Source organism: Schistosoma haematobium, chromosome 4 (genome assembly GCF_000699445.3).
Source record: "Schistosoma haematobium chromosome 4, whole genome shotgun sequence".
NCBI classification, from domain to species: domain Eukaryota; kingdom Metazoa; phylum Platyhelminthes; class Trematoda; order Strigeidida; family Schistosomatidae; genus Schistosoma; species Schistosoma haematobium.
The window spans coordinates 36,364,195-36,486,090 of record NC_067199.1 but is presented as its reverse complement, the minus strand read 5'-3'; the positions used below and the strand labels follow the sequence as shown (position 1 = coordinate 36,486,090).

The window sequence follows — 121,896 nt, the reverse complement described above, 5'->3', positions numbered from 1 at the left end:
ATACAGTTTGGTTGTCCTCATCTGTGCTCTCCTTTCACTACACTGTAATATTCACAAAATCCATCTGAAATAATCATCTCTCTACTAATAAATGTTTTCTTAACAATTTGTTGTACCGAAAAGACAAAAGAGCACTGATCACTTATACTTGTAACAAGGGACCTCGGCAATTCCCACGATGCGAAAGTAAGAACACAAGACTGGTATAAGTGAAGATTTATTAGCCCCAAACACGACGACGATGATGATCAAAATAGTCTAAAATACACTGGTTTATATATTGGTTTTACACCCATTTTTGATTAATAATTAGGATTAAATCACATATATGAAGAATAGTTCGAGTTATAACAAATCACAGACTGATCATAGTTCGTGTCAATGGAATACAAGGATATCGTATATTATACAGAGTAACCATTACATTGAATCGAAACGGGAGTAACCTTGAACTAAACTCATAATGAGTAAATCAATCGAAAATTGATTTTTCTTTTCATTATATCACAATTTCTCATCAGTTTTAAGGTCATTAAATCGATTGCTTTCTATTGTCATCATTTTCAAACAATTTATTAACATAAGTATGGGAATTTTGTGAAGATTACTGGATTTTTTATAGATTAAGTCACTAACTGATCTTAATTAGATCAATACTTCTTGAATTTCAATGATGATCTAAAACTACTCCATGACTTGATTTATTGAAAATCTATTAATAGTTTTTGTTTTAATATTTTTCTCAAGTTAACAATTATCTTCTATTTGTAATCCATTTTCACTTTGATCAATTACATAATACATTGATCTTTTCGATTAGCTTTTATATAATAGAATATTTCACTGATTGAAATCATCAATCAATTGAAGCTAGACCATCATGGAAAACCTGAAAGCATTGTGCTTCCAGGGTTCGAATCGCGCAGGGTGTTGGATCGTGGATGCGCACCACTGAGGTGTCCCATACTAGGACGAAACGGCCGTCCAGTACTTCCAAGTTTTCCATAGTGGTCTAACATCAATCGGTTCATGATCTCAATCAAAAACCTAATAATCTGCACAACCCCTATACCAGAAATATGATTGCACAGTTTTAGTAAATGATATCGTTTATGCTTTATCGTGTTACTCAATAACTAAATTCTATTCGATAATAATACCTAATTATGATCTCATGATCAGTAAAGTAATTTGGAGATTGGATCAAATTCTGAAAAACTACATCAACTTGAATTACATTCATGAAAATGGATGTTTAGGTTGATTGAATTTTGTGAACTCAATAGAACCAAAAATATTTAAAAAACAAAAAAATTGTACAAATAATTATGACAATCAATAGAAATGTTACTAATTCATGAAAAGATTATTCAAAAGCTTGGAACAGCAACAAAAAATCTACAAAATTACAAAAGTATCGTTGAATATTAACAATCTAAAAATATAAACTTTATTAGTATTCCAAATTGACAACTTATAATGCTACTTCGTCCGGATAAGGGTTCCAGTGTAGTCATTCTTAACAGAGATGAATATATCAATAAGGTAATGTCCATTTTAAATAACTCCACCAGATTTATCATCGACAATACCCAGAAAGACTTAACAGATGCGACAGAGAGACGTGTCTTAAGAAAGTTGAGAGAACTTGTTAAGAAAAATCTAATAGATAATCATACGTATAACGAACTTAAACCAAAAGGGTCACAATTGCCATACTTATATGGGCTACCCAAAACACATAAACCCGACATCCCTATAAGACCAATATTATCGATGGCCAAATCACCCTTCCATAAACTTGCCCGCTGGCTTACTAGATGCTTGGAACAAATCCGCAAAAAAACTAGCACCCTACAGTTTGAAAGACAGCTTTGAATTTGTACAAAAACTTGATAACCTTAATGTCTTTGACAAATTCATGGTTTCATTTGATGTCTCTTCGCTTTTCACAAATATCCCCTTGGAAGAAACGGCAGAGATCATATGTGAATATCCAGAACTCCTGCCTTTACCACCCCAGGAATTTAAACAGCTCCTGTTTTTGTGTACAAAAAATCATAAAGGGAACCAATTGCATGATATATTTTAATGGTTAAACAATAAAGTGATATAAAAAAGAAAATATCGATTTGTCATGATGAAACTGATCTTATTTATGCTTTAAAGTCCAAATAGTCATTGGTTTATGGTTAGAGTATTTCAATCGATTATGTTAATTCTTTATTTTGATTAGAATAGGGTTTGTGGAGACTGTAGTAATTTTAATAGTTGGATTCATGAGTCGATATAAGCTAAACCATTATTGGAAACCTGGAAGCACTGAAAGGCCATTCTGTCTAAGCACGGGGCTCCGTAGCAGTGCACATCTACGGACCCGCACATGGGATTCGAACCCAGGACCTCTTGTCTCGCTGACGAACGCCAACTTGTAGACCACTGAGCTAGCATCCAACGGTATTGATGTCTAACTTTCATCGACCCATGAATGATCGCACAACCATTCATCCATTGTCTGAGGTAGATACATGTCTCTACCCGACATGGGTTGGACTCCATTGGTCACGGCTTTTCAATAGAACTTTAAGAAATCATCTTGAAGCCAGTTATTAGTAAGCACATGATAATTATGGTCAGAATGAAGTTTGTGAAGATTATAGTAATTTTAATAGTTGAATTCATGTGTCGATGTCATTCTTAATTTATCTATTTGATTATTATTAATGAATTTATTCAATATTATTATTCTTATACTTCATCGATTGGTTTGGAATTATAATTCAGTGAATGTTAAGAGAATGTAAAATCTTCAAAACTCTCTTGTATCATATATTTACTTATTTAAATATACAATGTTCAACTTGAACAATATATAACAACTACTTATACAAAATACTACAGCATTATAAGGATACAAATCAACAGATTTAGAAGTAACATCAATCAGAGGTACAACCATATAAGATATTTTCAATAATCATTCTATCTTATTTGGCTTAATTGTGAATTTAAAGACCAAGATAAAATGAAACAAGAATAACTTCTATTCTGGATTATATTTGATAACATATAAAACTATTTGGTTGTATGATTACAAGAATTTTACATGGAGAGAGTTTAGATACAAAAATAGAAGGTTGGAAATCATATATATATATATATATATATATATATATATATATATATATTACCGAAGTATCGTATTGGGAAATATTTAACTGTATCTATGTTGCTATAATGAACTCTGACATGTTTAATAACTAATAAGACAGTACATAAAAACTTATTCAGTTAAGTGAAAATAGTATTTTGGGATCATAATGAAACTAAACATATCAAAGGCGATTTGACCGATAAAACAAATTGACCAGTACGTAATAACATGCAAGACACATAGAATAAAGATATACTTAGAACATATTCTAACCACCTAACTCGATGAAAGACTATAGACTCATCAACAGATTTACCATTACTATATTTTACCTTATGGCACATTTCAACAATACCGACCACTTGTTTCTTCGTAAAAAAGGAATGCTATGAAAACATATTGGAACTGTTATTTATAAGCAAAGATGGATGGTGGCTAGCAATTGAATCCAGGACACGCGTTTCGTCTCATTTGACACTCGTCAGCTGGATGTACCCGCACCCCAGAGTTAATGTTCAATCCAGGACTCGGACCCAGTACCGTTCGCTTCAAACGCCACCTCGTTATTCACTTAGCTACTTAGAGAAGTTATTTTATACAGATGCATAGTAGCATAAAGCGGACTATTGCTTAGTACACAGGGGAGAACCATACCTCGTCAGAAAATGGTAGATTAGTGCAAAAGAGAGTCTTTTGGAAGCTCGTTGAAGGTTTCTTCAGTCACTAGTCTACTCTGATTAATTGGGTAGGTAAGGTGATTAACATGCTCAGTTACTCAATTCTCTCTTATCATGGTAGGAATCACTGCAGATCAAACCTAAAGTAACATTTTGGGTCGAGAAAAAAATGCGTCTCAAACATTCTTGGGTTATGACAATTCAAGGTGTTCAGGAAACTTGGCATCTCTTTAGTCTTCTAAAACAAAACTACAAACATTAAGCACTCTAAGGTGATGGAAACATCCCAAGGTAAGAGGTGAATACTCTAAAAACATACTCTGAAACATTTATCCTTAGGAATTGATAAGTCTTGCAAATTGAACGCTATATTCGTTTCCTAAGCTATTCTGTAACCCCCAAGCTAGAACTAGACAGCGACCTAAACACGAAAGAGAAGGCGCAAAGTACTTTACTCCATAGGTTCATTTTAATGCAGAAAACATAGGGTTTTTATAATATTTTAAATGTCTTTGAGTTGCTCAAAGATTCTGTAATGCTGCTAAAAATAGTAGCAGTATAGTAATCAGCCAATCAGAACCCCTACATGTGACGCTTCACTTCCTTGATGTTCCTGGCTAAAACTTTAAGTGGACGCTGATTGGATGAAATGCTTCTTAGTTTTTCCTGATCCTTGCTTGTCTTTTGCAAGAAATTTTCTGGATCACCCCAACAGGAATATATTCATAACGCAGAATAAGAATTAGTATGGCAAACAACCATGATGGATACTGCTTATCACACCTAATTCAAATATTATGTTGTAAGCTCAAATTCAACAATTAGTTTCCGAATAAACAATTACCAGTAAATTGTGTATTTTTTCGATACATGTTATGGTGATATACACTGGGACATTGTACCTTGTGATCACCGACTTCGAACGGCATATTCATCTGGTAGAAAGCAGCTAATTGAATTAAATTTGGTTTATGTTCCAGGACTTTACGATGAAAACATTTATGGCCTAAGATAAGTCACGAAACCATCTTGAATTATTGAAGTTTAATACTTTTGGGACTAAAGACGTTAAGATTTTTGAAATAACGGCATTCAAAGTGGGTTTTTTTCAAGATGATTTTCTTTCTTTCTTGTAGATTGGAATAATAACAACTAGTCATACGAGATGATATGTAACTTAAACTTTGACTCAAGAATCAATCAACCCAACATATAATGTCAGATTACCATTCTTGAATAATTCTGAAATTCATCTATTAGGGCTAGTTACAGTCCCCCTTTGCTGTATATGCGTTACAATCTTTTTAGTTTAGGAAAAAATTTATAAGTTAGATGTTAATTTCCTACTTAGATTGTTACTATGCCGTTGAAAATCGAAGATGAAGTTTTAGTAGTAGTAGTGACAGTGTACATATATTTTAATAATCTATTTTTAGTTATTTAATGATAATGTAGTTGTTATGACTTTATGTCCAGCTTTTTATCACATGATTTATCCACCAATCAAAATACGACTTATACAATCTTAACACTGTGCCAAACCAATGACGTTCAAGAGGTATGAGCAGCCTAGCGTCCTTATTGATCCTATGTCCGCCTAACCCGTCCACTTGAGCCCAGAACAACAATATCATCTTCCAATATGCGAATCATATATTTCAAACATACTATGTTTATATATCAAGCAAACAGATCGCAACACACCATAAAATAGGAAATAACATGTGTACACAATAAAGCCAAAAAGTGGCTGTGAACGTGGGAGACAGTAGTTGATAAACTGAGCATAATTTAGGGACAGTAAATCGTATAATAATAAATTATAGGTCAAAATGAAGCTTATAATAAGGGGAATATAAATATACATAATCTAACTACTGAATAATTATACAGTAAGAATATTAGTCCATTAATAGTCCTCGGAAGTTACCTGTAATTTGTTCTTCACTAGGATATAACAGTAGTGAAAATTTTAAAATTAATTATTTTCAAAATGAGTTTTGTGGAGATTTTTAGGAAATTTCACAGGTTGAAATCATGATTCAATTGAAGCTAGACCACCATTGAAAACCTGGAAGCACTGGACGGCCGTTTCGTCCTAGTATGGGACTCCCGTGGGGGCGGGTTCGTGGATGCGCACTGCTGAGGAGTCCCATACTAGGACGAAACGGCCTCCCAGTGCCTCCAGGTTTTCAATGGTGGTCTAGCTTCAACTGACTCATGATTTGAACCTGTGAAATTAATTATTTACTTATGTATTACTCGTTTTATTATTTAAAAGAAGTTACACTAGAATAACTGCCAAGATGATGAATATATAAAATACAATTACTGTGACTTAACTAAGTACTATGATATATACTCTATTAAATTTATATGTAGATAATGAAGTGAATATAATATCAATTGAGAGATTAGCTGTAAAAAGTGTAAAGAGAAACAGGGAGAGAGATATATAATTGATGAATTTTCTATTTCGAAGTAAGGAATTTCATCGATTTAGATACGACGAAAACTTGTGTACTTTAGTGATCTAGGATCTGACTCTAGTTAGATCGGACAGATAATCGTTATTGAATGATTACTGCCGAAATATACATCCTAACTAGTCTCGTGTATAACTATCAACTTAAATAACGGAATTAAATAAGTCGAATACGAGGATAGATTGTTAAATACATATATTTTGTCCACTCACTGATGTGAACAGGAAATGAGTGGGATGAAACGAAAGGACACGCAGTGGAGAAGGCGTATTTGTCAACTCCCTTTTTACCAAGCGGTAATCGATATTTTTATAGTCCAACGAAAATAAGTTACAGACATGTGATGAATATAGGATAAGATGTGTGTACACACATATGTGCTCATATAAAAAACAGGCAGGGTTGTGATAAGTAAATAATTAGCAAAGTTAAAATGTGACTCAAAGAAGAATAGATAAATTAGTTTGTCCAAAAGCTAGAATAAGTTATTTGGGCTTAACAATAATAGTACCCAACACTCTACAGTACAATCAATAAAATAATTGCTGTCACGGTTAACCAACATAATAAATGAACAAGACTACAGTGAAGTGTTCATATATATATATATATATATATATATATGTATATATATATATATATATATATATATATATATATATCAGTGAAAATCTTCACTTTAAATATGTGAATTATTATTATCATTATTACTATGATATTAACCAAGAAAAGGTAAACACATATTAGGTGGTGTTCATTGATTTCATATCAGGAATATGAAAATAAACATAAACACAAGATAATAAACAACATAATGAGAATATACCGAATAAAACTGATACACTTGTCCATAATATAAATGGTTCAAATATAAATGTAACAAAAAAGCAAACTGTCCAACCAACTGTTAAAGATGATTTAATAACATAATTTCGATTAATAATTGGAAATGATTCTAATGCTATTAATAATGGTAATGGACCCCAACTACATGCAAAAGTTATAACAAATACAATTAAATAAACTTGATGCATTGAAGACATTGAAGTTTCAGTTTGCTATAAATGAATTTAAAAAAAAAAGAAAGAAACGAAAATGGAATGATTGAATAAAATTTAAGTTTATTTCATTGGAAAGGTATATGGTACACATGAAGAAAGGTGAATGATCATGAAAATTTAAGAATTGAACGATTCTCCGGTTATCATATGATGTTGTTATTTAAAGTTTGAGCTGTTTATGTTTAGAAGAAATACAGTAATTTCAGAAATCATCAACTTATACTGATTGCTATGATTTTTTAGATGAATGTTTGGCTCATAGAAGTTAATATCAGAGTCTCTCCTGAAAGTTCTTTATTTATTTATTTAAACACATAAACATTGGTACAAGGAGGCACCAAGTAGATATGCACTATATAAATCATTAGATTTGTGTGAGGGCTGTGATACTGCCCGGGTGACCAAACCGAAGTAGGTGGTTTTCTTAGGGGTCCACACTCCAAGACTTCGACCTAAAGGTCTGATCCACACGGCAGTGGAGCATCGTGAGAAGATGCAGTCCCATCGTAGCCGGTGACCAACGATTAGTTCATACGTCATTTGTTCCCGCAGGATACTAGAGCCCATGTGCACCACTAGTTTGGAATCCGGTTAAAGCACCAGACATTCACTTTTCGTCCTCTTATTTTCGTAAACAACACCCGTAGTGAGAGAAGGCAGTGATTAGGACTTCCCTGACAGAGGCTGTATACGCGTGGCCGTGTGAGAGCATTTCGAGAGGGAGGGCGGACCCATCTCACTCTCAGCCATACCAGGGCATTTGGGGGCCTTCTGAAAGTTGGATATATAATTTACTTAGATGTTTTGAGGAGATTCGGATAGTTTAAAGAAAGTTGTCATGAAAAATCGACGCCAACTAGAGATCCGAATAAAGCCAAGGATAATTAGATAGGTGTTTCGATGCAGTTCATACCTAAAACTCTACACGATTTAAAACCTAGAAACTCCAGACCTCGCGATGAGGACTATACATCTTTAGATAGCTAGGCCATAGTGTGATGGCCAAAATTTTCCGATTCAAAAAGATTAGTGTTATAAATAGATCCTTATTCCCAGCTTAGTTGATTAAACAGACTATATTACTTAAAATCAGTCATTCAGATACAAGCAACGTAAAACCTGATATGTTTGTGCACCAATTCAACTTCCCACTCTTGTGACACAATGTCTAGCAGCTGATACTGATACATAAAAACTTGATCACTTGAGAGAGAAAAGATGAAGAGTGAAGGAGGAAGTTTATTTCGTTAATTAAATGAAGAAACATATGTACACTAACTTATATATATGACTATTAAGAAATATTTTCAAATTGTCCATTTTAAGTTTATAGTTAAATATTTCTCACTGAATGAAATAGAAAGACATTGGCTATGTGACAGCAATTGTAATTAATAAGAATTTTACAATCATATTGTATCAAAAAATACGGGAACATTAGACTAGATCATTATTTTCTGAATGAAAGTTATCTATTACGAACGATATTCGTTGTACATTTTTATATCCATAAAATTTGATTACTGTGGTAAAGAGAAGGAGTCTTCAGTAAATAAGTCAGAATAGTAAAATATAGAAAACAATGTAAATTATGCTTCCTCAAAACTATTCGATTACTTAATTTCAGTAAAGGGTTGTGAAGATTACTGAGTTTTGATTGAGATCATGAATCGGTCAATGTTGGACCACAATCGAAAACCTGAAAGTACCGGAAGACCGTTTCGTCCTGGCATGGGACTCCTCAGTAGTGCGCATACACGACTACGAGCATGGTACTCAAACCCAGGGCCTTCAGTCTCGCGCGCGAACGCTTAGTCTCTAGACCACTGAATCGGTGGTATTCAATGGTGTTAATGTCTAACTTCAACTGGTTTATGTTGCTGAGCGACAATCTTCCATTGTCTTCGGTAAACAACTGCCGCACACCCGACACTGATTTCCGTTGAAACTTGCATCCACGTTTATTTGACTGAAGAAAATGACATTTTATTAAAGATTATACTCTCTTGTTGTTAATCGATTTATTCTAACAGAGGATCAAAAGGGAATGTTAGATGTGAAGTGCTACAAAAACGAAGGTGAGGAAAACTAAAATTACACAGTGGTTTGGAGAATTTGAAAATCATACATTGGATACATTATTTGCACGTCTTCCTTCAGATGTCCTTTACATACTTCATGATTCTTCCAATTCGATCATTATTCCTTTTGCTCTCTGTTTCCATTCCTGTTCTTTTCAATTCAATCTTTTGCTGGCAAACATTTCACTTCCAGTTACTGCTACATACTGCTTATATTCGTCAACATAAATAGCATATACCACAGATGTATTAAATAATTTCTAGCACGTCTGATGAAGAATTATATGTTCACATATACATAAATCAAGGATAAGTACGACTCAAGAATTTTCACATGTTCTCCTCAACTTCTCAAAAGTGTATGACTAATGCAGAATAAAGTCAAGTAGACCAATATTTCTTTTCCTTTTATGCTTAACATTATTATCCTGGTACATTAATACTGGATGTAATGTATCAGTAGGCATATTTCGCTTTCAAACCCCACCGCCAGTGTGGTATATTTAAGTATGAATAATGAGAAGACTTTATTTGTATTGGTTATTTGAATCTTCTCATTGATTTTTAGGACTAAAATTGATTAGTCGTTTGGGTTTGCTTCCATATTGCCATTAAGTCACACGTATTCTAAGCAAAAACGGATGGTGACTGGAAAGTATTTCGTCCCATTTTTGACTCGTCAGCTGGATGTACTTGCACAGTATTTAAAGCAAGCGGCACTGAATTCGAGTCCCGGAGTGAACATCAACCTCGGGATACAAGTGAATCCAGATGACAAGTTCTGAATAGAACGAAACGCACATCCTGGATTCTGCTGCTAGCCACTAACTATTTTAGTTCATAATAAGAAAACTCGTTTACGCAATAATATCATGGATATCAGAAAAAATGAAAGGACAGAATTCTGACGATATTTAACTAGATCCACTTTGTTAACTAACAACTTGATTAATTTGACAGTACCACTGTTACTCTATGACAAAGATTTCTTAAAGATCATAAATAATAAATAAAAAAGAACGACATTATATTCTATAAACTGGCCACTCACTGATACCGTTAGTGAGAACCACAGATGAGATAAAGCCAGAATTACAGCACCAACCAGTAGTAACTTTTTCCAGGAGAATTTTCTAACCACAAATACTGATACAATACTAGAAATAAATAGACACAATCCCATCTTGAATCCACATTGATATGATACTAGCCCACCAAATAGGCAAACAGATTCAGCAAAGTAGATTATGGCATTCATCCCTGTTAATTGTTGAAATGTTATTAATATAAAAATCGTACGAAGCTTAGACTTTGAATCATTCAATATATGAGAAGAACCAGTGTATGACTTTGTGCTAAGATCTGATATATCATGAGGAACATTTCCATTGATTATTAAATTATTCCCATTTTGTTTAAAAGGTATCTCCTAAATTGAAATATAAAAAAATTTGACAATAACATCAGTTTTTTCTTCTTATTTTTGACATTAACTATGAACTTCCGTGATATTTCAAACATTAACTAAACTATTTTAAATGTGTATAACTAAAATAGCAACCACATTAAATGCTAAACTATGCTCATAAATATAATTAAGATTATATATATATATATATACATGTTAACTTTGAAAGATTTTTCGAAATATACTTTGGTAACTACATTCACAGATTCAATTACATATGATTCTCTTTAGCTTTATTCCGTTTTACGCCAGCGTTTGCGCAAATAACTTTTATGATACATAAAGTTGAAATTACAGAAAATAGTAGACCCTTAAAGGAAACTAACACCTTTACAGAGAGAGAGAGAATAAAGAAAACAATCCAGTAAACAGTTTCAGACTTTGTTATTGGCTGACTGTACTCATCACCAACTATTCCATTTTGAGCAGCTGGGTGAGTATTACTGGCCCCCTTACACTTAGAGCGCCACTCATACCCAGGTACCCGGGAATAAGTTAATAATGCAAACCTTTTTTTCGACTATACGCTTTGAATTGCATAGGTATAGAGACAAGAACTATTGTAATGGTTAGGTTTTCATTCATCGATAACATTAGATGATCTCTATCTCAACACGAGATGCTCGAAGAAAACTAGATACTCAACAATGAAGTCATTATTTGATCAATAATTTCATGGTTATAATTGCATCTCAAAAATATTTGTCCATTATGGTCTACTTAATAGACGCCAAAAAACCAAGTAAACAGTTGAACAAAAGTGTAATATTGTCAATTATGAGATGTATACAATCAAACTTTATTCATTACACTGTAATTATAATATTTTTAGGACATTATTTATTTTAAACAAATTTGTAGACCTAACAGTCACTTACGTTTCCATGCAACCAATAATGAGATGCTTCAGCTGATTGCAAATTACCCATTTTAACGCACCATTCAGAAGATTCGGGTAACATATAAGTTAAAACGGCAACAAATGAAATAACCAAAGCGAAAACCAAAGAAATAGTATCCCAGTTTAAAAAAATTGCAAGTGCATAATCAGCAACAATTCCACATGTTATACCAACTTGAAACAATGATCCCATCAATACTTTCCATGACGATGGAATTATCTCATAGATATAAATTACATTAGTAGTTAAAGTTAATCCACATCCTAAACCGGTTATTAGACGTCCTAATACTAATTGAACAGTTGGTGAATATCGTTCGTAGACAGCTGACGATGAAAAATACAGTAACACCCATCCTATGACAGATAGACCATAAGAAAAAAATAATGTAAGACAATGTCCATAATGACGAATAAGCCACGTTGACCACAAAGATCCAATTATTCCACCTGCATTTAATAAACCAGCAAAAACTGCTATCCAAGTAGAGTCGAAATAAATTTGAAGTGTAGTTGCTGATGAAAATCCAAATGTTAATCCTATATAAATAAGATTGATACAATCAAAACAGTTATAACACTATGTATGGAAATAATCTATTTTCAAGTTATATTAATTAATGTTAAATCATTTGGATATTGAACATGTCGAAACGTTTTTTAGGATTATGAGCAGTTGGTGCTTGAATTACAAGTTAAAAAACGTATATAATAACAAATGATTAAATAATGGGATCCTTGAAGACATCTCTCAAAGAAACGGTCACATATTCTATAAATTTTTGAACATACTCTCTTAGCTGAATACTCAGAATAAATGTATAATATTTGAGGTGTTGTAAAAATATCCTGGTTGGAAAGTCGGTCACTCATAAACAAAATAGAACCCGTTACATATATCCATCTGTACAAATCACATCACGTTAAAACAGAAAGATTAAATTATCAAGATGAATAAACAAGCGATAGAAGCAGTAGTTTCAGTGATAAAAAATTAGGCACCGACAATTTGATTGAAGGAAAATCGATGAAGTCACGGAATAAAAGATATAAAGTAGTTTGAAACTTTACATTTAAAGGAAAGCAAAGAGTGAATGCATTTATGCTATCGCGACCGATTCTGAATCATGTTAATCAGTCTTCAAGCACTGGCTGTGATACGCATGAAAACTGTAACCAGAAAAGCATGGCTCACATTAATTGTCAATAACTTCATGGGTGAATACCACATTTTGGTTTGTAAGCCTCTAAGTTCCTTGAGAAACTATTAATACATCAGAAAACATTATGTGTCGACGTAGGAAGTGTTCGCCCACATTTAACAAGTCTCAGCCTCTTCAGTTGATATGGATTCTTCATCGGAATAATGAAATTTTCACTAACAAAAGCAAGTGAATAAATATGGGAAAATATATGTTTTAGGATAGAACTAGTTGTTTTCTAGTATTTTTAAATTGCTGGGCTATTGTATATACTAATTCTGTCAAAAGCACAGTTCCGCATGTATAACCAAATGTAGTCAAGGAAAATAGACAACTTATTGTTTTGAAGGATTAAGTGACGAGACTATAATTCATGGACGACCTTTGAGTGACGCCAACGTGATCTTGAGAGTGCCTACCTACTTAATAAGTTTGAATGAAGGCTATAAAGCACTTTGAGGAATAAAGATAGTGATTTACAGTTGATAGTAAAGGTTAGGATTTAAATTTATGGTTTTCATCACGAACTGACATCAGCTAAAATGCTAAGACGTTATTTAGACGAATGGGTGGATGAATTTCGCGCCAAAATCCAATACCTGTTATCCTAAATCTGATTGGTTCGTCCATAAATTATAATCTCTCCGATTAAGTATTCAGTACTAGTAATATTTTGCTTGTAATTGCCACAGCAAAATGTGTTTTAATGATTGTTGCTGCTTTTCTCGGTTAAATTTAAAACCAGTTAATCTGTAGTTAAAAACAACTGTAAAACAGAAATTTGCTTACCAGAAGTAAATGCACTCGAAATGCAAACAAACAATACAAAATACAGTCGACTAGTGACCATTGAGAAGCAGAGCTAGTCGTTAGCACAAAAAAAAGTTCGAGTGAATCTAGAAAAGATGAAAGTGATGTATTTATCCAATTAATATACAGAAATACTTAACTAAGATGTTTGGTGATTGATACCCTACGGAATTTTTTAACTACACTTGACTCTTAACACTTAGTACACAAGCAAACCGAAAATAAAAGGTTACGGAGCCTATATTACTTGTGATATAATTAAATCACTAACTTGTTTGTCATAACAGGTACATTTAATACTAGGTTTAAGAAAATAGTGGTCCAAGTAGATAGCTCGCTTAAGCAAATGACGAAAAGCAGATTGATTGTAAGAAGTCATTGTCATCTTACCAGAGGATAGCCCGGTTTAAGACATTTAAAGCTAATCCTTTCCATTGATTCAGAAACTTTATTATTACGTATAACAGAAGTTGGGAAAAGTAGTCACAAACATATTGTGATATGTTTACCATGTAGTATGTGAAATATATTAATTATCAGATCAATCTAGACACTTATGGGTGTTATGTAAAAGTCTTGATATTTGAACTAAATATTCTAGTCGGGAGTGGAGTTGTTTACAGAAAATACTGGATATGTACCTTTTCCTTGTACAAAATACTTGGGAGATTTTAAAAGGACTAAATTTTCATTTTGCTAGAACTAGAATCAATTCACTAAAATGCCAAGGCAATAAACGAAAAAGTATTTTAATAGTTGAATTCATGAGTCAGTTAAAGCTAGACCACCATGGAAAACCTGGGAGCACTGGCAGCCGTTTCGTCCTAATATGGGGCTCCCCATCGGTGCGTATCCACGATCCCGACCGCAGGATTCGAATCCAGGACCAATCGGGAGAGCACCATACTATGACGAAACGGCCTTCCAGTGCTTCCAGGTTTTCCATGGTCCTCTAGCTTCAATTGACTCATGAATTCAACTATTAAATTACTAAAATCTCTACAAAACCTCCTTCTGAAAAAAGCATTTGCTAGTTTTTCTAAGGTTTTCATCACATAAGTTTAAGTGGACAGCATAAAGAATATTCAAATCAATTCAAGAAATTTTACGTTTAAAATTATCGCTGCACCTGTACCATTTAAACCTCAAAAACTAGATTCCACTACACAAACAGCCGAATGGAGAGTCACTACAACTGCAAATACAATCTGAATGAAAAACTAAGCTTTAGTTAATACTATGAACCTGTAGTTTTAATCAATGAGGCCTATTTTCCTGTTTTAGAACGACAAAAACTATTTACATGTAGACCTAAGCGCATGCGATGCTCAAGTTGTACGTGAGAGATCATACAGCTGGTAACAAACAAATTTCGTCGTAATTAACACAGACCGACGATGTGTCTACAATTAGTGTTTGTAGACCAATTCGAATTGTGCATATTGTAGTACTTTTTGTATCCAACTAAAACGTGATCTCGGTCTTTATCTACACGCTTTCTGAAATAAACCGATGCGTTTGGCCGGAACTATAAAATTAGACTTCGTCAAAACGTTTCTCAAAGTTTTAGCTTTTAATCTACTGGATTACAATATTATGAACTCCAGAGGTATCTCTGGGGTTGCCAAACACCTTGAGCGGACGATGTAGTTCCTATAACTAAATTACTTTATGGGGAAATAACTGTATAGGTTAGCCATAGTATTATCCTCTAAAATAAGTAACTTTGCTTTATTGAAAAGAAACGATTCTTTTCCTAACATACTGAAAACCCAGGTAGTTAGTATGGAAATCAGGTTAAATAAATAAGCTACTGATATTAAAGTGATCAAGAGTCTATGACCAGGTAAGCTACTTGATGCAAGCGATAAGCAAAATGAAGGCTGGTTTGAAATAGCCAAAGCCTGGTAATGAGCAGCTCCGTCGGTTTGCTGGGATTGCCGTTGGAGTAGGCCCCCCGACGAGATCCTATGTTCATTTAGCTTCCAACTGACTGCAAATTTTCAATTAAAGATACCGATACAACTAATCAATCAATAATATTAAATCAGATGTTTTTATATTACCGTGTTGTTAATATTACACCGCTTCTGACTCCTTTAAACTTTGTCCTCAATGGCTTTCAATAATCTCCACAAAAGAAATTGGTTTTCCTTCCAAAGTCTTTTTGGAAGTAGGAAAAGAAACGACAATCCAAAAAGAGTACGATAATATTTCAACAGGAACACAGAATCAGTAATTTGACAGGAATGCCGGACTGTACAACAGTTCGGGACACAAAACGTAATATAAAATAACACCAGGATACTAAGTATTTTTCCTCCCTCACTTTGGGATCTGTAACAAATTAAACAGAACGTAATCGTAAATCATTTTTTAAAAATTAACTTAGGTGCAAACTTTGGTTAATCATATATTCTATGTAGTCATACGCCGGTTTCAGGCAATCATAATGAACGACCATAGGTACCAAGAGTCGCCTCTGATGTCTTTGATTTCACACGTAGATTTTGTTAAGATTCTAGGTACTTCATAAGGACCTGTTCATTATGTAGTTTAGTGAGTGTCTCTGCCGGTGAGTCGTCTGGTTTTAACCATACTTTTTCTCCTGGTTGTAAGATTATTCCATAAGTCTTCTCATTGTAGTACTTTTTCTGATGCTTTTGCGTCACAGCTAACTGTACGCAAGCCATATGATGACACTTTGAAACATCCTCTCGAAGCTTCACGACAGTGTCTCACTCCAATAAAGGTTTTTGATGCATTAGTTTTGTCGACAATTCAGCTGGAGGCCTCACATCTCTTTTTATCTATAACAAAGGTGTATGTCCGGTAGACAGTTTGAGCATCTGTACTACTTAGGAGAATTGCCTCATACTAATTCGTAAAGTGATCAACCATAATCAGAATGTGATTGTTCTCCCTGTTGGCTCCTCGTAATGTCCCAATAATATAGATTCCCACCATCTTGTCGAGGTAACCTGGTTTCACAACTGCTAAGGGTGTGTGCGGGTTGTCTTTTGAGCCCTTAGTCATGTGTTAAATTTTTCAAGCTCTGAAACAATTCTGTATGGTTTCCATTTGTTTTGGCCACCAATATATTTGACTGCTTCCGACATTTTATTTGGCCTCCGTTTCCCAAGTTTTTATGAACTATGCCAAAGACACCACAGACTATAAACTGTGGAATTGCTAGTTGTCTCGAATAGTGTGGTTCGTAACAAAAATATAAAACCCTATCTATTATTATTATGAAGAATTTCCACAAGGGCCATAGACAACTACCTTACCAACTTACACCTCCAATTATTTCTGAAGGTGGCCCAGAACTACCGTTCTTTAAGGCGTTATACACCATTGAGATTTCCAGATGTTTCCAGTACATGAAAACGTCCAATGAAAGCAGCTGACTTTTCTCCTTCACTTTGCCTAGAATAATGAAGCTTCTTTTTAACAAAACAGGATGTTTAACAGGTCTGAATACTGAACTCATTTCAGTAAACTGAACATTTATGTTTTTGATGGTAGAATATCAATACTGAGAGTTTTAGCTCTTTTAACCATTCTCTAAAAAGGGAGCTACCTTTGTGGTAGACACTCTAGGGTGCCTAGGAAAATTCCTTGAGCATTGTCGACATTCTGAATCCCATAAACAAAAAAAGATTTGCCTGAAAGCTATTTTCAAGATGGGTTGGATTTGTGGTTCAGCTGACTGTTTATCTCAGCACTGATATCAAACATAGTTTTTGTTCTATGGTACCAGACTTTAGTTTCGGTTCCAGGTTAATACCTTACGTTTGACACCATTAACGTTGATCTAGGCACACTGAGATATAAATGCTTGTTTTAGAGGTTCACCAAAAATGAAATGAACAATTCGACCAGCCGGATGAAATCTTCGTTGAGGTAAACTCCCACAGGTATTTATAAATTCTCAGCTTAACTGGCTTCCGATAAACTGCAACTACTCAATGAAAGATATTAATCCAGTCAATCAATGAAACAACAATTCTAAATCAAAGGTTGTGCCTACCCTAAACCGTTGCCATTGATACAACCTTCGGTTTCATAATGAGCGGGCTTACTAATCAACTGCTCATTAAACAATATACTTTCCTCAAAAATCTGATGCCCAATATGTTTTTCGCTTGCTTGTGTAAAACAGTTGATTGCAATATGAAAATAATGAAGTGATAATTCTATTGCTAAAATAAACCTATTATTTCAACAAATGAATATAAAAATAAGTCAATTACTTGGTAATGCATAAATTGTGGGATAACAGAATCGTAAGAACGAGAGAGAAACGCAGATGATAATGAGCAAAACTAAAATTAGTCACTGGTATGAGGCAACAAAAGACATCAAGCAAATCATGAGGCATGAATCAGACACAGATGGTCAAAGTGGAAGATGAAAATCCGTGGGTGAGTAAATGTGTGTCCAGTATCAACTTGAAGGTATTCACTGACGGGGTTGCGACCACGAATCAGGGAGAGCATTCCATCTGCAGCAATTGGCAGTGAGAAAGGCGAACGCATTTCTGACCGCCTGGAGAATTAAAGAGCATTGCGACGATATTCTAACAACACAGTCGTAATCGCATTGTAGTGAAAAAAAACGAACTATTTATTATAATATGATTAGCTTTTAGTTGAAAAGGTCCGTATCTCAGCAATAATATAAAGAACTAATCATGAGACAGTCTCCATTGATGTGGTCATTAACAAGGCACTTAATAAGAACGAGGGTGCTCCTTACCTTAGCTCCAACTTGACAAACTACACGGCCACAAGGAAGCATCTTAGTTTGAGACATGGACACTAGAATAATACACACGGCAGCTCTTTAGTGTTCTGTCAATATCCCTGTCTGACATATTTGCCTCACTAATCTTACTTGTTTAGGCTTTACATATTATATACTAGGCCAGGTCAAGGAACCACTTGAATTTGAAGTCTTGAAGGCTGAATAAGTTACGCACTACACAGTATCAGTTTGACACATCGAGTTGAGCCTGGAAAATTACCAGCGCAGGCGAGGTTGTTTTATGTTTCGGTCAAACGTAACAACTCAATCAATATACTAGAATTTAGACTACATTTCGATGTTTAAAGACACGTGTTTACGTTCACCTTATCTTTTAATACCAGTAATAAACTAATACCTAGGGTGTTTAGATATGTTATCCAGCAACTTATCATTGCTGTTGTTTTCTTTCTGAGTCTAATCGGAATCTTAATTTTTATAATTATTATCCTGAAAAGACGATGTGTCATATAACCGTCCGGATTGTACTTCACTGACGCAGCATAACACCAACGAACTCTGCTTTCTTGTTACACGTTCCTAATTTGTTAAAAGGGTTTATTGTTTCAAATTAATTTCAAGATTACGATGGATAATAACAAAGGTTCCATTAAAACCTTTATGAAGCGTTGATGGATTTGGTATGAAGTATATTCTAACATTATAACCACTAACATAGTATAGATCTATTATAGAACAACGTATGTATAATATAAGTGACCACTGAAGATAAAAATGATGTTCTGATTAGTCAGCTTCTTTCACAATTCGAGAAACTATCTAACATCTGTGGTGTGTATGTTTTTTGACTATGTCCGAGAGACGAACTGTCGAATTTAACATGAAATAACCTAAAGCGGTAGGGCAATAGTAGTTATCAATTGTATTCAGAGCCAGTGGTGACTTAGAACACAGACTAAAGCGTAAATAATTCCTGAATATTATCTCTCAGGCCTTTATTTTCAATGGATGTTAGTGAACACTTTGCAAAAATGTCCTAGATGGCAGCTTTCAGTCAAACATCACAGCCAAAAACACGAAGATAAGCATGGAAATGAAGCTGATCGTTAAGGGAAGGAGAGTTTGCAATTGTTGGTATGGGTAATAGAGATTAAGACTTGTATAGTTTCCGCCAGGAAGGCCTAATCATTTTGAAAAAGCATGGCTATTTAAGGCTGGAGGGTTTAAGATCAAACTATTCCTTAGTACTTTATTGTTCTCATAAGCGTACTTCTTGCAGATTTTACGTTGTTTTGTATAAGTAGTATGTTTGGGTACACAATTCACCCGAGTACAATTTTTCATAATCCTTGATATCACTAATATGGGATTCTGGGTAATAACGTAGGTTGTTAAGTTTGAACCTGATTTCATTATCTTCATTTCTATTATATATTGCACCAACGCTTCTACCTAATGAATGTCCGGTAAAGTAGTCCAATATAGATCAAGTTATTTCATGTGTGCAAATGGTGGACAAATTTCGAAAGCAAAGCATCTGCTTTCTGTTGAATTCTAATAGACAACAGCGACTGGGTCAAGAAAGGTATTAGCTCAGGAATAGAGTGCAGGAGGTTTGTAATGTCTCAACATCAGATGCGTCACAACAACCCCACAAAAATCGAGTAATCGACAGAAGACATTGAATTAAAACTTAGCGGATTAAATAACGTGTCATGAACACTGTCGCATTCGACACAAGGTATAAAGGTTTTGTGGAAATCCACTCCCGAATATCTCTATACAGTGGGACCTCAGGTTTATAACCACAAGTAGGCTGGACACCAGCTCAAACTATATGGAGGATGCAGTCAAGAAAAACGAAACTCTCAACTTTATGAATCGACAGCTTGACGCAACCACATCATAGCTAATCTTAACAGAGTGTGAAACGTACACACAGTCCTACCTTGAAGTCCACAATGTTGTTGGGCCTCTTTTAACTTTTGCGCTCCGTTGTACTCTAATTTCTGGGATCCTTCATAGGGCAATAAACGAACCTCCTGCTCGCTAAGTCATGACTGTTGGTTTTAGAAACTTCACTGCCCCACAACAAGCGTGCTTATTTATATATAATACATACTGGCCCCTAATTAACCATCACATACTCTAGGATCTTTACGGGAGTGTGAATAGACTATGTATATTTTACAATACTAAATACGTGACTGCATCCTCCATGTAGTTTGAGATGGTGTCTAGCCTATCTGTGGTTATAAGCCTGAGATCCTACCCTGTAGAGATATTCGGGTCTGGATTTCCGTGGTGATATGAAAACGTCACATGACATTAAGTACGCCAAATCACACCAACATGAACACATCGCCACAACATCATCTCCACGCTCTCTGATGCAACCCTAGCAAGTGAGCACATCAAAGTGGAGCCTTTACGCACTTTTTAAGAATCGATGTTGTGATATCCATGCCACTACTCTAGGCTCAAAGAATTTAATCTCCCTGATACCAAACTAATAATCACATCTATCTCTACTACTCTATTGGCTCGTGTAAAAATCGAAGAGTATTCTGAGCCTATATGTTTCTGACTTGCCTGATCATTGAAGCTTTTCATAAAGACTTATGCCATTTCTAGGTTCGTATTGTCTTTACTGTTAGGCTTTTTTGGAACACAGACCTTTTGTTTTGTAGATGTCCGTTTGATCATGAATTTATGGATATTTTGAATAACCTTGCATTTTTGGTCACTGGCTTTGCTTTGAGATATTTCCTATCGTTTTCAACTTTGGCATTCAGTCTGTTACTCAGAGCAAAGTTAGGTCTGCGGTCAGGATCCTTCAGTTTTTCTGCTTATATTAGGTTCTTTTTCCGACGTGTGGCATATTATGTCCCTCGCTTAACCCTGGATTTTATTTTCAAGCCGCGTCTCTAGATTGAGGTACTTCGTACATGGTAAATTTTTGAAAAGTATCCCTTGCTGTTTCGTGACAGTCGTTCATCGTTGACCTTTACCATTCTACTTTCCATGTGTCAAACTAAAATGCTTCCTTGTGGCCGTGTAGTTTGTCAAGTTGGAGCTAAGGTAAGGAGCACCCTCGTTTTTATTAAGTGCCTTGTTAATGACCATATCAATGGAGACTGTCTCATGATTAGTTCTTTATATTTGTAGTGATTCACATTTATCACGAGAACACGACTGGTTTATTAAAAACAATTATTATTGTAACCAATTGTACCAGTGTTTGTTTTAATGTGCTTTTGTTTGACTGTGCTAATGACAGCTATTTTGTGCTTCCTTTCACATACACACACTTTTGATTGTGACTTCCCGCGAATTCGGTTACGTTCTGTAACCAAACTTGTATCCTGGCACGATCTCGGTATCCTTTCGATGCCACGAGATCGCCAGCAAATATATCTCGATTTGGTCCATTAACTGCCTTCTGATATTTGTCTTCTGGGGGATTTTATGGATTTATTTGGTTACGTTCAACCTACGCCTTCTGATTTACTTGGCACGTGTTTCTTTGTAGCGGTGTTCTTAGTTAACCTCAACTCGACACCACGCTACATATTAATGCTGAGATACGAACCTTTTCAATTAAAAGCTCATCATATTATATCAAATATGCCAAGGTTGTTGGTTCAGCATTTTCCCCTTATAAGTTCAGTTAACCCTTATCTTCTCATAGTTGTGTCGACTTGCTTTATTCCAAATGCTAATTTCAAAAGACGTAGCGTTGAATTGTGCGCCAACATCTGCTCGAAACCCAGCGGTATTTGTATCAATACTTCAGTTCTCTTTTTTTCCATGTGTTATTACGTGTGATGGCGCGTATATTTTTATCCGACCTAGGCCTTAGATTTTATCTGTTTTTGTGGCCATATAGACATATTCCCAGGCACTCCTACTGAAGTCTTTTGTAACTCACGTGACTTTCTCGTAACGATGTCTCATGTTATAGACATTTTATTTTTGGTATCATTTGTTGATTACAAAAGCCCAATCCTATTAAGCGAGCTTTTCATCAGCTAATCCATTGTGAGTGCTATATTGCGGTTAGATCTAAATGTTGTTCACAAATAAAATGTTCAGAAACTATAGGAAGTATCTACTGTGATATCCCGCATAACTATGGATGCATGAAATAACAGCATTTTGTGAGATGTTTATATTCTGTATAAATTGTGTAAAAATATAAACTAAGTAATTTATTAACAATAGCGTTGTGATACACTATGCTGAGTGTACTCACCGGAAAATAAAAAAAATACTTCATCGACAAAATATAATGTTACAAACAACGTGAATAAATATCTTAGCATGGGAGCAGTTAAGTTCCTCATTTAGCTACAGCTGTGTTATGGTTCATTTGATACTGTGTTTTCAGAAACAGGTCTTCCGCTGTCATCACCTTGAGAAAAATTAAAATCGGACATAGAAACAGAATCTTTACAGGTTGAGAGTGGGTTGAATACATTAGTGACCAATTCGTTCACAGGATCATTTTCAGTCAGTTTATGAAAATAGTTGCCTGTGTGATTAGCTATAGAGCCGCACATAGAAGAATCAGACGATGTTAATTCTGATGGATGATGTGAACCGGATAATATGACATTAGGTCTTGTGTCGTTAAATTCTGACGTGAACCTGTGAAAGAAATTAAAAATAAGAACCATTTTTGAACTCCTAGATCAGTTCAAATTTTTTTACACTTTGACTTATTCTGATGTAAATGAGTTTCCTAAACAATAAGTACAGAAATAATGTACAAAACACATTATCATTCAGTAGAAATCAGACATCTTATCAATTGTGTAATCTTAATATTTGTTCAACCTTCCGTACATCTATGTGGCCTGCTTTAGTATGAACACCCGGGCAGTATCACAGCCCTCACACATATCAAATGAGATCTCTGTGACGCATTTGTATTTGGGGCCTCATTATACCAATATTGATGTGTTAAATTTTAAAAAATATGATAAGTAGATATAAAGTTATGCGTTATACATAGATAGACTCTTTTTCACTGCCAGTAATCCAAGTGTATTTTTTGATTATTTAAGTTTACTCTATTGTACATTTATCAATAATACGGTCATACAATTAATTTAAAAGTTCAAATAATTATAATACGAAATACTATGACAAGAGCTTTATAATATTATTTACTTGCCAGAACCTATTGAAAAACACTAATGTACAAATTGATCCGAAACAAGATCAAATAGATTTCAATATATACTAAGAAAATCTTTTTTTTTCTCTCCGGTAAATCAAGTATTTATAGTTGAATTTAAAGAAAATTAAAAGTACGCGTAACAAGTAATAAATTATAAATCATTAAATTGGAGTACCATCATTTATATGATGACGCTCACGTTAACTACGTTCACTGGTGCCTTTTATCTAACTGCTTTATGATCTATAATAATTATAATGAAATATAGATCTCATTTATTTGTAGCATACATTCTGTTGACAAATCATATCGATATAACGTAGGTAATAAAGGTCAAATAAAAAGTGTTTTTAAGACACGTATATTTCAGGCATGATGTGGTGTGTACTATTCATGTCGATAGATATAAGTAGTATGTATCATCAATAGAAAGTGAAATGCCTAGAGGCAGAAGGTTAAGAAGATGGAATAAAAGAGAACGAAAACAAAGTGATTAGTGTGGAAACGAAGGAACAGCAAAATCTGAGATAGTTGATTGAAATTTTGCAAATGAAGTATTTACTGTATGGTTCTCAGATTTTACTATGATATTCTGTAATTTTATATTTAAATACATTTGGTTATCTGCGTTTTTGTTCACATTCACTATTACGAATATCATTAAATGGACAGTGGTTTTTGTATTTATTTTTTATTTAATTTTTTTTTCACCCCATTTTATGAAAATCTTCATTCCACTTTTCAGTTTTTTCCATTCCATTTCATTCAATTAAATGGCGTTTTAAATTCGTTATAATTGGTTATTTATTTCTTAAAATTAATACGAAATGTAAGTAGTTGTCGATTGAGCACCTTCTCTTCAAATTATGGACGATAGTAACGTACAAGGTACAAGCTATGTGGTTTCTCACGTTGTTATGAAAATAGATGACATATTCTTGAATATAATGTATATTGTACATTGGGTGGAAGCGCGAGTTCAGAGATGCGCAGCTCAATGTCTCAACAAAACAATTATCAGTCGGGAGCCACAAATACGTCGAAGAAGAAATTGTTTCTATGATCTCAGAAGAATTCAGTGACCGAGGCAACGACACTGACGAACATGCCCACGACGACAGACTGTGTGATATCTGTAATCTCGCTCAGCCGCCAAGTGAAATTGCTGATGGAAGCGCTTGGATTTTTCGTCGCTACAATGCAACGTTTCATTTGTTTTGTGCTTACGACCCACTACCACAATTCCATAGATTCCAATGTCCCATGTACGGAGTCACAGTCACGAGATCGTTCAGGAAATTCTAAACTGTTAAGAGACCGAGTAAAGGCCCTTTTTAAGGGCCATCCACAATTTGATTTAAATTCTTTTGTTTCAGTCCGTTAAAAAATGACATCAAACAAATTTTTTAATCTCCTCAGTGAAGTCGCTTAACTGTTCCATTTAATAACTCCTATCTTGCATACAACACGTTTTTTTACCTCAGTGTTTACTGAAAATCAGTAAGAACAAGTTTAATTTATTATTAACGTTGATTTGCTGTACAGTAAGCCGGAAATTATGTACTAGGACCACTTTACTGGTACAACAACAATATTTCCATGGGAAAGATCAAATGATGAATTAGAACCAAGCCCTAGTGATTAAGCTATATAATCATTTGAGACTAATAGTAATAATAATGATAATAATAATAATAATAATAATAATAATAATGTGATAATCCCATACGTATTAGTAAAACTTTTTAAGGTTTATTAAATGTAAAGGCTTGAGTAAATGATTTCGTCGAAAAGAAAAATGGGTAGTGGGCAATCACAACCGCCGTGCAATTGATGTCAGCCCACTACTACAATGGTATCATTTGAACAACAGATAAGCAATGAAAGATACAACGCGAATGCATAAACCATTATGGTTCGGCAAAACACTGACTCAGAGAATAACAAGGTGACTCAGTAGTAAATACACTAATTGAATAGACACATTGTATAAGACACGTTCAAGAGTACACGTGAGTAATCGACAAGGCTAAAATGTATGGGAGATAGAACAAATGGAAATTTTAAAATAACACATTTTTCTTCCAACAATTTTGAGTGGCATTTTTGGTAGCAGAAGCTTTAAAGTTTTGATTGTTGTTTAATTGGTCGATGCATCAATTCGCAAATAAGGGAACTGATTAGAATCTGATTATAGAGAGAGCTAGGCTAGAGATATCATAAAACTGCTTTCCTGTAAATTACGTCATGAACTCAAAGGTCCCAGTAAAATCCAAGAATCTGTTTTTTGTTTTTTACTGACAATAAAACGCTTCAAATATTAGTCAGTAATACTCTGAAATTTCTTGTATATATTAGTTATCTACTAGTTAAATAAGTTGAGGAGAGATAAGTAGTCTGATGTGCCCAAGTATGCTTTTATGAGTAAGATAACATATCTAAAAGAAGAATATGGATAAACATATTACACTACTCAATAGATTATCAGTACACAGTCATAAAGTAACATATCTTAAGGATACTAACAGTAAATATTCTTGTGTTCATAATCTTTGATACACATTTTCGATGAGTGATAACTAACACGAAACCTAGGTTTTCGCAGTGTCCAGTTTTCTCCTTCCAAATGCTTATCATCAAAACATGATATATCCGATGTCACAACATTGCAACTTTTTCGATAGAATTAGATCAACACTTAGCGTTGACTAGACCAAGAAGACATTTGGTCAACAGTGGGTAATCAATCCACTGTCAGTATGTAAGTTTTACAGGTTAGTCATAGACCGAATAACTTATTGCTAAATTCTCAAACTATGATGCTAGGTGATACGGGTTGGAATCCCATAAAAAATTATCGGTTCCCTTAAGATCGAAGGTGTGGCTTATTGACAAGTATAAACTAAAATGAAACCTAGATGCAAATACCTCTAATCATCTGACAAAACCTTTTGTCATTTTGGAGTAGTAGCACCACTTACTCAGAAACATTCCAGAAATGTTTTATTATAAATATATTCATAAATGGACAAAAACGTACGTTAGGCATGGAACCGGTGAAGATAATGCTCCTTTTGTTGAGTAATCAGTAGGTAATTCAATAGATGATATAGGACTAGGCAGTGGATCAATGTTTGGACTCATACTACCATTAAATATATCACTTTCTAGATGTTTTTGATCATATGTATCTGATGATGAATGTAGAAACTTTTGAACTTTTATTGAAGGAGAACGATGATTTTGAGATGTTTCTTGAAGTGATAGTAATTGTCTCTGTAATGTTTTAGCTTCAGATTCAGAGTCTAAAAGTTTTGCTTCTGTTGTAGCTAAACGTTCACGTAAAGAAGACAATTCAGCATGGCATTCCTGAAATGTGATAAAAAATGAAACAAAGACTGAACAAAATATAACAAATACGAAAAAGATCAATAATTTAACATTCATCACCTAGTGATAAGCGAGGATAAAATATTATAATGTCGCTTGTAAAAAGTAGTCCAACACGTAAAACGTTTTCTCGATTGTAATACGTATGTACTGCTGATATTTTAATGAGTAAGATAATTGAATAAAATAATCAGTGTAATATATATATATATATATATATATATATATATATATATATATATATATAATTAACTTACTTTCAGTTCAAGGTGGGCTGTGTGTTCAGCTTCACGACTTGATCCTAAAACAAACTCAAAGCTTTTCATAGCTTCACGTTCTCGATCAACCTAGAAGAAATAGACAATGCGATTACATCTATAAAAAGTTCTGGGAACGTAAGTTTTATACAACAATATCAGTTTTAATTGTTAAAAAAGCAGAGGATATCATTCGAAACAGAAACCAAGTTAAGATAAACAATATGAATTTTATCTGAAGAAAATATGTAGATTTCATCTACAAAAAGGTCAACTAAACCTCCTCTTAGATGTACTATTTGTAATATATAACATAATGAAGCCGATAAGGTATATTGAATATTGTAAGGTAAAGCGTTTAGATGAAAAAGAAATTGAAATGTACTACGATGATTTTGTAGCTACGATGGAGAATTTGAAATTATTTATTAGTGATGATTTTAATACAGTCCATTTCCATCAAGGTGTACATGTGAATTCATTCTTCTAAATGATTATTTACATTATTGAAATGTTAATAACGGTTATGTTTTCCTATTTAAGAGCTGTCAAATGAACATATATATAAGTTTAATAAAAGGAGATAACAGCGTTAGATAGTTCTACAATATATGCGTTACAATCCATCAACTGCACTCACTATTAGAATACAGGTTTAACAAAACATTTACATATATATATATATATATATATATATATATATATATGATGGATGATTGGCAAAACCTAAATTTCTTGGAAGCCGATTTGCATCATCGTTTACAACTTGAGTGATGAGCTTGAAAATAGATTAATTTTAGCTAATTGAATATCGAACGTGAACGGATACTAAAATCTATCCTACTTCTATCATGAGTTATTTATTATTTGAAAATTAGAACTTCTTTCATAACTAAAATACTTTGGAAATATTTTCAACATTTATAATACTAGTTTAATTCTATAATTTCATTAAATCAAGACTGAATACCAATGGTAAAAGTCTAAATTCAATCAATCGGCGATATAGTGTGACAGTTATCTAAGGTCATATGGGATAACAGTTCCACTCATATCTGAAACACCTAAACTTAACCAGTCATGACTTAGGTGAAGACCATGTGCTTTAGTGTTTAAGTACTCATCGTGAAACTTAAAGGTCTTTTGTTCGATCCCTGATTGGATCGTGGATGATCACTGTTCAGGGGTCTCGTACCAGAACTAAACAAATATCCAGTAATCAGTGGTTTTCAATGGTACTCTAACTTGGATTAAATTGTGGTGAATGCAGCTAACAGTATACAACTACAGACTTCTATCAAGAAATCTTAGTTTATCACTCATGCAAATACGAATTGTACATAGATTTATTGCATTTGGATAAGATTATTAATAAAAATTCGAATCATTTTAATTGATGAAAAAATTGGAAAATACTTGGGTAATTTAATTAATCAACATATAAAGTATACTTGTTTGCGAAGTTCCACTAATTCTCGTTCTGTTTCAACTAAATTTGCTTTAGTTTGATTCATTTCAAAACTACTGATAGTATATTGATGTTGCAATGAATTTTTTTGACGTTCTAAATTATCACATAGATTTCGTGCATCTGTTAAGTGATGATGAATTTCTTCATTTTCTATTTGTAAACGTTTGATTCTATTCTCAGAATCAGAAGTAGTTCTTTTGAGTAATTCACACTTGAATAAAAGTAAATATACCAAACATAATTAGTAAATATTGTATGTATAAAGCATCCTAACATCAATAGTTTTACATAGAAACTAAGTTTGTATGTTCTTTGGTGAATTTAAATCTGTGAACATATAATGGTTTAAGACTTTAGGAATACAGTTTATAGAAAATAACAGTCAGAAATGCGCAACACACATCAGTTCGAGTTGTTATATAACAGCAGTACATAAAGATGAAATTATCTAAACAAATATCAGAGTGGTAGTAGTATGAGAGTATCAGTATTTACATGTGCGTGTCATTTTGTGTCATAGTTAGAGACATGAAGATTATGCCTTTTTTTACCGTAGAAACCTCAGTATAACAAATTATTTACGATAATCAGTCAGTAGATAGTAAAGAGCGTTATGTCAAGTCCTTACACAATAGGACTTGGATTCTGTAGCTTGCTTTTTAAACATTTCTACAAGCAGTCACATAATAAGTTAAATCTACCATAACGTTAATTCATCTAGATAAGTGATCATACTTCAAGAGTGATCAAGATCGTCGAATTAATAATACTGAAGATAAAAATACATTAAATCGACATTGATCAAATCTATTACAGACATACTGAATTTTTGAGTAAACTTTATGCTAGGCTTTACAAACTGATTTAAGCATTTTCAATTTTTATTATAACATTACAACGTTATTTATAACAAATATTAGTGGTTGTGTGTATGTTTCGAAATCGTGTAAGCATAAGTAGGCTTCAAACATTCAACTATTAAAATGATGGGTAAGTGAAAGAGATGTATAGAATTGCTCTCAGGTTTTCAAATACTTCCAAACATAAATTTAGCATAGGAATTTCCGTCTGGGAGAGTAGAGTTGGATATAGTTCTGTAAGTTGTTAAGAATTTCTTAACTTGTCCCCTCGCTTCCCCATTTCAGTAATGTTTTTTTAAATGTGTCGACAATGTGTTCCGCCTGTCCGTTCGATTGAAGGTGATCGGGTGAAGAGCGTACATGCGTTATACCACTAATACTGCAGAAGTGCTTCAATTATTCTGAAGTGAATTGTGAGTCATTGTCAGTTACGAAGGTCTCTGAAACTCTGAGACTGGTAAACAATTCAGATAACTTGCTGATTGTTTTACTGGCTGTACAGTTTACCATAGAATAGATTTGTGGCCACCTTGTGAGCGCATCCACTATGATTAAAGTCATTTTTCCTCATACAGAGCCAGGAAAATCTACATGGAGCTTCTCCCAGGTACTATTAGGCTTTGTCCATTGTTGTGGTCTACATTTATTTAAATTTTTGGCTGCTTGTAGTCATGATGAACATTTGTGTCATCTACTTTTGATATCTTAACCCATTTTAGATCAGTAAACATAGCTTCGAGCCAACGATCTCATCGTATTGATGCCAGGATGGCCGCTGTGGAATTGTTTCAGAACCTTTTGGAGCAATCTTTTTGAAACGACGATTCTGTCACCGAGCATTATACGTGAATCGACAATCATAAGTTAGTTCCACTGGTGAAAACATTGTAGCAGTTCTTTTTGAAAACGACGATTTGATCATTTGGTGAGAAGATAATTCCTAACGTCTCCTAAATTTCACTATCTTCCGTAGCTTCCTGAACGGCTTTGAAAATAACTAGTAGACCATCAACTGCGTCTTCCAACTTCAGATCTCGTCTAAATTGCTGCCACCGGAGTGCCTAATTAATGTTTCACTTGTGAACCCATAAGCCTAGACAAGGCGTCAGCTTGTCCGAAATCAGAAGTGAGTTGGAACTTCGTTTTGAAGTCCTAACCCAAGAGAGTGGTCCTCCAACGTTGCAGTCTGTCTGCTGTATATACTGAAATCCCTTTCTTCGACCCAAATATAGCCAGCAGTGATTTATGGTCAGTTAAGAGAGTGAACTGAAATCCAAAAGTCATCGTGTGAATCTTTTTTACAGCGAAGATAATTGACAGTGCTTCCTTTTCGATCTGACTGTGGTAACGTTCCGCTGTAGTTAAAGATCTAGCCGCGTGTAATATTCCCTTCTTAGACCTATCTGATGTGAAGTGAGAAATAATTGCTCCAACGCCGTAGTTCAAAGCATCTGATGCTAGTACAATAGGTAAGGATGGATCGTAATGCGTTATTAACAGATTCATTACCTCAAGTGGTGTTCGTCAGGGCTGTCCACTCTCTCCATTCTTGTTTAACTTTGTCGTTGACGTGCTTCTGGAGATAACACTTTCCTCATCTAAATTTCCAGGGGTTGAACTTCTACCAGGAGATTTACTTGTTGAATTAGAATATGCTGATGACATAGTTCTATTTGGTGAAGACGATGACAAAATGCAGAGTCTTCTGACCACTCTAAGCAACAATGCAAGCATGTTCGGGATGCGATTCTCCCCCTCGAAATGCAAAATGTTGCTTCAGGATTGGGTTGCATCAACACCCGAACTAGTGATAGGAAGTGAACTAGTTGAGTGTGTCGACCACTTCACTTATCTTGGAAGTCTCATCAGCCCTTGTGGTCTGGTGTGTGACGAAATCTCAGCACGGATACAGAAGGCTCGACTAGCTTTTGCGTCATTTATGGCGTAGACGAGATATCCGTCTATCAATCAAAGGACATGTTCACTGCGCAGCAGTTCGTTCCATCCTACTTTATGGCAGTGAAATATGGCCGGTAAGAGTAGAGGATATCCGTAGGTTACTAGTATTCGATCATATGTGTCTTTGAAACATTGCTCGTATATCCTGGGACCACCGAGCAAGTAATATAGTTGTTAGGAAATAGGTACTAGGTAAGGATGGTAAATCAATTGATGAAGTAGTAAGACTTATCAGTTGAGATGGCTGGGACACGTGTTACGTATGCCCAACCACCGACCGCCCCGACGTGCGATGTTTTGTGGTGTAGGAGTAGGTTGGAAGAAAGCTAGGGGAGGCCAGACCAAAACATGGCACAAATCCATGAAGTCACTGACAAGTGGACTGAGCCATGTTGGTAGGTGTAGACTACCTGGTTGGCATCCGCGAGACGATAGCAACCGGTGGTTAGAGACCTTGAATGACATGGCTCAAAATCGTTTGCAATGGCGTAAGTGCATTTACTCTTTATGTTCTCCCAAATTCTAATCTCCTGGATTCTTCATGTCCCCTAATGTTTCCGATTACTGCTTATACTCTTATTACCTCTACCACTACGGAATTTGAATCGACAACTGCATCTCCGTGCTAATGTGGTGTGGCAACTGGAACTGACATACATACGTACGAAGTTCTACGTTGTTACTGACTGATTAACAGATCCGAGACTAGTAGTTTCTTAATTTTCTCATAAGTAGCTAGACAATTTGTAGACCGATCTCATTTCTTCGCCAGAATGTTATTTAATATAGAAGTAAGCGATGAAGGTTCGGTAAAAAGGGTCCATAATGGCTAACTACTTCCAAAAAAGATCGTAGTGTGGAGACATTCGTAGGTCTGAACATAGCTTTCAATGAAAGGGTATTCTCTGGATCTAGTCGTCTATCTATTATGAAACCGAGATGTCGCTCCTGCTACATATAAAAGTCACACTTCTCCACGAGTCTATTTTGTCTGCTCCTATGATTATGATCTCAACTAAACAAGGTGCGGCTCCTGGAATATCCTGTAAGCTGGGGTTCCGTTTCAACTTCAAAGAGCAGTCGGTTATATTGGGACACATCCTTGTGTGTATTGATCATGAGGAGATCTTAACTTTCATTAGTTACTGGGATTTGTCAATAGGCGTCTGATAAATCCTATTTCGTAAAATATCTTTGTTCAGCTTGACAAAAAGATCTTCAGGTAAAGATAAGGGATACTTGTGAAATTTCCAGAGGTTTATTTAGTCCAGTGGAGTAATCCACACATAAAAGAAAGCTGCCGTTGGATGTGTTAACTATCAACATCGGTACAGCCCAATTCGAAAAGTACACAGGTTCAGTAACACCAATTTTCTTAAGCCGTACTGGTTCATGTTCAACCACTGGGAGGGCGTCATAAGACAAAGGTCTTTTAAATCAATGGATGGAGTCTTTTCGACTCCTTTGGGGTCTCTATAGGCTTCGTTGTGCTTATCGAAGCTGTCTCAACAGGTAAGCAAACCGATATTTCTTCTACACCACAAGTGACGCAAGTTTGTGAAAGCCAATCGAGCCTTCTGAGTCTGCGCCGAGAATTCGTCAAACACCAGCCCGTTAAGTGGATACACGTTAAATCCTACATGAATAAGTTATATTTCCAAACTGCTTACCTATGGTCTCATAAAGAAATACCAGGATTTGGAAATGTCTTGTTTATTTACGTTTCTTTTGGTTAGTAGTCTTAATTGACTTTTAAGAATAAAAAGTAATTAGTTCATGTCAAAAATTTATCTCTTAACAAAAAATAGAATTACCTAAACATTTTATAAATATTATAATTGAAGATTGCCTTATTCAAAATGGAACATTCTGAATACAGTCAAATTGAAATCCCCATTTATTATTATATCCATCAGCTAGTTGCTTAAAAGTGCGGCACAAACATACATTATATAAAAAGTAAGATGTTAGCTGGTGATTGAAGGTAGTCGACAGGAAACTGTAGATAAAGGTTTCGTGCTATTTGACACTCATTAGCAAGGTATGCCAGTAATATAGGGAGAACCGATGCTCCCTGGCGGAGTTGGTCTCGTGTCACACAAGATTACAGTTTGAGACGTTACCGCTAAGCTACACGGGCCGCGACTGATCCCTTGTAGGAGAGAGATGTGTTTATATTTGGTTGACCACTAAGTAGCGATCAACGTCATATATATCAAGTTCTTTATCTTCGGTGCTGATCAAATTCTGTCGATCAAGTTGTGGTGTCGCCATTGGTCTGAAGAAATCCTCAGTTTCTTGTTGACTTCTTTCAAACACGATCGTACATCTAAAAATAACACAATAGATATAGAGTCACATAAACTAGTGACCACATTACAACTTGACTGGATAGAATTCGATCAGTACTTAAGAAAAGAACTTGACATACATGAAATCAGTCACCTCTCGGCGCCTAACCAATTGTAAGATACAACATTTAAGTTAAATGGTAAAGTATAGTTTTTGGATAAGAATAAATTCAAAATAGTAATAATACCTGCACCCCTAATGATTGTACAACTTGAGCATAGTCATGACATTCTTTTTTTTGATGTTGTAACTGCTGACGTAAATCCAATGATTCTTTATCCAGTGTAGAATATTTATAGTCTAATTCGTTTAGTTGATTCTCAAGACGATTAATTAAAGTTATTTTTTCGTCTAACTGAAGTGCAAGTGTCCTAATATTTAAAGAAACAAACAAACAAACAAAAATGACGAAAATCAAACAGAGAAACTTACAAAAGTTGTATCAAATGTAAACAAATAGTCTATGAAATAACAGTAAGAGAGATAATTTATTTCTACATTTGAAATGTTGTAGAAGAGATTTTTGATTATTGTTGAGTCGGCTTCCGGAGAACTCCAACGGAGCCTCCAGAGGCCCAAGAGGAGCCGAAGAGTTCTGGCCAATCAGAGTATGATGGAACATTCTAGAATTCCAACATGGCGTGCTACTATTGGTCGGTAGCATAATATGTCGTTAACGGATTGGCTGAAAAATGATGTTGATTTAACAGACGCCAACATCTATAAATACCCATGATTTTGTGTGCAAAAATGAACCTTGGGATAAAGTATTTTCCCTCATACTGTGTGTTCTCCTTGGTGTTCAAGTCGCTGTGTAGTTCTAGACTGCGAGTTACCAGAAATGCTTAGGAAAACGAATATATCGTTCCATCGACAAAACTTAACAGTAGCGACGGGAAAACCACAATGAATATTTCCTTGGAGCAATTAGAAGCCTATATGCTGCGTCAAGAAAAGAGGTCTGAAAAGTCCCGAATTAGAATCACGGAAACTTTGATGCAGAAATTCTGCCTGTCACATCAAAACCCTGCTTCTGGTGAATCACAAGCATCACAGACTGATTCAGTCACTAACGCCATCCATGAATTTAATTTTGATGGTGTAGCAGGTGTAACTTTCGAGTCGTGGTTTAAGAAGTATGAAGATTTGTTTTATATTAATCTTTCCAAACTGGATGATGCCTCAAAAGTGATCAGTCTTGACGATCAAAAGCTGTATTCGTTTTCCTAAGCATTTCTGGTAACTCGCAGTCTAGAACTACACAGCGACTTGAACACCAGGGAGAACACACAGTATGAGGGAAAATACTTTATCCCAAGGTTCATTTTTGTACACAAAATCATGGGTATTTATAGATGTTGGCGTCTGTTAAATCAACATCATTTTTCAGCCAATCCGTTAACGACATATTATGCTACCGACCAATAGTAGCACGCCATGTTGGAATTCTAGAATGTTCCATCATACTCTGATTGGCCAGAACTCTTCGGCTCCTCTTGGGCCTCTGGAGGCTCCGTTGGAGTTCTCCGGAAGCCGACTCAACACCTCCCCTGAATAAAATTTCTTTCTGGGATCTACTTGTAGTTTGACAACTGGGTTGCTACGGCGTCCCATTATTCTTGTCGTCTTCCTTGTCTAAGGCTTCTTTTCAGTGTTCCTGGGCATTTGTGGCATTGGTGCATCTAAGACTAAATCTAACGGAAAGTTCAGCCGGTCGCTTCGAGTCTGCACCGTTCTTTTGTCCTTAAGGATTTGATTTGTGTGTCGTATATATGTCCCAAAAGCTCCTCGAACTCTGTACAGAACTCTTCCCAGTTTTTGTACAACTTCTCCCGGCTCCCATCGGTTCTTCCCGATGTAGAATTTAATGTAAACTTTGTCGCCAACATTGAAGTTCCGGATACTTGGATCGCTCATCCACTAATTTGGATGGCATAATGGCATCGAAGACGGTTCGAATACGCCTTCCGCAGGAGACTTGCCGTCTGGAACATTCGGGTTCGGGGTGGATCTGTAGGATGTTAAAAATTTTGTGATCACCTGCCCTGTCGTCCCTTCGCCTCCCCCTTTCAGTAGTGCTCTTTCAATGTATCCACGAAGCGCTCTGCCTGGTCATTTGATTGAGGGTGATACGGTGGAGATCGTATGTGCACAATCCCATTAACGTTGCAGAAGTGCTTGAATGATTATGCAGTCAATTGTGAGCCGTTATCGGTCACTAAAGTCTCCGGAACTCCAAAGCTGGCTGTGCAATTCACCATGGCGTAGATTTGTGGCCATTTTGTGAGCGCGTCTACTATGACTAGATACATTCTTCCTCGTATTGGACCGGCGAAATCTGCATGCAGCCTCTCCCAGGGACTATTCGGCTTTTCCCATTGTTGCGGTTCACATTTGCTTGGACTTTTGGCTGCTTGTAGGCACGATGAACAATTGCGGCATCTGGTTTCGATATCTTGATCCATCGTAGGCCAGTATGCGTAGCTTCGAGCCAGCGCTCCCATCTTATTGATACCAGGATGACCGCTGTGGAATTGTCTCACAACCTTGTAGCGTAATACTTTTGGAACAATAATTCTGTCACCAAACATAATACATAAGTCGACCATCGTGAGAGAGTCCCGTCGGCGAAAATATTGTAGCATTTCTCCTCGAAAACGACGGTCCGGCCACTTGGTGAGAAGATAACTACTAACTTCTCTTAAAGTCTTGTCACTTTCCATGGCTTCTTTGATGGCCTTGAAAGTAACTGGCAAACCATCGACTGCGTCTTCCAATACTCGATGTACTTCTGTTTCCGTCTCGATTGCTGCCACCAAAGTGTCTTCTTCCTGTTTTACTTGTGAGCCAATCAGTCTAGATAAAGCGTCAGCTTGTCCAAAATCAGTAGTGGGCTGGTACTTGATCTTGAAGTCATAACCCAAGAGTGTAGTTCCCCAACGTTGCAGTCTATTTGCCGTGTATACAGGTATACCTTTCTTTGACCCAAAAACTGCAAGTAGTGGCTTATGGTCTGTTATTAGGGTAAAATGTCGACCATATATCATCTTATGGAACTTTTTCACTGCAAAGATGATTGATAGGGCTTCTTTCTCAATCTGACTATAGTTCCTTTCGGTCGTTGTCAAAGATCTGGCAGCGCGTGAGATGGCTTTTTCAGACCGACCCATCAGGAAAAATGTGAGAGATAACTGCGCCCACACCATAGTTAGAGGCATCTGAAGCGACGACTATCGGTAGCGAAGGATCATAATGTGTCAATAGGAGATTGGAAGTCAGGAGTTGCTTGATTTTCTCGAAAGACGCTTGGCATTCTGCAGACCAATTCCATCTTGTATTCTTTTGTAGCAGGTTGTTTAGTGGAGCACGTAGACGATGGAGATCGGGGAGGAAGGTACCATAGTGGCTGACCAATCCCAAGAATAATCGTAGGGTGGTAATGTCCCTGGGTCTAGGCGTTGTTTTCACTGCTTCAATGTTCTCTGGATCTGGTCGTCTTCCGTCTTCATCTATTATGAACCCAAGGTACCGAACTTGCTGCATATAGAAGTCACACTTTTCCGCTCGGAGGCGAAAACCATAATCGGCTATGCGTTCTAGTACCTGGTTCAGTTTCCTCTGAAGGCCCATTTTATCTACTGCCATAATTATGATGTCGTCTAAGTAAGCTGCTGCCCCTGGAATACCTTGTAACATGGTATCCATAATTTGCTGGAAAATAGAGGGCGCTGTCTTCACCCCAAAAGATAGTCGGTTATACCGGAACAGACCTTTGTGTGTGTTAATCGTTAAGAGATCTTTGCTTCCATCAGATACAGGGATTTGTAGGTATGCGTCTGATAAGTCCAATTTCGCAAAATATCTGCCACCGTTCAGCTTAGCGAAAAGATCTTCCGGTAAGGGCAACGAATACTGGTGGGACTCTAGAGCTTCATTTAATCCAGTGGAGTAGTCTGCACATAGACGGACACTTCCATTCGACTTCTTGACCACCACTATTGGTGCAGCCCAAATCGAGAAGTCTACAGGCTCTATAACACCCATTTGCTGAAGTCGTTGTAATTCTTGTTCAACTATTGGAAGAGCAGCATAGAGTGCAGGTCTTTTAGGTCGAAAAACGGGAGTAGCTGCAGGTTTTAGGGTTAAAACTGCTTTGGCCTTCGTACATTCCCCCAATCCTTCTTTAAACACGTTTTGGTGTCTTTGTAGCATGGCATTTTTCTAGCTCCACTCTGAGGTGTTGTCAGTACTGACTCGTCTGCAGATACTGTTAATAGAATGGTCTGCTAGTTTAAGTGTTTCTATAAGATCTAACCTCATTAAGTCGAGTGCTGGCTTCTCTGTAAGGTATACTGTTGCATTTGTTGTTACAGTACCTTTAGAAACAGTGCATGGCACTTCTCCAACAATATTTAACTTCCCCCAGATGCACTGTGTGCCAGTCGTGTTGGGAAGACTGTAGGTCTTCCAATGTTCTTCCATGTTTCTGGGCTGATTAGAGTAATATCAGAAGCTGTGTCAAGCTGAAGGCGAGTATGGTGTTTATTAATATTCAAGGTTACGTACTTTTTTGGCGGCAACTTCGTGCTTTGTTATGTGATACCAATATTTTGTTGGTTGGAGCACTATATCTGTATTTCTTTGAGTAAGGCTTCAAGGAATGTTGTTTATAGTTTCTTCTCCTGCAGAGGTTTTCTTTATGCCCCTTCAGATGGCACTTACTACAACAATGTTCTTTGTACGGGCAGAACCTCTTATAGTGCCAACCTCCATATGCCCAGCATGGAGATAATGGTTTGTCGCTGTTATTACGATAATTATGTGTGCTGGAACCTTGAAAAACTTTTTTCTTGACTGCATTGACGTTATGGAAACAGTTACCATTTTCTACCATTGAAGTATCATGCTTCAAGTTCATTAACCTTTGACACTTGGTAGTCACTTCCTGAAGGGTCATGTTAGGGCAGTGTTCGAGTTTGCTTAGGATTCTGGTTCGGATATCAGCATCCTCGGGTGAACGCAGGCTACAGATAAATACTAAGCATTTAAACTCCAACCAACAAAATATTGGTATCACATAACAAAGCACGAAGTTGCCGCCAAAAAAGTACGTAACCTTGAATATTAATAAACACCATACTCGCCTTCAGCTTGACACAGCTTCTGATATTACTCTAATCAGCCCAGAAACATGGAAGAACATTGGAAGACCTACAGTCTTCCCAACAACACGACTGGCACACAGTGCATCTGGGGGAAGTTAAATATTGTTGGAGAAGTGCCATGCACTGTTTCTAAAGGTACTGTAACAACAAATGCAACAGTATACCTTACAGAGAAGCCAGCACTCGACTTAATGAGGTTAGATCTTATAGAAACACTTAAACTAGCAGACCATTCTATTAACAGTATCTGCAGACGAGTCAGTACTGACAACACCTCAGAGTGGAGCTAGAAAAATGCCATGCTACAAAGACACCAAAACGTGTTTAAAGAAGGATTGGGGGAATGTACGAAGGCCAAAGCAGTTTTAACCCTAAAACCTGCAGCTACTCCCGTTTTTCGACCTAAAAGACCTGCACTCTATGCTGCTCTTCCAATAGTTGAACAAGAATTACAACGACTTCAGCAAATGGGTGTTATAGAGCCTGTAGACTTCTCGATTTGGGCTGCACCAATAGTGGTGGTCAAGAAGTCGAATGGAAGTGTCCGTCTATGTGCAGACTACTCCACTGGATTAAATGAAGCTCTAGAGTCCCACCAGTATTCGTTGCCCTTACCGGAAGATCTTTTCGCTAAGCTGAACGGTGGCAGATATTTTGCGAAATTGGACTTATCAGACGCATACCTACAAATCCCTGTATCTGATGGAAGCAAAGATCTCTTAACGATTAACACACACAAAGGTCTGTTCCGGTATAACCGACTATCTTTTGGGGTGAAGACAGCGCCCTCTATTTTCCAGCAAATTATGGATACCATGTTACAAGGTATTCCAGGGGCAGCAGCTTACTTAGACGACATCATAATTATGGCAGTAGATAAAATGGGCCTTCAGAGGAAACTGGACCAGGTACTAGAACGCATAGCCGATTATGGTTTTCGCCTCCGAGCGGAAAAGTGTGACTTCTATATGCAGCAAGTTCGGTACCTTGGGTTCATAATAGATGAAGACGGAAGACGACCAGATCCAGAGAACATTGAAGCAGTGAAAACAACGCCTAGACCCAGGGACATTACCACCCTACGATTATTCTTGGGATTGGTCAGCCACTATGGTACCTTCCTCCCCGATCTCCATCGTCTACGTGCTCCACTAAACAACCTGCTACAAAAGAATACAAGATGGAATTGGTCTGCAGAATGCCAAGCGTCTTTCGAGAAAATCAAGCAACTCCTGACTTCCAATCTCCTATTGACACATTATGATCCTTCGCTACCGATAGTCGTCGCTTCAGATGCCTCTAACTATGGTGTGGGCGCAGTTATCTCTCACATTTTTCCTGATGGGTCGGTCTGAAAAAGCCATCTCACGCGCTGCCAGATCTTTGACAACGACCGAAAGGAACTATAGTCAGATTGAGAAAGAAGCCCTATCAATCATCTTTGCAGTGAAAAAGTTCCATAAGATGATATATGGTCGACATTTTACCCTAATAACAGACCATAAGCCACTACTTGCAGTTTTTGGGTCAAAGAAAGGTATACCTGTATACACGGCAAATAGACTGCAACGTTGGGGAACTACACTCTTGGGTTATGACTTCAAGATCAAGTACCAGCCCACTACTGATTTTGGACAAGCTGACGCTTTATCTAGACTGATTGGCTCACAAGTAAAACAGGAAGAAGACACTTTGGTGGCAGCAATCGAGACGGAAACAGAAGTACATCGAGTATTGGAAGACGCAGTCGATGGTTTGCCAGTTACTTTCAAGGCCATCAAAGAAGCCATGGAAAGTGACAAGACTTTAAGAGAAGTTAGTAGTTATCTTCTCACCAAGTGGCCGGACCGTCGTTTTCGAGGAGAAATGCTACAATATTTTCGCCGACGGGACTCTCTCACGATGGTCGACTTATGTATTATGTTTGGTGACAGAATTATTGTTCCAAAAGTATTACGCTACAAGGTTGTGAGACAATTCCACAGCGGTCATCCTGGTATCAATAAGATGGGAGCGCTGGCTCGAAGCTACGCATACTGGCCTACGATGGATCAAGATATCGAAACCAGATGCCGCAATTGTTCATCGTGCCTACAAGCAGCCAAAAGTCCAAGCAAATGTGAACCGCAACAATGGGAAAAGCCGAATAGTCCCTGGGAGAGGCTGCATGCAGATTTCGCCGGTCCAATACGAGGAAGAATGTATCTAGTCATAGTAGACGCGCTCACAAAATGGCCACAAATCTACGCCATGGTGAATTGCACAGCCAGCTTTGGAGTTCCGGAGACTTTAGTGACCGATAACGGCTCACAATTGACTGCATAATCATTCAAGCACTTCTGCAACGTTAATGGGATTGTGCACATACGATCTCCACCGTATCACCCTCAATCAAATGACCAGGCAGAGCGCTTCGTGGATACATTGAAAAGAGCACTACTGAAAGGGGGAGGCGAAGGGACGACAGGGCAGGTGATCACAAAATTTTTAACATCCTACAGATCCACCCCGAACCCGAATGTTCCAGACGGCAAGTCTCCTGCGGAAGGCGTATTCGAACCGTCTTCGATGCCATTATGCCATCCAAATTAGTGGATGAGCGATCCAAGTATCCGGAACTTCAATGTTGGCGACAAAGTTTACATTAAATTCTACATCGGGAAGAACCGATGGGAGCCGGGAGAAGTTGTACAAAAACTGGGAAGAGTTCTGTACAGAGTTCGAGGAGCTTTTGGGACATATATACGACACACAAATCAAATCCTTAAGGACAAAAGAACGGTGCAGACTCGAAGCGACCGGCTGAACTTTCCGTTAGATTTAGTCTTAGATGCACCAATGCCACAAATGCCCAGGAACACTGAAAAGAAGCCTTAGACAAGGAAGACGACAAGAATAATGGGACGCCGTAGCAACCCAGTTGTCAAACTACAAGTAGATCCCAGAAAGAAATTTTATTCAGGGGAGGTGTTGAGTCGGCTTCCGGAGAACTCCAACGGAGCCTCCAGAGGCCCAAGAGGAGCCGAAGAGTTCTGGCCAATCAGAGTATGATGGAACATTCTAGAATTCCAACATGGCGTGCTACTATTGGTCGGTAGCATAATATGTCGTTAACGGATTGGCTGAAAAATGATGTTGATTTAACAGACGCCAACATCTATAAATACCCATGATTTTGTGTACAAAAATGAACCTTGGGATAAAGTATTTTCCCTCATACTGTGTGTTCTCCTTGGTGTTCAAGTCGCTGTGTAGTTCTAGACTGCGAGTTACCAGAAATGCTTAGGAAAACGAATATATAGCGTTCGATCGACAAGACTTTTGAATTATTTTATTATTTCATCATTAAAACTACAATAAAAATGTCTACTATTATTCTTCTGCTGCTGAGAATAAATGTTAGCAACTTCAGGTAGTGATGATGGGTATTTGTATTTGTTACATTTTATTCACTAGCCTAATTCTTAAAAATCTTTTCTGTTAAACAAGTATTCTGATCATATTATATGCTGATTTACACAATAGATGACATTGTATTTAACATAAAAACTAGAACTTGTTTTCTGAACATTTAGTGGATTAACTGATGATAAGACAGTTATAAAAAACAACCTATTACATTCAAGTTTATAGGTTAGTTAGTTGGCTAATCATTGAAATTAAGAAGCACTGGATAACTGTTTCGTCCTAGTATGATTGTTCTCATCAGCCCGCATTCATCACCCCCAAAAAAGATCAAACCCAAGAACTTCAGTTCTTGGAATTTGCGTTTAACCTCCAAACCACTAAGGTGACATTCATTGGTTTACCTACCTAATTTCAATGAATTCGCGATATTGACCAACCACTTCCCAATGTGATCAGTATGACTGAACTCCACTGATTAAAGCTTCTCCCACCAGAAATCTTGGAGCCATCCCTGACATTAAACCCTATCAGGACATAATCATAAATACTATATAGGAGGGTTTTCGAGATTGGTAAACTTCATGGTTTGCATCTTAGTCTGACCTTAGACAAATGTAAGGTAGTCCTGAATCAATAATATCACTATTAAACAGAAGCACAGGTGTCGGTAACTGTAGTGTAAAGACAGTATCAAGTAGAACTATATTTCACCAAGCGCATTATGTACAGTAGATCGTTCAGTTAGGTAAAATATTGAGCAGGTATTTAACAGAAGAGTTCGGTAGTCTCTGTTCTTTCACTCAATGCGATTTCGATGAGACCATAATTCATGGACACCATTTCAGAGACGCTAAAGTGACATTGAGAATGTCCTTCTATTAACTAGGACTAAATGAGGGTTGTAAACTAGTGTGAGGAATTACAATTATGATTTATGGTTGATGGTTAGGGTTAGGAATTAGATTTAGTGCTTTTATCACGAACTGACATAAGGTAAAATGTCAAAACGCTACTTGGCCAAATGGACGAAGGAATTTTGAGCCAATATCCACGAATTACTATTTTAAATTTGATTGGTTCATTCATAAATTATAGTCTCGCCGCAATTTCTTGCTAAAGATATAACAATCTAATAAACAGATGACTAATAAACTAACCTGTATTCTTTTAATAAATCTATTCTTTCTTGTTCTTTCAACGTGCATGTATCACGTAGATTTGTAAGTTCCTTATTATAATCAACCACACGTCTATCCAGCTCACTTTGTTTATCATAAGAAGCATTTAATTCACTTTGTAACCTCTGTTTTTCACTTATCAACATATTTACTTCATTCTAAACATTGAATAATAGTAGAAGTATAATATTATTATGAAAATGATCATTGGACTGGAATCAATTAAATGTATTCATTATGGATTTCGTTTTAATTGAAAAAAAATTAGCTAACTTTATTTTTTGCTTAACATTGAAAAAAGATGAAGTAATGTATACTTTAGGTTCCAGTCAATTTGTGATAAAAAAAGCACAATCTATTATTGGAAAATTCAACTTCAGTTCTTGATCATTGTTAAAACTTTGAGAAAGGCTTTTTCTTTCCAGTTCTATATACTGTAGGGTCTTGAAAAAGAACATTAGAAGTGGCCTTAACAACATGAGTGATCATAGTTCTCAATAGGACAAATGCCTGAGAGAGGTCACATATGAACTTTCTTGAAGTATTTAACAATGTATTAGCTCTGTACTTTAAGAATTTTATCTCCGGTAAAAGAAATTCAGGTGGTAAGATTAATGTTCTCTAATGCCTTCTTTCTTTTATGAAAAGGTGGGATTCCTGCATATTTTATTAATTGAGTTAATTCATTAAGATCGTCTTATCCGACGCCATATAGCCATTAAAAGGTTTAAAAAACTGACAAATAAATAATTTTCTTAATCATTAATCTACACAACCAGATTGTTATAAATATAAATGAAGCCATCATATCTGTTATCCATCAAACAGGTTAGCAACAATTCTAAAGAATTCAGAGTAAAATAAGAAACTCAAATATGGTATCTAATACTTGGAATAAATTGTAAACAAAATTTATTTAATTATTATTATTATTATTATGAAGAAATAGATACAAAATCTGGTCAGAAAAACTATTATGTCAGTAAAGCAGATGTGGGTCATTACATTGGTCATACAGTTAATATTATTGATAAAGCAATAAATATAACTAAAATTAGTTACCTTGGTTTTCTCTAATTCTTTTGTTAATAATTCATGATTTTTAACAGTAGATTTTAGGTCACATTCTGATTTAGATAAACGTTCAACAAGTTCACGATTTTCTGATTCACGTTCAATAACCGATTGTGTAAGTCGTAATATTCGTTTTTCTAAAGTTTCATTATTAATCTAAATATAAAATATAATACTCAATATAATTTATATTAATGAGAAAATTAAATTTGAAACAAAAATTGAATATGTTTTAATTATAGTTAAATAGAAATTGAACAATATATATTACTCACTTTTAAGTCTTTTATACTTGTTTCATTGGTGATTAATTGACGTTCTAAAGTTAAACATCGTTCAGTACGTTCATCTAAACAAATTTGAAGATGATCTTTTTCTTGATCAATTTGACGAAGTGTAACATGTAAACTAGTGTATTCATTGCGAGATTTCTTTAGAATCAAGAGAAAAGAAATTAAAAAAAAACTTTAAATTCTTTCAAAATGTATTTGGTCAGAAAATTTGTTATCAGTTCTAACCTACAGTCCTCGTATAATTTTATGTGTACTCGTCAACTGGAAGTGGTACCTTGATGACTGACAAACAGTGCAACATAGCAGTATGTATTTCAACCCAAAATAAAAAGGCAAATAAAACCATAATCTTCACGGTAAATAAAGTCGACCGTTACAAGACAAGTTTGAAGAAGCGTTACAATCCCTGATTCAAAATGCCTCAATGTAAAGTAACATTTATTTTAGGTAACTGCTGTGATGTTTGAAAACTCCCTAGATTGTTGTCCGTTTATTCGATCATTTAAGCATCTCATTGTTTTATAATTAACTTTTTGTTATCCAGAAACGTGAAAATTGCAATTGTTGTAAATATATGGAGTTGACAATTAGTAGCAGACATGCAGTGATGGGAGCTGAAACTTGGAGAACTACCATAATCATCATTAAAAAAATACAAGTATTTATAAACAATTGTCCAAATAAGATAGTCAATACCCGTTGACTACATACCATCAGCAACAAACTACTATGGGAGAGAACAGACCAACTCTCAGCTCAGGAGGAAATTAAGAAACAACATTGGAAAAGGATAGGACACACATTGTGGAAAAAACCAAAGTGCATCAGGAAGCAAGCTCTAACTCGAGATCCTGAAGGAAACTGGCAAAGAAGAAGGCCCAACAACACACTGCGTCGAAAATCTGAAGCAGACATGGATAGGATGAATAGGAACTGGAAAGAAGTGGAAAGGATTGTCCAGGGCAGAGTCGAATGGAGAATGTTAGTGAGAGGCCTATGCTTCTCCATGAAGGGAACATTAGTAAGTAAGTAAGTAAGTAATGCAGTGATCGAGAACTTAGATAGATTAATAGAGCGACTGGATCGTGTTACAGTGTGCAAATGTGTGACACTAATTTTTAGAGTACAATATCCGAATGATTACCGCCACCATCAAAGTATTCCCTACAGATAATAGGGACACTCAGTGAACAAAGTGGAACCTGAGACTAGAAAACGTTTTGGACTGAAAAAACATCCGCTGGTTCTAACGAATTTCAAGTTATCTAAAGTAATAAAACTGTAGAATTATTGTAATTATGATCATGGTGTTCAGATTGAGAAGTGAAATTCAATTACAAAATCTTTGACTGATGTATTGAGTCATATAGTGGACTGTAGACTATTTCAGTTCATGTGATGATATTAATTTGTTGTTAGTGATTTAAAATAGCATAACTAAAAATGGGTTAAATCTTCCTGATATATATTCTTATTGTGTTTCATACTTACTGCTACCAAGTTTATCAACTTCACTTTACTGTTTTTTTCAACAATTCATTATACTCTCTAGATTTCTTTCATACAACGTAGCTACTTAAACTCACTGAGAAATGTGTCAGATTATTGTCGTCCTTCAGGCTTATTATTGTCGTGAAAAATAAAAGACCACTACATTATACTACTAACCAGTTTATGTTTTTACCTCTTATTATAGAAATTTCAGCGTTACATTTTCCAAATTTAATCCATATTATAAAGGTAATTAATATTTCTAACAAAATTCTAGCACGTAATTCATGAAGAAAATGACTTATTAGAATTGAACATATAATATGTTCAGAGTTTTTAGATCAAGAGCTGACCTCGATCAGACCACTATTGAAAACTAGGAGGAACTGGACAGCTACTTTTTACTGCTTCGACAAGTGAAGTTCAACCGTTTCGGGTGTAAAACAGTTATCAGCCACAAACAACGGATGATGGCCACGCCAACATCATGAGTTAAATGAAATCGGACAATAACTGTTAAATGCCGGGTAGGTATTCTAGAGGTTAAGCGTTCACGTTCATGACCAAAGATCCTAAGTAGGACACCCTGTAGCAAGATCATGAATGCGAATTGCTATGGAGTGCCATACGATGAAGAAACGGATGTCCAGTCCCTCCTGGTTTTTTAATGGTAGTCTACTTAAAGTCAGTTCGTGATGTACAAAACCGTCAAAATTTCATAATCTTTACAAAACCTTCAGTAAAATTGTTAATAAGATATATTTATATGAAAAACAGATTTACTGACCTCATAATCTTTCTGAACTTTTTCTAACTGTGCTTGAACAGCTTGTAAATTATTTTTAATAAATAAAACTTGATCAGTGTTAGAATGATGCTTTTCAAGACAGTTCACTTTTTCAATCTAATTCACATATACACAAAAAAAAACAAAATACATAAAAATAAAACATGTACATAATTTAAGTGTTTTCACTAATCAAAAAGGAAAGACAATATTATCATTCGCTTACACATTGCAAGCATCGGACGCCTGCTCAGTAGTCCAGAGGTTAAGCGTTTGGGCGCGAGATCGATAGGGCCTGGGTTCGAGTCCCGCAAGAAGGATCGTGGACACGCACTGCTGAGGCGTCTTATACTAAGATGAGGCGGTTGTCCAGTGCTTCCACATATTGCAAAAAACTAACAAAACAAATGAATGGATTTAATTGAGGAGGAAGAACGTATTTATAAAATCGATAATCTTGATGTTTGATTATATTTCCTTGAAAAATCTTAAACCAAATTGCCAGGTGAAATGTTGAATTTAATTCGAATTCCATTCGCTGAGATTTTACAGATACATTCTTTTTCCTTATTATCTCATATCAACAACAAGCCCAAATACTGTGAAACTATTCGTTCCAATGAATAGGTTATTAAGTTGATTAAATTCATAGTACCAAACTAATGTTATTTATTTGTAAGTACAGTTAATTGTAATTCTTTCTTTGATTAATTCTTTTAGTATTAACATTTATTGCCTAATAATGTTTCGAATGTTGCACGATTTAATAACTGAAAGAAAGTACTTGATACTTAACAATTGTTCAGAATATGTTTTAACAATGTTTTTGGAAGCATGATTAAAGCAAACACTTAAACCTTACCTCAGCCCCCTGTTAATAAAATAATTTTTAACATTAGGGATAAGAATAATAATTATGCTATTTACATTGCATATTTCCAGATTACTTCTTAAAACAGACTAAATAGTTTCAGTATAGGGGTTATAGAGATTATTAAGTTTTTGATTGAGATCACGAACCGATTGATGTTAGACCACCATTGGAAACCTAGAAGCGCTGGACGGCCGTTCCGTCATATTGTGGGACTCATCAGCAGTGCGCATCCACGATCACGCTCGCGGGATTCAAACCCAGGGCCTTTAGTCTCACGCGCGAACGCTTAACCTATTGGATCTCCAAAACCCCTATACTGATAATTAACATGTGCTCACTAGTGTCTAGCTTCGTTAGGGAATTCTCGGAGTTCTAGTGAGGAACCGTGACCAGTGGAGCGAATCCGTATCGGGAAAAGACAGGTATCTACCTCAGTACAATGGAAGCTGGTCGCGCGACTTCATGGATTGGTTGATGTTAGACACTAGCACCACCGGATGCCAGCTCAGTGGTCCAGTAGGTTAAGAGTTTGCGCGTGAGACTGAAGGCCCTGTGTTTGAATCCCGTGGCGTGATCTAGGCGCGCACTGCTGAAGAGCCTCACAATAGGGAGAAACGGCCGTCTAGCGCTTCCAGGTTTTCGAGGGTTGTCTAACATCAATCAGTTCATGATCTCAATCAAAAACTAAACAGTTTTACATCGTATACAGTTTAGTGAATTTGTTCAATAACAACAACAAAATTAATTGATTAAAACGTTTCTTTAACAGTCTAGTATATAAAACATAGTTTCTTTGACGAAAAATTTCATTTCAATTAGCTTCTTATTATGGCTTGGCACTGCTAATTCATAGCTTTACATATTAATATGATAATCAATATCAATTAAATGACGAGGGATAAACTACCTTAAAAATGGTGAAACCGAATGTAAAACAATCGGCTGATTATTAAAATTAATTACATAAAATTAAGATTTAAAGGAAGTATGTGCAGGTAAGGTTTAGTTTAAGAATCAAATAAGTGTTCCCAATGACTGTATAAAAGTAAAAACTAAGCAGCGTAAAGTCTTGTGTATAAATCCGTTGGTGATTTGTAGTGATAGTTAAAAACCAGAGATCTGGAAGTATCAGCCAAGTTGGATAAGATTCAACATATGGCTTTGAATGGTACATTTGTATTATTATGATGATCTTTATCAGCTAAAGGGGCTAGAACGAGTTATCAATGGTTCACTAGCTATCATTTTTGAACTATAATTACAGGAACGAAGGCCTCTTTACCGTTGTTGACAATTTCATTTTGGTATGAAATTCAATATAAAGCCACTTCCCCTTAATAGTACATGAATGATTTTAAGTTCCTCTTCGAAAACGTCTCCAGAACAGAAAAATTTAGGTCTGGTAACTAAGCACTTAAATATTTTTATTTTATGCCTTAAAGGGATAAAGCTTGAAAATGAGTACGATTACCTAAAAGAGTTAGTTTTCGACTGACAATGATTAGTACAATTTCCTATTACAAAGTTTTGCCATATCAATATGATTTTAAAATAAAATCTATTTATTTATTTATTTAAGCACATAAACATTGGTACAAGGAGGCACCAAATATATATGCGCCACATAAATCATCCGATTTGTATGAGGGCTGGAATACTGCCCGGTGCCCAAACCGAAGCAGGGGGTTTTCTAAGGGGTCCACACCCCGAGCCTTGGACCTAAAGGTCTAATCCACAAGGCAATGGAGCATCGTGAGGAGATGCAGTACCACGGTAGCCGGTGACCAACGATTGGTTCATACGCAATTTGTTCCTGCAGGATACTGGAGCTCATGTGCACCATTGGTTTGGAATCCGGTTAAAGCGCCGGACATTCGCTTTTCGTCCTCTCACTTTCTTAAACAACACCCGTGGTGCGAGAAGGCAGTGAGTAGGACTTCCCTGGCAGAGGCTGTATACGCGTAGCCGTGTGAGAGCATTTCGAGAAGGAGGGCGGGCTTACCTCACTCTCGGCCATACCAGGGCATTTGGGGGCAATAATTTTCTAAAATACTGGACATTTCTAGGTAATAGATGCATTAGTAAATGTATAAAAAATAAACATGTGAAATACAGTCTCAACTCCTATCTATTAAACCCTTTAAATTCTTAACCAACAATAATCAACTTTCCTTTGCTACGGTGAATCACTGTATAAGTAGCACTCAAACAGCGAAAAAACAGGTTAATTACGTAGGCGAATTTCAAACAAATGGATAATTAAAATAAACCCTTTTTTTATAATAATAATAAAATTATTTCAAGTGATTGTTTATTACATAAGAGCTTAATTTACTAAGTTAAGCATGAAAAGTGAATAAAAACATTCTTTATATATCATTTCTACTTACTAATCTATCACATTCATTTTCTTTATCAACAATAGATTTTATAAGTTCTGCAATACGTTGTTCTAGTGAAACTTTATTTTGTTTAACTTCATTTAATTCATTTTTAATATTTTCTAAACATTGAATGAGATGATTGTTTTCATTAATTAAATTGTGTAATCTTTCACGTAGTGAATTTCTTTCTGTGGTTATAATTTGTAAGTTCTGAACAGTTTCATCGCCAAATTCAGTATCTATTGCTTGATTCATAGTTTGAACAGATGATTGTGAATAATCGATAGTATGTTGATTAGATGGCAATTGATGACAGCTGATTTTATTTATTTGTTCTGACTGAAAATTTAAGCGAAAAAGAAAAGAAAAGAAAAAAACTAACAAAAATAAATCAATTTACAATTTCGAACTAAATTACCTGGTTGCACAGTTTAATTAATAGAAGTAACTTAACTTATAACATAATTCTAACTGAGATACTGCATTCATGTTAAGTTTTTTGATGACAGAAAATAGATTATTACATGAATTTTATATATCGCTGAACAGCATTAAGGCTATTTAGATAAGACTCTCAAGACAGTACTTATCATTATTCTAGAACAGACGGTATGGTTGTGTACTAGATCCAATGAATATGTTTTAGATGTACATAATATTCATTTTAATTTCTAGAAAATAAATTCAATTAAAGATCAGTGGTTTTGTTTCTTAATAATTATTCGGCCAAGTTATGGAGTTCAGTGATGCAAGAAAGTTATTTGTTTAGCCATGCCAATTACTTTAGAATTTTATCTGTAAATGTTACAATAGATGTTACAATACTGAATGAATTTTAATATTCATACAGTCATGCAGTCACTCCTTCATCGATTCATCTATATACTCTTTATGTAGTACTGAATTTAATTAGCAACTTAATTTAACAGCATTTTAACTATGCAGTCAAATATCTTTGAATAAACTAAAACATACTGTACTACAACTGTTAACAAGAACGGAATAAAGTTTCTTTTGGTGTAATGAGTACTGAAATAGCCTACATGTTTCTTTTATTAGGGCTTTATATATTACTAGCATAACTTAAACTTACATTGTCACCAGTCTATTTTATGAAATCAACAACCTACTAAAACTAGTCATAAATTGTTATTCTAATGAATATACGTTGTAAATCACAGTATTGTTTTCTGTTAGCACTAATCACAACAACAAAATTCATTTAAACATACATACATAACAATAAAGTGGAAGAGTGTAAACATATAGCATACAACTTTCTTTGGACTTAACACACAACCACAAAGTTATGTACTAGCTGATTATCTTTGGTAGACCAGGCAACTCGAAAGTCACAAGAACATCATCAGAGAATACAACAGGCTAGGTAGTTCCCCCCTCCCGAATATACACGTACACATATACACTAGTTATCCTGCAAAAGACATGAATATGTCGTCAATATTTGTATGAAATAATAGTTGATCCATTATACTATAACTGTGTTTAGTATAAGTAAACAATTTCAATACAGAAATAAAATGATATTTTTAGTGAAAATTGGAGTTATGAAGTTAAGACCTGTCACATTTACCTGTAATAATATTTCGTGCATAAGTAAATCACGTTCATGAGTAAGAATTCGTACATTTCCTTTTATCTGAAAGTTAAAAATCAAATAAACATTGTTATTTTATAGTAGAAATTATATTGGCTTACATCAACAAATTCAGTTATAAAGAAGAACAAATCAACAATACATAATAATCATTGAAGTTTTAGCAACATAAAAAGAAGTGATTGAACTTGCTAAAATCACTAATAAGTTTTGGAAGAATATCGAATAACGATCAGATGATGCAAATGTGTCTTTATTATTATGTTTTCAAAGCTTAGAATTTCATATGCTACATATTGCTGAATTTCCCTATAATCCAACAAAACATATACCAACATTCGAATGAATGTCTTTTTGATTGCTGTTTCATTTATTTTGGCGTTCACTCAAAATGTTGACATAATTCCTTTACACTGAAATACGTGGCGTTACCGGTGAAGATTAAATTTTTTAGAATTAGTATTAATACATAGGTTTTCAAAATATGATTCCTTTGAGTGCGTGATAATGTCAGCAATTGTTGAAAACCAGCAACCACCTGAGATCAAGCTCTAGATTCAAATGCTAATACGGAGTTGTCATTCCATCGATACGAAGATTCGACCGTTTATAGTGTTACCGTGATATTTTGGTTTCTCTAAGTCATCATTGATGCATACTCTGATAGCTTATTACTGCAATATAACAACCCGTAACTTCTATAAAACTACCACTTAATAATTTCATAATACAATGAACAAGGTAATAAGAAAAATACGAAGTTAAAGCACACACAATAGTAGAATTTATTACAATAAATAAAAGTACAACTGGGATCATGAAGCGTCGCTAGAAGTTTTAAAATTGCTTATATCACAGGAAACATAACCACTAAATAAATCTAAAATAAATTGTCTTCACGAATTTTATATTTGGACATCAAGAAATTTGGCCATGAGAAACGAATGACCAGTACAAACACTTAAGTACTCTGAATACGAATATGTATGTTGTTGGTTAAACTTTAATCACAAAAACTTTTAGCTTAAAGAAGTATGACTGAGTGTAACATCTTTTATTACAGAAATATTTTATCCTCACCAAACAAAGAATAACGAACTCGAAACAGATATCGAAAAGAGATTAACTATGGCAAGCAGTGGAATCTAGGATGTACATTTAATCTTATTTCGAACTTCTCAAATGGGTGTAAATGCGTTCCAATGTTAACATTCACAATGGAAATCGGACTCAGAATCTTTGCCTACAAACCTCAATGCTTTATCTACTAAGGTACTCAATTCATATAGCCACTGGCATGTGTCTCGAGGGTTCACATTACTGTATTATGGATATTCAGCACTGAAGCTTTGATTACTTAATACATTTTCTTCTAAAATAAGCCATGAATTTAGACCGTAATGAATATCTTCACCTAAGCTTACTATTCACTGGAAGTGGCACTCAAATTTCATTTTGTTTTATCTTAAATCAATTATCTAATCAAAGATGTGCTACATCTAATGAATATCAAGAAATAATTTTTGTGAACAAAAATAAGCAACCATCCATCAAAACTGAATTAAAGTATGGTCCTACAAATATTTCATCTCTTTTTTTAGTATAAAGGAGTATTAGCCAGTAAACATACATTATGAATTTGTTGTTCAAAATGATCCAGCAATGAAACCAAATCATTACGTTCTTGGCGTAAACACTTCATTTCATCCTCTAGACTATTCTACGGTCAAACGAAGATAGGCATAACAAAACGGTTAAGAAAATAACCATAAAACAATCTTTTTAAGTGGGATTATATAAATCATATATAACACAAACAAAAAAATAATCTTATTAAATCGAATAGAAAATCTGACAACCAATAAACAATATTGATAGTTCAGAAATCTACCAGCACTTCAATAATATAAAATTATCAGTACAGGGTTGTGAAGATTGTTGGATTTTATCAAAATCAGGAAGTAATCTCATTTAAGTTTTTGATTGAGATCACGAACCGATTGATGTTAGACCATCTTTGGAAACCTGGAAGCACTGGACGGCCGTTTCGCCCTATATTGGGACTCCTCAGCAGTGCGCATCTACGATCTCGCTCGCGGGATTCGAACCCAGGGCCTTCGGTCTCGCGTGCGAACGCTTGACCTACTGGACCACTGAGCCAGCATACTAGTAATCTGATTTAGACAATCAATAAAAACCTAGCAAATCTGGATAGCTTTTTTATCTTAATATATAACTAGTTATGCAGTGAGTATTCATGTGTAATTTGTTTTATTTAGGTAGCTATACAAAGCTTCATTAATTTGTCTCAAGTTTACTCACTGTATTATACCAAGTACCATTCAAAATTTTCATAATTTGTGTTCTTATTTTCAAAGTATCTCAATGAAGTATAAACGTTTCTGCATGAACCAAATTATTAAACTGAGTTATATTTAAGATATGATAAACAAGTCTTCATTTGAAAATATCTAGGAAAGAGAGTAAAAAGCCTTAAATGATATAAGTATGGCATTAAATAAGTTATATCACACCACAGTTTTTGACCATTCCGAATAACAGAAGAATCTTATCAAATAAGTACTGAATATGAAAATGTTTTTCGAATTATAAAAACACATAACTGATACAATAAAGGTAACTAAGAGTCATTAACTCCATAAACTGATACCAAATTTTGGTTTGGTCACCTTTAGATTTCTTCCAACCTACTTCTACACTAGCTAAAACAGCACATCCTCACATAACGTAAACTGACATAACAATATACATAATCTGTACGCTATAAACGAATAGTAATTTCCTTATTATTAATGACGTTAAATTTGTTGTATTTCAAAATAAATAATACTTGAAGGTGCAATCGACAACTATGTGAAAGTGTTTATGGATACTGAAATGTCACCGAACTGTGTTGCAGCACATCAACAACAGTAAATCTCCCTTTAAATTCAAAAGATTAACTAAAAGCTTAAAATAACTTATCATGAACTGTATGTGACATAACGAAGATGAAGTTTATGTTACAAATATACTTTACGAGATGAATAAATACATAATTGTGTATCAATTTTATATAAATAATTCACATAAAAACAAATGAAAATAACATACTTTACAATCTTGAAGCTGATCTATGTTTATTTCAGCAGATTTGGAACGTCGAAGTTGAAGTTGTAAATCAAGTTTCATCTTATCTTTGTTATCAGTTAGATGGTTTATATCATCTGTCAATTGTTTAGTGGTTGTTTCAAAGTATTTTTCTTGAAAATAACCAGATATACACTTTAAAGTGTATGCTACAATTTCAATTTCTGATTGCCAACGATTTTGATTCCCTTCAATAGCATTTAGATATTTCTCTATTGATTTAATAATCTGTTCACCGATACGAATTGGTCGATTACCAACTACTGATGAACGAATATAACTTGAAAGTTCATTTGTAAGTTTTCGATCTAAACAAAAAAGCACATAAATGTTTGTCTAATAAATATAATTTTCATTATGACTGATACTAACAGCTAAGCTAATACTTGTGAAATCAAACTATCCAGAAAACAAAGATTGTATACAAAGCTATATCCGCTAGATGAATAACACACCTTATGTATACCGATAGGTTGTTAATTAATCTATGGATTATGACATTAATCAAGTAAATAATTGCCATTACTCACTAAAAGTTATCCACGTTTGCTTCTAACTTATTATACAATCTTGAACACACAATATCTAAATTAACAATTTTTATTCACTTGGCTCAATGTATCCACGAGAACATTCACTATAACATAAATCAAATGTAATTCAATTGTAAAATCAAGTCTAACATATCATCAAGTGAAAATAATGTAATTGGGGTTTTTGTTAACAACTAAATAAATAAGTAATTCAGTGATGAATTATATTCTTCAGTCTGGTCAGTTAATTTAATGATTTTTTGAGTTATGAAAACATATTAGATTATTGATTAACTCCTAGTTTAATTCACTCAAATTTATTGATTAATCGATTATTTTTCTTAAAAAAAGAAATAAATATAAGAGAATGTTATTCATTTAGCCCTTAGTATATAAATATACATACTACAACAATCATGTTTACTTTCTTGTATCAGTATAATGGTCTTGTTCCATTATGATTAGCAAAAGGTAACAGTGTAGTGAAGGTGAACACATGTGAGGACAACCGAATTATACTTAGCACAAAATTACAGAGTTGATCGGTAAAGTAGAAAAAAACATACTATAATACTTAATTTGCAAAATGTTCAATAATTGTCTCGAACTTCATTGTTCTTGCATTTCCATACTAATTGCTTTCTATTCCCGCTCTTTCTTTCTCGATCTTCCCCATCTTCTGCCGCCAGACATTACATTCCTGACTCGCGTTATATACTACTTATATCAATATAAGTAGCACGCACCACAACATTTATTATGCAGTTATTATGAACTGTTGTGCCAATTGTAGTAATCAGTAATTAGTTCAAGATACAACACTGATAAATTAGTCTTATTTTAGTGATCTATCTATTTTTCAGAATGAAACTAATTCATAAAGATTAGTTAAACTGAAAATGTAACTTGTAAACTAATCAACTCAATTAATATTTATATAATGAATTTCAATAATCGAGATAAACATCTATGCAGAAAAAAATTACACATTTCATAGATGTACATTTTCAATTCAATTTACTGATTAATAACATTTGGTCATTCGAAAAAAAATAGTTAATCAAGAACGAATGAAGAAACATTTGTATCCTAATGAGTATTATTGTTTTATAAATGTATTCAGATATGAGCAGCAACCTTTTTAAAAGTTTAATGTGTATGGTGTAATGCCAAGTACATCAATGTATCTTAGGAGCATATCAAATTATTTGTGTTGTACATGTTTTGATAAGTAAATCACTCGTTAAACATTTTAAAAAAAAAACCATCATGGTAAGAGTATAGAAGAGCAAGATTTATTTGAATGATCAGTCAATCAGGATCAAAATTGTGTTCAGATTTTAATGATTTATAACAATTCTGATAAATTTATTTGTATTAGTTGTTTGAATCTTCTCATTGATGTTCAGGACTACAAATGATCCGTCTTTTTTGGTATATATGCAACCTGTGTGTATTGCCTCGATATAGCCATAAGTCACAAGCCTAACCACTATCAATCTCTGCTTATAATTGTGATAAATATTATACAAAGAAATTATTATAGAGGATCTGATAAGTAATGAGTTATGAAAAAATATCATGTACTCGGTATTGTAGCAAAGAGACGAGAGATACAGTATTCTATTAAAGACAACACACATTATCTTTCTTTCTGCATGCAATCCCGGATCCGAAAGCCTGTCAGGAACAAATATTTTTATTGAATATCAACTAGCACTAAGATATGCAATGACAATAATTCTTCTTTAGTATTAGTGCAATACATTTAACAAATGCGGCGATTTCCATATATTTTACAAAATTCATTTCAGTATAGTAGTAGTGTGGTGTGTACTTCTTATGTAGAGATACAAGTACTATATAGTCAGAACATGAAGTGGAATGCTTACCAGCAGAAGACTGAAATGAAGAGAACAGGAAGGAAAATGGGGGGCAATCGGAATAACAATAAGATTGGAAGAATGATGGAGTATGTAAAATTGTCATCAAACACAAAGTCACAGTAAATTAACCGACATATGTAAAAATGCACTCTGAATAAATTCATACAACAAAAATACTCTAAAAGTTAATTAAACAAAAATCACCCTGAATCGATATGCAAATCTTGAAATTGATTTCTTTCCTCAGACGTAGTGTTTGGTCATTTTCACATCTAAAAAACGGACCGAGCCCTGTAAGCAGAAGCAGGCTACCTGATTAATGTTCGTGTGATCATTGTACTCAATGGTTGGAAACGTTAAGTAGCGTGACTCAGAAGCATCTATGATACCGTAGATGCATTCATGCCTTATCTTCTCCTAATTAGATATTGAGTTTTTGAGATCATTTATACTTTCTATTCTGTGAATTCATTCCTCCTTCTCAATTCATACTGTTTATGTTTGACGTTTTCTACTAATGTCCATACTGTTCTCTTTGTAATACTCTGGTATTTGTCTTGATAATTTCATTTCTCAGTACTGATATAATGTGACAACTTTAGTCGCTGTAAATATCTGCCATGTTCTACGTTGCTTAAGATTGATTGACTGAGTCGTTACATATACATCCTTATACTAACTAACTAACCTATTGACTATATTTCGTTTCTTTTTTTGAGTTTTAGTGAAATAAGAAGCAAATCTAAAATCTAACCTAATAACAATATTAGTAGTAGACAATTGCAATATTTAAAGGAAGTTTATTACACCGTATTAAACTCACTTTGAATGATGATTGAATTTAAATGATTAGTCAAGATAGTCCGATCATTTTCAAACTTTTCAATTGCATTGCACATTTTCTTCTATGTAAAAATTGTTTAAAAATACAGACAAGAATGAGAATGACATATAATATGAACATAGAAATCAGAATCTTTTCCTAACAATTTATTAAGTAGACCAAGAACAAAGTATTGCTCTCTTCCCGATATTAAAGGCAACTAGTATGTGGAACTTTATACAGTAGTCAAGTTATGGGAAATTGTATTGTTTGATTGACTTGTAGTGTCAGTTATTATGTAAGCCCATATACTTTATTCTAACTTTCGGATAGTCCAATCTATTCATTCTACTTGAGTCATATTTTGACCTTGTTAATTATTTGCTTATCAGTCCTGACTGTTTTTATATGAGCGTATATATGTGTACACTTCATATCCCATGTCTCATCACATGTCTGTAGTTTATTTTGTCTGCCTATAAATATTGAGTAACGCCTGGCTAAAAATAAGCTGGCTTACCAGCCATCTCCCCCGCGCGTCATTTTGTTTTGTTCTATTACATTCACTTTACATACAAAATATATGTATTCAAAAGCCATTCTCGTTAATTGACTTATCTAAATTCCGTTATTGACTAACGTGATTTAAGTCGATGATTGTATACGAGGATAGGTGATAACAAATATTCATACGATCTTCGTGAAGTCAGACCTCGGGCCACCAAAGTGAGGAGCCCTTTCGTCAACATCGTTCGATCTAAACGACGACAAAACCACGGGCCTCTAAAGACTTTGACTTAAATATAGTGATGATTTGATGGTAAAAACCTAGTGGGAGTCTTGATCTAAGACAATGATCTACAGTATGTTGATTTCATGTCCTCTAATATAAATAATAGTACTCGTGTTCTCCTAATGGGTTTCATATCTATTTGAAATAAATATATTTGTTCGAACTGAATGTACACAACAGTTAAAAAATAAATCTCTCAATGACTGATTGTCACTTGTGTGCAGAGTACGAAACTAATATTGTGAATTGATAGGGACTTGATATCTAATCGTCAATAATCCCAATATTATTTAGAGGTGCTGGTTAAATATTTCGTAACTGTGTTCAAACAACTGATATATTTGAGATATGAAGTGGTTATCAGTAACGGAAGTGAAACAATGTGATCAGTATCATACCTAATATATTTGATTCATTCAGAATAATTATTATTAATGAATAAAGATGGTTCGATAATTGGCGTCAAACTTAATATAAACACATCAAATGTGAGTTATATCAGTGAAATTTCAGTGAATGTTTGCAGTCATATTTGGTAAAACTGAAGTTGTAAAACAATTGAAGAACCTTTTAAGTGTCATACTTCCCTCAGAATATACAACAGTGCGCCTAAGTAGCAACGAAATCGTTTATTTGGTTTTCATATTTTAATATATTCAACAGAGAACTCCACAATGTGTGAGTGAAAGAGTATTATAGTATTTCAGTGCATACAAATTACTACTATTCAAGAATATTTTCATTTGGTAACATTATTTATGGATAATCATGAACCTGACATTTGAGATTCATTAAATTAAAAGGATATAAAGAAAATAAAAAATTTTTTAACAATCACTGTTTACTTTGAACTCGGCAGCTGAAATTAAATCATATTCGCTAAATGTGGATGAATACATAGAATTTGTTTGACTTGAATTATTTACAAGTATAGATTCGAATGAGGCCGTTGTTTGACATTCTTTATGAACTGAAACAATAGATGATTGTATAACTGGAATTTCTCGATTCATTAAATCTACAATGCGTGATTCTAATTCAGCATTTCTAGTCTGTAATAAATCAACTTGTATTTGTAACTGTTGAATTAATCGATCCGATTGTTTTTCAGTCGAATCATTCAGTACAGCTTCTAATGGACGACCACGTTCTGAAATACTTCGTAATCGTTCGATTTCAGAATCTCTTAGAATAACCTAACAAAAACAGAACTAAGTATGAATATGCTGACACCTCGTTATTACAACATTATGAAACAATAAATGAAATGATTGTTTACCATTCTAACTAGTTCGATGAATCGTTTATTTTATTAATTATTGTTAATTTCACTCAATTAATTACATTCAGAATTTATGTAAACAATCATATATGCAAACTTATATTACCCCAAATATTTCATAAACTGTAGTCAAGATCTAAGTTACTTGATAATTTTAAATACTTCTCGCAATTCCTGAAGTTCCAACACTAATCTAGGAGAACTACATGAAAATGTACAGTTTTCTTTTTATATGATATCCATACAAATTAAGGGTAGACTGAGTGTTTTTTGAAAAGAACATTGTAGATCCTATGAAAACAAGATACAATGGTAGCTTATTTCTATTCAAGATAATTTTTAAATAACATTTTAAATGATAATGAGACTGATTCGAAATTCCTCCACGTTATTCATAAGTGATCTAATTGTTAATAAGATTATTAATTACTCATATGAAACTTTAAAATAAAAGTCATACTACAGTTAAATTAATGAACAACTGATCACAAGTGGATTAAAGAGAATATTTTGTTTAAAAAAACCACTTCAGAATCATAATGGTGAATATAGATGGTCAATGAGGATTGAATAAAATGTTAGGCTCTATTTTTTGAGTGAAGAAAACATACTTGTTAATTTATTAAGCTCATAGTAAAACAACAAGTATTCAATGAACATTATGAAAAATTCTATAGGAATAGCAAAACACAAAATAAATAAATACAATGATACCAAGAGAATAAATTAAATCAAAAACCTGTTACATAGATACTCAGATTCTAGTTTTAAAATAGATGATGTGAAAAAAAGAAAACGATTTCTTAATATTTGAGTATAGTTTGCTTGAAACTTGAAAAACTTTAAACGCACCTTCCATTCTCATTGTGTAGCAACAGCCTCAGCCGGCCTCAACATACACAAAGGAAAAAGCAAGATTCCCCGATACAACACAACATGCACCAACCGAATTACACTTGACGAAGAAGATTTGGAAGATGTAAAAACCATTACATATTTGGGCAGCATCATTGATGAGCACGGTGGATCTCATGCAGATGTGAAAGCGCGAATCGGTAAAGCAAGAGCAGCATATCTACGACTGAAGAACATCTGGAACTCAAAACAACTGTCAACCAACACCCAAGTCAGAATTTTCAATAAAAATGTCAAGAAAGTTCTACTGTATGGGGCGGAAACTTGGAGAATTACGAAAACCATCATCCAGAAGATACAAGTGTTTATTAATAATTGTCTACGCAAAATACTTCGTATCCGTTGGTCAGATACTATCAGCAGCAACCTACTGTGAGAGAGAACAAACCAGATCCCAGCGGCGGAAGAAATCAGGAAGAAGCGTTGGAAGTGGATAGGACACACATCCAGGAATGCACCTAACTGTGTCACAAGACAAGCCCTCACATGGAATCCTCAAGGTCAAAGGAAAAGAGGAAGACCAAAGAACACATTACGCCAAGAAATGGAGAGAGACAAGAGAAGAATGAACAAAAATTGGATAGAACTAGAAAGGAAGGCTCAGGACACAGTGGGTTGGATAATGCTAGTCGGCGGCCTATCCTCCACTGGTGATAACATTCTTAAGTAATTAAATAAATACATTCTCAAACTTTGATAAACTGATGATAACATAAATAAGAAAGGTCTGTATTTGTCGCTTTACAACTATCTTTTAAACCCCTAAAACGATGTCATGTACATGGTAATATTATAATGATTAAATATTTCTTTTCAATATTAATTAATATGTGTATATGTACAAAACTAGAAGTTTGAACTCTGATTCACTGTAATGAACTTGAACAATTCCATAGTATTTAATAAAATACGTGTTACGTATGCCTGAACACCGATTACCATGACGTGCAATGCTAACCGGTGTTCGAGATGGTTGGAAGAAAGTTAGGGGCGACCAAACCAAAACGTGGCATCAGTGCTTGAAGTCACTAACGTCTAGTCTGAGCCATGTTGAGAGATGCAGACTACTTAGTTGGGGTCCGCGTGACTATCGTAACCAATGGTTAGAGACTCTAGGTGACATGGCTCAGAATCAATCACAATGGCGTCGGTGTATACACTCTCTGTCTTCCCTTAAACTAAGATATTAAAATCGCTTCATATCTTTCTTTCTACCAACTAATTCTTTCTTCCTGTACTATATTCTTATCGCAATATTTCTTTTATATATTACCACAACTGAATTAACTACTTTTATGAATCCGGTGTTCATCTTGTTGTGTCAATGAGGTATGGCAACTTGGACCGATGCATATATGTGCCTGGTCCTACGTTGTAGCTGACTGACTGACTGACTGATTTCATAAAAATGAAAATAACTCACTGTCTATTATTATATATAAAAGCTTTTAACTGACTACTGCTGGTCGGCGGCCTATGCTCCATTGGGAGTAACAGGTGTAAGTAAGTAAGTAACTGACTACTGATATATTTTTATTAATTACATAATGTAAATCATTTTATTTGGAAATTTTTAATAAACTGAATTTTTTATTAAGAAAAAATCATACTTGTTGACGAAAATTTTCAACTTTTTTCTCATTTAATTCTAATTCTTCTTCTAAATTATGCAATTGACTTTCTAGTTCTTCACAGCGTTTAGTTGCAATTTCCAGTAAATTGTATGTCTAATAGAAATATTAAAGAAAACATTATTGATCTTACGATATTATACTGACTAAAATTGATCATGGATTCTATCTGATACATGTAATATAATACTTTAAAGAATACTATTGGAACTTCTTCTATTTGATATGAAGTTGAATACAAACATTCAAATAAAGATAAGAATTGTCTATTTATTTCATTGAAAAACCACTGAAGTTGTTCAATAGTCATATCTTTATCAATGGATATATTTTAATAAAAATCAGCTATTAAAAATAAAATAGATCAAATGGGTTAGCATGAATACAACAGTTTTATAGATTTTGTATTACGAAACAAAAGGTAAATAAATTAGGAATCAATTAATGTCTTGAGAATTATTGTAAAGTGAACATTTTTTAGGTCCATAAATACACGTAAAATAAAACTCCATACAAAGTTTCTCGTTAAGAGCAGTTGGCTTTCTCAATTTTTTAGCCCGTAAATAATTCGGTTATTTATTTATCTATTTAAACACATGAATATTGGTACAAGGGAGTACCAGATATATATGCACCACACAACTGTCATTTGATTTGTGTAAGGGCTGTGATACAGCCCGGGTGCCCAAACTGAAGCAGGATTCAATTAGTTAAATTCAAAACTAATATTACATTTGATTAAATTGTTGATTATATGAAAACTTTTCATTGTATAGCACAAAATCAAATTTTTGTTTATTACAAATGAAAGAAATACCTTAGGTATCCCTTTTACATTAGCTTTTTCCCAAATTTGAGCTATTGAGCAACAGTAATTTTCATTATTTAAAGTTTTAGCTTCCTTGGAAAGAGGTGCCAAACTATCAATATCCATTCTCTGACGTCTAAATGGCAATTGCTTTTTTCCACCATCTAAACAAAGATTTTTTAACGCACAATGAACAAAAATATAAGGGCGTTAGTCATTAGAGTACCAACACTAATGGAGGCATCATTGAAGAAAAATTTCATTTACAGTAACCTAGATGAATGAAGGATTTGAGCAGAAATCTATCTGTTACATGCTTGTTACGGGGAGGAACAATTAAACTTCAAAGTTATGAGTGGTCTCTACCTACTTCAAAATTGATGCAGAGTGAATTTTTACCAAAAGAAGAAAACCAATCCATCGATTTCTGACAAAGTCGCCCGATAGAGAACTGAGACTGATTTTCTAGTTACAAACAGTCACCACACTTCTAATAAAATGGTCTTTGAGTGTCACCCATTAATTTTACTTTGTCGGTGTATAATTTATGTCCGCATAACATTCTTGATAACATCATCATACGAATGAAGTCTGTTAACTTCAGGTAACCACAGCAGAACACAAAATGCCTTGGTAGTGAATAATTAAAACCTTAGTAAGTGACCTTAACTCCGCCTGTAGCTCTTCCAGAGTTACTGCCGGTCCCAAGCCCGGGTAAAGGAGGAGGGTTGGGCATGGGGGTTAGCGTCCCCATCCCGTAGAAAACTAACTCGCTAAAAAAACGCTTACCAGAAACAATTATTCACACCACTTAAACTCTGACTTGAAAGTTAGAAGGTCTTCATTTAGAAGAATTATGACGCTTCATGGTGAAAGCCAAGTTCCTTCGGAAGCCACGAGGCCGATGACCCTTCTAACAACCAGTGCAAAAAATTTTATAGGTACATGGAACGTTCGAACAATGTGTGAGACCGCGAAGACCAGTCAAATAGCAACGGAAATGAGGAGATACAACTTGGCAGTACTGGGAATCAGCGAAACCCGTTGGACCCAAGCTGGACAACAAAGGCTAAACACGGGAGAGATGCTACTATACTCCGATCATGGAGAGAAAAATGCTCCGCACACTCAGGGAGTTGCTATAATGCTGTCCAAGGTATCACGAAATGCACTTATATGATGGGAATCTCACGGATCCAGAATCATCAAAGCATCATTCAAAACAAAAAAGGAGGGGATCACAATGAATATTATTCAATGTTATGCACCCACCAATGATAGCAACGACGACATTAAAGATCAATTATACGAGCGGTTGCAACCAATCATAGAGAAGTGCCCAAGAAAAGACCTCACCATTCTGATGGGAGATCTAAACGCCAAAGTCGGAATAGACGACACCGGATATGAAGATATCATGGGACGACATGGACTGGGGGAGAGAAACGAAAATGGGGAGAGATTTGCAAATCTGTGTGCATTCAACAAATTGGTCATAGGAGGCACAATATTTCCACACAAACGTATACACAAACCTACATGGATCTCACTGAACCACACTACAGAGAACCAGATAGATCATATCTGCATCAATAAAAAATTCCGAAGGACAATGGAAGATATGAGAGCCAGAAGAGGAGCTGACATAGCTTCAGATCACCACCTAGTTGTGGCCAAATTAAAACTGAAACTAAAGAAGAACTGGACAATTGCACAAACAGCATTACAAAGGTTCAATACAGCCTTCCTTCGAGATACTAACAAACTCAACGAATTCAAGATAACTCTCAACAATAGGTTCCGAGCCTTACAGGATCTACTGAACGAAGAAGAAACTACTATGGAGGACAACTGGAAAGGCATCAAGGAAGCATTAACTTCAACGTGTCAAGAGGTTCTGGGTCTAAAGAAATACCATCATAAGGAATGGATCTCTATAGAAACACTGGACAAGATCAAAGAAAGAAAGAACAAGAAGACAGCAATTAACAACAGCCGAACACGAACAGAGAAAGTCCAAGCACAAGCTGAATACATAGAAGCAAACAAGCAAATGAAGAAAAGCATTAGAGCCGACAAGAAGAAATACATGGGAGAACTAGCAAAGACGGTGGAAAAATCTGCAAGGGAAGAAAATATGAAACAACTTTACGATACATCGAAGAAACTAGCAGGGAAATACAGTAAACCAGAGAGAACGGTCAAGGACAAAGAAGGCAGGCCAATCACTGAAATTCAACAACAGCGGAACAGATGGGTAGAGTACTTCGACAAACTCCTGAATAGGCCGGCTTCAATTAATCCACCGGACATCGAAGCAGCGCACACAGATCTTCCTATAGATATCAATCCACCAACGATGGAAGAAATTAGAATGGCCATCAGACAAATCAAGAGTAGAAAAGCAGCAGGATCCGGCAATATACCAGCTGAAGCACTGAAGTCAGACATCGTAGTGACTACAAGCATGCTTTACCTTCTATTCAAAAAGATTTGGGAGGAGGAACAAGTGCCGATGGACTGGAAAGAAGGATACCTCATCAAGATTCCAAACAAAGGAGACCTGAGCAAATGTGAAAACTACAGAGGAATCACACTACTGTCAGTACCAGGAAAAGTCTTTAACAGAGTTTTGCTGAACCAGATGAAAGATGCAGTAGACGCCGAACTTCGAGATCAACAAGCTGGATTCCGTAAGGATCGGTCGTGCACAGACCAATTGAGTGGAACTCGTCACTGTACATCAACTTCACTGATTATGAAAAGGCATTTGACAGTGTGGATAGGAGAACGTTATGGAAACTTCTTCGACACTACGGAGTTCCTGAGGAGATTGTCAATATTATCCGAAACTCATATGATGGACTACAGTGCAAGGTCGTGAATAGAGGACAGCTGACAGATGCATTCCAAGCAAGGACTGGAGTCAGACAAGGCTGTCTATTCTCCCCCTTCCTCTTTCTTCTGTTGGTCGACTGGATTATGAAGACCTCGACATCTGAGGGAAAACGCGGAATACAATGGACAGCTCAGAATCAATTAGACGATTTGGACTTTGCAGATGACCTGGCCCTCCTATCGCATACACATGAACAAATGCAGATAAAGACAGCCAGTGTAGCAGCAGTCTCTGCATCAGTAGGCCTCAGCATACACAAGGGGAAAGAAAAGGTCCTCAAATTCAACACGGAGAACAGTAATCTAATCACTCTTGATGGCGAAACTCTGGATGATGTAGTATCCTTCACACACCTGGGAAGCATAATCGATGAACAAGGAGGTTCAGATGTAGACGTAAAGGCGAGGATTGGCAAGGCAAGGGCCTCATTCCTACAGTTGGAGAACATATGGAACTCAAAACGACTTTCAACCAATATCAAAGTGAGAATCTTCAATACGAATGTCAAGGCAGTCCCACTGTACGGAGCTGAAACTTGGAGAACTACAACAACCATCATCAAGAAGGTACAAGTATTTACAAATAACTGTCTACGCAAGATACTCAACATCCATTGGCTGGATACTATCAGCAACAACCTTTTGTGGAAGAGAACAAACCAGCTTCCAGCTGAAGAAAAAATTAGGAAAAGACAATGGAAATGGATAGGACATACATTACGCAAATCGCCAAACTGCACCACGAGACAAGCCTTAACTTGGAATCCTGAAGGGAAGTGGAAAAGAGGAAGGTCAAAGAACACATTACGTCGGGAAATAAAAGCAGATATGGAAAGGATGAATAACAACTGGAAGGAGCTGGAAAGGATTGCCCAGGACAGGGTTGGACGGCGAATGCTGGTGAGCGGCCTATGTTCCTTCACGAGGAGTAACAGGCGTAAGTAAGTAAGTAAGTAGTAAGTGACCTTCACTCTATAGGCTCTATAAACTTTAAAACGTTTTCTATACAAAATTATAATTCAGTTTTGATTTATTCCGACAGTTCGTTGTCATACTAATTACATCAATAAACGTCCAGTCGATTTAGACTTATCCACCGAAAATGCACTTCTCATTAAAGTCAATAATTCACGCTATCATCACTTAGAGGCATCAGTATTTGTAAGCATTTATACAAAACTCACATCATGTTTTTGATGGTGAGGAGAATAAGATCTAGAATAGTAATAGGTTACATTAGAATGTTAAATTTTGCAGAGAATTTGATGAAAAACTGTTAGGCAGAAATTAAGTAAATAACAAATGGAAAAGTGAGATAAAAACCACTTGCAAAATAATTGATTGCTTAACATAAATAGCTTTCACAGATCATTACCCGGTGTATATACTACAGCCTGAAAATTCTTCTCTTGTAAATATAATATTTGCTCAATCATTCGTTTAGCTTCCCGCTCATAATTATGAATTTTATCAAGACATTGAGAATTGAAATATTTCATGTCTTCATTCTCATTTTCTAATCTTCTGCATTCGCCTTTTAAACCTACTTGTATATTTAGGGTAGTATTTAAGAACCTCGAATATTTTCTTCATAATCTTGACGAAGGACCATTAAATGATGATTAATTTCATTGTTTTCGCGTATCAACTTTCCATTATCTGCTTTGTATGGAGCAATATAATCCTCAACCGTAGATCGAATTTGAATTTGAGAAGAAAGTTCACTCCTAACCTTTCTCAAATTCTCCGTTGTCCAAACAAGGTCATAAAACAAACGTTCCACTAATGGTAAGCTGTCTAGACCTAGTGGTTGTTTATACCCTAGTTGATCAAGTCTTTTTCTCAACTTTGTAAATTTTGCTTGTGCAGTTACATAGGTGCCAGTCATTATCTGATTAAAAAGAGAATGAAATGTCTATTGGAAAAGAAATGAATAAAATATTCTACATAAAATCACAACATAATAGTTGCCTTTACTCGAACTCTACATGGGCGACACTATAAGACTCATGAGTGTTGTGAAGACTAACAAACGGGTTTGTGCAACTAAATTATTCACAAGATTTGTTATAACCTTGATATGTGGAGAGTCTGTAAGCAAACAATATGAGGATCTAAGGTTGTTAAGGTTATTAACCATAAAATAACGGTACGATGGCATGAAATTCACAAGACAAATGCTAGAGTAATAAAAGTAGTGAAAATGTCAGCAATAAAAAAATCAAACATTGACAATAGGATCCGAGAATGAATTCACGGAAACTTGCAGTCGGAGAGAAGACAAAGAGTGGATGCACTTACACCACTCGATTATTTCCTATGACACACAACGTTTTAAACCACTGTTTACGATAATTGTGCGAGCACCAACCAAATAGTCTGTGTCTCGACGTGGCTCAGTACGACTGACAATAACTTCATGGACTGATGCCACGTTTTTGTTTGGACGAACACAGATTTCTTCTAATATACCCCTACAATAACCAACTTCAGGAGGCATTTTCTGCGGTGGTTGAGCATACGTCATACATATGCCGACTACCTCAGTCGATAAAATATCTCTGCCTCATTAACCGAGTTCTTATCCATACTTAGTTCCCTACGTCTTACCTCTGCATCGCTCACTTGGTCCCAACATACGTAAGCAACACTTCGTAGTTATATATGATCAAATACTAATAATCTACAAATATTCTGTCCCAAATGGCCACGTTTTACATCCATAAAGTCGAAATAAACAAGCTGCCGCTCAATAAACTCATTCCTTATTTAGCGGATGGATATCTCACATGCCCCACACGTGATGCAAGTGGGTAAAAGCCAATCGGGTCTTCTGAATCCGTGCCGTGATTTCGTCAAACACCAACACAATAGAGCTCATGACACTTACAAGATAAGTGAAGAGGACAACACGCCCAACTACTTCACATCTTATCAGTAGTTTAGGCGCTGACGTAGATCAGCCCCCAAACAACATTTTACCTAAAGAGGGATGAAAACGTATCAAAAACATATTTTCATTATTTTTCACGATGAATAGAAGATTTGACGTTTTTTCATTACGTTGCCAAACAAAAATACGTCATCTTGGTGTTTTAAGTTAACAAGTGAATTTCTTGGTAGATCAATTTCTCAAAGGTAAGATAATGATAACGTTACCTCCATAAGAATGTCCATGACAGAGTTAAATGAAAATGCGTAAAGTGGACAACGCTAATGAATACAGCCTGATGTAACTAATTCTATTGAAAGTCTGTCACACACTCCGACTCAACCAGTGTTGTTTGAGTAGAGAGTATGTACAAGGTTGACGTATATATTCTGTACATTTTTCAAAGACGGACACTGCCACAGAACTTCTTGATCAGTAGAGTCGAATTTCCCCTCAATTTCATATGGTTATTCGACAAAATATTTGAATAAGGAGGAACAATTCACAATGACCAAATACAATAACATATGTGTAATATCCCAATGAGAAAGGAATAAGCTGCTTCTTTGGGTAGTAACCTATTTTCAGATAAATGTGGTCTATTTTCGAGCAAGAATGATTTTAAATCAATTTCTAGCGTGTTACGGATATGTTACAACCAAGTAAACAGAAAAACCCGAATGTTGTTTTATTAGTATCATCAAAAGTATTGTAAAGATATTAGGGGAAAAGAAAACAAAGTATACATAAGAAATCCAAATAATGTGTCAGTTAATCCGTATTGATCTTAAATCCATCTATGGGGAAATCTTACTTTACCTAAGGATTTTCATAGATGGGTCTGATGTAAATTAATCGAGTAGTTTTCAGCTCAGACTGAGGAAAACAGAATCTCAATCTTGATTTTGAACCGTACATTAGACTATTCTGTGGTTACGCAAAAGGTGGCCAGTCTTGGAGAGAATGAGATATAAGGCGTAGCTAAATTTATATCGCCATTCCGAACATGAAATTGTAACAAGACTAACACATTGAATTTTAGACTGAGAAAATATATGACAGAACGTAAAATAATATAGATAGGTGAGCTCATCCGCATCTTTATGATTTGGAACCTATACGTTTTGAATCAGAAGACTTCTAAATCGCAGTTTGCTTTTATCAAGCAAGTAGTAAGGAGGTATGTGGAAGTAATGTGTTAAAGCTAAAAAAATTGATGAAAAATAGCAGAAATAATACTTCAAAACTATCAATCACAATGTTACACTTTAAGTTTCTTTATGAAAGCAAAGGAATAACTTATGACTTCACAGTTTTGTCTCAAGCTAGCAGCTAAGGAAAACCAATGAGGATTATTAATATGAGGATGGTAAACATAACATAACAATGTTTACGAACCACTGATAATTTGTTTACATTAACATAAAGACCACGGTAATATGCATGTGCAAAGAATGCTTTCCGAGATGAAGTAACTACAGCCCTCTCGGCAGATAGCTTGAAAATGAGACTTGACAAACATGCACTCACTCACGAATTATCATCTTCCTCTTGGACCAGTTATGTATGATCCATGTCTCATAATTTACCTGCTGTTATCATTACCGTATATCAGTGAATAATCTCTACCTCGCTTATTATCATCACCGTTCTTTTTTTTTCTTACAATTCTGTAATCCCACAATTTCTGCGTTATGAATTAATTAACTTGTTTGTACATTTATTTCTTGAAACAATTGACTTGTCTTAGTACTGGAATAATCACTTTATCGTTATCACACTGCAATGAGTGAACCTAATGCCTGGTAATCCAATCTCTGCTGGTCCCAGAAATCCTGCCGTTCTGAGATAAATACACTCAACTATAAGATATACAAACCCACAGATAATTATCGGACTAGAATTAGTCGGGAAAAGTTGCTCGACCAGTACCACTTGAGTATTACTTAATATCTGGAACCGTGCTGAAATAACAAGAAGCAAGAGAAAAGTAACCGATAGGTTTATTCAATCTCGTGACCGAGATATTAGAAATATTGTAACCAACTTCATTGTCGTATGTAAAACACTGAGGATACGTCACCTCTCGAGAGAACAAAATTCTGTGTAAAGCATTATAGCTTTGGCGGATGGAGCGAAATATTTTAAACTGTGACACCAATCCCTTTTTCTCTCATATTTGCATATAACCAAACCGAAAAGTGAGGATTGATATGGTTCCAAATTGTTGTGAAAAGAAAGAACTTTAAATCTCGTGTTATGAAGGACCTACATCCATAGTTTCACATTGAACAACAGAAACTTACATGTGATGAAGTTTATGGACAAAACTACCACGATAACGACAAATCTCGGACGAAATTTCGTCCGTCCGCTACGTTTCCTACAAATATTCTGTTGTCAATATCCAATGTCTCTATGATGGGATTGTGTGAAAGGACTGATTTTCACGTACTTCCTTCCTGGTTTAAAGGAATAGTGTTAATTTGCAAAAACTTACAATCAGTGAAGTACAACCACTTTACTAGTCTCAGTGAAGTCTGATTTCGAATATCCTTGTCACGAGCTTGTATTCTAAGAACGAGAGGGGAACGGAGAAGATAATAAGCGAGGTAGAGATTAGTCACTGATATACGGTAATGATAACAGCAGGTAAATTATGAGACATGGATCATACATAACTGGTCCAAGAGGAAGATGATAATTCGTGAGTGAGTGCATGTTTGTCAAGTCTCATTTTCAAGCTATCCACTGTCGAGGTTGTGACCACTTCATCAGGGAGAGCATTCCAAATGGGGCAACTCGTAATGAGAAGATTAAGGGCGTATCTGGTTGTCCTCTCTTTGGTGTGCTCTATTTCGAGGGTTGCGTCAAGGAGCGTCGGAATGATTTTCTGTCAATATGCTCGTATTGTTGTGATTTGGTGTACTTAATCCATCGTGTGCCATTATCAGACTACCCTTTATTCCCCTCCAGGTCAGTGACAGTAAACACAAACGGTTGAGTCGGTCATCTTAAGACCTATGTCTTAGGCCTACATACACTTGTTTGCCCGTTCCTGTACTTACTGTCACAAATTTATAACTCTTTTGAAGGTTGTAACTTTTTTTCACGTGGTATTATTTTGTTTTCCTATTAGCTTTTTCCTTTAATTTAACATTTATTAGCGATAAATAATTCATCACTGATAGGGTTCTATCAACCTGACACCTCATTTTGGTACTCAACGTCATACATTCACTTCGCTAGTTTTCACTCTGTCTACATCTTTTCGCCCATCAACTTCAATATATTTGCTCTTGACTAATACAGGATTTGGTCCTACCAAAGAACTTTACACGTCTAATAACCTAAGTTATAACTGTCGCTGTTCACTTAATTAAACTTTAAATTAACATTACTTCCAACAATGTCCAAACCATCTAAAAAACATATAATCTATCCTGATGCCTATAGCACCTGCAAAAGATCTAAATTAGTCACTAAAGCGAATAATGTGAAGCTTTATAAACACACTGATCAGTCGGCATCCTACTCTGATCTTCCTTCAGCTACACTAAACGTGCACCGTTTACTTGGGCATGACATATCACTACCCTGAATCTCGTTTATAGATATAAATAAGAGCAGTCACATACCGTTAGAGTTGACATCATTTTTCAGTCCAAACAAAAGCACCACATGTTTTGAGCAGTATTTAGGCAGTGTGACAGTGTGGTCTGTATGTAACCATATCGACCTTGAAAGCTTTGATATAAACTTCAATAATCTCACCACTGGTAGATCTAAAAACAGCCAAACAGAACTTAGCTTCACCCAAACTGTCCAAGACTTAGTGCCGTACAAATATTCAATCAATGTTCCAGAAAATCCCGGTCTCGAAATTCTAAGAAAACACTGAAAAAGTAATAGACCATATATGATCTGAAGTGTTGAAAAGACTTCAGTGTATGCGGAATGTCATTGTGTATTATATACCTGATAGTGCGAACGTGAAGATTGCTAAAAATACTCTACTACAAGGATGTGGATTGTCGCATTCTTGGTGTGTAACAAGAAGACTACATAAAGCACACACTAAAGCCTCCTGTCCATTCTATTTAAGTTCCGTGCTATCACTGAAGCTAATCACCTCCTCAATAGTCAGTCATTACTAAAGCGTATTCCAACATTTAAAAAGATTAGAATCATTCATGACAGGACTGCTATCCAGCGTCGAAACCGCAATAGAACGCAAACTAATCAACCCAGTCTACGTAGCCGCGGCAGCTACAGCGCTTGTCACTGCACAAATCCTAAAACACTATACACTACCCCACCCAAAATTGGAGGCACGCTGCATGCTGTCATTAGTCCTAAGAACAAGACTGCACATAAAGCAGCTGCAACTACTCACCCTCAGCCCAACCACTCAGCTATCCAAAAATGTCAATCCACTTATGCCTCAATAGTGCCGCAGTATACATACCGGATATACAGACGCTACTACTCAAAATATACACATTATCTTTAGAGACAGGTACATATCCGGAAACCTGGAAGGTAACGTATGTTCTTCCCAAACACAAATCAGGACCGAGAAACATGGTCGAAAACTGCAGATCTTTAAATATCACTCAAGTTATATCACGCATAATTAAAAAAGTGATACTAAATCAACTATCTGATCACCTACTTAAGGAAGATCTAACAGACTCGTCACAACACGGTTTCATTAGAACAAGGTCTTGCAGTACATGTCTGGTAGAATTCTTTAACGAGACTGCTCGCATACGTGACCAGAAGAAACTAGTGGTTCTACTATACTTCGATATTAAGAAAGCCTTTGATAAAGTACCTTATAATCTTTTAATCGAAAGACTTAAGTCAGTCGGAATTATAAATCCCCTTTTGCAATGGATCAAATCTTTTCTTACGAACAGATACCAAATAAACAAGATTAACTCTAAAACATCCACACCTCAACCAATAATCAGTGGTGTTGTGCAGTGTAGTGTCTTCGGTCCATTGCTCTTTAGAATCTACATCAACAATATATGCGAATGCCTTAGCACAGGTAAGGCCTACCTCTACGCCGATGACTTAAAAGTCGTCTATAAAACTGACATTTGCGATGTACGTAGTACTATGCAAACAATTCAACATTAACTCAACATGGTAGACGACTGGCGCAAACGCTGGAGGTTAGAGCTCAACACAGAGAAATGCGGCTGGTTATGTATAGGAGATACGTCTCTTAAAATAAAACTAACACTTAACAACAACACACTGCCCACACTGGCATCAGTAACTGACCTAGGGGTACATTACTCAGTCTTAAATTCTCTGGACACATCTCAACCAAAGCACCTAACATTCGGAAATTGCTTAGCTTCATTCTCCGTAATTTCTATCAAAATGAATCTAAAATCCTTCTTTATAAAGTTTGTGTAAGACCTATCGTTGAATACTGCTCGTTCTTATTATCCAACCTACGCCTATCTGATATACTAAAGGTGGAAGGAATACACTGAGACTTCCCTCGAAAAATACTTAAGACTGAATCGATCACTGACTACAGTTCTCGATGACAAATCTTAGGAATAGAACCCTTATGGAACAGAAGGCTTAGGTCTAATTTGATTCTCCACTTCAAACTACTCAAAAGGCTTACTTATTCAACATGTAAGATAGTTCTTGCCCAAGACACACATGAATACGGACTTCGAAACAAAGTATCTACGATCAAAGTTGAGAAACACAGATCAAAAACTCGGGAAAACTTCTTCCCCATCAAGTATGCAATAATATGGAACAGTATTCCCTCCGAATTACGCATGGCAGATGAATTACATACGCTTGTAAAACGGCTTGATCAAGCCCTCACTTGCGTTGATCTAGCACGTACGAACACTTCTGCGCCCCACTCAGACATCATAGGCTCTCTACACGTCTAGACCAAAGTGGACTTCAAGTTCAGTTTGCCTTATTTTTCCTACTTTGCAGTTGTATTAGTTACTTTTTACACCCTATTTCTTCACTTGAAGTAGACAGGTAATTCACTGGACCTATCGATACTGTTCAACTACACTCGGTCGCTAAGAGCCACCCACTACCACGACTGCCTTCTACCAGTGGTCTTGCATCTATGGAGCCTGTTACCCATCAACTGGTTATGACAACACAAAATAACACCAGTACCAAGTTAATGTGAGTTACATAAAACTGACAAATACCAAATAGCATGAGATATGCGTTCTATAATCCAGTGATAGCTACAATCCGAAAATATGTAATTTCTCACAGTTAAGTTACATTTCAATCTATTCCAGTTAGTAAATTTATCTTGAAGTTATAGTTAAGAAATGTATTCACCTTGTAGAAACTTTCAGATCAAAACTACTTTAAGATTATGTAATCAATCACTTTCACTAATTAGTACCACGCAGTCGGTTACTTTATTAAAAGCTTTGTTAAATCATGCTCACTTATTGAGATTTAATTGACATAGACTGTAGGGCCAATATATGGCCAATTATCTTTGATGTAAGAAATATACGCTAAATTTTTTAAATCAAAACATTCTTATCTAGTGTTCAAACTATCCTAATACCAATTTACCATAACTTCCCTATTGTAGTCGCTTGTTGATAAAGTACTCATTCAGCCATCAACAACCGTGAATATTCTAATGATTATTTTATATGCAGGCTGTTCATTCGGTTGGGGACAGCTACCTTATATCATGTTAATGAACAACGGTATAGTAGAACAAGCACTGTACCAATATTTTCTTCATAAATGTTTTTTCTCATGGTGGATATCTAATTTAATTCAAACTATAGTATGGTACATCTTTACCCAATTATGGTACTTTCATTTCATTTCACTTTGTTTATCTGTGATATGTTTGGTTGCTTCAACGATACCAGTAGTTCACCATTTGGTCAAATAAAATTTCTTCCTTCTTACTTTTCAATTCTATAACTTTAATAAGGATGTTCTTGTGACAACGTATATATGATATGCATAATACCTTGTGATATAATAGGCATTCTTATTTATGCTTTGCTTAACTATACCAGTTAAAGATTTTGGTTACTGAAGTTGCCCTATTTATATTGTTTCATGATAAATGCGCAATAAACGTCTTCTTAATAGATCCGATGTACTGTTATCTATATACGCGTAAGTCCGTTCTCACTATATCTTTGGATTTATATGTTCGACAATGTACTGTTTTCTAGAATTTAAGATTGTGGGGGAAATTCACACTTCAAATTGATGATTTTGGTGTCTTTTCATTATTTAAGCCCAAATAACGATATCCAATGAAAACTTTAGTTTGATTTTTCGATTGGCTTCGTTTATAAAAGTCTATATCACCACAAAGTAGTCAAATAGTTTATTTCGCATACGGACGATTAAGGTAATCCAGCACACATTCAACGACAGTAGATTATCCTCTTTTGGCAAAGTGATTTACTTTTGTAATCACATCATTTTAAGAATGCTTGCACCTCTCTATAAGTATTCGTCTCACTTTAACGATGTGCGCAAAGACGTAGGAAATATGAATTTTCTCAATTGTTGTCTAAATCGGAAAGTCAAAAACTTGTAACACGAGGAATGTGAACGTATTATTCATTACAAATAGTTTATTTGGAACGCAATCATCGTGATAATGATTTATTTGAAATATTTAACAATGAATTTAATTAGTTTCGTGTAAGTGGCCAAGTTTGGTCAATTCTTGTCTGAAAATAAAAAGAATAATCTTAGTCGCCTTGATATTAAGAAATTTGAATCGTGTATTTTATAACTTAATGTACAAAATCCATGTGGAACCCTTAAATGTTATGGACTTGGAGAGTGCACATTTATACTGCTTAAACAGAAATTAGTCTCTTCTTTTTTAAATCTGATTTATAAAAGCTTAAGTAGATGAAAAATTTGTTGACTGTGTGATTTTACTCAAGTTGTGGTGTGGGCTACTTATATCCACATAAGTAGTATATAACGATAGTCCGGAATAGAATGTATTTCAGTAGAAGATCAAGAAGGAAAGAACTGAGACGGGAACGGAAAGCAATTGGTATGAAAATGCACGAACAGTGAAATCTGAGGCGATGGACTGAGATTTGCAAAAGGAGCAGTTAAGTTCGAGACAATGGATTGATTCACAATTGGTTGATCACTGGGTGGTGATCAATGTCATGTGTGTCAAGTCCTTCTTGGTACAGATCGAATGCTATCAATCAAGTTGCAATCTGGACGCTAGTCTAGGTGACTCGACATTGCGTGCACTATGTCGAGATAAGATGATGATTGGAGGTAGTCAACAGGAAACCCTGGACACGGGATTGGATCCGTCAAGGAGCGCCAGTTCCCTCAAGATTACCGGTACACCTTGCTGACGAGTGCCAAGTAGCACGAAACCTGGGTCCAGGGTTTCGTGTTGACTACCTCCAACAACCATCTTATCATAATGGATTGATATTTTGCAAATTAACTATTTGCTTTATAGTTCTCAGATTTTAGTGAGACATTCAGTAATTTCGTGTTCAAATACATTCGATTGCCCCCACTCGTGTTCATGTTCACTACAAGGTCTTAATTATGAATGCAAATAATCAATTCAAAGAACAGTTGGGAGTCCAATTTATGTTAAAATTACCAGTTAATATATTAGTATCGTAATTGACAACTTGATGAAGGTCGTGCTCGGACCGAAATCTCCATCGTAACGGCAGCCAACAGGATTCAATCGGTATCAGTAATAGCAAGGATGGTAAAAGATGATGCAATTGCTAACTATACTTCACCAGGTCAATCAGTATTTTCAGAAGGTTTGAGAAAATAGAATGAGCAAACAGGTATTCAAGTATTCTTGACGACATGACGTATTATCACACTTCGCTTCTACCTCACTACCATCCGTTCAACAGACAAACTCGAGATTTAATCGTCATTTTCAAAGGAGTAATTTCTGTAATACGGAATGAAATATTCAGAAATTCCCAGGTGTATCTCCTAATTTAGTCACTGTACATAAAGTTTCCTCCATCCGAAGCCACATCTAAGAAAAACATTCACATAACATTTGACCTTATATGGGAACAATCAGTAAAGTTGCCATCACATATGTAACACAATACAATGAACAATCTAAAAACATATCACTGGAAAAGCAAACATACTAATATACGACAAGTAATGAACAGAAATCCAAGAATCTTTAGACGAATAATAACCTTTGAAATAATGAAACAAAGAAAAATTAGTCACATCAACACTCACCTTAAATATTGAGTAAACTGGTCATCTATCTCAACTTCACAATCCCATTTATCATCCCATACTTGCAGATCCGAAATCTCTTCCTCTGATGCTGTCCAAGCTAATTTAAACGAAATAGAAACATGACATATAAACACTTTTAATCCAATGGACACAAATATAATCACATCCTATTTCATTGTAAATAAATCTATAGGTTTATTATAGGAAGAAATCTTTGACTTAGTCAATACTATGGACACCTGACTAGTTGATGTTTGTATTTTGCTTCACATAATTTCGCAATTATAATACCGTCTTCACAGATAGTTTTGTGTTTTAGTTTGCCGAATCTGACGCATTATTCGGTCATGTAGTTGAAGCCTCGATAAGGAATCAACAGAACTATACTAGAGGTTAAATAAACACTCAAAACGCCTAATATAAAAGTTTCCTCGTCTATTCAATGTTTTCGCACATTAAATTGCTTTTTATTTTTATAAATACTAACAACTTATTCAGCACACATCTTATTCCCAGTGTAAAACACGACAATGGGCAGGATGTATGCATATTTATTACAAGTTACAAGTATTTACATAGTACACATACATAGCCGTCAATCGTCCATTTGGAACTTTCGGTGTGTTATGTCAACGTTGTGCTTTCAGTACACTGAAAGTCTTCGCTATGCCTGACAACTGTTGCAACTTGGACGCCACGTTCCGCTACACACTACTTACAAACATCCTTGTGAATAGCATCCATTACACTATAATTGTTAAGTTGTATATATAGCATACTTCAAAATGCTTTTCTTTTTAAACCAGTATCCGTTACAAAGAAATAATAAATATGTTAAGTTCGTTAAATTTACTTATATGACACTCGGGAAAAAAAGTGCTAATAATCATAATTAAAAAGTACAACATACTTTCTTTTTCGAATTCCTCAAATTCTTTGTCATCTTTTAAAATACCCAAAGCTTCTTCAACTTGTTCAGGATCCTGCAAATGTTCACTCGACTAAATCGAAACAGTATTTGTGAAGAAAAAAAGTAACAAACAGGATATGAAATTAAAGGGAAAAAATCTCTCAAAATACACTGAAGTATTTATACAGTAGAGCTCTTCATGAGTATTTTTAGGAATATCTCAATATATGATACATAAATGACAATCTTATTCATTCAATAATAGGCTAGTTATAGTAAAATGGTCTGTAATATGGTAAATCAATTGACCAATTTTAATATTCATGCCCTTAATACACCACAACAGAATTTTTAACTGAATAAAACATGAGTTCTTAAAATATACGACTGATAACGGTCAATAAAAGGGTGTTTGTTTTAACTCAGTAAATTAACAAGACGTATACTATTTCTAAATTTCAGTAGAGACGACACCCGCTAAGGATGTTAACATACCCAGTTGACGAATTCCAAACAGGACGAAACACATGTTTTGACTATTCAGCAGTTGGTCACAAAATTTACGGAGCAGTCAACTAGTGTGAAAGTAAAGAAATAATGGTATAAGTATAGTGTACCGACGGCCTTGAGTTCACCAACCTAAATTAAGATGACATCTCAATTGTTTTGCGTAAAGTTTAAAGTGGGGTGATAAATAACGTGTATGTTAATACTAACCTAGTGGAAAATGACGATATTTGGTTTTTGGAGTGTTTTAAATCAATAAAAATACGCATTACGCAACGATAACGTAAATCTTAGGTGGTGTTTATGCTAAATTACATGACGAATCTACTCTAAAGAAGATTGTGTCAAAATAGTTACGTCATCGATTGTGTAGTCAAAAACGTTTGGTGACGCTAAGTAATGTTTCCTTTTCACACTCACTCTAAATCCCAGACCTAAGTTTCTCAAGTTTGTAAACAAAAGGGTGACAAAGCACTGGATCATAGCTAATGTCAGTTTATGATGAAAATCTTAACCTTAATTTGTAAACCCATTTCAGAACTCCAGCTTCACTCTTAATACGTCATCCTGACCTTTTTGCATTATCGCCGGTGTCAATTGGTGACAAAAACTCTATGGAGTGATAGCCTTGAATTACAACATTAGCCCGATACGTAATATGCGAAACCTAACCTTTTCCATTTACTACGAAGAACAATTTGGCATCTGAAGGTTGATTATTGAGATCAAAGCTATTATTCCACTGTTATAGTGTTTCACTTTCCTGTCAATTGTTTTGTATCTAGGTAGCGTTTCCTGACTACCTGATAAATCCCTCCAAGTTGTTAGTATATTATACGTTTACCGAAATTAAAACTTGATACATCCAAAAAAGGGGTCTTAATTAAACAGGATGATGAATGAAGATGAAAGAATTCGGAATATCTGTTAAGTGTAGTCTAGGATCACGCAATACCATACAAAATAAGTACGCTGCTAATGTTCACTATTCAGCTGAAGACGAAAAAAACACAAAGAAACTGAGAATTTGAAAACCAATGATAGAATAAACTAATATGATAAACAGCTTAATATAAACTACTCTTAAAATAACGGACAGTATTTTCTATATATATAGTCATTTTTAGCTATTAGTACATAACGTGACTAGGTTCAACGCTTATTATTGGAGTGAAATGATACATGATACACATATCTAGAATGCCTACTAATCATATGGTTATTTTTATGATCAAAATCAATTCAGTCAGTACGGAAATTGCAAACATGTAGCAGCATTTAATATATCCTTACAGCTCAAAGTCATTGGAATATAGGGAAGATGTACTGAATGTCGGTGATGAAATATAAGTGTTTTAAAAAAATTTCGGCAGTTTCGTCTGCAATTATAAATCCTTGTAACATTTTGAAACCTAATTTAGCTAAATGACCTATTGTGTCTATCAGATTAATTTTAAATTACAATATAATCAGTGGCCTCATTACATTTATTCAGTCAGTTATAATCAACATAGAGACTAGCACAAATGCGCGTTAGCCCAAGTTGTTATATCACATCAGTACGAGAAGAAAAACAAGAGTTAAACTAATAATAGTATCATTGGTAATGAGAAAGACTAAATATTATTTGAAAAGGTATATATATAGGAATGAAGAAGCTCAAATTCTACATGAAGACAAAGAGTGGATGAATGTTTAACACTGTGATAACCGATTCCGAGTTATAACAGCCATTATCTTTAACCACTGGTTGTGAGGGCTCCAATCAATTAATGTGCGTTCACTAACACGAGTCACATCTACTAGACCATATATAATTACTCTTATTCAGCTAAAATCTACACACAGAAATCGAAATTAGTTTGATAATTACGTTGTGTGATTGTTACGTCACTTGAGACAATCAACCAAATAACAATAACACGGTGAATCTAACTCACTCTTAATTATCTTCAAAAACTTATTTCATATGCTTATTAGAACACTGTATAGAACAATCGTGCATACAACCAACAAAACAACGCTGAATATAAATGAAGAGCAATGATAGAGAAGATATACAGCTCAGGTGATTGTTTTTTGTAGTTTTGTGTTCATCATCAGGGGCTATTTCGTGAAAGCGCTAATGATGTTGTTCAAGAAAATACTGAACGCTCCCCAACTAAACAAATTGACCTAGAGAATATAATACCAGCAAAAACAAAATCGTTCCACAGATTTACAGAACTTCAGAAATCTAAAAGTGTCGAGAAACAGTTGTTTGTCTACCTTTAAGACTCTAGACACACCTTTAGGTATTATTACTAAACCTGACAATTTCAAATGAACTCTACAGTGAATAGAATGTTCACAGTAAAATGATGATATAGTTATGATATCCCAATGAGTAGTTTTACTACTTACACTAGGTCATGAAATATCAAAAATTCATCTTTCTACTCATTGGGATATTACAAATATAATATCATTTTGATATTAAGGGTTGAACTAGTTTTTTTTTTGCTGTTAATAGATCTATATTTCTAGTTTTAAACAAACCATATCTATCTTGTTAATTTGATTTCCTAGTTAAGAAGTATGAAATGAAATGATTAACATCATAAAGTATATGCTTGTCCAGTGCTTCCAGGCTTTCCATAGTGGTCTAGCTTCAATTGACTTATGATCTCAACTATTGAAATTATTACAATCTCTACAATAACCCTGTACTTAGCAAACATCACAAGGTATGTATAATATCGAAGTTGTATTAGATCAAATGACAGAATTATTTGATGAAGGATTACTCTTACAGAAATAATCCATTTAGGTGTAACTACGAAACAATCAGATTAACTACACATGCAAGTACCATATATAGATTATTGTAATTAATAATAATAATATTAATAATAGAATAAGAAGACAAATTGTGGTAAGATAAATATATTTGAAAGATGAACTTTTAATTTATATTTGAAAATATTTTACAAAAATAAAATATGTACATTAATTAATAATCGTACAACAGATATGATTATAAACCAAGTCTACTGCCAGGACGTTTAGACACCAAAGGAGTACCAGGAGTGCGCATACCAGGTGTAATTATTGGTCGCCTGTAGAAAAGAGAGATAAAAAGAAAGTGGAGGAAAATATTTTAAGTTTTTTCCTTTAGAAAAACCATATGAAACTCATATACAATAGAGACAACAAAAGGTTTTTGATACAAGGTAAAATAACACTTTTGAAGGCATGGGAAGGGAAGGAGAGGATAAGCAAAAAATACTTCAGCGAGAGGTAGTTGCTGGTGTAGAATCAAGTTAGGAAAAAAAGTTGTAAAGCAGCCAAACCAAATCGTAGCATTACTACATGAAGTTGTTAACTGTTGAACTGAGCCGTGTAGTTGGATAAAGATTACCTTGTAAGAGTTCGCTCGATTATCGTAACTAATGACTGAAAACATCGTGTGGAATAGCTTACAATCAGTCGCAATGACGCAGATGTATTCACTCTTTATCTATCCTTAGATTTTAGGTGTTAAAATTATCATACGCTTTTTATTACACCAATACTCATCAACGAGTATATACAGCTACGACTTCCCAGTGTTTAATAATACAAAGTGATGACATTGAAATGGTAGGTAGGTTGACGGTAGATAATCAGCACCAAAGGACTAGACAAAGGTAATATTGGTCACCATTTAGTGACCAATCATTTGTAAATATCTGAGTCCTACAAGCGGTCAGCTGAGGGGCGATTACCTTAGTGGCAACATCTCAATCTGTAAAGCTGAGTGACGTGGTTTCTAAGTTCACATGGAGCATTAAATCCCACAAGATTGCACGTATCTCTTAATGAGGACGAATCCCAATAAGTACAAGACCTACGTTCAAGGTTTCCCGTCAACTACGTTCAACCATTTAGCTTTTTAAAAAATAGTACACCCGTAGTCGAGTCAGTCAAACTAGTAGCTGCATTACAAGTTGGCCGATAAAATCCAACCAGATAACATTGGTCACTACTCTTTAGTCGATTAAATGCAGAGTGACTATTTAGGATAACTGGAAAAAAATAAATATTGAAACAAGATTATCCTAAACAAGAATTAACAGATGGTTTACTTACAAACGACTTGAACCAATAGATGCTGAAAGTTCTTCACGTCGACGAGAAAGCTGTTCTTCAGCCAGACGCATTTCATTTTCCATTTCTACGAGTTGTTCTTCAGCTTGTCGCTTTCGTTCCAACCGAGTAAGGTTAGGATCTTTAACACTGAAAAATAAGTGAAAAAAGTATTGAGTGAATGTGTTACACATAGCATAACATTAGCAATAAATTATACCAGGTGAATAAGACTAACTGAATAGTAGTCGGACTGGGATTGTGTTGTAACCCTATTAGAAATAAGGGTGTGCATAAACATTAGATCAACTATAATATGAAACCATACTAATTATACAAGGTATTATTTTCATTGCAACCACAAAGTAAAGCTCTAACAGAGAATGGGAAAATAAGGGTAGGGACCGACAAAGAAGTTCACCCTTGTTATGTGGGGAATATTGTTCATTAAATTAAAAAAATTTTACGACTAAACCATAAAATGAGATCAAAAGAGAACCAGTTTTGTAAATGATATTAAAGGATACGTCGGAATCCGGATGTCGTGTCCACTCCTCTTTGCAGAATCAACGATTTAAATGACTTAATTTAACTTGTACTTATGCCACGCTGGTAGGTACTCCTGAATGCGAAGTGGTCTCGAGGAAAGACCAACATACCTAGCTGAGTTAGAACAAGATAACTAGTGTATGCACATTGAATTTGTCAGTCTTGGCAACTCATCTTACACATAAAGGCGCATATAAAAGGGGAACTGTGTCATTTTACGCTATCAGTTCAACTGCGCCTGCGAAGCTAGCTATGCAGGTCATCCATCGAGGCCACTAATTCGCACTCGGAAGCATTTAATTGTGTGGATTAGTAAAGGTTAGAAAAGTCAATTACGTTATCAGTTTTGCAACGAAGAATAGTTTTATTACAATATATTCTACATGGCGTAATAACTGTATTCATATCACCTTGACACTCCTACTTCTATTCTTATACTGATAACCATCGAATCACTTTACAATGCACACAATGAAATATGAATTTATAGCATCCAATAGGGGTTTGCCTTAGTTAGATAACGCTTGAAGAGCAGGAAGCACTAGAAAGCTATTTCGATTCCAGGTGGGGTCGTAACGAAACAATTGTTCAGTGAGTTCTGGTTTTTAAAGGCTATCTGACTAAGGTCAATCCATGTTGTAAACTATGAAGCTCAACAATCTCCACAAACTTCTCATGCTACAAATACGATTTTAGTCACATACTGATCGAAAAACAAAAACATTAGGAAATGTCAATTTAATTTACCTGTAAAACATAGGACCAACTTTAGCTAGCCAATTACCATCGACAGATGTAACACATTGCATATATTCTTTTGTTGTCATAATTAATTCATGATAAATAACATAGTCTGGAGTGTAACCCATTCCATATAGAGCACTAGTTGGATGTAGATGACAAGGCATACCAGTCCGTAAATTCACATATTCACCTAAACCCTGAAAAATTGATTTTGTTTACAAAAAAAATTTTGCGTCATGAAAAGTGCTGAAGAAATTTATTAATCATTATGTGAGTAAGAAACTCATTAGATCATACATCATGAATAATCACGATAATTAGCAAGAGTTGTGTTGATCAAAGATTTATCTTACTATTTGGAGTAGTATTAGGCATCAAGGAGCACCGAACAGCTAATTCATCCTGTTATGGGACAATTCACCAGTAGGTACCCACGACCATACTGGAGATTGAGACTAGAAGCTTCAAGTCTTACGACTGACACTTAATCATTAGAATCACTGAGTCGAATTCCAATCTGTTTGCCACACAACGACATGTCATTGGTGGAAACAGTTTTAATCTCTACATATTTGGACTTCATCAGTCATGACATACATTACTTAACCAAAAAAAAAGAAAAAAACTGAGAGAAATCAATCTTGCACTATTTACTATCTTTTAGTAACTAAAGCCTTAGCGTCATTTTCGATGAGAATTCTTCTTCAACATAATGAGGAACGTCCATTGCTGAAACTCTGCAGAAATTCCGAATACAGTGTGTAATGAGCTTCAAGTAAACATTTAATTAACACGTTAAAAGTAGAGAAACTCGAAGAACAAGTTGATGAATAGGTTCGTTCAGAGGTTTATTCGTAAATATACTCAACAATGTGGGAATAACTTAACAAAAAAATTAAATAATAATCTGAGGTGGCAACCATGAATTAAATATTCAATGTGATACGGGTATATTATATGAACAAAGAAAAACATTGACCCGGGAATGAAATTATTGTCTATAAATTGAGTCCTAAATATGTCCAACACAACCGCTCGTTAAATCTCTTCCCGACAAACTTTATTTTCTCGTTATAAAAACTCGACAGTTATGATCTCTGTTCTTGTGTTATCTAAGTCAAAGCATACTCTTGGCAATTTTATCACAAACTAATCCATATGTATGTGGATTCGCCATAATACAGCTCAAAATCTATATGCAGAAAAGAGTAGTCTAAAGATGCTATGCATTGATCACCTTAATTTGAAATTAATTTATAAAATATCTAGGTTATTTTAAACTACACTAAATAAAATGATGATATGAAGTTAGTTGTCCTCATGAAAGGATAGCAGTTGGAAAACAAGACAGTAGTCGACGATAAATATTTTGTACTAGTTTTTGACCAGATTCTTAACAATATATCAATACCAATTCGAAACAGAATAGAACTTGTGAAATTCTGATCATAAACAGAACACGGTAATCCATGTGGTCAGTTTCAGTGGATTTATGAAATAGTGAGAAAACAAGTTCACTGATTGATTCTCTGTTCAGCCATGAGAATATGCTCAGCAAAAGTATTATAAATTAGGATGCAACATGTAAATTCGATGCCCTTTGGCTTTTAATGGTTCATCAGGTAATCTCCAAAAACATTGTTTGAAACACTGTGATTGACTACTTAAGTGTTACAGGAGCCCCGAATTCACATAATCATTGCCAGTTCACTAATTTATACAAAGCAATATAACCGTTTAAAATTTTTCAAATAGGTTTAGATGGGATTCGACTAAAAGAATTCTTCACCGGTAGAAATATGTGAAAAAAGGAAACATTAAAGTCAATATCCCACTTCCTTAAAATCAAGTGATCATTCCACAAGAAAATATAAAAGACGTAATTCAGACTTTACCTTGATACGAGCAGCTTGATGGAAGAAAGTAGCACATAAACATTCACGCACAACATCCCAATCACTGCCGATCGATTGTAAATTCATGTTGTGTTGTTCCATGATTTCTTTCATTTGTTGTCGAACCTCACGAATTTTACGCATAGCTTTTAAGTGTAAAAAGTGTTTTGCACAAAATGCTGATGAGTAACCTGATTTACGCCACTGAGTGAAAACGTTCAATAGTGTTAAATGATCAGATTCTGGGACTTGGAATTTCTCTCTTGCATTATCTGATTCTTCTTCACGACCTTTTGGTCTGTAGAATACACTTGGCACAGAGAGCATTGATACAATGGTCAGAATCTCTTCAGAACAATTCATATCACAGGAAATAATTAATAATTTAGACAAAGCTGGATCCAATGGAAATTCAACCATTTGACGACCTAAATTTGTTAAACTACCAGTATTATCAAGAGCACCGAAAATCCATAGTTGATACATTGAATTCAATATGTTATCCTACAAATATTCAGAACAATGCACCCCAATTCCAATTAAGGTACACAAAAAAAAACAATAAATTGTAACAATGTAAACACATAGAAACAGAATTTTTTGTTCGACTATTTCTTTTTATTGGTTTTAACATGCAAGCAGTATTTTTAAAGTAAAACTACTTAGAATATCAAAGAAGAGTCAAATATGGTAACTTATGAGTACTACAGCTATAAATTACAAACTAATGATCTGAAATAATGACCAACTTATATCCTTTACAAAATAGTATCGTATGAATAATTTAGGAATGTTAGTAGAATAAAACCATTATTGTTGAAATAACTAGAAATTACTTCTAGTCATACGTAATTTATCCCATGATTAGTGTTAACACCTCTAGCTAACTAAAACTGTGTAACAAGGAGAAAGATTCGAGCCTATAGTATGAGAGTAGTTTGAGAATTGAATGAACAAGCTGAATATTCAAGTTAATCATAAAGAATAGACGATAAATGGGATGAGTGAGTGCACTCTTTTAAAAGTGAATTCCCAAACAGCTCTTAGTAGTTCAATACAAACACTAAAAATATGTTTTACATATTTTTCTCAACACTTTCAATAAAATTTCAAAACTGTAAGGAATTTTCGATTTATAAATTTTTGGTAAACTAGATATACCTGTGGAGGAGCATCCATGAAATGAAATCGCATTAAATCTTGAACACCCAAAGATTTTAATAAGAGAACAACATTGGCCAGATTAGTTCTCTGAATTTCTGGAACAGATGTGATAAGCATTTCATCTTGAAACTGACTTATAGTGTATAAACGGTAACACACTCTAAAAACAAAATGTATAATTGGAAAGAATAAACATAAAAATTTGTAATATCATTAAAAATTTAATGATAAATCAGTGACTAAATGTAGTTTCAGAAAAAAACTAGCTTCAACATGTAAGATTGATTGTTGAAATTTCACTTACGGAATATATTAACAACAAAACACTCAGTGGATAAGTCACTTTCTTAGAACTGTGATTGTTATCAGTTTTGGAGATGAGAGTGTTATGTTCTATGACCTGTCAAATATCATGTGACAAATTTGACAGTCAGAATACCAACTTCTGTGACCTTGTCCCCTGGGCTAAACCAATGATCCATCGAAAAGCACTAGCAGCCTTGAGTCAACTCCGAGTCCTTATTGGTCCTCTATATAGAAACTTCTCGCCTAGCCCATCCCGTTCAGTCCAGAACAGAAATATCAGCCTCTATTATACGAATCGTATATTTCAGACACGCGATTTACTTAAGAATGGCAAATCGTATAACAGTAGCCAATAGGTCAAATGAAAGCTTATGATGGAAGGAATATGAATATACATATAATCTTGTTACTTAATAATTACCCAATAAGAATATATGTAATAATAGTCCATAAATAATTCCTAGAAGTTACCATTCATCTACTCTTCGTTTGTATATAACGGAGAGCAAATGTAAAATCAACGAATAAGTAAAAACTGGTATATTATGGATTGTCATATCAGAAAGTTATACCTATAAAACGAGCTAATATTCACCATAGTTAAAACATAAAGAACTAGTTGGGCAGCAATGTCAAGTGAAATGTAACCCGAAATGCCGGATAGTGAAAAACACAAATATAGTTAAGTTTATGGCTTGAAGTGAAATGACTTACAAAAATATGCACCAGTTATTTACTAAACTAACAGAATGATGACTGAAAGTGTTAGTGACGTTGTATTTCGAGAAAGTTGCCGATAAGAACAATCATTAATTGAAATATTTTTAATCAATATTGAAAGAGACATCGTGTGGTGCGTGCTACTTATACTGATATAAGTAGTATATAACGTGAGTCAAAAGAACGTTACGTCTGGCAGCAGAAGATGGAGAAGATCAAGAAAAGAAGGGCGAGAAAACAATGGAATTTGTAAGAAATCGCATGAACAATGAAATGCGAGACAATGGATTGATGTTTGCAAAAGCAACAGTCCGGTTTGATATGACAGAATAATATTTTGCAAATTAACGATTTACTATATGGTTTTTCTATTTTACCAAGTAATTCTGTAATTTGTCCTAAATACAATTGGGTTGTCCTCACCCGTATTCTCCTTCACTACATTTGGTGTCGCTGCCTCTACTAAGGATGAAGATTCCATGGCCGAAGGAGTTTGAGGACGGAGATGTGCTGAGCTTCCTGAAGGAGTTTGAGGCCGTGGCGGAGCTGGTGGGAGAGAAGGAGCCGAAGCTGGTGGTGCTGGGGACGCTTCTGAGAGGCAGGGCGAAGGCTGTGTATGACAGCTTGGACGGTGCTGGCGGGAAGACGACATGGGAGACAGTCACGGGGCGGTTGGCGGCGGAGTTTGACAGCCCGGTGGACAGGGAGGACGCGCCGCAGAAGTTCCGGCTGGCGAGGTTGCCGGTCGATGGTGACCCACTGGTGCTGGCCGTGGGGCTTACCAGATTGTTGCGCCGTGCGCTGCCGAGTCTGGATGAGGAGTCGGAGGCACAGTTGTTGGCGTCACAGTTTGTTGAGAGTGTGCCTGCCACCGTCTCCCAACAGCTGAAACTGGTGAACGCAGCGTAACCGATGGATATCAGTGAACTGGCGAAGGTGACTTGTCAGCTGATGACGTGAACAGTAGCTTCGGTCGGGTGCGAAAAGCAGGAGATGAGTAATGTCGAGAAGAAGATTGAGGAGCTGGAGCGTGAGATTGCAGCAATACGAGTGAACAATAAAAGGAACGATAAATGTTACGCTTATGGAGGGACAGGACATTGGAAGATAAACTGTCCAACAAGACGAAGACGCAGATATGTTAGACGTTACAACGAGTGTTCTTTCTATCCTAGGAATCTGGGGATTGTTGCGTTAGTAGACAGAGGGGCAGTATATACGAGAGTGAACATAAATGAGCGAGATTTAGTTTGTCTGATCGATACGGGTGCAGCAGTATCGTTAATAGGCAAAGAGCAATGTAAGAGAATCAAGCCGTGTACATTAGCTGTCCACACGATAGGGGGCCATATGTTAGAGGTGTTTGGCGTATCTAACAGTATCGTAAAGTTGGGGGATGCTGAGATAAATTTTCCGTTCGTCGTAACCACAAGCTTATCGAGACCGATATTAGGAGCAGATTTCCTAAGAGAAGTAAAAGCGATAGTTGACTTAAGAAGCGGTAAGGTGGTCACGAAATATGGTTCATTGACAATACACGAAAGTAGCGAAGTGGCTGAAATAAGAGTTGCAGCGGATGTCTCGTCAAAGAAACCAAACATTCACGAGTTATGCAAAAAGTATGCGAAACTATTCACTGGAGATGGGGAGCCGTATGGATTTTGTGACAGAGTAAAGCACGAAATACCGATAAAGAACAGTCGAGTAAATATATTTGCAACACGTCGTGTCCCGGTGCATTTAGAGGCCGAGGTAAATCGTCAGGTCCAGGAAATGTTAAAAGAAGGTATAATTGAGGAAGCGGACAGCCCATATAGCTCGCCGGTACTCTTGGTAAAGAAACCAAATGGAAAGTATAGATTTTGTGTCGACTTCAGAGAATTGAATAATATAACAGACCTGAAGCCTTGTGCAATGCCAACAGTGGTGGAAACATTAGATCGGCTACAGAATGCCACGGTGTTTACAGTGCTGGATTTACGGTCGGGTTGTTGGCAACTGCCTATAAAACAGAGTGATCGAAGCAAGACAGCGTTTACTGTACGTGATAAACAGTATCAATTTAAACGAATGCCGTTCGGGTTGGCGGGTGCACCGTTCACGTTCAGAAGATTAATGACACTACTGCTCAAGAATCTAGATAATGTCGAGGTATATGGCGACGATGTAGTTGTGTACAGTCAAACAGAAACAGATCACATCAAGCATGTGGAAGCGGTCTTAAAGCGAATTGACGAATTTGGACTTCGGATTAATAAGGACAAGTCGCAGATAGCGAAAAGTAGCGTCACATTGTTGGGACATAAAGTGGGAAATGGAGAAATAAAACCATTGCCGGAGAAAATTCTTACCATAAAAAATATTGCAGTACCTAATTCGAAAAGGAAGTTGAGACAGTTCCTGGGAAGAGCGGCGTTCTACAGTCGGTTTGTCAAGAATTTCAACGAAATAGCAGCACCCTTATATAAGTTATTGAGCAGCACCAAGCTTACGTGGACTGACACTGCCGAACAAACGTTCAACCGAATCAAAAACATGCTAGACGATCGCCAGATGACGCTCAGACTGCCTGAACCGGGAAGACTGTTTACAGTGGCCACAGACGCGAGTGATCATGGTATAGGTGCTGTGTTGAGTCAGGCTGATAGAGTGGTGGAATATGCGAGTCGCGTCCTCACACCCGCTGAACAGAAGTATTCAACCATCGAAAAGGAGTGTTTAGCGATCGTGTGGGCAGTGGAAAAATGGAGACCATACCTCTTAGGTAGACGATTTCACATTGAGACCGACCATAAACCCCTGCAGTGGTTGAAAACAGCAAGAGACCCCCGAGGGAAGTTGGCGCGATGGATGATACGCCTGCAAGAATACGATTTCAGTATCGGCCATGTTCCAGGAAAAGAAAACGTAATGACGGATTACTTGTCAAGACCAGACATGGAAGCCGACCTGCCATTAACAGCATACGCGGTGAATAGTTTAGAGGGAGACCCATTAGAACTCGTCCGGCAGCAGAAAGCTGACCCTAACCTTCGAGAGGTAATCAGAGTGATAAAAGAGGGAGCAGACGTAGATAAACGAACAATGGACAAGGAGGTAATAACGCTGCTTCGGCAAAAGGAACGACTGAGAGTGAACTCATATGGATTGCTGACCTGGCAGGACGATGATGAGAATTGGGTGGCGGTGATCCCGAAAGACTGGCGGCGTAAAGTGACACACGAGTGTCACCAGGTAGCACATACAGGCATCGCAAGAACGACGGACTTACTACGACAAAGTGCATACTGGCCGAGCATGAGAGACGATGTGGCTAAATACGTGTTAACCTGCCAGCAGTGTCAGCTAATGAAAAGCGATCGATACAGACAACCGCCATTACAGTCAATCCCAGTAACCGCAGTCGGTGATCTATGGTCGGTGGATGTGATGGGACCGTTTCCACAGACGGCGAGCGGTAACCAGTACCTGTTAGTGATGACGGAACATGCTACACGTTGGGTAGATGCCGTACCCATTGCAGACCAGCGGGCAAGGACAGTGACCGAGGTGGTAATCCGGCATATTGTAGCGTGTCACGGAATACCGAAGATGATATTAACTGACCAGGGTCCCTGTTTTGAAAGTGACGAGTTTAAAGCCCGTTTAAAGGAGTTTGGCATCAAGAGAATACGAACTACACCGTATCATCCTCATACAAACGGGCTTACAGAGAGAAACAATCGAACGTTAAAGGAATGGTTAGCATCAAAAGGAGGAAATTGGGAGAAAGAGTTACCATTGATTTTGCTGGCACATCGTTCCTCCACACAAGGAACAACCAAGAAGTCACCTTTCTTGCTCATGTATGGAAGACAACCACGACTTCCAATGCATAATAAGACCTGGCCACAACAACAGAAGTGGACGACAACAAGGTTAAGAAAAGAGAGGAGAGAGGCAATAAGGAACGTGGAAAAGAAACAAATATCAGACACAAAGAAGGCAGAACAACAGAGGAGAACGTGGAAACCCTTTGCAGTGGGGGACCTAGTAAAGTGTAGAGAACGAAAAAGTAACATAGCAGGGGGAGCAGGGTCGGGGAAGCTGGCCCCAAAATGGGAAGGAGCGTATGTTATCACGGAGAGACGCGGCTCGGTCTACACGATCCGGAGAGAAGACAAGCAGAAGCGCGTAAATGCTAGTCAACTACAGAGATGGTTTCAAGATCATCATGGGTGTGAATCACGAAAAGTACCAAAGAACACAGCGGTACGGAGATCAGAAAGACTACGACAGCAACTTGTTAAAAGGGGGGACGAGTGTGGTGCGTGCTACTTATACTGATATAAGTAGTATATAACGTGAGTCAAAAGAACGTTACGTCTGGCAGCAGAAGATGGAGAAGATCAAGAAAAGAAGGGCGAGAAAACAATGGAATTTGTAAGAAATCGCATGAACAATGAAATGCGAGACAATGGATTGATGTTTGCAAAAGCAACAGTCCGGTTTGATATGACAGAATAATATTTTGCAAATTAACGATTTACTATATGGTTTTTCTATTTTACCAAGTAATTCTGTAATTTGTCCTAAATACAATTGGGTTGTCCTCACCCGTGTTCTCCTTCACTACATCGCATAGTAGATTTGCTGAAAGTAAAAATTCTTCTTGAAAAACAAGACTGATACTTAACATACAAATGTGGTTGTCGGGTAACTCTTCAACACTCGTTAATACTCAGCTTCGATAGCGTGCAAACTACAGTATAAAATTATCACCAATAAGGTTGGAGAGTGTTTATTAAATGCAATCTGTTATAATGAAGATTTATAACTTAGGTGAATAGCTTCAGTTATGTTGTGTTCTCTGAGCTGGGTGATTTATACTGACAAAAAGACAACATTAAGAGATTACAAATGTAATATCATCCACTAAATTGTACCAACTGAGACGAACTTTACAGTGGACAACCCATCTATCTACACACACACGAAAACAAAATGACAGAAAAACAACGTGACATATTATCACCCATATCATTGGACGCGGAAAACTACAGGCAGAAAGTCGACTGAGAAAACATCGATGAGACTCAAAGAGTTCGAGAGAATTTCTGGATGGATGGCAGTTAGATCAATGAAAATATAGAGATCCATTACATTCACTAAACTGTACAGAAATAGTCAACAACCAATTACGTAACCATGAGTCAACATAGCAAAACACTCGACAGGAATAAAAAGGTAAATAAAGGTAACCGGACACCTCCGAAAACAACCATTCACAGACAAGCTCATCAGAACTGAGTGATTTAACGCTTATGAATTATTAACTAAACATCTCATTTCTACGTAAAGTAAGAGCTGGTGACATTGCCCAGAACAACAGTGAAACTTTCCGTACATAACTTCCCAGTTGGTAGAATACAAAAGCATCGACTGAAAATATTGTAAATACCAAATAAAACGGTTAAAGCATACCACATGTAAGGACAACAAAACAGATTAAATTCGATTTATGATAGTATTTTTCCAAACTGAAGTCTATAAAATACCTACCCTGGACCAGTTCTACCAGCACGACCAGCACGTTGATTAGCATTAGCTTGACTAATTGGAAATATTTGTAATGCATCCATACCAATTTTAGGGTTGAAAACTTTCAATTTACAATAACCACAATCGATCACATAACGTATCCCATCAACTGAAAATCAAATCATATACAAAAAACATTGGTTCAACTTATTACTTTTTTCATTACGTTGAATAATATATGAAATAATAATGATGAAGGAGAGATTTTAGGAAAAATGTGCAAAATGTAAGGAAGAAGCAAAAGACAAGTGATGTATGAATATCAGTTAAAGGTTGTAGGGATTGTTGAATTTGATTGAAATTATGAACCGATCAACGTTAGACCAACATCGAAAAACCTGGAACCACTGAACAGCCGTTTCGGCCTAGTATTGGACCCTGCACACGACAATCGAACCCAGGACTTTCGGTCACACGCACGAACGCTTAACCTCTAGACCACTGAGTCGGTTATGAATATACATATATATGTTCTGCCATTTTCAGGAGATATCAAAACAGGATTTAGTAACACCATTAGACGAAATAACAGGGAGTGTGATTTGATGAATAAATTTCTTGTAACACAAAGATTTTTTTATTTCTGCTAATTATTCTGTTGATTTTTTTGCTGGTACTTTCATTTTAACTCATACCAAAAAATGGGATTGTGAACCCCTGTGTAATTCGACTAACTACGACTCAGCATACTTCTAAAGAAATGAGATTGTAAGGCAGAGGAAAGCTAGCAATTACTAAATTAAAGAGTATCATAAGTCTATGAAGTTATTGACTATTGATCTGAACCGTGTCGATAAATGTATGGTAATACCTCAATGAGATCCACGAGATAATCGTGATGAATGGCTGAAGATGTTGTGTGATATGATACAAGAGCAGTCGCATTCACTTTTTATATTCTTCTACATTAATAAGGTTTAGCATTATTCCACGCTTTTTGTTTCGGGATTATATTACTGATTTTTAAACTATATTCAATATCTTTAGTTTCTTTTTCTTACGACCACTAATATTTGTATTATTTCAAAGTGTTAATGTTTAGTTTTCTCTTGCTTTGTTGGATGTGGTGTAGCGACTTGGATTAATGTGCACGTTGATCATAACAGATCGATAACCGCCCTCATACCTCTAACAGCACTCAAGACCACTGTATTCATAATCAACCTTCCTCTTCAATTCCTATTATTCCTCCTACATCGACTTTCAACCCTAAACTTCCTCCTTCGACTTCCTCCTCAAGTGTCATCATAGCCAACGATTCTAGTGCTCAAAACCCTGTCCCAGGTCTACTGAAACCTCGCTCCAAACTACACATTGGAGCCTTCAACGTACGCATCCTATGCCAAATCGGTCAGCAGGCTTCCTTGGCTAAAACCCTAGAGTCTCTTTCCATTGATGTATGCTGTGTCTCCGAAACACGCATACAGGATTCCAGTGTGGTCATTCACTTGACCTCACCTCGGCAAAACGGAGAGCCAACGAGATACACCGTACGTGTATCTGGTGACCCGATGGCCAGTTCTCGTGGACTGGCAGGAGTAGGCATAGCACTAAGCATGAGGGCGGAACAAGCACTGCTAGAGTGGATCCCCGTCAACAGTCGTCTATGTGCTGTTCGGCTAAACGGCTCCGTAAAAACTCGGAAGGATAGGGACACACGTCGTTGCCTTTTCGTCGTTTCTGCCTACGCTCCCACTGACTGCAGCTCAGATGATGTGAAAGATGAATTTTACAGAAAGCTGTCCTAACTTCTTCAGAAAGCTAAACGCTCAGACATAGTACTCGTAGGGGGTGACTTTAATGCTCAGATAGGTAGCTTACACCAAACAGAAAGGCATTTAGGTGGATATTTTAGCATTCCGGCACAGCGAACAGACAATGGTGACCGTCTGCTGCAACTGTGCTCAGACAATCGCTTATTTTTAGCAAACAAATTTTAAGCATAAGAAGAGACATCGTCTAACATGGCGACCCCCTACACCAAACCAACGATGGACTCAAATAGACCATATTGCCATCAGTCATCGTTGGAGAGGGTCGGTAGAAGATTATCGCTCATTCTGGAGTACCTGCTTGGACTCCGACCACGCCCTAATACGGGCACGCATCTGCTTGCGCCTCACCGGACGCAAAAAAGCCACATTAAAAAGACCCATTGGAACTGAGTTGAGTAACGAGAAAACCAAAAATAGGTTCCAAGAACAACTGAGTTCACACTTAGGTAGTTCTGAAGACGAGGCTGACCCAGATGTTGCTTGGAAAGACATACAAGCAGCTGTGGAAGCAGCAGTGACATCTATTAGCGACTTAAACCACAGAGTTACAAAGAACCAGTGGATTTCTTCAAAGTCTATCACACTGATAGATTCTCGCAAACTCGTCCCATCAGGTTCCGAACATGATGAAGAGCGACAACAAATCAGATCTAGGTTAAGAAAAAGTCTAAGAAACGACCGTGAGCAGTGGTGGGCAATGAAAGCAAAAGAGATGGAAAAGGCGGCGACTATAGGGAACACAAGACAGCTTTACAGACTAATAAAAGAAACTGGAATTAGTAAGTCAAGTGTAAGTAAGATTATTTCGGAAAAGGACGACACCCTCATCTGCTCCCAGTCCAGACGTTTAGAACGATGGGCGGAACATTTCAGAGAACAGTTCAGCTGGCCTTCAGCTACTCTACAACTACCCTCCATTCCCAGACAGCGTGAATGGAACATTGAAGTAGGTCCCCCAACTCTCGCTGAAGTTCAAAAGGCTATAGTTAATCTGAAACGAGGAAGGGCAGCTGGTCCAGATGGATTGGCTCCAGAAGTCTTTAAGGATGGTGGTCCAATTTTAGCGACTAGGTTGACTAATATTTTAGCTAAAATCTGGGAGTTAGACGATATCCCATCTGACTGGTCACAATCACTTATCGTCCCAATATATAAGAAAGGGTCAAAATCATCCTGTGACAACCATAGAGGGATTAGTTTAACTAATATAATATCTAAAATACTAGCCTCGATAATTATCAGACGCCTAACTAAGACTCGTGAACTGCATACACGAGAGAACCAAGCTGGCTTTAGACCTGGTCGTGGCTGCATCGACCACATATTCACCATTCGTCAGATTCTAGAACACAGGCGTACTTATCGGCGTCCGACAATGGTGGTCTTTCTCGACTTAAAAGCAGCATTTGACTCGGTAGACCGCGAGATTCTGTGGCAGTGTCTGTCATTGAAAGGCGTACCCCAGAAGTACATAAACCTTGTAAAGGCTCTTTACTCGAACACTACTAGTCGAGTCAGAGCTTATGGCGAACTTTCATCTACCTTTGCAACCTCAAGTGGTGTCCGTCAAGGATGTCCACTTTCCCCATTTTTGTTTAACTTCATCATAGACCTACTGATGGAAATAACATTCTCTTCGACTGGATTCTCGGGTATTGACCTTCTTCCAGGAGGTCCACTTATCGACTTAGAATACGCAGATGACATAGTCCTGTTTGGTGAAGACGCTGACAAAATGCAGAGTCTTCTGGTAGCACTGAGCAACAATGCCAGAATGTTTGGAATGCGCTTCTCTCCCTCTAAATGCAAGTTGTTGCTTCAGGACTGGTCTGCGCTAACACCTGAACTAAGGATAGGGAGTGAAGTAGTCGAACGCGTTGACAACTTCACATATCTTGGAAGTCTGATTAGCCCTAATGGGTTGGTATCGGACGAAATCTCAGCACGGATTCGAAAAGCTCGTTTTGCTTTTGCTAACTTACGTCACCTATGGTGAAGGCGAGATATCCATCTATCAATAAAAGGACGAGTATACTGCGCGGCAGTCCGTTCTGTTTTAATTTACGACAGCGAAACATGGCCATTAAGAGTAGAAGACACTCGTAAGCTATTAGTATTTGACCACAGATGCCTTAGAAATATTGCTGGCGTCTGCTGGGATCACCGGGTAAGTAATAGTGAGGTTAGACGCAGGATATTACGAAATGATGGTAAATCAGTTGATGAGGTTCTGAATCTTCATCGACTGAGATGGTTGGGCCACGTGTTACGTATGCCTGAACACCGATTACCACGACGTGCAATGCTATCCGGTATTGGAGATGGTTGGAAGAAAGTTAGGGGCGGCCAAACCAAAACGTGGCATCAGTGCTTGAAGTCACTAACTTGTAGTCTGAGCCATGTTGGTAGATGCAGACTACTTGGTTGGGGTCCGCGTGACTATCGTAACCAATGGTTGGAGACTCTTGGTGACATGGCTCAGAATCGATCACAATAGCGTCGGTGTATACACTCCCTGTCTTCCCTTAAACTAAGATATTAAAATCGCTTCATATCTTTCTTTCTACGAACCAATTCTTTCTTCTTGTATTATATCTCTATATGCAATCTTTCTCTTATATATTACCACCTTTGACATAACCACTGCTATGAATCCGGTGTTCATCTTGTTGTGCTGATGCGGTATGGCAACCTGGACCGATGCACATATGTGCCTGGTCCTACGTCGTAGCTGACTGACTGACTGACTTTAAAACATTGATCAAATCATTAGGAATAATAGAAAGAAATATGCCAAAGAAAAACTTTCATTCAATGAACTTCCTGTTACCTTTATAAAGAGTGTAAAAGAAAATTACAGCAAGATTATTGATGGTTTCTATTCTGAGACATGTCTAACGATGTCTCAAGCCACTGAGTTGCGCTGTCTCTAAGACTCCAAGTTAGGAAGTAGCAATAAGCCGACAGATGCTAGTACTATACAGCCTCTTTTATATCACAGCACCGTGTCATAAACTGGCCATATTAAGTACGAATAACTCCTCGGATCACTATTCAAGATATGTAAATTCTAGGAAAATATTATAATAATAAGTAATTTTTCCAGTATGATTCATCTTTCGTAATTGGACAGTATGAAGCTATTCAACTTAACAGACTGGTCTACTTCAATGTTTGGGATCCTGACAGATATACACAATTCGTCCAATTAAACGTCAAAAAGAAAGCATAAAATAACAACAACCTACCAGTTAATGAGGTTTCAGCAATATTTGTTGCCACGACACATTTTCGGACACCATTTTCAGCCTTCATAAATATTTTTGCTTGAAGATCGCTCGGTAACTGAGAATAAATGGGGAGTATGGACAGTGGAGGAGCTTCATCCAAGTTACTCAAACGTTCTGAAAATTACAACAGGGTGAAATACAGATGAGATAAAAAGATTATTTAAATCACGCTTGTAGGAAATAATTAGTGTTTACTTGGTAAGAACTCTACAGGAACAACATTATTCATCATTAGACAAGAATTTTATCTTAATATGACATCCAACAGCAACTATCTAGCAATATTATTTACGACCTACTCGATTTTCGGCACTTCTTGTCTCCATATGATCTAAACAATTGCTAATTATCCTTTTCGAGTGACTGTTACCATGTTTATGCAACAATGCCTCACATATATCGAATATGTTGCTATCATATGTTTAGAGAAAGTTTGACGTCGAATAGTATTAACCGAAAAGTCTACACAAACCGGTGTGACAGGTTTTATCGAGCCGGAAAATAAGTATAATCATAATAACCAGACTCGCTTTAGTTACTACCATATGTTTGATTACAGTAAGGAATTTTCAGCAATAAAATATTCAATATGACAACAAAACTATCATTTTATAAGCAGTTAACTTGTGAATATTCTTTAAAAAAATTATGCATAAAAGTGTTCAAACAATGATTAGCTGCCATTCATATTTATCCGTCATTGTTTATGATTATTATTGTTTCTGTGAAACATTTTACCGTCGTCAAACATATTTTACGCGTGAATTCTATAGTAGTTATTTCTTGTTTCTTCAATTAGAGGAAATATACCAACCATCGTGGTGGGACTTCATAGTTATTTTTTCTCATTAATTAAATTCACATGTTGTAAACATCCTATTCGGTCGTGCAAGCGCAACTGGTCAATAGATCTGTGATAATAACCACATGTTTGGAAAAATGGCAACACTCTAATTTGAGCAGACCTCGGTGTAGACATAACATGAAAAAACATTTGAATTCGAGTTCAATAATGAGAGGGTATTTAATACTGTCGAATAATAACAATAGGCTATTATTATGATAATCATTTCAGTGCACACGGGAAGATGCAAAGAAAAAAAAACTAGTATTATGGGTTTATGAAGATTATTCAAGTTTGTAGTTTACATACTAGACTGACACCTTAGTTAGATAACCATTGTAAACCAGGAAGTACTGGACACTTATTTCGTCTAAGTATGGGAATTCTCAGCAGTATGTATCCAAGACGCTGTCGACGATCGAATATACGGCCTTTAGGTCTCGCAGTAAGCACCTAACACTTATACCATTGAGCCGACATACAATGTTCAACATTAACAAATTAAGTCAATTTGTGATATTACACAACCACCATTCAGTAACACGGGTGAAGTTATAAATGGTATGCAATTACATGCGAACTCAAAGATCTAAAAGTTAACTGTTTTTCCCAAAAACTTAATAGTCCTGGGTTCGATCGCTGGTGGATTCCTAGATGCACATTGTTGAAGAGTCCTATACCAAGGCTGGTTTTCAATAGTTTTCTAAGCCCAGTCGATGACGTAAATGAGAAAAATGTAATAACAACTGACCAGCAATTAGTTCACATGTCACTTCAATATCCTCTTGACCAGGCATAAAAATGAGTATATCACCTGGATAAATGAAAAAGAAATGAATGATTGAAACATTAAATGTATTTACAGCAATAAACGACTTAATACTACAGAAATTATTTCTTCCAGACATTTCTAACATAAATATAACTCGTGACTTATTGTTGAAATATTACACAAGTTTTAATTACGAAAACTTGACATTCAAATAAGCAGTAAACTAAGAGTATCCAAAAGTTTACGACGACTTAGCAATACACAAAATCTTTCCTCTCTGGTATCGACTTTAAGACTTGGATAATGAAATTTTGTAAATAAAAGAACAATATACTGATTAGCTAAGTATAGACGAGTCTGAGAGAGTAGGAGAAACGTCCATTATTTGTTTCATTTGTCAATAGTCCGAAATATCAGAGGAGATTTTCGAGAGATGTCAGGTTTGATTTGGATCAAACCTACAAAAAGTCTTCGTTTTAATTTTACGTAGCCTGCGTAAAGAAAATGTAAACAGATAGTACATACTTTTCCATCATTCATGTTAAATAAGTTAGAATTAAAAAGATAAGTTTAAAACACTTGTGTTTCAGTTATAACCAACACAGAACTTAACACATATGTGGATCGGTTCAAGTTGCCATACCAAGTTAACATAGTGAAATGAAATCACCACGACAAATATCAGAATATTAACAATATTAATAATGGTAGAAAAAAATAAATATGGTCAAAATGATTCTAGGAGAAGAGAAAGGATGAAATAATTTTAAAACTCAATATTTAACAACAGACATAGGGTGAATGATATCGTAATTGGTTGTGCGAGCTATGTCACCCAAAGTCTTCAACTAATGGTTCGGATGACTGCATGGACATCCAACAGTCAGTGACTTTATGGATTGGTGTTATGTTTTGAAGTGGTCGCTCCCAGATTCCTTTCAATTTACTTCTACATCAGTAAACGTCGCCTGTCGAGCTAGGTGTAACATGTCCCAACCAATCCAGTTGATAACGATTCACTCTTTCATCATCCAATTTACTGTCTTCACTTAATACCCTAAGTCTCACCTCAGTATTGAATTCGTTATTCAGTCAAAAACAAACTAATTATGATATCAAATGTCTATAACAAAAAAAGATTTACCATCTGTTGGTGAGCCTAAATGGACCTGAATTGCTTGTTTCACAGATGCATCTACATAATCCATTACTGTTGTTTTACTGAATTGTGTATCAACAGGAAATGTTCGGCCAGGTATTCGAAAAATAGGACAATCACCGAAAAACTGAGCAAATCTTTCTGCGTCCATTGTAGCAGAAGTGATTAAAAGACGTAAATCATTACGCCTACTAACAACCTGAAAATAATACAGACACATTAACTTAATGAGTATTCATTAGGCAAAATAGATTTACGACAACATTACGCAAAACAAAATACAGTGATGCCTTGACGACCAAGGCGTTCAACTTATAGCCACCAAGTCTCAGGTTCAAACCCCGCCCCACCTACTTTGGCTTAAGCAACCGGATATCATTACTAGCTCTTACACTTGAAGGGTGGCTCGAAGCCAAATGCACTAAAATGTGCCGGGTAAATAAGCTAATAAACGAGTCTAGAACAATAAGAGTGGTGATTCAAAATTCAATAAAGACTGCAAACTATATCTGATTATTTCTCCAGAGTGAAAACTTTTGAAAAATACGGAGATTTACAATTCTAATACTGTAATATGATGTCCATGAATAACAGCTAAAATGAAGTAGTAAATAATATATACAATTATCGTTAATTGATTGGGAATTCGTGAGATCATTTCAATGTTTGTATTTAAGTGTATTTTTTAAAGTCCAGTAACGCTAACAATAATTACGACGGGAACGACTTTGTAATAACTGACCTTCCCTGCCAGGGAAGTCCTACTTACTGCTTTCTCGCAGCGAGGGTCTTGTTTACAAAATTGAAAGGACGAAAAGCGATTGTTCAGAGCTTTACCCGGGTTGGTGGATGCGGAGATTCCACCTAGGGAAGTTAGAAAACCCTTATTCCACACCAATGGTGCTCATGAACTCCAGGATCCTGAGGGAACAAATGGTGTATGAACAAATCGTTGGCCACCGGCTGCCATGGGACTGCATCTCCTTATGTTGCTCCACTGTCTTGTGGATTAGGCCTCTAGGCCAAAGGCTTGGGGTGTGAACTCCTAAGAAAACCACCTGCTTCGGTTTGGGTACCCGAGTAGTATCATAGCCCACACACACATCAAGCAACTTATGTGGCGCATATGTATTTGGTGCCCCTTTGTACCAATATTTATGTGTTCAAATAAATAAATAAATAAATAATAAATGAAAGCTCTGTAATTAGATAATCGAACTCGGAGAACCATTAAAAACACAAATAGGATATTTACGAAATACGTTCGCACTAATTTACGAGTCCGGTGGGAAAACAATTAAGATTTCCAACTGTTATATATAATGCCCAACAGGCTTCTTAGATAACATTTTGGATAGTAAGGTAAGGATGGCAAATCAATTGATGAAGTAGTGAAACTTCATCAGTTGAGATGGCTGGGACACGTGTTACGTATGCCCAACCACCAACTGCCTCGACGTGCGATGTTTTACGGTGTAGGAGTAGGTTGGAAGAAAGCTAGGGGCGGTCAAACCAAAACATGGCACAAGTCCATGAAGTCACTGACAAGTGGTCTGAGTCATGTCGGTAGGTGTAGACTACCTGGTTGGGGACCGCGAGATGATAGCAACCGATGGTTAGAGACCCTGAATGACATGGCTCAAAATCGTTTGCAATGGCGCAGGTGCATACACTCTTTGTGTTCTCCCAAATTTTGATCTCCTTATTCCTCCTTGTCTCTTTTTTTTCTCTTCCCAAATGTATTTCACTGTATTATACTCTTTAAGTAACATCTCCAAACACTAACCAATCGTTAGTCACCGGCCTCCATGGGACTGCATCTCCTTACGATGCTCCTCTGCCTTGTGGATCAGACCTCCAGGTCGAAGGCTCGGGGAGTGGCCCCTAAAAAAACCACGTGCTTCGGTTTGGGCACCCGGACAGTATCACAGCCCTCACACATATGGAATGAGATTTGTGTGGCGTATATGTATTTGGTGCCTCATTGTACCAATGTTTATGTGTTAAAATAAATAAATAAATAATCTTTCCGATTACTGCTTATACTCTTATAACCTCTACCACGACGGGATTTGAATCGACCAATGCATATCTGTGCTAATGTGGTGTGGCAACTCGAACTGATGTACGTACGCACGAAGTCCTACGTTGTTACTGACTGACTGAGTAGCTAGCAGTCTAGCCTAGAATGAGTGTTTAGTTTTATTTGCGACTCATTAGCTGGATCTTATCAATAGGACATTGTGTAACGACTACGTAAGCAATCTTGAGGTTAGGCAATATTGGTAAAGCGGTTGATAAGGTTACGAATTTTGAAAACCCGAAGTTGTTGGGACAGGTGTTACGTGTGCCTAACCATCATGTATCTCTATCTACATTGTCAACTGATGTAGTAGTGAGCCGGAAAAAAGCTTAGAAGCCCAAACCAAAATGTGGCATCAGTTCATGACGTCACTGATTATACAAGTAAGCCGTTTAGGGAGATTAAGACCATCTGGTCAGGGTCAGAGTAATAACTCCGATAAGGACTTTGAAACTTTGAATAGATCACAATGACGTGTATCCATTCGCCATCTTCATCCAGATCTTGAGTTCAAGTATTCCTTCATAGACACTCTTTCATTTTGTATTTCCGAACCACATTTTCAATGTTTATCCCTTTTCATTGCTGCTACATTATTCTGATTCCTCAGCTCTTTATCTTTTTAAATTTGATTCTTCCCATTGATGTGGAATGGCAGTTTGTACCAACGCACACTTTCGGCGGACGATACGTTAACTACGACTGGTTATCATTTGGATGCACTTGGACCTCAGTACTGATATTTACCCTTGGACTTTCACCTGGTACAGATAGCTTCAAACACCCACGTTTTATCTTATGCTAACCACTGTACAAAATATTTATTAGTCAGATTGTAGCTACACACAATATCGAGATATCCGCTCAAGATCCCCAAATGCCAAACATGACTGATTGAATGAGGTTTTGTATGTAAACAACGATAGAATACAAGCTTTTACAAATAATAAAGAGCCTTTTAGATCTATAAAAAAGTATTTTTAAGAAACCCTATTTATCAAATGCTATATAACAAACGTAATCAACTTCATAGACTGTCAATATAGTAAGTTGCTAAGGTGATAATGAATGACCGATATACGATAAAAATTACCATCTTTTCTTCAAGAACTGAATAAATCCGGTCATTCATTTACTCTGAAGAAGTGGCTTACGTTAAATCACGAAACGTCGAAAATATAATTTTGTATTCACTGGGGGGGAGTCCAAACTATGTCGGGTATGAGATAGTTTTCCACCTCAGACAATGGATGAAGGGTTGCAAAAGATCATGGATCGACTGGAGTTAGACACTGACACCGCTGGACGGCGGCTCAGTGGTCTGGAGGTCAAACGTTCACGCGCGAAACCAAAGGTCCTGGGTTCGAGTTCCTGTGCAAGATCGTGGATGTGCACTGCTGAGGAGTCAGACAGTCAGCTACAACGTAGGACCAGGCACATATATGCATCGGTCCAAGTTATCACACCTCATTAGCACAACAAGATGTACACAAAATTCATATACGTAGTTAATTCAGTGGTACTAATATATAAAAGAAAGATTGCATATAAGGATATAGTACAGGAAGAAAAAATTAGTTAGTAGAAAGAAAGATATGTAGCAATTTTAATCTCACGGTTTAAGGGAAGACAAAGAGTGTATACACCGACGCCATTGTGATCGATTCTGGGAGGCACATTTCGCCTTGACCGGATGTACCTGTACCTTAATATTGAAGTTTTCATTGACAGTCGAATTCAGTACCCTCTGCTTCACACCCAAAGGCATTATATACTAAGCTACTGAGTTCATACAGCAACTGACTATTCAGTCTTGAATGTCAACAACAGGATAATTCAAACCCTTACTAATAATGATATTCAAACTATAATATTTATTATGTTGAACCTTTTAAAAAGGAGGAAACTTACTTCACGTAACAATCCAAATAATACATCAGTATTTAAAGACCTTTCATGCGCTTCATCCATGATAATTGCAGAGTATGGATCAAGATCAGATTCACGTAGTGACTCACGTAATAGAATTCCATCAGTCATATATTTAATTAGAGTGGAAGAAGAAGTACAATCTTCGAATCTTATAGCATAACCAACTTCTTCACCTAAACGTACATTCATTTCTTCAGCAACTCGTCGAGCAACAGACATAGCAGCAACACGACGTGGTTGAGTACAACCAACCATACCATAAGTTGTAAAACCATCTTCATGTAAATATTGAGTTAATTGAGTAGTTTTACCACTTCCAGTTTCTCCAACAATCACTACAATCTAGTTTAAATGAAAAAGAATTTCCACACGAGATTTTCTACTACGTACATTGAAGTATATGTCAGAGATTGAAAAAAACTACATCAATAGGCTTCGCAACTTGATATATTTAACTATTTTAACTATGAGAATAAAAATGTATAAACCGAATACGGTTACTGTCCCATAATATTAATTTCAAGAGGACCACAAGACGTCGAAAACTGTTTACATGGCTTTGATCATTTTTATTTGTTTGCTACCTCTATTGAGCGATGATTACTGGAATAAGAGTAAGTTGATAAAAAGCTAGGGTTGCCTGAGACAAAGCAATCTATGAAGTTATTGACTGTTGGATCGAGGTGTCATTTGAAATAGACGACTTTGCTGGGGTTCGCGTGATTATTTAAACTAGTGGTCAGATAAGCAAAGATGGATAGTGGCTAGCAGTGGAATCCAGAATGGATAACGCGATGGCGTTTGAAGCGAATAGTACTGGGTTCGAGTCCCAGAGTGAACATCAATTCTGAGATGCAGGTACATCCAGCTGAAGAGTCTCAAACAGAACGAAACGCGCGTCCTGGATTCCACTGCTAGCCACTACCCATCTTTGTTTTTAAAAGCTTGTGAATTAAGGCGATATCGAGGCATACGCACAGTATGCACATATGCCAATAACAGACTGATCAATTGCAGTCATAAACCTCAATAGGAAGATACAAACAAAACAATACCAAGTGAATTTAGTGATTAGATACTTTGAATGAAATAAATCAGGACTGGTCACAACGACATATATGTATTCACCATATTCATCTAAACCTTGAGTTCCAGTATTCCTTCATATACACCTTTCCTTTTTGTCTTTTTTAAATACAATCAAAATGTTTAGCGGTTCACATTGCCACTGCTGTTACATTATTTTAATCTCTTTCGTAATTCATTTTACTAATTTCGTTTAATTGTGATGATGTGGTATGGCGACCTGAGTCAACGCACTTTTATGCCACGCTCCAAGTTGTTGATGTCTATTTGTTTGCTTATGTAGTAATAAAGTCTTCCAGGTACTGGGTTGTGCTAATCGTATCTGTTTGATGTTTAATCGACTTACAAATACGCTATTATTAATAACCCTATTTGAATTAATCTATAGGGTTGTTACCCGATATATTACTCTCTATATGTTACTCCACATATTGTACAACTATGTGAAAATACGTTCATTTGGTATTGTTTATTTGAATCTTCCCATTGATATTTAGGACTGCAATTGATCACTCTCTTATTAGCATATGTGAATACTGTGCGTATTGCCTTGATATAGCTTTAATTCACAAGTATTATAAGCAAAGATGGATAGTGGCTAGCTGTGGAATCCAGAATGCGCGTTTCGTTCTATTTGAGACTCGTCGGCTGGATGTACCTGTATGTGTAGAGATGGGTGAATTTTTATACATACTTTTCATACTTTTTCAATTAATCATTCTACACCAGGACCTCAGCATTTTCAACCAATCAGCGCTAGTGGAAGAATAGAGAAGATTCGCATGTAAATCCTATCTAAACTCTAGATTTCTTTTTACCACTTCATCTTTGCTGTTCATGTTGTCGAAATACACATTGTTCGCTCTTACTTCTCATTCTGATTTGGGAAGAGTCAAGTGAAGCAAAGTGATCAGGAAATACTAGACAGTAGGTGAACATAACAAAAATGTAGTTCTAACCTGAGGTCCAGCGGTTAAAAAGCGAATATTTTAGCTCCCAGGCCACCTTTAAGGTTAGAACAATGGAGAGTACAATCCAACCCCGAGTTCTGTGTTCAAAAGACACATGTCTATTACCTTATTTTATCATGTTCTTATAAGCCCTTCTAATCATACATGTTGTGATTTCCAATTGTTTGCTTATTCGCCTTCCATTTATTAAGTTGACATCTATCTTTTACACTTCAATGAAATATTGTCAATTTACTGCTTCACATAGTTTTTGAGACTGCTGCACAAACTGTATTTGATACACTAGAAATGTTCCACAACTTCTTTAATAACGCGACATCCCCTATTTTAATAATAACTACTATATATCAAAAATAAGTATGAACAGAACTGTACAACATTAGCAAATAACATCATCGAGAAAAGATAATGATGACGATATCTAACAACAGAATGTAGCTAACAATTAAAATGAAGTGAATTACAATCAGGCTACTGTCAAAAATAGATAACTAATGATAAGAACCTACTTGATGTTCTTTAATCATTCTCAGTAAGGATGTCCTTACGGAAAATACTGGTAAGTATTGTCGTTGTTCCACAATGGTTTTTCGTGTAGCGAACTCGCTAACTGCTTCAGATTTCATATCTCCTACTTTATCGGCAAATGTCTGTGCATCACGATGTGATTTCTCTGTCCAATTATCCTGTTCTTCCGGAGGTTTTATACCCATAACTTCCCCTATACGTGTACCGGCCAATTGCCATTCTTTCTTTTGTGCTCTTTTACGTTCTTTTTGTTCTCGAAAGTATTTCACAATGGCACTGCCTTTCTGCGCAACTTTGGCCATTATACTCTCTGGGTCCTACAATTAAAAACACAAAAATTATTTAACATGTCTTTAAACAATATACCTGTACTTATAGTATAGAATTCGATCAACCATCAATGGAATCTCACAATATTATAAAAACTGTTACACGTAATAATAATTATTTTTTAAAACAGTTCCAAGATAGTTCTGTCGTTCTCTAACGTACTGCTCCCTCAAGTCAAAAAATAATAGAACTGAGATTGCTGACGATTTGTAGAATTCAATAGCATATGGCAAGATGATTTGACATATTCTCGTCGTAAAAATAAATTATGTTATTACATCACAATAAACTGTGACTCTCATAGAGGTCCAAAAGAATACACATAAATATTCATTCTATGATCTAATTTCCAACAGACGAAAAGGAATTTAAAACAGTTCAGACTTAGTAAAATATATCTACCAATTACTTTAAAGGCATAACTGTATCTTGGTATTCCCTAGTTCAGATTCTAAAAATATATTGATGATAGAATCTTGGTGAATGTATACAATGTATACCATATTAACGAAACTGTGTTTCTGTCCACAGCTAAGTTCGTATGACAAGATGATTTAAATCGACCATATCAATGATAAGAAGGGAATAATAAAAGGTGAAAAATCTTTCAATATTAAATATCGCCGGCGACTTGTAGAATATTCAAATCATTAAGAATATACAGAGATGACTATATGCCTCTGCAAATAGTCAACAAGAAAGCAACGTAAGTTGTATCAATCAATTTTAAAAGCCAAAATAAAAAAGAGAATGTGATAAACAAAATGTAGTTTACAAATAGATATAATTATGATATTTTTATTTATTTGATGATTGGTGCTGTTAAGAGAACTTATGTTAAAAGAAAGTTACATAGTAACGAACGAGATCAAAATATTGTCATCTTCTGCTGAAGAAATAATGTTGTGCAGAAACCTTGATTATGTAGCTGGGATATTAAGTCAAGTGTCATTTAAGAGTAAACTGTTTTTTGTAAACTGATGTCAGTTAAGAAAACCATTGAATTGAAGGGGGACTGAAGAATTAACAAGCTTACGTGAGTGAGACTAGGTTGTTAAGTCTCAAAATGAGTACGACATCTTTGAATCATAAAGTCGAAAACCAATGGCTAAAAGTTTTTGTTTTGATCAGCTTGTGATGTGGTGGATTGTTTACAAATCAAACTATATGACTTAAAAGTATTTTGTTCACAAGATCTCAAGGTCCTTAGTTTGGCCTAATGGGTATTTACTGGTGAGGAGTCTTAAGCAAGTATGGGACGGTTATCCAAATCTCTCGAACTGAAAATGGATCTTCAGTTGAAAACTACATTTGAGTAATACAAACCTCTATAAGACCACCTAACTTATTAATGGTACATTGAGTTATTAATCTTTGAGCAGATAAAAATATGAGTTAAAAACAATAATATATTTAAAAAATATTATTACTTCACCTTGACAGGAATAATAGGTTCAGGTTGACGAGTGAAAACAATTCGTCCATCCAAAAATGGTGGAAGTATATTACGAACTAATAAGTGAACTCTAGCTTCACCTTCTTCATCGAAATCTTCATCTTGTTCAAAATCTACTCGTTGAACAACTCCAGATCTTAACATACGATTATGTTCCCATGCTTGATTATCTTTATGAACTTGGACAGCTTTTGCAGTTAAGCGTTGTTTATGTCGTTTTTTACGTTCTGCTAATTGACGTTCCTTTTTAGCAGCATACTCTTCAGGAATGTCTAGGGATAGTTTTTTTAAAACAGTTACAATATATAGAATACTGTCTATTGCTTGAGACAACATGAATGAGTGACATGGAGATAGAAAATCTCACTAATAAGGTCAACAGATATCAAAATTAGTAAATTTATGTGTTCAGTTGGTTCGATTTGTCAAAGTAACTTTCATATGTGATATTTATGAATAGGGTCCGGTCGTTCATTGTATACTACTCCTGTTTTAATAGTTGTTTAGCTATTAACTGTAGCTGCTACCTTGACGTGGTGGCTGCGTTTGCTCATCGTGATGATCTAATCGAAACACATTGGCTAGGACGATCATTTCTCTAGGTTCTGTTATGCCAGAAGGATCGGATGAAGAACAGTAAGACTGAAATAAGAACTTATGTTCACAACTGAACTGACCAACTCAGTAAGCAGGAAAGACAACTGGGTTTTGATTATCATTTTTATAGTAGACTTACAACAACTAAGTGAAACTGATAAATGATTTACCGCAATTTGTAACTCTTGCAGCACAATACCTTGATGGTCAATCGTACTTACTTCAAGGTACTAGGATCAGCCTAAAAAGAGGTCAAAAATATGAGCAACTGATGTGTTTAAACTAAAACTAGACAACATCAGGGTTGCTTTTAGTATTTTTTAAAATTATAATCTCCAAACTCATTTACTACCAACAAATAACCAGTATAACTTAACGGATAAAGGTCTATGCACCTTTTTTGTTAATAAAGTAATGCGGTGAAGTTTAGACATTCCAAATTACTGTTCTGACAATGACTGACAAATTGACCAAATATTTATTATGTGACACAAACACTGCAACTTAGTGGCGGGCTCACATTTTCAACTATCCTAAATACTTGGGATTTAATAAATGAAATACAACCATGGAGTAGGAAATCTAGTACATATACTAAAAGTAGAAAGTGAATATTTATGACACCAAGATCGTCTGATGAAGAACTTAGGTCATATGTATTAGAAATTATAAGTTATTTCAAGAACCTGACTTATCATTGACACTATATCATTTGGAAAACCAAATTCGACTGAACTTGAAGGAAAAAATTACACTTTCGCTGTTACACAAAGTGGACAAGTTTAAAAAAATTTCACATTAGAATTTCATTGTTATTTGGATATTTAAATGAGCGAGATACCACTAGTGTTTAGATAAAAAAAAGTATTTTGTCAAATGATGGCGAATAGTAGGATTCATTGGTAAAAGTGCTATGGCCAAACCACTTACCAGAAAACGGATGGTTATCATTATCATAGCCATCATCCATTTGATACCAATTACGATCTAAGCGTTCATTTTCAGCCTTAATATCATCACCATCTTCCTCTATCTCAGTAGAATCAGGTTTCACACTATCGCCTTCGTTTTCACTGGAAACTTGTGCATAAGACTGGCCATGAGTATGACGACCCGAATGCTGTTTTCTGGAGTCCGAACTCCCTGTGTTATTTTTATTTGATTGCATCCATGAATTATGCTTAAAACTTGGAGTAGGCATAGGAGTATAGGTATATCGATCATTATTGGAATTACGAGCTAGTGATCCGGTAGTGCGAGGGGTAGTAGATCGACTAGATCCTAAACCAGAATCATCCCAGCTAGAATGTCCTGGAGACCGTCCTCCAACATTATATATTTCAGGAGTTTCAAATCGGTTAATACTTGTTCCAGTAGTACTTCTATTTTCCCGACTGCTGTGATTAGGTGTTTCATCTTCCCATTCTGCTTCTCTCCGATGTCGAGTGCTGAGAGATTCTTTTTCTCTGACTAATTCAATGCGAGAATAGTCTGCCAAGAAATTAAAAAAGGATTATTTAAGAAATAGTTTCTCTAAAGTTTATTCGTACAGTAAAACAGCTTCGGCAAGAAATATGAAACGTAATCAACAATCTGTAATACCACAACTGTTTTAAGTGAATATAATTGAACCAAGAACAAATAACTAAAAGGTTTGAAAATATGTACCTGATTCACTGAGAATAGTTTACACTGAAATTACTGGAAATGCTATCAGGAAAGGTTAATAGTGTAAATTATAATTTAAATAAATTTGAGTATTCTGGGACTGTGATTGGCAAACAAATTATAAGCGTAATAACGCTTAAATACATGCCACAAATATTGCAAGAAATAGTTCAGAATGGACGATACCATTAACAGTGGACAAGTAAAGGAAAGAGGTTGTGACGTTGGTTAGGATAGGAATGTTTAGATTTGTATTTTAACAATAAAATGATAAGTGTACGTATACTTCACTTCTCAACATAGAATAACTTGTGGGTGAGAACTTATTTGAAGTAAAGCCGTCGACTAAAAGCATTGAAATCTAGGAGTTATGTTATAAATCTAACTGTAAAACGATTCATTTAGATATAATTGTACACAAAAGAATTACTGTTAATTAGAATTCAGACGGGATGAAATATCTCTGCGCGTGTTTTACGGTTACGTAGCCACAAGGGGAGTTTTAAGAAGTCGTAGTAGCATCAAAATACATAGTAACCTTGCGTATTTACACATTAAATTTTACCTGATGATTTTCGAGAGTCTGAGTAGTTCTCACCAATTTTTCTGGATGTTGATACAAGACCGGTTTTTAAGCGTTCTTTCTGGTCACGCTCACGCCTTCTTGCCTGAGAATCGAAATATTCTTTGCTAACACCCCCACGATTGGAAGGAGTTTCAACGCGCCTTTCCCTATAGAACCTGATACAAAAGTAAATCTTATGCAAAAACTTCATTACCTTTCTTTATTTGTAACATCGCGCTTGTTAAACTGTAGATTAAGATCCTCAGATTCCTGTCGCTTTTTTGCCGCCAACTTATCAAGTCCAAATAAGGACTTTTGAGGTTGTTTGAAATTTTCTTTTGACTTAGTTATTATGAGCCCACCAACTTCCGTTGTAGATTCATGTAGACGAACTTTCTCCTCGAAAAGGTCCATATGGTCGCACACGGATATTTTTTAGGGCTCTATATTCAGATATTTAATAGTGACTTCTCGAAATTACTAAATAACGTTTAGTCGCTCAAGAGAGACTGAAATCACGATCGAGATAACAAAAAAGAAAGACTTAAGAAATTCGAAGAAGTAAATTATACATAGCCAGCATACATACATATATACAGTAAATACGTTCCTTCGTTAAATATTACCTAAAAAGGTTGACGTAGCAACCTGTCAACGATACCGAAGTTTACCCTACACCGATTAGTCACGTTAGTCTAAACTTTAACGACTAATTTAATTTGTGGGAAACAGACTGTTGAGTACTTCTGCAACATTGTGATTGTCATATCTAACAACACGCTAAGTCAATCTAATATGTAAAAACTTACCACTATATGTGTTCAATATGCCAGTTTCTGTTATACTGAGAACAATGGACTAATCTCTGAATGTCACACCAGATTATCCTCTGTCGCGTCTGACCAGAAAATAAGGGATTTACAATGTAGCAATGGAGAGGGGGTATGCCATTTGTGTCCAGGATCAATTGCATGAGTTTAGTGATCAGTGGGACATATTACAAAATGAAAGCTGGTTTTTAGGTTAGCATCCATCACTGCATAGTAATTGATGACCGTACATTTCTTCGGAGTGGTACATTACTAATCAGGCTCAGAAAGGAAGAAGGGTGATTATAACGTAATTCCCTATTGTGTTCTTGTAAAAAAAAAAAGCATTTTTGACTGAATGACACTTGTGCCGATTGGCTTTTTAGAAACAAACCTTTTCATGGATTCTATTTAATGGCCTTTTTCTTCACGCACGCCACTCTAATTTCGGCACGAATTCAGAAAGTTCGGCTGCCTTTTGGCAACTTTGTTCACTTTTAGCGTAGGGAACCAGAAAATGAGTTTACTGCAGATAAGTTTCCTTTTTTATTTCAAGTGTGTGAAACATGTCTATTAAAAACAGACATTTGTGGGTTACCACTGTTTGACCATAGGTGTCTTTACGGCATTGATGAGACCACTGAATGACCAATGCTGAGGTTAGGCACAGGATACTGAGTAAAGATGGCAAGTCGGTTGATGGGGTATTGAGTCTTTACCAACTGTGTTTGAGACATGCTTTGTGTATGCCTAATTACTACCAACCTTGGCGAGGAATGTTATTTGGTGTGAGTAGGCTGGAAGAGAGCTACGGGCAGCTAAATTGAGATACAGCACAAATCCACGAGGTCATTAACTGGGAAATATTAATAAGTTTAGACCATCTGGCTATTGCCCGTGTAATTATCCTAACTGTTAAAGAATTTTAGCGACATAGTTCAAAAATGTTTGCAATGGAGCATGTGTATACACTCTACAACTCCCCATAGATCCAGAATAACGAAATCTTTATACTTTTCACATTTCTAAATGCAATCTTTACTACCACTACTGGTACCATTACTACTTAGACTATAGTAATGTTCTATAGTGCTTGAACTGATTGCATGAATTAAGTGAATACGGTGTGGTTTTCTTGCAATTGGTTTGGTTTTTCGATCCATCGCTAATTCTAAACAGCCACAGTGAGGACTGTGGTATACTTTCGGCCGCAACGCAAAGAATGTGCGATAACAGACAACCCTCCGGAATATGTTCGTGGTCATCGTTTATCCAGTAACAGCGAGTTGGTAAAAGTGTTGAAAAAGAATGGTTAAATGTTTCGAAACCCGGGATGACACCGTTAATAACCGCTTTGATTGAACTTATTTCCTCTGAATCCAGATTTAAAGTGTCAAATCTTAATCATTCTCCAGGGTTTTCATTTGACCTTCGACGATTTATATGCAGCTTTTAGTTTCAAGATGTGTTGTTAACAACAACCTCGTACAAAATTAGACTGACAATTAAAGCAGGATTGCTGTTCAAAGGCCACTTGTGTTTTTTAAAGTGTATAATCCAGATACTGTTTGTAAAACTCGACAAAAGGAACTTCTCAGAATAGGAGTTTACTACTTACCTATCGTGTCCGTCTGTATGAAACTTTACAAACCTCGTGCCAAGGTTAGTCTCAAAATACAATATCCAGTCTCATTGTAGGGTGCTTGAATCTGATATCCAATATCTTTACCACGAGCTTGCATAAACCGAATGAGTCCTTTGTGCCTGCTTCTTATTGTTTCATTGTGGTTAAATGAGCTGATGAAAACTATTTTTTTCTTCACACTCATTTCCTGATTTTCAGATTTCAGATGTTTGTATTGAAGACAGAAGGCCTACGTCTTGAGTTACTCCTTCCCTATTAAGCTTCTGAGAGTGTCTAGTCTTCACTTGAAAGAGACAATTAAAGAATATGAACACTACTTCTTCGGATTACAGGTTCCAGTGACTGATAACTCGATATTAAAACCTGCATGCCACAGGTATTTGTTCGTACTTGGTTTTTGTGCTCCATCCGGTACGTACTCTAAGTTATCCTGATCTGGTAGAAAGAGAGTATGCGTCGAAACCAAAATCACCTCTTAGCATTTTTTAAATCAAAATCTGATCATATCTTCATTTGTGGCAGGAAAAAATATATTGGTCCACCTTGTCAAGCTTTTCTTAGTATGGTAAATCCTAGAGTTCTGGAACTGATCAAGTGGCTGCCTTCCGTTATTTCTCTTCAAGATGTTCGAGCAACCTTTTAAACAGGATATTTTAGCCTGAACGCAGTTTTAAGATTTGAAGCTGACAAACGTTGTGAATACTGTAGTGAACATATTAGTATACAACTGGGTTAATGTGCGTCATAAAGCCCGTAGCGGTAAGTAAATCCACAAAATCAATAGCTCTTGAAGTCCTCAACATTTGATGCTGACCGCATTAGTTTTGACGAACTCACCTAGATGAAGGCGATTGGTCGTGCGTCCACACCAAATCACGAGTGGGAACGCCGTGCTCCACACTTACAATCAGTAGTCAGCTTAGACAGACCGAGTGATGTATTGAATAACACAGTCAGTGATGCAACAATACATTTTGAAATTAATTTTTAGATTTTAGAGTCTAGTTTGGGGGCTAAAGTTTCAAGGGTTTTAAGTACATAGTCTCGATCTAAATTCACTGTGAGTAGACGATGCTTCGGCTTTATATTTGGGTCTAATTCTCCGTCTAGAAGAGGTTGCTTAGTGAAAACTCTCCTGTAATAGTCTGCCATAGCCTCTACTTTTACCTGATCATATTCTATCATTTTAGATCCTTTCCCTTTCGTAATTAAATTGAAAATTTAGTGCTCGGTCATTATTCTGCAATTTATGTACGGAAATACTCTCTTAGGTTGCATGAATACAAATGAGGCCAACTGCATTTCATGTGTTCACTGAGCTTCCTAGATTGTAGTTATACGCTTATTTCTTACCGACCTGTGACGTTCCATCGTACTTGCTGTGTCAAGGCTGATGGTGATGTTCCGACATTTCTTCTTTTGTCTTGGTAAACGCCGTATATCACAGCCTATCTAGGGATGGCCGTGTTTCTTCTTGTTCGGGACTGTCCAGGGTATATATGGTTGAGTTACTTGACTGTGTAACTGCCCGAAATGAGTCCATACCTCTTCTACTGATGCATCTGAGACAATTATCTAGTTCTCAGTCGGTGCTGCAGAGTTTACCACCTCGATATCTGCCATTTATATATTAGGATGGGATGACGCAACTGTTTGACAGGCCATCTCTGCCATGAGCTTGAATAAGATTACTGCGTGATCCCTTCTCTCTAGAGGTGGGGGTAAAGTCATTTGACCGGGATCATCAACTTGTATGAAGACTAAGTCCAAGAGAGACGAGGGTCTTTGTATTTCATATTTTGTGTGACCTCCAGTGTGTTGTAATAAAGCTAGGGCGATTGTGGTTCCTAACAATTTGCAATGAAGTGACGTTGTCGATGACCCTACTTCTAAGTTTACCTAGTTTATATACGGTCCATTAAATTCGCCTATTATAAGGCTTGCACCTCTACTTCACCAGGACGTAAGTTTTCTTAGGAGGGGGTCATCTACTATACATTCTGGACTGCGGTATGCTACAAATAATACAATATATTGCGTCTACATTTCAACCTGAAACTCACCAGTTCACACGTCTATAAATCATGTGCCACTGTCTCAACAGCTCGTGTGGTTAAGGTGCTTATGAGTACAGGACAAACCCACTTCCCCTACGGTTTAGTCTATCAGCCATACTAGCTAAAAAATCAGTTAACCATGTTTCTGGTAGGGAAATAACATTATAAGATCATGGTCTATATCAGATACTAGTACTAATACATAATAGACCTAATCCCAAAACTGTGAATTTACCATATGAGACTACCTAATCTATACAATTTCATATGGAAGTCCTATCATTGTCAACATGGACTCGTCCTGTCGTAAGAATGTAGATAACTACGTTTTCTTTGGGACCGATAGATGTTATGGGTTAGGAGGCAGTACAACTGTCTGTGTCCGTTCAGACATTCAGGAGTGCAAATTTGGGGATATAGCTCTTGATGTTATAGACGACTGAATTTGAATTACCGTAAACTGGGGATCTCAAAATTATCTACTGGTGGGATGCATATACAGACCACCTCATGAGGATACTAAGTTTGACGGATCACTAACAAACATCTTTTCCATTGCTTCGCACCGACCGCAAATTTTTAAAATCATCGGAGGTGATTTTAATCTGCCAAAAATTACATGGGGTTTGACTCCGGTACTAGGTCGATATAACAAGCTAGTTGAAACACTAGAAATTTGTGGATGGGTTCAACAAGTTCGGAAGTCAACTAGGGGGAATAATATACTCGATTTATTGCTTACTATTAACACAGACTCAATCTCAGTGCATACCAATCATGATTTTTTTATGAGCGACTATAGAGTTGTGTTGAGTATTATTCATTCTTTAAACGCCATAGAAACTGAACTCTAAAGGTCCAATGATGTACCAGAGCAGACATTTTGATCAGCAAACCTGGAAACGGACTTAAATTCTTATTCAATGTTTACCATGGGATACTTATTTTACCACAAATAATGTTGACATCGCGCTTGCCAATCAATACCACCACCCGATTTATTGCCTTGACTGCACTGCTCCAGTTATTCGTCATGTGGCTTATAATGCTAATAGGGGCCAGAATACTTTTAAAACTTTTAAAAGAAAGCTTAGGAAGTTAAAACGCCGCTACTACGGGCATACTGACGTGTATGCACTTCAGAGTACACTTAACTTAATCGACAGAAATGCTTCATCTAAACGTATTTTACGAATATGGAAAACAAAGCCCAAGGTATTGTAAGCCTAGAACTATCAATAATTGGTCTTTTTAAATCCCATTTGAAGGTAAATTTTCTTGGCACGACCAAATTCTTCATAGTTAACGGAAGCACTGTTGACGACCCTGATATTATTTGAGAAAAATTCAGCAAGCACTTCTCGCAAAGCTACAAAACTGGAACTGGAAACTCTATCAATACATTTCCAATGCTGACATCCAGACACCTATCGAAAATTGATTTTACACCCTCCAACACCAAGCAGGCCATAGCTGCCCTGAAAAAGTCTTATGATGGTGGACCTGACGGGATCCCTTGATCATTTGTGAAATATGGTAGTAGATAATTCCCACTATTTTGTTTGAAACTTCTCTATCTATCTATGGAATATGAGATCTATCCATCTGTATGGAAAACATCTCTTATCATCCCTAGATTCAAATCAGTTTCACGTAGTGATATTGTTAACTATTGGTCAAATAATTTAACATCCGTGCTCTCAAGGACCATGGAAAAAATCACCCACAAACAGCTATTATCATTTTTACTTTCGGCTAGTCTGATCAGCCCATCCCAACACGGGTTTATGACTAAACGCTCATGTTCCACATCGCACCTGGAGTTTTTTGATCAAATTACTCAGAAAAGAGATGTTGGTCAGTCAGTGATAATTCTTTACTTCGATTTTAGTAAGGCTTTCGACAGTGTCTCACACAAACTTCTTCTTTTAAAACTCTCTTCATTTGGCATACAGAATCCCCTTTTATCTTGGCTCAAATCTTTTTTAGAAGAACGTAGCCAAATCGTTCGCTTTGGATCTTGCTGCTGTAACCCTGTGAATGTAACCAGTGAGGTTATACAGGGAAGTGTGATCGATCCATTACTCTTTCTCCTTTTTATCAATGACGTGTGTTCCCTCTTTCAGTATGTAAACCTTTCCTTTTGCCGATGACATAAAAGTAGACTAATTCGTTCTCTTCACCCAACAAGGACTATTTGGTTGGGATCCGCATGACTATCGTAACCAATAGTTAGAGACTCTTAGTGACATGGCTCAGAATCGATCACAATGGCGTCGGTGTATACACTCTCTGTCTTCCCTTAAACTAAGAGATTAAAATCACTCCATATCTTTCTTTCTACGAACGAATTCTTTCTTCCTGTACTATATCCTTATTGCAATCTTTCTTTTATATATTACCACCATTGAATTAACTACTTTTATGAATCCGGTGTTCATCCTGTTGTGTTAATGAGGTATGGCAACTTGGACCGATGCATATATGTGCCTGGTCCTACGTTGTAGCTGACCGACTGACTGATCAAAGAAAGCTATATTTAAGCGGTAATCCAAAAA

The 121,896-nt window shown here is 35.9% G+C and overlaps 3 protein-coding genes across 7 annotated transcripts; all 3 read right to left on the bottom strand.

Moving 5' to 3' along the window:
- Nucleotides 1-5,370: 5,370 nt before the first annotated feature.
- On the bottom strand, nucleotides 5,371-17,909 carry MS3_00007969 (uncharacterized protein). Of its 2 annotated transcripts, XM_051216310.1 has the most exons (7): nucleotides 17,874-17,909; nucleotides 15,907-16,177; nucleotides 13,820-13,926; nucleotides 11,806-12,368; nucleotides 10,511-10,888; nucleotides 6,980-7,375; nucleotides 5,371-6,941 (listed from the first exon to the last, which is right to left on the bottom strand). In XM_051216310.1, the coding sequence occupies exons 3-6, from the start codon at nucleotides 13,878-13,880 to the stop codon at nucleotides 7,061-7,063; spliced, it is 1,317 nt and encodes a 438-aa protein (XP_051066886.1). In that variant the 5' UTR covers nucleotides 13,881-13,926; nucleotides 15,907-16,177; nucleotides 17,874-17,909; the 3' UTR covers nucleotides 5,371-6,941; nucleotides 6,980-7,060. The 2 variants fall into 2 exon arrangements, with proteins under 2 accessions (XP_051066886.1, XP_051066885.1); XM_051216309.1 differs by having other exon boundaries at nucleotides 5,371-10,888; nucleotides 15,907-17,591; nucleotides 17,631-17,909.
- Nucleotides 17,910-22,655: 4,746 nt separating this feature from the next.
- Nucleotides 22,656-72,390, bottom strand: MS3_00007968 (uncharacterized protein). Of its 4 annotated transcripts, XM_051216306.1 has the most exons (21): nucleotides 72,314-72,390; nucleotides 71,637-72,275; nucleotides 68,651-71,596; nucleotides 68,451-68,618; nucleotides 64,187-64,341; nucleotides 63,349-63,465; nucleotides 60,387-60,737; nucleotides 58,749-58,830; nucleotides 55,471-55,814; nucleotides 53,987-54,076; nucleotides 52,333-52,398; nucleotides 50,745-51,077; nucleotides 47,481-47,597; nucleotides 45,185-45,340; nucleotides 44,898-45,065; nucleotides 43,815-43,993; nucleotides 34,272-34,455; nucleotides 28,894-29,124; nucleotides 27,443-27,532; nucleotides 26,836-27,164; nucleotides 22,656-23,260 (listed from the first exon to the last, which is right to left on the bottom strand). In XM_051216306.1, exons 3-21 carry the CDS (start codon nucleotides 68,961-68,963, stop codon nucleotides 22,972-22,974), a joined length of 3,762 nt encoding a protein of 1,253 aa, XP_051066882.1. In that variant the 5' UTR covers nucleotides 68,964-71,596; nucleotides 71,637-72,275; nucleotides 72,314-72,390; the 3' UTR covers nucleotides 22,656-22,971. The 4 variants fall into 4 exon arrangements, with proteins under 4 accessions (XP_051066882.1, XP_051066883.1, XP_051066881.1 ...); XM_051216307.1 differs by lacking the exon at nucleotides 68,451-68,618 and having other exon boundaries at nucleotides 71,538-71,596; XM_051216305.1 differs by having other exon boundaries at nucleotides 68,451-72,275.
- Nucleotides 72,391-77,418: 5,028 nt separating this feature from the next.
- Nucleotides 77,419-117,303, bottom strand: DHX38 (Pre-mRNA-splicing factor ATP-dependent RNA helicase PRP16). Its single transcript, XM_012937036.3, has 18 exons — nucleotides 117,255-117,303; nucleotides 115,042-115,336; nucleotides 114,828-115,003; nucleotides 113,525-114,085; nucleotides 111,977-112,269; nucleotides 110,193-110,528; nucleotides 107,606-107,968; nucleotides 103,597-103,810; nucleotides 102,432-102,494; nucleotides 100,795-100,950; nucleotides 95,733-95,880; nucleotides 89,163-89,325; nucleotides 88,002-88,505; nucleotides 86,110-86,303; nucleotides 84,817-84,963; nucleotides 80,200-83,804; nucleotides 79,287-79,386; nucleotides 77,419-77,743 (listed from the first exon to the last, which is right to left on the bottom strand). The coding sequence occupies exons 2-16, from the start codon at nucleotides 115,239-115,241 to the stop codon at nucleotides 83,723-83,725; spliced, it is 3,600 nt and encodes a 1,199-aa protein (XP_012792490.1). The 5' UTR covers nucleotides 115,242-115,336; nucleotides 117,255-117,303; the 3' UTR covers nucleotides 77,419-77,743; nucleotides 79,287-79,386; nucleotides 80,200-83,722.
- Nucleotides 117,304-121,896: the final 4,593 nt, after the last annotated feature.

Excerpts from the sequence above, each read along its gene's own strand:
- MS3_00007969 (XM_051216310.1), bottom strand. The coding sequence starts at position 13,880 with ATGGTCACTAGTCGACTGTATTTTGTATTGTTTGTTTGCATTTCGAGT. Across the intron at positions 10,889-11,805 it reads ATTATTGGTTGCATGGAAAC|GAGATACCTTTTAAACAAAA; the intron begins GTAAGTGACTGT and ends ATTTCAATTTAG. Across the intron at positions 7,376-10,510 it reads GGTTCTCACTAACGGTATCA|CAAACTGAAACTTCAATGTC; the intron begins GTGAGTGGCCAG and ends ATTCATTTATAG.
- MS3_00007968 (XM_051216306.1), bottom strand. The coding sequence starts at position 68,963 with ATGACTGGCACCTATGTAACTGCACAAGCAAAATTTACAAAGTTGAGA. Across the intron at positions 60,738-63,348 it reads TTGAAAATTTTCGTCAACAA|GTTATTCTAAGAGATTCTGA; the intron begins GTATGATTTTTT and ends TGTTTTTGTTAG. Across the intron at positions 45,341-47,480 it reads AAGTTCAGAAAGATTATGAG|AAATCTCGCAATGAATACAC; the intron begins GTCAGTAAATCT and ends TTGATTCTAAAG.
- DHX38 (XM_012937036.3), bottom strand. The coding sequence starts at position 115,241 with ATGGACCTTTTCGAGGAGAAAGTTCGTCTACATGAATCTACAACGGAA. Across the intron at positions 114,086-114,827 it reads AGACTCTCGAAAATCATCAG|ACTATTCTCGCATTGAATTA; the intron begins GTAAAATTTAAT and ends ATTTCTTGGCAG. Across the intron at positions 100,951-102,431 it reads GACATGTGAACTAATTGCTG|AACGTTTGAGTAACTTGGAT; the intron begins GTCAGTTGTTAT and ends TGTAATTTTCAG.